This window comes from Sturnira hondurensis, unplaced genomic scaffold (assembly GCF_014824575.4).
Source record: "Sturnira hondurensis isolate 20B ecotype Veracruz unplaced genomic scaffold, ASM1482457v3 Scaffold0025478, whole genome shotgun sequence".
Lineage (NCBI taxonomy): Eukaryota > Metazoa > Chordata > Mammalia > Chiroptera > Phyllostomidae > Sturnira > Sturnira hondurensis.
This window is the reverse complement of record NW_028098109.1, coordinates 414,870-559,048: the sequence shown is the minus strand read 5'-3', so window position 1 is coordinate 559,048 and position 144,179 is coordinate 414,870. Positions and strand designations below refer to the sequence as shown.

Sequence of the window (144,179 nt, the reverse complement as noted above, 5' to 3'; positions counted from 1 at the left end):
TATGACAACTTTTATAACTCAAAATGACATAAGGTGAAGAAGCAATTACAATTAATTAATTACTTTGTGTGCACAGATGGTCACAGACACAGTTCAAAGCTATGGTGGCTGAATATAGTTCCCAGGGAAGGAGATTGGCTATGCCATACTTGCTTCTCAGGGTGTGTGCTGCCTCTATAAAAGCTTGTGCAAAAACAACACTGAAAACTATTTTTTTGTAAAAGTGAGAACCCTGTTTGAATTTATTTAGGTTAGGAGAAAACAGGTACTAATGTAGATCTTTCATAGAAGCTGAAGGTCTAAGGCAAACTTCAGAAAAAGCAGGGGATACTTGTACATGGGTGGGTGAGTGAAGTATGTCACAATGCATACAGAGTCTATTTATAAGGAATTTGACAGGCAAAGTTCACAATGAAAAATATGCTAAGTAAACGTCTCTTTTGGTATGAAGAAAGCAGGAAGGACTGAATTATCTTATTGGGCTAGTATAATCTGGTTATAATAATCAAATGCATCCATTGCTTCTCCAGGGATGGAGCTGTGGAGAATAATGGAATCCTCAAATCCTCTCAATTGCATGGCACTGGAGAAATGGACAAATTGCTATACTCTGAGTCCCTTACTTTTCTTCAGTTATCAAAACTTTTTCCATTTCAATTTTTCCTTATGAAGGACATGTTTAAATTTCCTTGATTATATTACATTGTTATATTCAAAATTGACACTTTTTTTAAAAAAGGGTTGTTTCAGATGTAGGGAGCCCCCAGTCTAATTGTCAATATGTTCAAAATTAATCTTTTAAAAATATTTATTTTATTTTTAGACAGAGGGGAAGGGAAAGAGGGAAACATCAATATGTGGTTGCCTCTCACATGCTCCCTGTACTGGGGGCCTGGTCCACAATCCAGGGATGTGCCCTGACTGGGAATCAAACCATCAAGCCTTTGGTTCACAGTCCCGTGCTCAATCCACTGAGCTACACTAGCCAGGGCTCAAAATTAATCTTTTTTAAAAGATTTTATTTATTTATCTTTAGAGGGGAGGGAAAGGAAAGGAGGAGAAGAACATCAATGTATGGTTGCCTGTCATGGGTCCCCCGCTGGGAACTGGCCTGCAACCCAGGCATGTGCCCTGACTGGGAATCAAACTGCAATCCTTTGGTACACAGGCCTGCGCTCAACCAACTGAGCTACACCAGCCACGGAAAGACTTTCATAATTCTTAATTTTAGCTAAGTACATTCTGAGTTTCTGCCAGGTCTTTCCCATGCTAAAAGGCCGAGTAAAGGCCTGTTGCTTTTAAGCAGGCCAATTTAGTATTTTCATGGATTTAACCAATTTCTCAAGTTATAATATGAAACTTTATATTTCCATATTATATTTTATAATATAAAATTATATTATAAAATGTTTATTATAAACTTTGTAAAATTTATAAAATTATAGTTAAAAGTTTATATTTTATAATATAAAATTCCTCCCAAGAAAGAATTATAAGTGAGAACCAAGACAGATTTCTTTAGTCTTAACTCATTACATTAAATCTTGTCTAACTTCAATATAGTTAGCTTCTTAATACTGAAAGGATAACAAAAAAATATTAGAAGTTTTAAAGTTAAAAATACAACCACTTTGAGCATCCTGATCACCAGTATTTTGAACTGCGCATCTGAAAAGCTGGCTATTTCTTGGTTGATTTTAGCCACAAATTAGAGAAACATATGAAGGCTAAAATGATTGAAACGAAGGGAAATGTAAGGAAACCAATAGTGATGGAAAGGGAAACTGGGACTCAAATCAAGGGACTGGACCAGAGGGAAGAAAGAAACAACCAAACAGAAAAGAAGGAAGAAACAAGAATTCAAAAAATGAGGAGAGGTTTAGGAAGCTCCAGGACATCTTTAAACGTTCCAACATCAGAATTATAGGGGTACCAGAATGGGAAGAATAGCCATCAGTGGGAAACTTATTTGAACAAATAATAAAAGAGAACTTCCCCAGTCTGGCAAAGGAAATAGACTTCCAGAAAATCCAAGATGCTCAGAGAATCCCAAAGCAGTTGGACCCAAGAAGCAACTCACCAAGGCACATCATAATTACATTAGCCAAGATTAAAATGAAGGAGAGAATCCTAGAAGCAGCAAGAGATAAGGGGATAGTCATCTACAAAGGAGTTCCCATCAGACTGTCAGCTGATTTCTCAAAAGAGACCTTACAGGCAAGAAGGGGTTGAAAAGAAGTATTCCAAGTGATGAAATCCAAAGACCTACATCCAAGATTGCTCTATCCAGCAAAGCTTTCATTTAGAATGGAAGGGCAGATAAAGTGCTTCTCAGATAAGGTCAAATTCAAGGAGTTCATCATCACCAAACCCTTATTGTATGAAATGTTAAAGGGACTTATCCAAGAAAAAGAACATAAAAATATGAACAGTGAAAGGACAGCAAACTCACAGTTATTAACAACCACACCTAAAACAAAAGCAAACTAAGAGGACAGCTAGATCGGGAGTGGAACCATAGAAATGGAGATCACATGGAGGGTTAGCAACAGGAGAGTGGGAGGAGGAGAAGGGGGAAGAAGGTACAGGAAATAAGTAGCATAGATAGTAGGTAGAAAATAGATGGGGGGATGGCAGGAATACTATGGGAAATACACAATGTAAAGAGCTTGTGACACATGTACATGAACGAAAGGGGGGAATGGTGGGGGAGCGGTGTGCAGGTTGGAGGGGAAGGGGGGAAATGGGACAACTGTAATGGCACAATCAATAAAATATATTTTTAAAAAATGCAACCACTTTACATTTCTCCAGAATAAAGAACAGAACAAAATGGCCATTTGAGCACAGTCAATAGAAGTTCCTTCCCATATTCCTTAATTGGTATTTCTATGATTACAACTTATATAAATTACTTAATTTTATGATTCTTTTAGATTTCCAACTGCTCTAATAATTAATTTTTCAATACTGTAACCACTAACTCCATTTTGTAATACTTGAAATATTATTTTGCTGCAGATTTTTTTTAAAAATTGGCTAGTTATTTATTTATTTTTTATTGTTTTCAACATCCCATGCTACAGATATACACTACTTTACTAAAACATTTTCATTTTTATTTATTTAATTCTTATTCAAGTACAGTTTTCTGTTTTATATTCCCTGCCCTGCCCCCCCCAGTGCTCCCCACCTCCCTCCCATTTCCACCACCCACCCTAATTATTGTCCATGTGTCCTTTATACTTATTCATGTGAGTACCTCCCCTTTTCCCCTATGATTCTCTCCCCTCTCCCCTCTGGTCACTGCCAGCCTGTTCTCTATTTCAGTGTCTTTGGTTATATTTTGCTTGCTTGTTTGTTTTGTTGTTTAACTTCCTGTTAAAGGTGAGATCATATGGTATTTGTCTTTCACTACCTGGCTTATTTCACTCAGCATAATGCTTTCCAGTTCCATACATGCTGTTGCAAAAGGTAGGAGCTCCTTCTTTCTTTCTGCTGCATAGAATTCCATTGTGTAAATATACCATAATTTTTGCATCCATTCATTCACTGATGGGCACCTAGGTTGCTTCCAACTCTTGGCTATTGTACATTGTGCTGCTATGAACATTGGGGTGCATAGGTTCTTTTGGATTAGTGTTTCAGGGTTCTTAGGATATACTCCTAATAGTGGTATTGCTGGGTCAAAAGGCACATTCATTTTTAGTTTTCTGAGAAAATTCCATACTGTTTTCCATAGTGGTTGTACCAGTCTGCAATCCCACCAACAAGTGAACGAGAGTCCCCTTTCCCCCACAACCTCTCCAGCACTTGGTGTTTCTTTCTTTGTTTATGATAGCCATTCTGACTGGTGTAAAGTGGTATCTCATTGTGGTTTTAATTTGCACCTCTGATAGCTAGCAATATTGAGCATCTTTTCATGTGTCTCTGGATCCTCTGTGTGTTCTCCTTGGAGAAATGTCTGTTCAAGCCCTTTGTCCATTTTTTAATTGGGTTGCTAGTCTTCCTTGAGTGGAGTCAAGTGAGTTCTTTGTATATTCTGGAGACTAAACCTTTGTCTGAGGTATCATTCGCAAGAATGTTTTCTCAAACTGTTGCTTCTCTTTTTATCTTCATACTGTTTTCCATAGCCATGCAGAAACTTTTAATTTTGATGAGATCCCATTTGTTCATTCTTTCCTTTATGTCCCTTGCTCTAGGGGACATATCAGTAAAAATCTTGCTGTGTGCAACATCTGAGATTTTCCTGCCAATGTTCTCCTCTAGGGTTTTAATGGTTTCACAGCTTATATTTAAGTCTTTTATCCACCTTGAATTAATGTTGGTTTATGGTGTAAGGTGGTGCTCGAGTTTCATTTTTTTGCATGTAGCTGTCCAGTTCTCCCAACACCATTTGTTGAAGAGGCTATTATTACTCCATTTTATGTTATTGCCCCCTTTGTTGAATATTAATTGACTGTAGAGAGTGGGGTTTGTTTCTCAGCTCTCTGTTCTGTTCCATTGGTCTATGTGCCTGTTTTTATGCCAGTACCAGGCTGTTTTGATTACAGTGGCCTTGTAATACAGTTTGATATCAGGTATTGTGATCCCACCTACTTTGTTTCTCTTTCTCAAAATTGCAGCTGCTATTCGGGGTCTTTTATGGTTCCATGTAAATTTTTGAAGTGTTTATTGTATATCTGTGAAATATGCCATTGGAACTTTAATAGGTATTGCATTGAATCTGTAAATTGCTTTGGGTAGTATGGACATTTTGATGATGTTAATTCTTCCAGTCCATGAACATCGTATATGTTTCCATTTGTTCGTGTCTTCCTTGATTTCTTTCTTCAGTGTTGTATAATTTTCTGTGACAGGTCTTTAACCTCCTTGGTTAGGTTTATTCCCAGATATTTTATTTTTGTTTTTGCTATATGGAATTGGATTTTTTTTCTTGATTTCTGCCTCTTCAGTTTCATTGTTAGTATACAAAAATGCCTTTGATTTCTGGATATAGACTTTGTATCCCGCTGTTTTGCCAAATTCATTTATTAGTTCCAGCAGTTTTTTGGTAGAGGCTATAGGATTTTCCATTTACACTATCATGTCATATGCAAACAATGACAGTTTTGTTTCCTCCTTTCCAATTTGGATACCTTTTATTTCCTTTTCTTGTCTGATCGCTGTGGCTAGAATTTCTAATACTATATTGAATAGAAGTGGTGAAAGTGGGCAACCTTGTCTTGTTCCTGATCTTAGTGGAAAATATTTTAGCTTTTGCCCATTGAGTATGATGTTGGCTGTGGGTCTTTCATATATGGCCTTTATGATATTGAGGAATGTTCCCTGTATTCCCATTTTTCTGAGTACCTTTATCATAAATGGGTGTTGTACCTTATCAAAAGCTTTTTCCACATCTATTGATATGATCATGTGGTTTTTGTCTTTGGTTTTGTTTATATAATATATTACATTTACTGATTTAGGAATATTGAACCATTCTTCCATCCCTGGGATGAATCCTACCTGGTCGTGGTGTATGATCTTTTTGATGTATTGTTGGATGCGATTTACCAATATTTTATTGAGGATTTTAGCATCTATGTTCATCAGTGATACTGGCCTGAAGTTTTATTTCTTTGTTGTATCTCTACCTGGCTTTGGAATTAGGATGATGCTTGCTTCATAAAAAGAGTTGGGGAGTTTTCCCTCCTTTTGGATTTTTTGGAATAGTCTGTGAAGAAATAGGTGTTATCTATTCCTTAAAAGCTTTGTAGAATTCTCCTGTGAAACCGTTTGTTCCAGGGCTTTTGTGTGATGAGAGTTTTTTGCATACTTCTTCAATTTCACCTGCTCTTATTGGCCTCTTCAGGTTTTCTGCTTCTTTTTCATTGAGTTTTGGAAGATTATATTTTTCTAGAAATTTGTTCATTTCACCTAGGTTTTCAAATTTCTTCACATACAGTTCTGCATAGTAATTCCTTAGAGTCCCTTCTACTTCTGTGGTATCAGTTGTGATCTCTCCTCTTTCATTTCTGATTGTATTTATTTGGGTCCTCTCTCTTCTTTTCTTAATGAGCCTACTTAAAGTCTTGCCTATTTTGTTTATCTTTTCAAAAAACCAACTCCTAGATTCATCGATACTTAAAATTGTGCTTTTAGTCTCTATATCATTTAGTTCTGCTCTGATCTTGGTTATTTCCTTCCTTCTACTTGCTCTGGGCTGTCTTTGTTGTTGTTCCTCAAGTTCTTGGAGGCATCGGGTTTGGTTGTTTGTTTGAAATGTTTCTATCTTATTTAGGTAAGCCTGTATTGCTATGACCTTCCCTCTCAGGACTGCCTTCACTGTGTCCCATAAGTTTTGGGTTGTTGTGAGTTCATTTTCGTTTGTTTCCAGAAGCTTTTTGATTTCTTCCCTAATTTCAATCTTGACCCATCCGTTGTTTAATAGCATACCATTCAGTCTCCATGTTTGTGGGTGTTTAGGGTTTTTTCCTTTGGGGTTGGCTTCCAATTTCAGTCCCTTGTGATCAGATAAGATGCTTGGTATGATTTTTATTTTCCTGAATTTTTTGAGACTCATTTTGTGTCTTATCATGTGGTCTATCTTTGAAAATGTTCCATGGGCACTTGAAAAGAATGTGTATTTAGCTTCTTTGGGATGCAGGTCTCTATATATATCAATTAGGTCCATTTCATCTAGGGTGTCGTTTAATGGTGCAATATCTTTGTTGATATTTTGTTTGGAAGATTTTTCCATTTTTGACAGTGGGGTGTTAAAATCCCCTACTATAATTGTGTTGCTGTCAATATCTTTCTAATGTCCTCTAGGATTTTCTTTATGTATAAAGGACAAAGTCTCAGAAATTATGTTAGATGAAACAGAGGCAAGTCAACTATCAGATATTGAATTCAAAGCACTGGTTATCAGGAAATTCAAAGAGCTTACAACAAGCTACCAGAAACTACAGGGGAGCTACAATGTACTCTCTGCAAACTATACCAACACGAATAAGGAAATAGAAACCATCAACAAAGGCCAAGAGGAAATGAAGAATATAATTTCTGAACTGAAGAACACAGTAGTAGGTACGAAGAGTGCGACTCATGAGGCGGAAGACCGCATAAGCAAGGTAATGACAGGGTAGAAAGAATCTCCCAGACGGACCAAATAATAGAAAAGAGAATCGGAAAAAAAAATGAGGAGGGTTTAAGAGAAATGCAAGACAGTATGAAACGTAATAACATCTGAATAATAGGAATACCAGAAGGAGAAGAAGAACAAGGGATAGAAAACCTACTTGAAAGAGTAATAACACAAAATTTTCCTAAGTTGAGGAGAGAGAAAGTCACACGAAGCCAGGAATCACAGAGAGTCCCAGGCAGGTGGAACCCAAACAGGCCTACTGCAAGACACATCATCATTAAAATGGCAAAACTCCAAGACAAAGAGAGAATCCTAAAGGCAGCAAGGGAGAAAAAGGAAGTAACATACAAGGGGGTCCCAATAAGGTTGGCTACTGACTTGTCAATGGAAACATTCCAAGCAAGAAGAGAATAGCTGGAAATATTCTAAGTAATGAGAACCAGAGGCCTACAACCAAGGCTACTTTACCCAGCAAGTCTCTCAATCAAGATATAAGGCCAAATAAAGAGCTTCCAAGGCAAAAGAAGTCTAAAAGAATATGCCTCCACCAAACCAGCTCTATAAGAATTACTAAAAAGGCTGCTTTAAGGAACAGAAGGAAAAGAGAGAGACGGAGAGGAACACAGGTACAAAAATGGCAATGAATAAGTACCTTTCAATAATAACCTTAAACATAAATGGATTAAATGCACCAATTAAAAAACATAGAATAGCTGAATGTTTAAAAAAGCATGACCCACACATATGCTGCCTACAAGAGACCCACCTCAGGTCAAAAGACCACCACAGACTAAAAGCAAATGGATGGAAACAAATGTTCCAAGCAATTGGACAAGAAAAAAAAAAGCCGGGGTAGCAATTCTAATATCAGACAAAATAGACTTCAAAAAGAGGGCCATAAAGAGAGACCCAGAAAGTCACTTGATAATACTCAAGGGAAGAATCCACCAAGAAGACATTAACATCATAAATATATATGCACCCAACATAGGAGCACCCAAGTATATAAAGAAAATATATAGTTTTGAAATATAGATTCTTCTGATAATATGTTCCTAAAGAAGTGCATAATGGTTTGAACTTGTTTTGAAATTCAGAAACTGAACATTGTTTAAGTATTTTAGCTGACCTATTACATTTTCATGTGCTAGGCTTTTAATGATTAATTTGTGAACCACTTCTGTGGGAGTTACCATGGGCACTAAGGAGGCACTCTACTGTCAAATCAAATGGACCAAAAAACAGTTCTTTTCAGATGTATTTCAGGTATCTGCAGACTCCCAGAACTTGTTCTCTCACAAATGAATTGGACTTAGACTTAATTTACCAGAGATCTCTGGAGGAAAGCATTTCAGCTACACATTTTTATTTCATTCTTTTCTACACTCTGCCTCATTCCATATTTTATCTTTGTAGAGACCTTACAGTGAGAATGTGACAATTTCTTAAATGTTAGTTAGTCATGACAATAAGGCCTATTTCAGTTTTAGACTGGCAGATGAGGGTGCTTGCTTAGTGTGTCTCCTCCACAGGGAGACTTATTAAATCTTGGGGAGAAAGATATTTCTGCCCACATCCTTTCATTTGGTAAGTGTAATCCTGCATTCATTCCTGTTGTATTTTTGTGGTTGTTGTTATATATAGTCTAAAATAATTAATGTAAAATTTATTGATGTTTTTAGGAGGATCTTTTTTTGATAGGGATTTATTGTCATCCAGTTGTTAGACTTATCCAGCCTATTCATTTATGAAGAGGTTTGATATAATGAGGGAATGTCATTATGCTATTATTGCTATAACATGATTCACCACATTTAAGATAGTGAATGAATTTTACCTTCTCAAATTTTTTTAAATTAAATGTTATGGAATGAGATTTGGGCAAACTAGGCTTTGCTCCTTACTTATTACACAATAGTTACTCTTACATTTTTATCAAATGTTTCTCAAATATTTACATAAGTATTCAATCACATATTACAATTTTACTACTCTAATTGTGTTCTAAACCTGGCCTATGATGCTAAAATAATAATCAAGGTACTGCCAAAAATTTATTTTCCTCATTCTAGTAATTTAATTATTTTTACCTTTGGACAAACTGAACTTTTATTACTATTAGGACTATACAATTTAACTTTCATTTCTACAAACTGTTCTGTCTCTTGGTAGAGATTAAGCCATCAAATATACATAATTCAGCAGTATGATATAACATTATTCTTTGTGTTACCATATCAATTGCCTTTATTTAGACTACTTGTTTAGGATTCCACCTATATTGGCAAGAGTATTATTGTTTGTTTTCATCTCTATAGAAAAGGCCCAAAATATACATTAGGAAAATAGGCAGACAGATGGTAACAGACTCATTCCCTGCCTTGGGGCTATAAAGCAATTCACCAAGTCCATCTTTCCCTAGATTTTTTATGTCAACTCTATTTCCAAATTTCTTCTTTTGCCCTGAAGGATTTGAGCACATCTAATATATAAAAGAAGCTGAAACCAAACTTGTACTTTATCAGTTTTTATATTAGTTGGCCAAACTTTTAAATTAAATTTTATAGCATGCTTCCTTGATTTTGATTGGTTCATCTTCCTTTTGTTTTTAATTATAGCATACAATTCTAATTTCAAACACTACTATTATGAAGGTTATAAACAATGTATTTTATAAATATATACATTTTCAGCATTAATTTCAATCCAGTATTAGAATTTTAAAATTACATTTATATTATTTTTTTTGTTTTGGATGAAATAAAAGAAACACAGTTACATAAATACAAAGAATGTTGAAATCATTATCACATTGAAATCATTCATGTGTTGAAATCATTTCTGGATATCTCACAGAAAGGGAAAAATCCAGTGTCAGTGGTATCCAGCCACAACTGTAAATTACATAAGAGTAGGAAGAAAAAGTGATGCTCCAGAACCAAGAGCAACAAGGCATTGTGGTAATAATGACAGACACTATTTGTGGACACTCACTATGTTCTAGGCATTATACTTACTATACACTTATACATTTTAGTACTAACAACAGGGATAGGTGTGTGCCAGAGTCCACATTTTATGGATTCATTATTCAATCAACACATATTAAGTAAGTAATAATGGTGTGCCAGGCTCTAGAGATAGGATACCATAGTGAACAGGATTCTTGTTCTCATGGATGTTATGATCTAGTGGTGATGAGCCATTTACTGAGTCTGAGAAAGTTTGTATAAGTAACCCACGATCAGTCTGTGTGGCTTTACATCCACATGTATACCTTCTACTTTATATCAAAATGGCTGTGGAATAGTAATCAGAAAGCAGATGATAGTCATAGGAAAAAGCCACTTGGACACTAGATAAGCAGGTAGGGTTCCAAAATATTTTTGCTGAAAGTCAGAGCAAGAGACTGTTCTGTTTACTAAGGAACTTACTAGAAGAATAAGTAGTTAAATAGGATAAGTGCATTTTAATGTATACCATGTCATTATTAGAGTTCACTGGGCCACAAAAAGATATAAAACAAAACAAACAAATGAATAAAAATCTGGACATTCTCAGTGTTCTTTGCAGGCCCTTCTTTCTCATCTGGTTGCTTGTTAGTTTTCACAGGGATTTGTCCTATATTCTCTTCTCACTTTATATATATAGTTGGTTTTCTGTATTCATGGGTTTCACATCCATGTGTTCAACCAACTTTGGTTCAAAAATATTTGAAAAGAAATCCCAGAAATTTCCAAACACTAAATGTTGAATTTACCATCTGCCAAGCACTACACTGAATTCATGCACGTGAAGTGATGTGTTGGCACATTTTGCTGTAGCTTATATACAAATACAGGTTATATACAAATACTATGCCACTTTATATAAGGGACTTGAGCATCCATGGCGGCTCGGAACCACAGATAGCGAGGAACTCTCCTTGGGTGATTTTATCAACTTACATGTTTTCAAAAGCTGATGACTCTCAAATCTATCTCTCTGGTTCAGATTCCTCTCCTGCTTCACATGCCCAGCTGCCTATTGCCTATCTTAATCTGAATATCTTCTAGGCTGCTGGAATTCTCCATGTTCAAAATCGAGTCATCATGCCCTTCTTTTTTGCATACAGCCTACTGCCTCTGTTTTCCTCTCTCACTGAGTGGTGCTACTATCCATCCAGGTGCTTACCCTAGACTCCTGCCTCTCCTTAACAATTACATCCAATCTATCACTAAGCTCTGTCAATGTTATTTTGTAATCGTTTCTTGAATAATGTATTATTCATCTCTAATACCCTCTCACTAGTCCCAGCAATATTGTATTTCTTCTGGACTATTAATAAAAGCCTTTAGTAACTGGTCTCTGCACTTCTACTCTTTCCTCTTCCCCAATACTTTCTGTGCACTGAAGAATGTTTTTTTTTTGTATACTGTAAATTTCATCATATTTTTCTCTTAAAACCTTTCAATGGTTCCACATTGCCTCTGAGTTAAAATCCAGACTGTATTATGATCTATGTGGCCAAGAGAGATTTGAACACTGTATATTATCTCAATCTCATTTTGTGTCTTCTGGCACTTGTGCTCTAGCCATTCTGAACTATCTTCATTTTCTTGAATGAGCATGCCATGCTCTCTCTCACCTCCTGCCCTTTCCATAAGCTCTTTCCTCTCTTTGCCTTGCTAATTCTTGCTGATCCTTGAGCTCTTGTAGATATTAGTAGATATCTCCTCCCAAAAGCTTTCTCTGACTCCCAAATCCAGTTATATTCCTCTTCTCTATGTTCCGTTTACCCCTTATATTTTCTCCACTACAGCAGTTAATACTGCATAATTGCATTTTACCCTTTTCTCTTACTATACTATAAAATCCCTGAAAGCAAGAATATTGCTGCCTGTTGATCATTGCATCTCTACAACCTAGCGGTGTTCAGCACATAGTAGCATACAAACAAATGAGAGAGAGAGAGAGAGAGAGAGAGAGAGTATAGAAACCAGGATTATCAACTTTGGAGGCCTTGGTATAATCTCAATGGTTTGAAGTTTATTGTATAAATTCATCAAATGTGTGCCAGCTAGATGGGACTCAAAAAAATTACTTTGTTCAACCTCTCACTTGATGTAAGAATCCCTACTACATTATCCTTTATAGAGAGAGCCCTCCGTGCTCTCTAGGAGTGGACAATTCACTGTTTTGCAAGACAACTACTCCTATGATGGCTATGTCTTTTTTAAAAATATATTTTATTGATAATGCCATTACAGTTGTTCCATTCCCCCCCTTCACTCCCCTCCACCCTGCACACCCCTCCCCCACGATTCCTCCCTTCCGTTCATGTCCATGTGTCAAGTTCTTTAGATTCTGTATTTCCCATAGTATTCCTGCCTTCCCCTCTATCTATTTCTACCTACCATCTATGCTACTTATTCTCTGTACCTTCTCCCCCCTTCTCCTCCTCCCACTTCCCTGTTGCTAACTCTCCATGTGATCTCCATTTCTATGGTTCTGCTCCTAATCTAGCTGTCCTCTTAGTTTGCTTTTCTTTTAGGTGTGTTTGTTAGTAATTGTGAGTTTCCTGTCATTTTGCCATACATGTTTTTTAATCTTTTTTCTTAGATAAGTTCCTTTAACATTTCTTAAGATAAGGGCTTGGTGATGATGAATTCCTTAAACTTGACCTTATCTGAGAAGCACTTTATCCTTCTATTCTAAATGAAAGCTTTGCTAGATAGAGCAATCCTGGATGTAGGTCCTTGTCTTTAATGACTTGGAATACTACTTTCCAGCCCCCTCGTGCCTGTAAGGTCTCTTTTGAGAAATCAGCTGACAGTCTGATGGGAAGTCCTTTGTAGGTGACTGTACCCCTATCTCTTGTTGCTTCTAGAATTCTTTCCTTCATTTTAATCTTGGCTAATGTAATTATTATGTGCCTTGGTGTATTCCTCTTTGGGTCCAACTTCTTTGAGACTCTCTGAGCTTCCTGGACTTCCTGGAAGTCTATTGCCTTTGCCAGATTAAGGAAGTTCTCCTTTATTATTTGTTCAAATAAGTTTTCCACTCATGGCCATTCCTCTTCCCCTTCTGGTACCCCTATAATTTGGATGTTGGAACGTTTAAAGATGCCCTGGAAGTTCCTAAGCCTCTCCTCATTTTTTTTGAATTCTTGTTCTTCATTCTTTTCTGTTTGGTCATTTTTTTCTTCCTTCTGTTCCATTCCATTGATTTGAGTCCCAGTTTCCTTTCCACCACTATTGGTTTCCTGTGCATTTCCCTTCATTTCAATTAGTTTAGCCTTCATTTGTTCCTTTCATTTGTGACTAAAATCAACCAATTCTGTGAGCATCTGATCACCAGTATTTTGAACTGTGCATCTGAAAGGTTGGCTATTTCTTGATCACTTAGAATTATAGGCTCTGGGGCTTTGAGTTGTTCTTGAGTCATAATGTTTTGGTCTGTTTGCACCTGTTATGTATGAGGGGCGGAGCCTTAGGTGTTCACCAGGGTGGGGTGACCCAGTTGCTAGGTTGTGACGTGGTCTGGCTGAATGGTTCGCTGTTGTCGGACTTCTGTACAGTTCAATTTTCTGTGTTTTGGCTGCGTTTTTGTTACTAAAACTTCATTGTCTTTAAACTTAGTTGTGGGAGGAGGCACAGTGTTTCCACCTACACCTCCATCTTGGCTGGAAGTCTGATGGCTATGTCTTGTTTAAAAAATCTTTCCTATATTTGGAGATTTTCCTACTACAGCTTTCACCTATAGTTTAAGTTTTGTCTTCTTGTACAAAACAAAATCCATCTTTTCCTTTCTCAAGCAACACAATATTAATTATTTTTCTTTTTTCATTTAAGAACATTTCTAAATAGCTTAAAGCCATTATTATGTACTTTTTAAATAATTAGTTCTCAAGCTTTAATGTGCAACAAAATTACCTGGGAGTATGTCAAAAATATAAATCTCCTTTCCCCATACTCAAAGATCAACCCAATAGGTCATGAATGGAACTCAGGAATCTGAAAATTTAACAAGCAACCAAAATAACTCTGGTCAGGTAACCCACAGATTACATGTGAAGAAACAAAGCCCAGGAAAAAATTATTTTTAATTTCTTCAATAAGTGGAGTTCAAAAGACTTGACCTTCAAAGTCACTGGATATTTGTGTCTATTCTCTTCAAGTGTAGCCTCCATGCTGGATCCAAATAGTCAGGTGTATTTGGACTAATAAAAAGTAGAGTGAAGATATTACCTTCTTTAACATGATTTATGTACTTCTATTGAAATTGTACATATTTGTACCACCAAATTTTAGTAGGTGTGTTACATTATTGAGTGTGATTTTATTGTTAACTAAAACTTGTTAGGACAGGAATGAATTATAGATAATAAATGAGCCAAAGATTCCCAGATAAGAAAGAAAGAAAGAGGGAATGGGATGAAATGACAGAAAATGAAGGCATATCCTTAAGAAGGATAACAGTATATAGCATTCCCACAAAAAGTGGTGCATAGACTTCTCAACAATTCCAGTTTCCCTCTTCCACAGCTTATGCAATTTCCCACTGCCAGCCATTTGCTGGAGCTAATACTCACTGTTACCTACTAATCTTCTCTCCAAAGTAAGCAGATTAACAATCTATTTTGTTCCTTATTAGAAAGCTGGTAGATCTGCTCTCTATCCTCTTAATCCACAGTAAGAATCAACCAGACCTGGAGCACTGGCCCACTTCTTCAGAAACATATTTGATCTTAAACAGACTACTGAGGGTACCTTGGCATATTTGTGGAAGATGATCTAAAACTCTAAAAATAGCTGTGAGCATAATTCTCCCACATGCATACAATTTGAATAGATTTGGCAAGATGGTTTTAAGCTCATAAAAGTGTCATAGAGTGTTATGAATTGGCTTTATATGCTTCAGTACACCTGGTGTACAGATTAGCACTTTCTGTTATGACACCCAAGCTCTGTGCCCTCTACTCTGAACAGCAGGAAAATTTATGAGCCAGAAAATCTTTTTTGGATTTGGCCTTAGAGCAGTAAGCAGTGAAATTTAGTTGCTCACAAGCCTGGAGTATGTGGCTCCCAGAAATAAAGGGAGTGTGGGGGAAGTCACATTGAATGAAATTAGTTGTTAGCGTCTTCAGATGGAATTGTAAGTCTGAGAAGGGATCCCACATTGCAAATAACAAAATTTCAGAACACGGCAGTTTCATGCTGAATGCAAAGGCAGATAGACAATCTCAAATATAATGTGGAGAGAATTGAGTTTAAAATGTGATTCTGGGAAGAAAGGATCTTTACATTGCAGATGTAAGGATTAAATCATTTCAATTCTCGCATACATATATATGTGTGCTTCAAAAAGGTTTGAGACCAGACTCTATTAAGTAGTACCCTGGAGCCAAATATAAAGTGATGATCCTGAGGCTTATATGGTAGTCAACTTTGTATTCCTCTATTTGTGGAACACAATATTTTTTCAAGGAATTACACACACACTTTTAATACAGAAAAAAATGGGAGAGGGTAATCTCTTTACCCTCAGGAGTGGCCCAGGGGGAGAGAGGCTACCTGAGGTAGAAGCACAAAAGGGACGCACTGCAGACTCAAGGCAAAGGTGAGACTGTCAGTGCTTGGAGTTTTGAGCACTACAGGAGGAAACACAGTGGGGTGGGACTGGCTCCAGGCACACCTGGGCATACAGGTGAAGGGCAAGTGGGTTGGACTCAAAGCCACTAAGGTACTTGGGTTCTTATTTCTTCTTGTTTGCCTTTTTCTGCTTCTGCTGCATGATCTCTGAGTCCCTCTGCTTAAGGGTAGCAGTAGAAAGCCTGCCACTACACTGCTTCCCTTAACCGAGTTGCTCTGCTTTTCCATGTTCTTCTGGTGGGTGACATTTATTGTGCCAATTGTCATGCCAATTATCATGAGTCATGGCCACAGAAGTGGCTGAGAAACAAAATATGTGTGAGTATCTACTGTGTACCAAGACACTGGTGTAAATTTTACACAGTAACTGCCTTTTAGGAGTTGACATCTGAATGAGAGGAAACAAGACAAAAAGGTGATAATACACTGCAATAGCTGGTATGATAGTGATGAGCGGACAGTTTTGACAACACAGTGAACTGGAGGGAAGACAACTGAAGAGAAGTTAAAGGAAGGCTTTTTGGTAAAGGGATACCTAAACTGAATAGGCGTTACTTAGAAGAAAAATTTTGAGGAGGTCAACTCTGTCAAGAGGAACAGCATCATATTTGGTAGAAAATATAAGTAATTCAGTATGGTAGACTAGAGCATGAAGTACAAAGCGAGTGGTGAGAGATGAGATTGGAGAGATAGGCAGGAGCCAAATCATGCAAGGTCTTGTATGCCAAGCTAAGGCTGCCGGACTTTCTTCTGTAGGCAATAGGCAAGTTGGTAAGTGACCATTTTTTGATGTCACTCTGGCAGCAGCATGGAGAAGAGAAAGGACCAGATGCAATTCCAGAAGCAGAAAGACTAGTCAGGAGGTTGTTGTAGTAGTCTAAGAGAGACATGACTATGGATGGCAGGAAGGGGATGAGTTTGAGTCCGGGATACTTGGAGAAGAGTTTTGTTATCATTCTTGTCTTGTTTTCATCCAAGACTGAGTTTGTTCTCGAGGTCAAAGTGGTTGGCAGTAGAAAGAGGGTAATGGGATGGTGTGATGAAACATTATAAAGCTTATTTCAAATAAGACATTTGTTGAAAATCATATTCTAAAAAATACTCTTCTGCTCAGCTTGCAAGTGTAACCATTTGCTGGAGATTGGTTGCTCAGCTTGCTGAGAGTTAATTTATCTGGTTTAGCATAATTTAGGCAATTGTGCAGTGGTATTATAGCAAGTTAGGGTCAGAATAAGGAAGAAAGGCTCTGCCGTCTGTCTCTTTTTCCTCTCTCCAAAAGTACAAATACCTCTAAGCAATCACACCAAAAAGTAAAAGCTTTCTGTGCCAGAAATATCTTTATTTTGAAAAGGAAGATTCCAAAAGACCATATGGAAAATAATTGATGATGATATTCACTTCGATATGTATAAGAACGGTAAAAATAAATAACTAGACTAAATGTAAAATTATTGGGGAATAATATAGAAAATGAAGTTTAAAATAGTGAAGAAAGTTTTTAAAATTACATTGATATATCAATTTAAAATGAATCTTATATAAAAGGAAAACCATAATAAATAGTTTATCAGATTATGAAATAAGGTTATGATAGAACACAATTATACTGAGTACATTAATGAAACTGAACTTGTAAATCTTAATATTGAATAAATTAATCAGGAAGAATCAGGTTATATATTAGGCTTGAGTAAGAATAAAAGAGATCAGAGGTTTAGGTTACACAAATGTAACTATGCAATTATTCTTACATGAAGATGTGAAAAGAGACTTAAATTAGCACTAGATGTCAATCAAATGTCAAGGAAAAAAAGAATAAAACTAGCAATGTGAAGGAAATAAATGTCTGATCTGTCTCCTGTTGAGTCCTCCTATAAAATCTTTCTTAAATTTGTCTCCTAAACATTTCTAATACCACATTTTAGTCTAATACCATATGTTTTACATCCATGCAACCATCACCTCAATTAAGATAGTGAATCTATCAACCTCAAAAGTTTTCTTGTGCTTCTTTGTAATTTCTCTCCCAACACTCACACTGCTACATGCTCCCCAGAAAACTACTAATCTGTTTTCTGTCTATTAGTCTGCATTTTTGAGTTTTACATATATGGAAAAAAGTACGTATTAAGTACTTTTTCTGGCTTTTTCACTCAATGTATTTATTTTGCAATTCATTCACATTATTATGTTGTATCAATAGTTCATTACTTTTATTACTTGAAGGTATTCCATTGTATGGACATAATCCAATGTGTCCATTTTCCTATTGATGGACACTTAGGTTGTTTTCAGTTTTTAAATATTTATGGTTAAGTCACTGTATATATATGATCTTTCATTTCTCTTGAGTAAATACATTAAGTCTTCACTTAATGTTGTCAACAGTTTTCTTGGAAATTGCCACTTTAAGCAAAATGGAGTATAAAGAAACCAATTTTATCATAGACTAATTGATAGAAACAAGAATTTGATTCCTACAGCCTATTTCTGATCACAAAAAAAGTCCTCAAATTTCTAAATAAAGATGTAAAACACTCCTAATATTAAATGTTTAAGTAAATGTGACTTATGCATACATTTAAGAAAAATGAGACTTCCGGCCAAGATGGAGGTGTAGGTGGAAATACTGTACCTCCTCGCACAACCAAATTTAAGGACAACAAAGATTTTAAAAACAAAAACAGAACCAAAACAGACAGAAAATTGAACTGTATGGAAGTCCGACAACAACAAACCATTCATCCAGACCAGTAAGAGCGGTGAAGTCGGCGGCCAGTGAAGAGGGGTCGTGGGAGGGAAAAGTGGTGGCTGCCAAACTGACCCAGGCATGCAGGCAGAGGTTGGCAGATTCCAGGTGTGGGGTGTCACCAGGCAGACCCAGTGAGGGTGCAAGGTGGCTGGCTGACCACCGACACACGTTCCTGTGCAGATAAATCAGGCAGGTTTAAAAAGGGTCAGTGAGACAGACTGCACAACCCAGGGCCCCAGCAACAGGAAATAAAGCCTAAAAGCACTGATTGGAAAAACTTTCCGGGGTTGAGGTGCTAGGAGAGGCTCCCAGTTTCACAGGAGAGTTCGTTGGAGAGACCCACAGGGTCCTAGAACATACACAAGCCCACCCACCTGGAAACCAGCACCAGAAGGGCCCAATTTGCTTATGGGAAGCAGCAGAGGGGACTGAAATCCAAGAGAGAGCCAAATAAATGTCATTGCTCCCTCTCTGACCCCACCCCCAGCCACAACCCAGTGACTGGGTTAATGCACCCTGGTGAACACCTAAGCCTCAGCCCCTCACACGTAACAGGCATGAACAGACCAAAACATTATGGCTCAAGCAGAAGAACAACTCAAAGCCCCAGAGCCAACACTTCTAAGCAACAAAGAGATAGCCAACCTATCAGATGCACAGTTCAAAATACTGGTGATCAGAATGCTCACAGAACTGGTTAATTTTAGTTACAAATTAGATGAAAAAATGAAGGCTACACTAAATGAAATGAAGGAAAATGCACAGGGAACCAATAGTGATGGAAAGGAAACTGGGACTCAAATCAAGGGAGTGGACCAGAGGAAGGAAGAAACAACCAAACAGAAAAGAAGGAAGAAACAAGAATTCGAAAAAATGAGGGGAGGCTTTGGAACCTCCAGGACATCTTTAAATGTTTCAGCATCTGAATTATAGGGATACCAGAAGGGGAAGAGGAAGAGCAACAAGTGAAAAACTTATTTGAACAAATAAGAAAGAATAACTTCCTCAATCTGGCAAAGGAAATAGACTTCCAGGAAGTCCAGGATGCTCAGAGAGTCCCAAAGAAGGTGGATCCAAGGAGGAAGACACCAAGGCACATCATCAATACATTAGCCAAGATGAAAATGAAGGAGATAATTCTAGAAGCAGTAAGAGATAAGGAGACAATCACCTACAAAGGAGTTCCCATCAGAGTGTAAGTGGATTTCTCAAAAGAGACCTTACAGGCAAGAAGGGACTGAAAAGAAGTATTCCAAGTGGTGAAATCCAAAGACCTACAGCCAAGATTGCTCTATCCAGCAAAGCTTTCATTTAGAATGGAAGGCCAGATCAAGTGCTTCTCAGATAAGGTCAAGTTGAAGGAGTTCATCATCACCAAGCCCTTATTATATGAAATGTTAAAGGGACTTATCTAAGAAAAATTGGATAAAAAATATGAACAGTGAAAGGATAGCAAACTCACAGTTACTAACAACCACACCTAAAGCAAAAGCAAACTAAGAGGACAGCTAGATCAGGAGGGGAACCATAGAAATGGAGATCACATGGTGGGTTAGAAACAGGGGGGTGGGAGGAGGAGAAGGGGGAGAAGGTACAGAGAATAAGTAGCATAGATGGTAGGTAGAAAATAGACAGTGGGGAGGGCAACAATAGTATGGGAAATGTAGAAGCTAAAGAACTTGTGACACATGGACATGAAATAAAGGGTGGGAATAGGGGAAGGGGGTGTGCAGGGGGAGGGGAATGAAGGGGAGAGATGGGACAACTGTAATGGCATAATCAATAAAATATATTTAAAAAAAGAAAAATGAAAAAAAAAACCAAGTAATATATTTATTTTCCAATTCTCTGATTCCAGTACAAAGTGGTGGGTGACTGGAGCTTCTTCCAGCAACTCAGGTAGGACTTACCTCGAACAGGATGCCCTTCCGTCATAGAACACATCACATACACACCCACATTTACTCAGACCGGGACAATTTAGACACACCAATTTACCTAATGTGTGTATCTTTGGGATATGGGAGGAAACAGGAGTACATGTAGAAAACCCATGCAGACATGGGGAGACATGCAAATTAATGCGCAGTAGCCCTGGCAGGGATTGATATTTTTTTTCCTCATCAACCAAATGACATTCAATGAAATGTTATTTGAGGACCTACTGTGCTTAGAAGTAAAATAGCTGGATCATTTATTGAGTGTATGTTGAATATTTTAAGAAACTGACATATTGTTTCCAAAGTAGTTTAACTACTTTACATTTTCAATAGCAGTTTCTGAAGAGTCCAGTTTTTCCACATCCTCATCAACTGTTGGTATGGTTAATATTTTTAATATTAGCCATTCTAATACATATGTGCTAATATCATGTTAATAGTTTTATTTTTTTCATTTCCTAATGACTAATGACATTGAGCATTTATTTGATAAATTTTTGTCTTATATTGATTGCAGAGAGAGGGGAAGGGAAAAGGAAAGAGAGGGAGAAAAACATTGATGTGAGGGAGAAACATCATTCAGCCACCTACTGCATGTGCCCCAACTGGGAAGCCACAACCTACTCAAAGTGCCCTGACTTTAATTGAACCTGTGGCCTTTTGGTTTGCAGGATGATGCCCAACCAACTGACCCACACCCACCAGAATATGCTGAGCATCTTTTCATGTGCTTGTGTGCCATCCATATATTTTTTTGGTTGAAGTGTTTGAAAATTTTGCTCATTTTTATTGGGTTGTTTGTTTTCTTATTATTACTCATGACTCAGACTCTGGAAAGTTATATATATATATATATATATAGTATAGATATAAGCCTTTATCATATATATGATTTGCAAATATTTTCTCTCATTTTGGGGTTTGTCTTTTCATTCCCTTACCAGTGCCTTTCAAGGAAGCAGAGTTTATAATTTTGATGAAGTCCAATTTATCAATTTTTTCTTTTATGGATTCTGCTATTAGTGTCATATTTCAGAAATCTTTGCCTAAGTCAAGGCCACAAATACTTCCTCTTATGTTCTACTTTAAGTTTTAGGTTTACATTGAAATCTATGATCCATTACTGCTTAATTTTTTTAACATGAAGCTTGTTTAAAGCTTTTATTTATTTATTTTTAGAAAGAGGGAAAAGTAGGGAGTAGAAGGAAGACAGGGAGGAAAACACCAATGTGTGGTTGCCTCTTGCACGCCACCTACTGGGGACCTGGTCTGCAGCCCAGTCATGTGCCCTGACTGGGAATGGACCCTATGACCATTTGGTTTGAAGGCCATCACTCAATCCACTGAGCCACACTAGCCAGGGCAGCATTACTGGTTAATTTTTATGTGATGTGAAGTATGGGTCCAAGTTTGTCTTTTTTCTTAAAGATATTTAATTGTGCTAACAACATCTGTTGAAATTGTCTTTTTCCATTGACTTGTTTTTACACCTTTGTCAAAAGCCATTTCTCCAGCTGTAGAGGTTTATTTCTGGACTTTCTCTTCTGTGCCATTCCTCTATTTATTTTGGCTGGTCTAGCTTTGTGGTAATCCTTGAATTTTGGTAGTCCTGGTCTTCAAATATTGTTTTCTTTTTCCAAATTATTTTCACTATTGTAGGTCCTTTGCATTTTCATATGAATTTGAAGATTTGTTTGTTAGTTTCTACAAAAATGCCTGATAAAACTCTGGAGAAAATTGACATCATTACTATATTGCCTTCCAACTCATGAAGATGATATACCTCTCCATTTATTTATGTTTTTTTTAATTTCTCACAGCAATTCTTTTTAGTTTTCAGTGTACAGTTCTTTTAAATCTGTCAGATTTTCTGTTCTTCAACTTTGCCAAACACATATGTTGCAACTTTTTTTTGTTCTATTGTATATTCTGCACAGATGATCATAGATGAGACCTTGGACAAGATACTTACTTTCTCTGAACCATGGTTTCTTAACTTATAAAATAGAGATAATAATAATGCCTCCCTCACAGGTCTCTTGTGCAATTAAGAGATAATTTATCTTTCAGTGCTAGATATTACTAGCAAGCAGAGTATATTAATGATAATGATAATGACAATGATGCTACCTAATGTTCTTTCAGTACCTTACCATGTGCTATATATACTCTTCTAGGTGCTCTACATATATTATGTAATTCTAATGTTCACAATATCCCTATAAGGTAGGCATAAATAAGCTGAAGTATTGGTACTTGCCAAAGGCCACATAATTATTAAGTGTTAGAAGAGTAGAAGCAGAAAGGCTAGTAGGAAGCTATTGTAGTAAGTAGCTCAGAGAAAATAGTGACTTGGCAGTGTAGAGTAGTCAAACAGTATGGTATGTTTTTAGTTTTGCCAACCTATTAAAAGGCTATTGCTTATGACCAGTGGGAGAAGCCATCACCAGCGAAGAAAATTTTAAAGTCCTCTAGAACTTTATGTATGTGTACTAAAAAAAGTTTTAATCTAAGTAGAGGTATTAAAATTAAGATCTTAATGAAGGTCTTTTCTTATTTATCAAATGGTAGACTGAATTAGTTGGGATGGTTTATAGGAAGCTCTGGACCCTCTTTAACTGTATACTTTATATTCCTACAAGAAAAGTCTCCCTAATGTGCTTCAGTTATGTTGTTTCCCTTCTTAGAAACTTCCAGTGGTCCACCCTTGCTTATTAAATTAAATTCAAACTTGTTCTCTAGCATTCATGTCCCTCCAAACCCCAATAAGATTCAGCCTCTATTCTGAACTATGATTACTCCTGTGTTCACACTGGGTACAACAATAAAATGGAATTATTTGGCTTGAAAAAAATAAAATGAATATCTTATTAAAGTGAAGAATTTTAAATGGAAAAAATAAAATGAAGATTGTATTAAAAATAAAATGAAGGAATGTTTGAGAAATACAAAATAGAAATGATGAAGTCACCAAGGATAACCTAATTATTTACTAATTAGTACCTTAGAATTATTTGTTCCATTATTTAATGACTATAGTTATCTCTTTTACTAAACAAACTTTTAAACCTGTAAAAGAGTGGGAAAGTATGTTATTTTCTTACACTAACTACACTTGTTGGAGCCTGGAAGTGTGAAACATGAGGTTATCACTACCCATATATTTTCTCTGGCTTTGTAGTCTGTCCCAATAATCTTGATCTCTAATAAAAGAAAGTGAAGCTTTGAACTGTGCCTTTCTTCCTCTATATTATTTATGAATATTGGGTAACTACCAAATTGTTTGAAATCACAGTGAATATAAATTGGCCTGGAATTTCAGAAGTCCCCTTTATAGTTCTTTTGAATACAAATCACATTTGTAGCCTGTCAGTGCTTTATTTAATAGGGGCTGCATGTTCTGTTTAAAACCCCTTATTTTCCTTCTATAATCTTTAATGTATGTCACCTAGTCCTGGTAATTTATCAACGTTCATTTTGTAACTTTGGCTTGCATACAATTTTTACCTCCTGTTAAATTGATTAAACAAGGAGACCATTAGACTGAAGTAGCTCTAATGCCATGATGACCTACATAAGCAAACCAACGTCTAAGTCCATTTTAAAGGCCTTAAGGCTATGAAATCAAAATGCTAAGGTCAACCAATCATCAACGGCCAACTAGGCTGTAAGCTACATCCAATCCAATAATTTCCTTTCTTTGCTTTCTTACTTCCTCTTTGAGTCTTTCCTCTTGTTCCTGCCATCAGAATGGTTATAGCCACTCCTCGTTTAGCAGTGCCCAATTCTAATAAATAAATGCTCAACAAACTCTAAACAAATTGTAATATTTCCCAGTTTATCTTCTAAAAATATGTTTATTGAATTTACAGAGAGAGGAAGGGAGAGAGAAAGATTGATGTGTGAGAGAAACATCATTAGTTGCTTCCCATACATGGTGCAGCATGGGGGAGGGGTGGGGAATGGAACTGACAAGGTATGTATGGGTCCTGATAGCCTGTGGGACCCCCAACCTTTTCGTGTGCAGGGTGAAGCTCCAACCAACTGAGCCACACTGTCCAATGAAGGAAACCTCTATTTATCTTTTAACACCCCTTATGGCCTTGGGTTCTTATGAAATGTATTATTTTACCTGATTTTCATGTATACCTAGTATATTTTGTAGGTTTTTTGCTTTTTTTTAGATTATCTTTTAATTCTTTCAAAGGTATTTTCCTTTTTAAATTTGGTTGTACATGACCTTTTTCACTTGTCAGGCATCCTGATTTCAAGACCATATTTTTTTCTGGAGTCTAATATATTGTTTTAACTAATTGCAAAGATTCTTATTGGCTAATTATTGAAATAGGTTCTTCATATTTCATTTAATAAATTTAGTTTCTCTTCTCATCCCTCTTGATTCTGGAAGTTCTGAATTGATACTTGATTTGATTTTTGATATAAGAAAGATGAGGTATAAGGCATAACATTTCTGTCTAATACCAGTAGGTTTAAATAATTTGATTTTACTTGCTAATTCGTTTTAGAGTCTGATTTTTAGGGTTTTGTTCCTTCTGTGGATCATGCATATGGCAAATGTAATTTCTTGCAACATAATCATTTTAATTAACCTTTATGGCCATGAAGCAATTTAGACAAGTTGTAATTCTTTCCTGTCCCTTTTTTCTGAAGTAGAATCTATGGCAGATAAACTTTTGTGGAGATTTTGCTAAGAAAATTAGATTGTTGATAGATTGTTCAAATTTAAATGAGTTTGAAACAGATGCCTAGGGCATTCAAATTAATGATAACTGAATATGCCCAAGCATTCTGATAGTTTTAATGGGTAACTTTACTCGCTATTACTGAAAAAGATTTCAATAACTGTGATTAGGGATGGTGGGGTGGCAGTGGCCTAAATAACTGCATTCAGGTTCTAAGAAAGAACTGCTAAATCCAAGATTCTTTAGCTTCATATGCTCAGTGTTAAACCTTCAGAATTCCACCGAAAACCAAAACCTGTATTTCAAGAATAAACTTTAAGTTTGTTTCATGATCAAAGAGTTTTCCATCAGTTATACTGACATGATGAGAAAAAATTCAAAATATTTTGGCGATCTTGGCACAACTTCAAAGAATGGTAGAACAGAATGCAGATTTTTCCAAGGTTTAGAAGGCAGCAGTTTGGCTGATACCCCCCTCCCCCCCCACACACGCACGGAAAACGAGGTGCTTCCTTGAAAATATTTGTAAAGTCTTTTCTTATTTTGGAACTGTAAATTATGGCAAAATTCATATGTGCTTGAAACTCAAAGCACTTCTTCTGCACCAATATTCCTCCAAAAATGATCCCTAACGTTTATCTCTGTATTAACACTGGTAAATGATTTCTGAAGCATTTCAATAAGCGTTTCAATAAGACTGATAGTTCTGAATGCTGTTTCAATATATTCTGAAACGAATCTCTTTCATCCCACCTAATATATTTTGCCTTTGTCTAACAGAACGAAAAAGGTGAAGTGATATACATATTTGGGGACATATCGCCAAAAGACCAATCTACTGACACTTCATAAGATTTTGGTACCCAAAACAACGGAACCAGGATTTAGCATCCTTTCTCTGATCACACATTTCTTAAAGCAAACGTTCTGCAAGTTTCAAAACCATCTGTTCTCCACCCAACACCTCCTCCAAGCCTGCCGCCTGCTTCCTTTCCACTCTACCTCGCGCACCCCCCACACTCAGCCCCCAGGCTGCGCATGCGTTCTAAGAATCCCTACACTCAAGGCAGAAGCTGGGAGTGTATAGTCGGGGGCTATTCTCTCTCCCAGAAACATGGCGGCGAGTCAGGGAGTTGGTGGTAACAGTGGGGGCAGCGGTTGTGGTGGAGGTGGAAGTAGCGGTGGCGGTGGCTCGGCGGGAGGAGGTAGTGGAGCTGGAGCGGGAGGCGGCAGTGGGACCCTAGTGCTGCCCATCCCGGTACCGACTCTTTTCGGTCAGCCTGTCTCCAACGGGCCGCAGTGGAACCCCGGGAGCTTGCAGCCTCAACACACCGTGAGGAGCCTGGACCGGGCCCTCGAGGAGGCAGGCAACTCCGGCATCCTTAGCCTCAGTGGTAGGAAACTCCGAGAGTTCCCGGGCAGTTGCTACGACCTCACGGACACCACTCAAGCAGGTGACAGGACTAGGTTATGGGGTGGTGAGGGAAAGCTAAGAACGACGAGGAGGTGGGGAGAGTGGGTGGCTGCGTGGCTGCGTTGTTGGACTGCTGGTCTGGGCGGGTGCAACCGGGTGGCGGACTGACAAAGTCGGAGCCGCTTGTTGTGAATGTGGGGGTCAGAGAAGGGAATAGGGGAGGGGGCAAAGGAATGCTCATTGGAAGATGAATGGAAATCGGGTGGGATGTGAGGGCTGAAAGAACATTATTGTTAAAGCGAACTTCCCCTGTAAGGGGTGGGGAGGGAGGTATTGACATCTTCCTTAATGCACTTCTTCCAACTCTCCTGGATGTTCTCATCTTTTCCGGAGGCAGGGGTTGGGGGTGGAAACAATACGTAAAATCGTAATCTATACATATTCCTTAAAGGCATACATGCTTGCAAGAATGCTATATCCCCTTTCATAGTTCAGCAGCAGTATTGTGTTCTTATTTTCTGTTTCAGTCATCTTAGAATAGTCTTGGCTTCTTATTCTGTACGCCTTAAAGACTGAGATTTTTCATTTTCCTGGTGTTGAGAAGGTAGTGGTGCTTAAATTAGTATTTGCTGCAAATTAAATCATCAATCACTTAAATGTCTGGTTACCAGGGGCAAGAATTCTTGTTTTGAATTATGTAAGTCTTAATGTTTATAGAAGAAATTGCCAAAATTTTTTAAGGGTATTTTTGAGGAACATAATCAACTCCTTTATGGAGTTGTGGGTTAATGGGTTATCATTTTGGGTGAGAAATGGGCTATTGTAATGTTCTTCATATACTCTCTGGTACTCTTTGTTGTGGATGGTATTTTTTATTATGAACACATTCTCTTTCCTCTCTTCCTTATAAACCAGTGCCGAATATTTTAGGTGTGTTTTGGTGTAATAAAAGGGATGTTTTGCTTTTCATTATCTTTATATTTGTTATTTATATTTGTCTTTTCATATGCTTTGCTGAAAGAAATCATGGAAAAATATTTTAATAAATGTACAAATTTTGAAAAAATATAGTAAGTAAATTCACCCATAATGAGAAGTAGTAAATGGCTTCTTATTTTCATAATAATATGATTTTGGTGTACTCAGATTCTAGCTGTTGAATCAAGATATGTGTTTGGAAAGGGTGGGGAGAGGGAGACAGCTAAAATTGAAGCCTCCCACCCAATTATTCTTTTGGGAATTATCTTAAGAACTATGAATGTGTAATTGATCACTGATTTTTGTGTTTTGGAAAGCATGTTTTGAATATTCCTTCACTCTGAACAGATTTTCTAATGTTCACATATTCATGAATATACTTGGTATGTTCTTCAAAGGCTTCAATAGAAATGGTTTGAGACTGTGTCATTATAGGGATATATTGATTTGTTTATTGTTCTTTATAACCTATAAAGGGTCTGTCTATCTGTAGGACAGAGTTTAAGCATCTTAGCTTGGCATCCAGGGCTTTTACTGTCTGGCTGTGATTTACCATTGTAACTTTACCTCCCCCAAAGCTCCTATACAGAACTTTCTGTTCTAACTGGGTTAACTCCCTGTCCCTCAAATATATTTTATAAATTTCTGCCTCATCCTTGTAGAAGGTCATCCACGTGCTTGGGATTTACTTCTTTTCTCCACCTCTTTAATTTTTTCAAGACCCAGCTTTTCCAAGAAACTGTCTCCAACTACCTTAGTCCATAGCACTCTCCTGTTTCTTTGAACTCCCATGGTACTGATTGTCTTACCATTTACATGCTAGTGCTGGCTTTATTTTCTTTTTATGTTTGTGTCTTGCTGTCTCTGAGGAGGTAGATAGATAGAGCGCTCCTTTCCTAAAAGCCAGGGAATAATTTATATATTTCATTAGTCTTGTTATATATTGTTTATGTTGTACTTTATAATACTTTTCATAAATATAAATATCATGTGCTTATAGTCATTGGCTTTTAAGCCTTCAGTTGGTTTTCTGGGGCAGGCATTAACAGAAACCAGAACCATAGTTGTTCTTGGTAAAACATTCTTTCAACATAAACTTGATCAGGGTCTACAGTAACACAGGAATTTTTGAGATAATTCCACTTCATTTTACTTTTACTTTTTCACTTGAATGTATGTTCTTTGTGGGAACAGTTCAGAATTTAGATGAGAAATCTGTAAGTAACTTATTTGCCATTTTTTTAAACAAAATTCAGCCATGAATATTTAGGAGTAGTATTATTGTGTGTAAGGAGATTGGCATTATGCATAAATGAAAGTAGGTACACTGGAACTGAAGAAAAACAGAGCATGTTAGAGATTTTTTTTAAAGATTTTATTTGTTTATTTTTAGAGAGACAGGGAGGGAGGGAGAAAGAGAGGGAGAGAAACATTGACTGGTTGCCTCTCCTGTGCTTCCTGAGTGGGGACCAACTGGACACCAAACCCGCAACCCAGGCTTGTGCCTTGATGGGGAATTGAACCAGCTACCTTTCACTCCTCAGGACTGAGCCACACAGGTCAGGGCTGCATGTTTGAGATTGTATATACATATGGTATATACACATATACACACAAACATACACATATGTATATACATTGTATATCCTTTGTTTGATGAGTATAGTTGTTTGTTGATATTGCTATAATTAAAGTGACCCTTGGTGGGATGATGTTCCAGATCCAAACTGATCAGACTACCATGTAATAATGGTTTATTGGATTGGGAAGAGATTGGAGGAACAAAAAATAGGTAAGAAGCTATTATGTTAATCTAGGTGTAAGGTGGTGAGAATCTTGGTTAAAACAGAATTGGATGAGAAGGGGAAATGGATACATTTCAAAAGAAGTGATGGGGACTTTATACATTATTTTTCTGTTCCTTATGTACATGGAAGATGAAATAGGCCAGTGGTTCTCCACTTTGGCTACATATTAAAATCACAAAGGGAGTGTTTTTTTTAACTATCCCTGGGCCCCACCCTAGACCAATTAAATCAGATTCTCAGGGGCCTAGAGACTTATTGAAAAAGTCTTCCCAGGTGCTTCTAATGTGCAGTTAGGTTTGTGAAACTCTAACTAATTTTTTAAGGTACTCAGGAAATATTTATTGGTTGAGAACCTATGCACCCCAGTGTTCATAGCAGCACAATTTACAATAGCTAAGTACTGGAAGTAACCTAAGTGCCCATCAATAAATGCATGGATTAGAAAACTATGGTGCATTTACATAATGGAATACTACACAGCAGAGAGAAAGAAGGAGCTCCTACCCTTCCTGACAGCATAGATGGACCTGGAGAGCATTATGCTAAGTGAAATAAGCCAGGCAGTGAAAGACAAATACCATATGATCTCACCTTTAGGTGAAACCTAATAAAAACAAACAAACAAGCAAGCAAAAATATAACCAGAGACATTGAAATTAAGAACAAACTGAAAGTAACCAGAGAAGTGGTAGGAGGGGATAATAAGGGGAAAAGGGGGAGGGGTTTTCAGGAACAACTATAAAGGACATATGGACAAAACCAAGGGGGTGGAATTAGGGGAGGGAGGTGGGGATGGCTAGGGTCAGGGGGAGTGGAAGGAGGAAAATGCAGACAACTGTACTTGAACAACAATAAAAATGTTAAAAATTAAAAAAATGTTTATTGTTTGAGTAAATAAAAACTGATAAAAGTTTACTGACCAACCTAAAGTGACTTGTTAAGGGGGTCAAAGCCCAAACTAGGAACTAAGCAATTAAGTTTTAGTTGAATGTTCTTTTTAATAGACTTGTGTCGTCGGGTAGAGATTTTTATTTTGTCATCCTATTACGTCTATAGTGAATAGAAACTTACCAGGAAGCTATAGTTTCTTCAGTTCCCATACATTACTCTGGTTTACATTTCTTAATGTAAAATATTTTTAAAATATTTTATTTATTTATTTATTTCTAAAATATTTTTAAAATATTTTTTCTTTCTTTCTTTCTTTCTTTCTTTATTTATTTTAGAGAGAGGGAACAGGAAGGAGAAAGAGTGGGAGAGAAACATCAATGTGTAGTTGCCTCTCATGTGTCCCTCACTGGGGACCTGGACTGCAGCCCAGGCATGTGCCCTGACTGGGAATTGAACCGGCAACCCTTTGCTTCACAGATCCACGCTCAATCCACTAAGCTACACCAGCCAGGGCTGGTTTACATCTAATACTGTTTTTTAAAATATATTTTATTGATTATACTATTACAGTTTTTCCATTCCCTTTCATTCCCCTCCACCCTGCACATTCACTCCCATCCACATTCCCCCCTTTAGTTTATGTCCATGTGTCATACTTATAAGTTCTTTAGCTTCTACATTTCCTATACTATTCTTACCCTCCCCCTGTCTATTTTCTACCTACAATCTATGTTACCTATTCTCTGTACCTTTCCCCCTTTCTCCTCCTGCCACTCCCCCACTGATAACCCTCCATGTGATCTCTGTTTCTGTGATTCTGTTTCTGTTCTAGTTTACTTAGTTTGTTGTTTTAGGTGTGATTGTTAATAGTGAGTTTGCTTTTATTTTACTGTACCTGTCTTTTACCTTCATTTTCTTAGATAAGTCCCTTTAACATTTCATATAATAGGGACTTGGTGATGAATTTCTTTAACTTGACCTTATCTGAGAAGTACTTTATCTGCCCTTCCATTCTAAATGAAAGCTTTGCTGGATACAGCAATATTGGATGTGGGTCTTTGGATTTCATGACTTGGAATACTTCTTTCCAGCCCCTTCTTGACTGTAACGTCTCTTGAGAATCAGCTGACAGTCTTATGGGTGCTCCGTTGTAGGTAACTCTCTCCTTTTGTCTTGCTGCTTTTAAGATTCTCTCTTGATATTCAATCTTGGGTAATGTAATTATTAGGTGCCTTGGTGCATTCCTTCTTGGATCCACCTTCTTTGGGACTCTCTGAGCATCCTGGATTTCCTGGAAGTCTACTTCCTTTGCCAGACTGGGGAAGTTCTCCTTTATTATTTCTTCAAATAACTTTTCCACTTGTTGCTCTTCCTCTTTTTCTGGTACCTCTATAATTCTGATGTAGGAACATTTAAAGGTGTCCTGGAGGTTCCTAAGCCTCTCCTCATTTTTTTCAATCCTTGTTTCTTCATTCTTTTCTGATTGGTTGTTATTTTCTTCCTTCTGGTTCACTCCATTGATTTTGGTCCGAGTTTTCTTCCCATCACTATTGGTTCCCTGTACATTTTCCTTTATTTCCCTTACAATAGCCTTCTTTTTTTTCATCTAATTATCTGATAGGTTGGCTACCTCTTTGGCACTTAGTTGTATTTTTTCTGAAGCTTTGATCTGTTCTTTTGTTTGGGCCTTTTTTTTTTGTCTTGATGTGCCTGTTATGTAGTGAGGATCAGAACCTTAGTTGTGCACCGGGGTGTGGCAACCCAGTTGCTGGGTTGTGATGCTATATGTGGAGCAGGGGTCCAAGAGGGTAGAATGGCGCTTGCTCCGCTCTCTGCTGGGTTTTAGTCATTTCCCTGGATTCCCCCAAGCAAATTGGGGCCTTCTGGTGCTGATTCCCATGTGAGTTGGTTTGTGTATGTTCTAGGACCCTGTGTGTCTCTCCAGTGAACTCTCCTGTGAGGCTGGGTGTTTCTCCCAGCACTTCAACCCCCATAGGTGTTTTCAGTTGGTGCTTTGAGGCTTTAGTTCCCAGCACTGGGACCCTGGGTTGTGCAGTCTATCTTGCTCCCCAGTTTCACCTGGTATACCTGTGTGTGAATGTGAGACCACCAGGTCCGTCAGCTGCCTTGTGCGCCACACGCCTCCACAATCCACCACCTCTCTAGGTCCACCTGCTGCTGCCTTACCACTAGTGTCCACCAGCTGCTCTTTTGTCTCGACCCCTCTCCACCCCACCGCCCAACTCTGCCCCTCCTACCAGTCTGGATGAATGTGTCCATTTTAACTCCTTGGTTGTCGGACTTCCATATAGTTCAATTTTCTGTCAGTACTGGTTGTTTTTGTTTCTAAATTGTCCTTCTTTTGGTTGTGTGAGGAGGCACAGTGTGTCTACCTACACCTCCATCTTGGCCAGAAGTCCACGTTTAATACTGTGTGATAAAATTTTATTAAGAAAATAGTGCCCCTAAAATATATTGCAGCAAAATCTTGTTTTCTCTATTAATAGTCTTGTTATGAGGGAAAATGGATGTAGGTAGCAGTTGGCAAAAGCTTTCTTCGATGTCTTACCTCTCTTTGCATTTCTGGTGCCTGCTTGCTTCATCTGCCCTCTCCCTTCTGCTGCTGTTCATGTTTCTTCTTCCCACTTTAGCCTAATTCTCCCCTTCCTGGGGTGGAGCTCAAAGCTGACTAATCATGGCTGCCTTTCCAGGAGATTAACATGTAAAGGGGATAGTTTGCTAATTTACTTCAGTTTCCAGTTGGTGGTTTGTTCTTGTGACCTTTTTGAATAGATCTGCCTGACAGATACTTTTTGATAAAAATCATCACCTGTATAAATACATAAAAACAGGGATCAGAAGTTGAAAATAGCTGACTCTTGTAATGTCTTATCTTTTATGGTGTATAGGTAGTCTTGGCAAGACAAAGGGAAATTGCTTAGAACTTTTAGTCTTTCTGGATACTGTGATAATTTGCTGACCTTAACAAAACTTAAAAATGATTTTAATGGCTGCCTTAACTAATTCTAAAACTTTTCATATTTCATTTTGCCACCAGTGCTACAAATAAGTCTGAGCCTATTTGCAGTTGCTCCCTCTGCTTTTACATACCTCTTTATGTCCATAAACAATACATCTGTGGAACAGATTTCTAAATCTTAACATACATCTGATTGTGCTGTGTCCTGACTCGTCACGTGTTTTCCTGTAAACCAAGAGTCAACTATAGTATTTCCTACATGTGCAGGTTCACCTCTTCAACTGAGGGGCATGGTATATTGTATTAAGTTGTATAATGGAGCCAGAAAAATTCTGCAGCACCCAATTTTTAAAAAAACATTGACTTTTTTTTTAAGAGCAGATTTAGGTTCACAGCAGGATTGACCAGAAAGTACAGTGAGTTTCTACATTGTATAGTGTTCCCCATTATCAACATTCCACACCAGTGATACATTTGTTACAATTTATGAACCTACATTGACATGTCACTATCACCCCAAGTCCCTGATTTGCATTAGGGTTCACTCTTGGTGTTGTATATTTTGTGGATTTGAACGAATATATAGTACCATATATTCATCTTTAAGTGTTGTATGGAAGAGGTTTGCTGACCTCAAAATCCTTTGTGTTCCTCATGTTCATCCTTCTCCACCTGCTTCCCTTCCCTGGCCCCCCAATTCTTGGCAATACTCATCTCACTCATCTTTTCATTGTTGGCAACATTGGATTTTGTTACACAGGTGAAGGCCCTCTCAGTGCATTCAGTAGAATGAGTTTGTGATTCTGATTTTGTGTCCTGATTCAAGTATCTGCCTTGTTTTATGTGATGAATGTCTTCCTGAAAATTAAATATGAAGCTTTTTTTAATAGTTTGCTCTCATTTTAATTGATTCAGATTGAATTTGACTTGCTGGACCTTTAGTGATTTATTTTATTCAATGATGAATTCTTTTTTCAGCATTATTTTATTGTTGTTTAAGTACAGTTTTCTACCCTTACCCCTCCCCACCATCCCAGCCCTCCCTACCTCCCTCTGCTGTTTCCACTCCCCCTTGTTATTGTCCACGTGTCCTTTCTAATTGTTCCTGCAAACCATTCCCCCTTTTACCCTATAATCCTCTCCCCTGTCTGGCTCTGGTCACTGTCAGCCTATTCTCTGTTTCAATGTCTTGGATTATGTTTTGCTTCCTTGTTTGTTATGTTGATTAAGTTCCTGTTAAAGGTGAGATCATATGGTAATTGCCTTTCACTGCCTGGCTTATTTTACTTAGCATAATACTCTACAGGTCAATCCACGCTGCAAGGAAGGGTAGGAGCTCCTTTCTCTCTGCTGTGTAGTACTCCATTGTGTCAATATACCATAGTTTTTTGATCCATTCATTTACTGATTGGCACCTAGGTTGCTTCCAGCTCTTGGCTGTTGTAAATTGTGCTGCTGTGAACATTGGGGTGCATAGGTTCTTTTGGATTGGTGTTTTAGGCTTCTTAAGATATAATCCTAGCAGTGGAATTTCTGGGCTAAAGGCAGTTCCATTTTTAGTTTTCTGAGAAAATTTCATAATGAGTTCCACAGTGGTAGCTCCAGTCTGCAATCCCACCAACAATGCACTAGGGTTCCGTTTTATCCACAACTTCTCCAACACATGTTATTTGTTGCTTTGTTTATGATGGCCTTTTCAAAGGTATGAAGTGGTACCTCACTGTGGTTTTAATTTGCATCTGTCTGATAGCTAGCGATACTGAGCATTTTTTCATGTCTCTGGACACTTTGTATGTCCTCCTTGGAGAAGTGTTTGTTCAAGTCCTTTGCCCACTTTTAAATTGGGCTGCTTGTCTGCTTAGAGTGGAGTTGTGTGAGTTCTTTATATATTTTGGAGATCAAACCCTTGCCTGAGGTATCATTGACAAATATGTTTGCCCATATGGTTGGTTCTCTTTTCATTTCAATGCTATTTTCTTTAGGCATTCAGAAGCTTTTTATTTTGATGAGATCCCATTTGTTTATTCTTTCCTTTATGTTCCCTGCCCTAGGGGAGAGATCAGTGAAAATATTGCTGAGTCGAATATCTGAGATTTTACTGCCAGTGTTTCCCTCTATCACTTTAATGGTATCACAACTTATATTTAAATCTTTTGTCCACCTTGAATTTATTTTTGTATATTTTATAAGTTGGTGATTGAGTTTCATTTTTTGCATGTAGTTCTCTAGCTCTCCAGCTCTTCTACCACCATTTGTTGAAGAGGCTATTTTTATTCTATTTTATGCTGCTGCCCCCTTTGTTGATTATTAATTGACCATAGAGACTTGTGTTTATTTCTGGGCTCACGGTTCTCTTCCATTGGTCTGTCTGTCTGTTCTTATGTAAGAACCAGGCTGTTTTGATTACAGTGGCCTTGTACTACAGTTTGGTATCATATATTGTGATCCCTCCTACTTTGTTCTTCTTTCTCAACATTGCTGTAGCTGTTCAGGATCATTTATAGTTCCATATAAATTTTTGAAGTGTTTGTTCTGTATCTGCAAAATATGCCATTGGTACTTTAATAGGTATTGCATTGAATCTATAAATTTTATTGGGTAGTATGGACATTTTCATGATGTTAATTCTTTCAATCCATGACAATGGTATATGTTTCCATTTATTTGTGTCTTCCTTCATTTCTTTCTTCAGCGTTGTATAGTTTTCTGAGGACAGGTCTTTTACCTCCTTGGTCAGGTTTATTTCTGGGTATTTTATTTTTCTTGTTGCTATATCAAATGGGTTTTTTTCCTGATTTCTACTTTTGATGTTTCATTGTTGGCATACAAAAATGCCTTTGATTTCTGAATATTGACTTCGTATTCTGCTGTTTTGCCAAATTCATTTATTAGGTCAAGCAGTTTCTTGGTGGGGTCTATTGGATTTTGTATGTACGCTATCATGTCATCTGCAAACAATGATAGTTTTGTTTCCTCCTTTCCAGTTTGAATCCCTTTTATTATTATTTTTTCTTTTCTGATAGCTGTGGCTAGGACTTCCAATACTGCATTGAATAGAAGTGGTGAAAATGGACAACCTTGTCTTCTTCCTGATGTTAGTGGGACATCTCTAACTTTTTGCCCATTGAGTATGATGTTTGCTGTAGGTCTCTCATATTTGGCCTTTATTATGTTGAGGGATGCTCCCTCTATTCCTACTTTGCTTAGTGTTTTTGTCACAAATGGGTGCTGTACCTTATCAAATGCTTTTTCAGCATCTATTGATATGACCATGTCATTTTTGTCTTTGCTTTTGTTCATGTGATGTATTATGTTTATTGATTTGAGAGTATTGTACCATCCTTGTATCCCTGGGATGAATCCCACTTGGTCATGGTGTATGCTCTTTTTAATGTATTACTGGATGCAGTTTGCCAATAGTGTCTATGTTCATCAGCTATATTGGCCTGAAGTTATTGTTATTTGTTGTGTCTTTATCTGGTTTTGGAATTAGGATGATGCTGGCTTCATAGAAAGAGTTTGGGAGTCTTCTGTTTTGCATTTTTTGAATGGTCTGTGAAGGATAAGAGTCAGCTCTTCCTTAAAGGCTTTGTAGAATTCCCCTGTGAAACCATCAGGTCCAGGGCTTTTGTGTGTTGGGAGTTTTTTTTATTACTGCTTCAATTTTATCAGCTGTTATGGGTCTGTTCAGGCTTTCTGCTTCTTCATTGGGTTTTGAAAGATAATGTTTTTCTAGAAATTTGTTCATTTCACCTAGGTTTTCAAATTTCTTGGCATATAGTTCTTCGTAGTAATTTCTTATAATCCTTTGTATTTCTGTGGTATCAGTTGTAATCTCTCCTATTTCACTTTTGATTGTGTTTATTTGGGTCCTCTCACTTTTCTTCTTGATGAGCCTGCTTAAAGGCTTGTCAATTTTATTTATGTCTTCAAAGAACCAGCTCCTGAATTCATTGTTCCTTAGAATTGTGCTTATAGTCTCTGTGTTGTTTAATTCTGCTCTGATCTTGGTTATTTCCTTCCTTCTACAAACTCTGGGCTGTCTTTGTTGTCGTCTTCGAGTTCTTGTAGTTGTAGGATTAGGTTGGTTATTTGAAATGTTTCAATCTTCTTTTAGGTAGGCCTGTATCACTATGAACTTCCCTCTCAGGACTGCCTTCTCTGTGTCCCATAAGTTTTGGATTGTTGTGAGTTCATTTTTATTTGTTTCCAGAAACGTTTAGATTTCTTCCCTAATTTCATTCTTGATCCATTCAGTGTTTAATAGCATGTTATTCAATCTCTATGAGTTTGGTTTGGGTTTTGTTCCTTCAGATTGTTTTCTAGTTTCAGTCCCTTGTGGTTGTAGAAAATACTTGATTTTATTTCAGTTTTCTTGAATTTGTTGAGACTCGTTTTGTGCCCTATCATGTGGTCTGTCTTTGAAAATGTTCCATGTGCATTTGAAAAGAATGTTTATTTTTTTCTTTGGGATGAAGAGTTCTATATATATCAGTTAAGTCCATTTCATCTAGGGCATTGTTCAATGCTGCAATATCGTTGTTGATATTTTGTTAGGAAGATCTGTCAATTTTAGACAGTGGGGTGTTCAAATCTCCTACTATAATTGTGTTGCCTTCAATATCTTTCTTGAAGTCCTCCAAGGTTTTCTTTATGTATTCATGTGTTCCTTTGTTGGGTGCATATATATTTGCAATGTTTATGTCTTCTTGATGGGTTCTTCCCTTGAGTAATATGAAGTGACCTTCTGGGTCTCTTTTTATGGCCCTTTGTTTTGAAGTCTATTTTGTCTGATATGAGTATTCCTACCCTGACCTTTTTTTCTCTGTCCATTTGCTTGGAAAATTTGTTTCCATTCCTTCAGTTTCAGTCTATGTAGATCTTTTGTTCTTAGGTGGGTCTCTCGTAGGCAGCACATGTTTGGGCCATGCTTTCTTATCCATTCAGCTATTCTATACCTTTTCATTGGAGCATTTAATACATTTACATTTTAGGTTATTATGGATAGGTACTTATTCATTACCATTTTTTCATACCCATGTTCCTCTGTCTTTCTCTCTTTTCCTTCCTTTCCTTAAAGCAGTACCTTTAGCATCTCTTGCAGAATTGGTTTGGTGGAGGTATATTCTTTTAGACTTGTTTTGTGTGGGAAGCTCCTTATTTGGCCTTCTATCTTGGTTGACAGCCTTGCTGGGTAAAGTAGCCTTGGTTCAGGCCTCTAGTTCTCATTACTTGGAATATTCATTGCTTTTCTTTTCCGGCTGGAAGTGTTTCCATTGAGAAGTGAGCTGCTAGCCTTATTGGGGCTCCCTTGTATGTTACTTCCTGTTTCTCCCTTTCTGTCTTCAAGATTTTCTCTTTGTCTTGAAATTTTACCATTTTATTACAATGTGTCTCGAAGTGGGCCTCTTTGGGTTCCTCTTATTGGGACTCTCAGTTTTTCCTGGATTTGTGTGAGATTTTCCCTCATCCAATTAGGGAAGTTTTCCATCGTTTGAAACCTGTTTCAAACAGGTTTTCTATCCCTTGCTCTTCTTCTCCTTGTGGTATCTCTATTATATGGATATTATTCTGTTTCATGTTGCCTTGCAGCTCCCTTACCATCTCTTTATTCTTTCTGAGTCACTTTTCCTTTTCTTGCTTCTTCTGTTTTTTTTTCACTTTGTTCTCCAGTTTGCTGATTTGATCCTCTTCTTCATTCAGCCTGCTTGTAATTCCTTCCAATGTGTTTTTTAATTTCTGAGGTTTTATTCAGTTCTTTCTGGTTTTTGTTTATGTTTTCTATTTCATTTTTTATGCTGATATAGTTCTCACTCTGTTCTTTGTAGTTGTCTGTGAGTTCCTTGAGCATCTTTATAACCATTCATTTGAATTCTGTATCTGATAGTTTGGTTACCTCCATTTCATTTAGCTCTTTTGGTGGGGAGTCTTCCATTCCTTTTGATTGCCGGTTCTTTTTTGGTCTCCCCATTTTAGATGACTCGTGTTGTTTGTTTCTGTGCTTCCTGATGCTTCGCTTTGCTAGCTGTCTTTGTAGGGTGAACTTCTATGGTAAGAGTTGTACAGGGTTCAGTGGTGTGGTCTCTTTGATGTCTTTGTCTAGACGCTCTAGGTTTGCTCCTTCTTCTGTTTGTGTGGGCTGTCTCATTGTACTTGGGTTTTTACCTTTTGGTAATTACTTTGTTGGTGGTTTTTCTCCTGTAACAGGTATTCTCATGTTTGCAGCTCCCACCTATTCTTATATGTGATCACTGGCAGAGGGTAGGCAAAATGGACTAAGATAGCAGGAGAGTATTTTATGGGATTTAAAATACCAGTAAGTAGAGAAGAGATAGGAGATTCTTTGAATAAGTATAGCACTAACTGTGATATTTCATTCAACTAGCCACTTTTTATAACAGGTGAAAGAGAAGTAAGACTCTTGTTAGAGGGGAGGAGGATTGTGAGCTGAATCCAGAAAACAGCACTTACGCAAGGTTAGATGATGAGATACTTTGAGAGTAAAGGAAAGAAAGTAGGTGTAGTGTGAGGAAGAATGGAGTTAACTACAATAATAATAATAATGCCCAGGATTGAAGTGAAGTGTGGTAAAATCAGGGATGCTTGCTGTGTAGTATGTACAATTGTATGGAACAGCAGTTATTTACAATAATACTGGAACAACAGTAATATGACAAGAAATATATGATTTGGATAACCAGAATAGAAAGTACCTGATCAACAGCTGTGTGTAATTGGAACATGGAGGAAGTGAAAGAAGGAAAATTAAAACACAATAAAGGGAGAATAAGGAAAACTAATAAAATAATTCAATTAAAAAGAGAAATAAAACAAGGAAAACTAAACATAAGGAAGATAAATAAAAGAATACTAATAAGAAAATGGTAAAAATAATGAAAAGATAATAGTAATAATACATATAAACAATAAAATGCCAGTTCTGTGGGATAGCAAAGTGACATGTGTCTCAGTGTCTCAGTTTTGGAGGGGTAACCTTGTGCTCCCCTTTTCAATCTGTCTCTGGATCCTTTGTAACTCCATGTCTTATTGTCTCACTTGGGGGAAGAGAAAAAGGAGAGAAAAAAGAGAGTGGATCCAAAAAGAAAATAAATAAGCCTTCTGCTGACTTTACATTTGTTCAGTGATTTCTGCTGTTCTTCCTAGATGCCACAGGGAGAGGGGCTGGGCTTTACTTTTCTCTCTTCCTGTGGTTTTGAGAGGATGGGGACAAGGTCTGGGTCACAATTTCCTGACCTCTGCCTGCCCAGGTCCTCTGAGCTGCCAGGTTCAAATCAGCCACTCAGTCTCTGGACGCACAGTGGGAGTCAATCTTGGACAAAGCCCGAGGAAAGCTGGGTGCGCATGGTTCTGCTCAGCTACTCAGTCACTGGACACACAGTACGAGACAAGTGGGGCATGAGGTTCTGCTCAGCTGTAGTCTCTAGGAGTGCAGTGCAAGACAAACTGGGTACACAGTTCTGCTCAGCCTCTCAGTCTCAGGGCATGCAGTGTGAGACAAGCAGGGCTCTCAGTTCCACTCAGCTACTCAGTCACTGGCCGGGCACAGCTGAAATCTCTCTTGGGGCACCCCAGCTGCTCCTGAGAGTTCCTTACAAAGCAGCTGCCTACCATTCTGAACAAGTACCCCGATTTTCACATAGCCCAGCTTTCCAGCCAGTCCAAAGACTATCCAAGTCAGGATCCAACATGGCCCAACTCCTCTCTTCTCTAGGTGTTGCCTAGCACCTCAGTGTCTCTGGTGCTGGTGTCCACAGTCCCAGTGGATGTATACTGCCTCTGTGTGTCTCTCACTTCATCTCTATTCTCCCCCACTGACTTCCAGCACCCTGGTCCCTTCTGGGGCCAGCTGCCTTCCCTGCTGTAGTAGGGGAGTGAGCTGTTGATCTAACTCTCCTCCCTGTATCCAGTAGCAGGCGCCTGGCTGGGGGCCACAGCAGCTCTGGTTCCCACACAGATCCCAGGGACCTTACTGTCTTAGCACAATCTCTTCACCATCCGTTTTTCAATGTCCTCTGCAATTTTTTGCCTCTAAACTTCATATAAGCTGGGATTTTGTTGACTGTTCACTCTGTTCCTCAGAAGATTGGCCAGGCATTCCAGGTGGGCACAGGGAGAACTGGGCTCCACTCTCACCTACCTCACTGCCATCTTCTCTCCCCAGTGACAAATTCTTCTATAGCACAAATAGTTTGCCTTTTAATTTCTCTCGTATGTTAACATTTTTAAGTAAAATGTTATCTTAAATTGGAAGATATGTTCTTCGTGAAAATAATACCACTTACACAGCTCTTTATAAATTTTGAAGCACTTTCATCTTAATAAAACCTGGTGAACTTGGTAGAATCTATAATAATTACTTTTTTATGAGAGAGGTTAAATGATTTGCCCAAAGTTAAATGGCTAGAGTTTATGGCAGAGTGTGGGTCAGAGGCTATATTTTCCAACTGTAGCCCTCACTCTTCCAGTGTTATTTCCATTGTAACACATACTCTCCTTAAAGCTATTGTTAAGATAGCCACTAGTAAATTAGCATTTATTATTAAAATAAATGCTACTAAGTAGGGTATTTATGCTGAAAAAATGCTTGTTTAACTTCTTAGGTTATATAGTGTTTTTGCTATTATTTTTATTATTACAGATGTTCCCCATTCCCTGCCCCTTTGCTCACATTTGCACAGCCTCTACCCTCTCCCTCTTACCATCCCCACACTATTGTCCTGTTCATGGGCTATGCATATATGTTCTTTGTTTGTGTGCAGTATGCTTTGTTTTGTGTGTTACATTTGTATACCTTGTTGTATAGATTCATTAAGCAAGCATTTATTGAACTCCAACTTTGGGAACATGATTATGGCCAATAGAGAAGACATGGTTGTTGTCTTTGGGTTCATAAAACAGTTGCATGTGTCCAGTTATATGTGTAACATTGAGAAAAGAATTATATAACAATATTTAAAGTTGTACACTTTTATAAAGTATACAATAAGTGATATGGAACTGTGGCATAAGGCTTAATTTTATTATGGATTAAGTTACTTGGAAAAAGTTCTCTGTAAAGTTAGGTATTTCCTGATTCTTGAGGTAAACAATCAGTGTAGGATCAAGTTTTGATTTGGAAGGAGGGGCAGTTGTAGAATTTTAGAAGAGAAATCTCATGGATACAGAGTTGAGAATGACATTGCTTGTTAAGGGAAAATGTTAACTAAGGTTTGCTCTGTGTTTTCTCAAACACACATAGAGGCTAAGAGGAGGGAACTGGTGGGACAGTTCAGTGTTAGAATTCAAGAGAAGGAGGAGGGCCTTCATTTGAGGATGGCTAAGCAAGGTCAGGATGAGGAGGTGTTAGCAGTGGAGGAGAGGAGTAACCTGACTTTTGCTAAAATGAAGGTGAATATAGATGTCAGGGGACACTAGTGTCTTAAGTTTAAATCCTAGAACAGTGAGGCAGTGTCATCAAGGAAAACAAGCTTGATGAACATAGGAAAGGTATTCAGTGATATAAAATGCTTTAGGAATCAGCATGGAGAATAATTCACAGTTTAGAATTAAGACTGTGTGGAACGTAACAAGTCTGACAAATCTGTAGGTTGTTCATTTATCTACAAGATAGATAGGAACATAGGAACTCTCATGTAGTAGTTTTCAGAATTAAGCCATCAAGTTAGCTTGATGGAATTTCAAATTTGTTGCAGGAGCCTCTGGACTTTCAGATAAGTGCCAAGCCAATCTTTGTGTGTTTGCATTGAACTGTGATGAGCCTATGTATGTCAAGTTGGTGGAGGCCCTTTGTGCTGAACACCAAATCAACCTAATTAAGGTTGATGGCAATAATAAACAAGGGGAATGGGTAGGCCTCTGCAAGATCAACAGAGAGGAAAAACCCCATGACATGGTTGGTCGCAGTTGTGTGGTGGTCAAGGACTATGGCAAAGAGTGTCATGCAAAGGATGACATCAAGGAGTACTTCAAATGCAAGAAATGAACAAATAAACTTCGCTTTTATTTCTCAGGAAAAAAAGACTGTATGGTATGCAGCTGAATTAGTTGCCTTTGGAATAGATGAGCTTATCATGTTTTCTGAAAAAACTATATATACTGTATTACACACCAATGAATGTAAGTGGTTGATTGGGATATTTCAGAATTGGAGTTATAAAGACATTCTGTGTAAAGTTTAAAACTATGATTTAGATAATTTGTAATGTAAACTGAATGATTTGCACATTTGCCATCAGAAGCATAAAGACAGATAAAATCCAGAACCTCATAGACAATGTAAGCGATGATGTTAGGGGCACTTTTCACAAATACAAGTAATTGAGAACTTACAGCATATCAATTTCCTGGGAGGTAGTATTTGTTTAAGTTTCAGGGCACGCAGTGAAACTTTTCAGAAAGGCATATAATTCTCCAAGGCCGTCCCAGTAGCCCATTCTAAGTGATATTTAAACTGTGTGATGTTCAGGCTCATTCTGCAGAGGCTGTTTATCATCATGACCTAGAAGAGGAGATCTTTTAGTTTTCTCTTTTTCTCTACACATTGGGTATATTTGGATAGTTCTCAAAACATTGTGATAGACTCAATCAATTCTTGAAAAATTTCAGAAAGTTTTGTCTGCTTCCTTTTTATAAAAGAAAACACACTCCAAGGAACCATTTTAGGTAATTAAAGAAAACCATACAAGACAATTTTGCCTTAAATGAGTTTACTCAGTCTGCTAAAGGTCAATTTTTATCTTTCAATCTTTATATTTCTCCTGTTTTAAATAAATATAAAGTGATAACATTTCACTTACAGAATGCCAGTCAATGGACTGTAATGGGTAATTAAACAAGGGATATTTTCTAATGTATTTTTTATGTTGAATATTTTAAAGAAAAGTTTTTTTCCTAAATAGGGAAGCAAGTTCTTTCCTGTTTGCAAAAATTGTTAATTCTGTATACTCTTTTATAATTTGTGACAAAGATTGTTGTCAATTTAAATTAATTACTTCAGTCTGTTTCAGTAGAATATTATGTATAATGTTAAGGAGTCAAAGTGATAAGAGAGAAATAAAATAACTGTGACATAATTTTTTATTTGAACTCTATGGAGACCAACCAATTCTGGAACATTTGTGAGTTTGAATTTCACTAAAAATGGCTTATTTCAATGATTATGTACTTAAGAGACTCTATAATGTACAACCTAGAAATTTTCCCTCTTAAAAAAATAATTACAATATGAAAATCCTTAATACTTTGAGCTAATTGGTTGGGGATGTCTGTGTCAGCAGGAAATCAATTATTTTTGAAGATACTTATAAAATAAAATAGTAAATTGAACATAGATAATTGTCTCCTTAAACTAGTTTAGTAAGTTTGTAAGAATGGATCTGTGTCGTATCTATTTTATGTATATGGACAAGGTTGTAAAACTGCTTGCCTTTAAGGAATTTATGATTTCATAACAGTATAAAATAAGTTCTTACTTATCTATTATATAGGCTAACTAGGTGGTTCACAATCAGAGGAAGACTTTCCCCCAAGGGATGATATTTAGTGTTATCTAGAGACACTTTTGATTGCTACAGCTTGGGGTTGCTCCTGACATCTAGTGGGTAGAGACCAGGTATGATGCTAAGCCTCCTATAGTGCATAGGACTGCCACATACCACAAAGATTTTTCTGGTCCAGAATATCAATGATTCCAAGACTGAGAAATGCTATGCTGGAGTAAGGTAAATGTCACAAGTGAAAACAAAGTGCAATGCAAGGTCAAAGAGGAAGAGATGACATCTGATTGTATTTGTAGAACAGCAGAGAGGGCTTTATACGAGGAAATGGAGGATGGGCCTTGAAGGAGAATCAAATTTTACAGTTATTCTTAAAGGGAGAAAACTAAATGAATATTGACATCCCAGAGTCTCTTTAAACTCAAAATACCAAACAAAACAAAACAACTCTTGTTATTGAGCCTAGGCTCCCTGGTCATCCAAACCAGAAACTTGGGACTGATTCTGGACTCTTCCCCTTTATTACTCTTTACATATAGTTCTAGGATCTAAGGCCTTCTGGTCATAGCTCTTTGAATAATTTTCAGATCTGTTTCCTTCCTGTCTATTCTCACTGCCATTGTTGTTTAGGTCTCTCTCCTCACCTTTAAGGAGACCCATCAACAGCTATCCTGCATGATCTCTTTGCCTCATGCTTCAAGTCTACTTAGTCCTTCACATTGTAGCCAGAGTACTCTTTCTGATACGCAAGTCTGGTTGTCACTTGTATAGCTACTAAAACACCTGCAGTCAGTAAGCCAGCTTCTTAACAATATACTGCTTATTCCTTGTTTTCAATATTTAAAAATATGAAAACAAGCTAATACATACTCTTATGTTTTATATAACTGGTAATTTTTATTTTATTTTTTTAGTTTTATTTTTCAATTACAGTTTCCATTTAATATTATTTTGTATTAGTTTCAGGTGTATGATATTGTGGTTAGATAATCTTATACTTTACAAACTGATCCCCCTGGTATTTCCAGTACTGATCTGGCAACATATATAGTTTTTTTATTTCAGTATTATTGACTATATTTCCTATGTTCTGCTTTATATCCCCATGACTGTTTTTTAACTACCAATCTATACTTCTCAATCCCTTCACCTTTTTTTTCACCCAGTCCCCCAAGTCCCCTCTCCTCTGGCAACCATTGGTCTATTTTATTTTTATTTGTTCACTTATTTTCTTTAGATTCCACATATAAATGAAATTGTATGGTATTTGTCTTTCTCTGACTGACTTTTTGATGAACCTAGAGAGTATTAATGTAATACTCTCTAGGTTCATACCTGTTGTTGCAAATGGTAAACTGCATTCAATCTTTTTCTCATTAATTGTGATGTTAGCTTTGGTTTTTTCATAGATGCCTTTTAACAAGTTGAATAAATTTCCTTTTATTCTTCATTTTTAATGTTTTTGATTATAAAGAGGTGTTGAATTTTCTCAAATGCTTCTTCTGTGTCTATCGTGATAATGTGTGGATTTTGTTCTTTATTACATTAATATGTTATAATTATATTGATTGTTTTTTAATCTTTACCCAAGAATATATCTGTTGATTTCAGAGAGAGAGGAAGGGGAGAAGAAAAAGAGAGAGAGAGAAACATCAGTTGGTTGTCATGCTTCCACCGGGGATCAAACCCACAACCTAAGTTATATGTCCTGACTGGGGATCGAACACTCATCCTTTTGATTTATGAGACAAGGCTCCAACTGAGCCACCTAGCCAGGGCTTACATCAATTGATTTTTGGATATTGTAACCATCTTGCATTCCTTGCCTACATGCTCTTCAGGTTTAGTTGCATACTGCCCCAAACTCTACATTCCAGCCTATCAAACTACATTCTGTGTTCCATGTCTCCATGCCTCAACCTCCTGCTTCATTTTTAATGTCCTTCTCTCTGTTTTCTAACTTGTGAACACCTATTAATCTTTTGTATCCCACATCAATCCTTTCTTTATTTTTTTCTTTTCCTCTCATCCGTGTATAGTGATTATTCTGTACCTCCATCAGAACAGATGTGATCCTTCGTTGCAATTAATATAGCCCCTCTATTGTGGCATTCACCATCAATTTAATAATTTCTCCAGAAAAAAATAAACACTACCACAGTAAGCGTGTACATGGACTTCAGAAATGTTAACATTAGAAGAAAATCTTCAATATAGAAGAAATATGGTATTTATTTACATTTCTCTTCTTACTGATTTTGAAGTTCTTTGAATGTATTTACTTTGTTGCCACTCCAACAGTTAGTACAGGGTATGATGCATAGTAGGTGTTTAACAAATTTGTTAATTAAGCCTGGGTGCCTTTTCAGGTCCCTGCAGAGTTTGTATCTTTTCCTCTGTGCTTCCCACAACTCATGTATGTATCCTGTTCTCCAGTAAAATGGATTCCTCATTGTCTCCCTGACTTTTGTTTTTACTGCTTTGTTATATTATTTTAAAAATATAAAACTATTAGAAACAAAAAAGAGAAAGGATAACAGATTGTTATTGCTTTATAAGGAGAGATTTGGTTATTAAACTTTAACTGTTGCAAATTAGCTGTGTTTTTTACTACTGTCATATTACATCATTGGATATGTTTTTATTTTAGAATAGTTGGCTGTTTTTAGATACTTAGGTTAAATAATAAAATTGATTTTAAGTAATGTTTATGATATTTGATATGTTTGGCATTAAAATGTGAAATTATAAAATGCTTTTAGGAGAAACATGTTGTTTTGAACATCCTATCTTTAAACATAATATTTATAGATGAAGTTTAGGAAAAATTGGGAGATAAATGCACAGTTTGTGCTTAGGTTTAGCAGTTTTCCAAGTAGTGTTTCTGTGAATTGTTTAAAATTGTGTTTTTGCCTGTTCGGGTATAATTTTATCTTCTAAATTGGTCCGTTGTCTTGCATTTGCCATTGGCAAAGCTAAGGTCATGAATCTGCTGCCTTTGAGTTACAAAGTTTCTCATCTTCAGTAGTATCAGAGCTTAAAGGCCCTCACAAACAACTGCTCTGTATGTTCACTGCTTCCTGTTTTATAGAAAGTCTCATCACCTCGTGACTGATTTTCTCAATATTTATCTATGGAATATTGCTGCCTTAAAAGTCTTCCCATACCCTGGCTGGTGTAGTTCAGTGGATTGAGCATGGGCCTGTGAAGCAAAGGATCGTGGTTCGATTCCCAGTCAGGGCACATGCCTGGGTTGCAGGCCAGTTCCCAGTGGGGGACACATGAGAGGCAACCACACATTGATACTTCTCTCCCTCTCTCCTTCCCTTCCCCTCTCGCTGAAAATAAATAAATAAAATATTTTTTAAAAAGTCTTCCCATTATAATCTATTGTATACTCTTTTTCCAAATTTTTCTTTTAGCATTTTTGTTATGTCACTGTTCCATTGAAGAAAAATATCTTATATCATGATTTTTAGGAACTGCCTAACAGTCTCTTGTATGAATATGCCATGTTTAATTTAAACATTCTGCTATAAAGTAGTGATTCGATGTTCCCATAAAAATGTCAAAGTCCTTTAGGATAACCACAGATGGCCATAGCACTTCCTTCTTCCCCTGCTCTAATTTGGGGTACCGTAACTCAGGGAAAGAAGCTCACGTCTGTGTTTCAGGGTGCTGCCATCATCTGGTGGGTCACCATCCAGGCAGGATCTACAGTTAATCCAAAGTCATGTGGCAGCTTCTCATGGTCCACTGGCAAGAGTTCTTTGTACCAAGTTTTCCTGTCAAAGTCTCTCCTGCTTCCCAGGCCACGCTGCGAAAGGAAGTACCCCAAAGCCTCAAGGGCCTCTTCTACCAAAGCTCCAGGGGTCCTCACTCTGCCAAAAATGCATGGCTCTCCTTTCCTGGCTCAAGGCATGGCCACAACTATTTAACATATCTATTGTTATAGATATGTTAAATGACCATTCCAGAGGTTAGCTGCAAAACTTGCTATTCAAAACAGCTCTCAATGGCCCTGCTCCATTTGTCCCTTCCCCCAACTGACACCTGGAGTGGGGGTGAGGACATCTTAATATTCCCTGGATACCCTGAGCTCTGGACCCCATTCCAGATCCTTTTCTGCACCCCCTCCTTGGCTGCACCCTGTATCAGCATGACATGCATATGTAATGCTTGGAAAATAGTAAATACTTCAGCAATGAAAAAAATAAAATAAACATTCTTCTATTGTGAGATGTTTAAGTTACTATTTAATATAAGCATATAGCCAAGTGCAGTTACACTTAATATATTTCCTCTATTGTAACATTCACTACCAATTTAATAACTTTTCTGGAAAAAAATAAACACTACCATAATAGCTTTACATTCCTTTCCCCAAGAGGAATTTAAACTTGAGGGCAGACAATTCATTCTATAAAAAAATTCCAGCCCTGACTGGTGTAGCTCAGTGGATTGAGTGTGGGCCTGCAAACCAAAGAGTTGCTGGTTCAATTCCCTGTCAGGGCACATGCCTGGGTTGTGGGCCAGGTCCTCAGAGGCACGTGAGAGGCAACCACACATTGATGTTTCTCTCTCTCTCTCCTTCCATTCCCCTCTCTCTAAAAATAAATAAATAAAATCTTTTTAAAAAAAAATTCCATATAGTGTTTGGTTCAATGCTGTGCCTCTTTGCAACAGTTCATACTAAATGCTTGTCAAATTTCTAAATTTAAAATTATGGGAAGGAGCATGGCAATTTTGCATGCTGACTTACTGTTCTATGTGTGTAACAAACTAGAGGAATGGCTCTTGCATGGTACCTTGGTGATCTTGCACATATCCACAAAGCCCACAGAGGCAAGGCTCAACCACAGTCAGACTCAAATCTTGGGGGAAGGGTCTGTGGTCCTCTGAGGTACATGGCAAGATAGACAGATGGCATAAGGTCATTTCTTAATTGTTCTCCTAATTTGTGGGAGTCTTGCCCAAGACAGTTTGTCTCCTTCCCTCATTCTGACAAGGCATGGGACAGTCTTTGTTCAGCTGTAAGTATAAAATTGCAAAGCTGCAATCAGAGTTGACTGCTCAGTAACAGAGTAACCAACTGTGCATGTTGTCTGTCACTTGGTCCCCCTCTCCAGTTTTGTTTTATTTTGTGAGACTGGGACATGGGGAACTGACACCATTACTGATCATGTCTTCTCCTGTGTTAGTAATAAACTGAATCCATTTGGTCTTACTGTGCTTACCTGCCATTGCGCTGCTGTTTCGGGGGCCACCTGACCACTTAACATAAACTAATGGGATTTTCTTTAGCATGGTTTGTGGAAATTGTCATTACTTTTTATTTAATTAGTCAGTTGACTTGCTTTTAATTTCAGCCTCCAATATTTGTGCTTTGTTAAATAGCTCCAGTAAGGATGATCCTTGCTGTGTAAATACAGTATTTTCATTAAGGAGCTCAGTACAGTATATTGGCTATAAAATTTGTGTTAATCTGGACACATCGAAGATGAAGCACTTAATTTTATTTAGCATGATAGATTGCTCTTGGTTTCCTTTCTCCCTTCCTTCCTTCCTTTTTTTTTCTCTCTTCAAGGACTACTTTTGTTTTGGAATCTAAAGCCTGCTAGAGTTATTCTGGGGAGTCAGTTTGATGAAAAGTGGTCTTGTATTATGTTTTTACTTTCTCATGCAATAGAACAGTGTTTTAATTAAAGCAAATAAAAAGTGTACTGTATAAACAGATCCATTTGATTTTCAGTGGCTAGTTGGTCTTGACCTAGGCAAAAGAACATCAGTATCAGATTACTCATGTGTAAATGGAGATGTCTTAGAGATGATCAAGGTGACATGTTTTGCCATTGCTTGCTTCATTAATCAGACTATAACAATTCAGATTTTGTTGTTTTTGGCTTTAAAAATAATTTACATTAAAGCATGATTTTGACATGAAAACTGCATACTTTCATAGTAATTTCCATTTTAAAAATTATGACATAGTAGAATGTCAATATAACGGGACTGAACATAGGTGAGGTTTGGTAGCAGAACAAGTTGTGACCCATAAAAAATAAATGATTATGTATAACACAAACTTATAATTAGCTTGTTATTGTCTGCATATATCATTCTTATGAATGGAATATATATGGTTAGAATTCAGTGTACCTTGTGAAACAAAATACCTTTAAAATAGTATAATATTGTGTTTTCTTTTTTTAAGATTTTATTTATTTATCTTTAGAGGGGAAGGGAAGGAGAGAGGGAGAGAAATATCAATGTATACTTGCCTCTCATGCATCCCCTGCTGGGAACTGGCCTGCAACCCAGTCATGTGCCCTGACTGGGAATTAAACCACAGTCCTTTGGTTTGCAGGCCCACGCTCAATCCACTGAGCTACACCAGCCAGGGCTAAAGGACCCTTTTTTGTATTGCCAAAATTGCTTTCAAGACAGGTTACCTCATTTTCAATTCCCATCAGTGATGTATGGAAGTACTCAATTCAAAGTAGCCTTGCCAGCGGAGAGTATACTTTTAAATCTGATGGGTGAATTATGGTACCTAATTTATTATATTTCTTTTGATTATCAATGAGGTTGAACATTTTTGTGTGTGTCTTTGATAATTTTTATTTTTAATGTTTATGTCCTTGGCTCAGGTTTTATCCATGAATTGTTGGTGTATTTTGCTTTTGATAGATTGCAGTTTTCCTTTCTTTTTATGTAGCTAAATCTAGAAGTCTTTTCATTTGTGAATTATTCCTTTATTTGATGCTTTGAAGGTCATTCCCCATTATAATATTAAATGACTATTCACTAGAATGTGGTTATAGTTTTTTTATGGTTGATTTTCATGTTTGTGTTTTTCCCCCATCTGGAATTATTTTAGTAGAAGTTATGTGATGAGGTTATAACATTTGTCTTTTGAAAATAAGAAGTTTTTCAAGAACATTTTAATAAATAACCTTACATTGATTCAATATGCCAAATTTACAGTATATTAATAAATTTTATAAGGTTGAAGTATAGTGCCATTTTTAAACATTGCTCTAATTTTTAAATATTATGCTGTTTATTAGTCAATATTTCTTGGCGAAACTGAAACACATTGTAAAATTTTCTACAGATAAATGCATAGAGCTGCCATCTTCTTTTTTTTAATGAAGTCTTGTCTTTTCACGTGGCTTAGTAATTGTGTGACTCACAGTCCTTTTCTCACTGAGCATGCATGTAATCTGCCCTCTGGTTAGCAGCTGTGGTTTGTCCTTGCAGCATCTGTTTTTTGTACCCTTGCTTTTTAAAGTGCCTGTGCTCAAATAGAGCCTCTCATGATTGGTTGCTGCAGATGAGTGAGATCTGCTTGTTCTTTCTTAAATTGTTGGATTTAAAGCATTTTTTCTAATGTCTACTTTACACTTTTTTCTCTCCATCATACTTGTGGTTAATAAATATGATGGAGAGTAGCTTAGAAAATCTGTGACCTGTATGTCTTACTCATTCAACAAGGTGTCAGTGTTATAAACTGACTTTTCATTATTTAGTCCTGAATGACATGACAACAACCTTCGAGGGAAAACCAGATCAGGAAATCACCTGTTTTGGCAGAGAGCATCTGTTGAGACCACATGCTAGAGCCATGGGGTTGTCATTTCCCATCAGGCTCCAACATCAGAGTCTCTAATGTTTCAAAGACAATTACCATTTTTTTCACTGGCAGACAGCTGTGGTGCGTTCTGTTTCCTTGTTGCTTTTGTTTCTAGTCTTGACATTCCTTTTAGATGGAAAAATAGATAAGGTCTTAAAATTTAAGGCCATGTTAATCAGATTTTAGCTCACATTTGCGTAATATCAGCTACTGAAGAGCACAGAATATAATTTTTATTTTTATGTTAGGAAACAACTAAGTAGATTTTATATGCTTTCCTAAAGACACATAATTCTGGTATATATTTTCCATGTCATAAGAACTGAACATAATAGTTTCCATCACTTTATTTTATATTTGTATGAATATTATGTATTGTTATGTACAAATTGATCATTTTCTCCTCATTTCTGTTGCCTCTTCTAGGTATTTTAGATTATTGCACAGTATTTACTCATTTTCAACAGCCCTGAGATAGTTAAGAATAGTATTTGAGTGAACTTTTAAAGATTTTATTTATTTGTTTTTAGAGAGAGGGGAAGGGAGGGAAAAAGAGAGGGAGAGAAACCTCAGTGTGTGGTTGCCTCTTGTATTCCCCACACTGGGGAACCTGGCCTGCAGCCCAGGCATGTGCTTTCACTGGGAATCAAACCAGAGACCCTTTGGTTTGCAGCCCAATGCTCAATCCACTGAGCCACACCAGCCAGGGCAGTATTTGACTTTGACAGTATTTTATAGGTAATAATTAGTAGAATCTGAATACAGCTCACATCCACCCTAGTGTTAATCTGCTAATGAAAAGTTTCCCATCCTTTTTCAGTCTGTAAGAGTTTTGTAAACTCTGAGATATACCCCAAAATGATGTAGCACTGGTCCCACCACAACAGCTGTGTCAAAAGTAGTTGCAGTAGAACTAAGTGGGGGGTGATTGTTTTTGCATAGTTCCTTTCACTGAAGTGTTATTATCTTTTTTCTTTTTTTTTAACTTTATTTTTTAAATATATTTTATTGATTATACCATTACAGTTGTTCTATTCCCCCCTTCATTCCCCTCCACCCGCATCCTCCCTCCCTCACCATTCTCCCCCCCTTAGTTTATAACCACGTGTATCAAGTTCTTTGGATTCTATATTTCCCCCACTATTCTCGCCCTCCCCCTATCTATTTTCTACCTACCATCTATGCTATTTTCTGTGCCTTCTCCCCCCTTCTCCCCCTCCCACCCCCCTATTTCTAACCCTCCATGTGTTCTTCATTTCTATGGTTCCACTCCTGATCTAGCTGTCCTCCTGGTTTGCTTTTGTTTTAGGTGTGGTTGTTAATAACTGTGTGTTTGCTGTCCTTTCACTGTTCATATTTTTTATCTTCTTTTTCTTATATAAGTCCCTTTAGCATTTCATATAATAAGGGCTTGGTGATGATGAACTCCTTGAACTTTACCTTATCTGAGAAGCACTTTATCTGCCCTTCCATTCTAAATGAAAGTTTTGCTGGATAAAGCAATCTTGGCTGTAGGTCTTTGGATTTCATGACTTGGAATACTTCTTTCCAGCCCCTTCTTGCCTGTAAGGTCTCTTTTGAGAAATCCGCTGACAGTCTGATGGGTACTCCTTTGTAGGTGACTGTCCCCTTATCCCTTGCTGCTTCTAGGATTCTCTCCTTCATTTTGGTCTTGGCTAATGTAATTATGATGTGCCTTGGTGTGTTCCTTCTTGGGTCCAACTTCTTTGGCACTCTCTGAGCTTCCTGGATTTCCTGGAAGTCTATTTCCTTTGCCAGACTGGGGAAGTTCTCCTTTATTATTTGTTCAAATACGTTTTCCACTCGTGGCTGTTTCTTTCCCCCTTCTGGTACCCCTATAATCCGGATGTTGGAACGTTTAAAGATGTCCTGGAGGTTCCTAAGCCTCTCCTCATTTTTTTGAATTCTCATTTCTTCATTCCTTTCTGGTGGGATGTTTTGTTCTTCCTTCTGGTCCATTCCATTGATTTGAGTCCCAGTTTCCTTTCCATCACTATTGGTTTCCTGTGCATCTCCCTTCATTTCAATTAGTTTAGCCTTCATATGTTCCTCTAATTTGTGAATATGTTCCTCTAATTTGTGACTATAATCTACCAGTTCTGTGAGCATCCTGATAAATAGTGTCTTGAATTGTGCTTCTGAGAGGCTGGCAATTTCTCGGTCGCTTAGAGTTATTGGCTCTGGGACTTTGAGTTCTTCTTGTGCCATCTTTCGGGTTGTTTGTGCCTGTTCCATAGCAGGATCAGAGCCCTAAAGTGTTCACTAGAACAGGGCAAATCAGTCGCTGGGTTGTGACGCTGTATGGGGGGGCGGGGTCAAGGAGGGACTATGGAGTCCTGTCCGCCGCCTGCCGCCAGGGCCCTCACCGGTGCCGCAGTTGCTGCCGTCACCGGGCCCACTCATTTCGTCCCACTGCACGCAAGTGTGCCACCGCCGTCATCCCTCGCCCCCTGGGGCCTGCGTGGTCTGTCTCACTGTGCGCGAATATGCGCCCGCCGTCTGCCCCGCACTTCAACTGGTTCCCGTCTGCTTGCGCGCCTGGGTCGGGGGCCCTGTCCTGCCCGACCCTGCTCGCTGCTGTCTCCGCCCTTCTTACCGTCCCCGTTGAACGGTTAGATGTTGTCGGACTTCTGTATAATTCAACTTTCTGTCCTTTGGTTGTGTCTTTGTTTCTCCAAACCTTTGTTGTATTCAAACTTGGTTGTGGGAGAAGGCACAGTGTTTCCACCTATGCCTCCATCTTGGCGGAAGTCTGAAGTGTTATTATCTAAACAGATAGTATTTGATGCTAGAATGGAACAATGATTGGGATTGCTTAGGGTTGGTATCTGATTGGGCTTTTTGACTATCCTAACACTTAGTGATGAATTCATAGGGCTTGATGGAATTTTGTTTGAATGAATTGTTAAAACATAGAGTCAAGCCAGGATGCTGCATGCTAAATAAGGATAATGAGGTTTGGAAGATGAGGATCAGGATTTGCCTGCCTCTATCCCAGACTCCTAGTGCAGGACCGCAGAGAGTTTGATACTTAAGATATTTTAATTATTTTACCTTAAACATTTTCTGAGGCTTCAACTTCTAATCTCTGCTCAATAAGGAATGTACATGGTATTATTGGGAGATAATTTTGCATGGGTTTTATGTTTCTGCACATCTTCTGAGTGAGTTACTAAGTAACCTTTGTTCAGGGCTGTTTCAGAAGAATGAGATAGATTCTCTCTCCAGAGCAAAGGAAAATCATGCTTACTGTCCAGCAAAATAAAGAAATTGTCTCCCTTTGAACAAAGTGCAGACATGCTTACTGTGTATTATAAAAGATTTGTGTTCCCTCAGCTCAGAGTTTCTGTTCCAGAATGTGATGTGCTGTATGTGCAGGCATCCATTGGTAGGTACCTATCTGTGTTGCTCCTGTGAGATTTGTGGAGGAAGGGAAACTGATACAAATGTGTTGCTCACGCCACTTGCTCTGCTATGAGTGATAAAGTCCTTTGGAGTCTCATGCCTTCTGCCAGCATCCATACAACTGTGTTAGACTAACTTGACAGCTTATAAATAGGGTAGAGTCTCAGATCCTTCAGAATTCTTGATGGGTACTTAGCACAATAGTTTTGCTGATAAGATGTCCACCCTTTGGAAGAAAGTTGTGTAATGAATTTTCTTTAATCTTTATTTATTGAATTGGTTGGAAATATTGAGAAAAAAATAATAAGGTCCACTCTTTAAGGAGCCAAGAAAACTATGTGTTGTCTCAGACTAAACAGTTCTGACTTGGTAAATTAAGAACAGGTGAGAGCTTTATAATAGTGTTCATTATTTTCTTAACTAAAAAATGGGACTTGAAGTAAGATTTATGTTATGCTTCCTATTGTAAGAAACAACCTAGGATATGAATGTGGTTAGGTGATTTAGAATTATCTTTGACCCTGCTTTGTGGTTCCAATGGAACAGGATATTTTAAATCTAGGACAGGAAGTCACAATAGTGTGTTGGAAGAGTGGAAAAGTACACCTAGAACATGGGTTTTGAAGTCAAATCTGAGTTTGGAACCCTAGTGCTGTCAATTATTACTAGTTTTTTTTTAACATTGGGCATACTATTTAATGTGTCTTTTGCTTTGCATGTTAATGAGGAATAGTAGCTACTGTTATGAGGCTTAGAAATAATTGTGCAAAGTATTTTGATCTATAGTATTTGACCTATAGTATTTTAATCTAGCATGTGGGGTGGGTGAGTATGTGTGTGTAATAATTGCTCTAGTTCCACTTAGGTTATTGTTAGTATGAATTTAGAGTTGTGATTTCAAATTATTTCTTCACTTAATATTCATGTTTGTTGAAGCAGAAAATTCTATGATGATATGTTTGTTAATGATGAGGATGTGTAATACAACAATAGCATCCAGTGTGAATGAATCAAATTATACCTAGTTTTGTCAGATTGGCAAAAAATTGTATCTTTTGGTGTGCCACAGAATTTTGGTTATTAGTTTATATTTGCCAGAAGAAATGCTGTCCAACAGACCAGGAATTGCACTGTGTGGCAGATGGACCCATCTGTGGCTCATGTGTCTGCAGCTTGGGAGGCAGTAAACAGATTTCAATTCCATCTGACTCTTCCCCTTCTTTTCCTAGCTTCTCTGACCTCTGAAGCTCAAGAGTATTACAGAACATAATTTAGATCAGCTTATTTAAAATGATGTATTAATTTTTCTAACAGGCTTCCAGCAGTTTTACAAGGAGCCTTTTGAAGGAAGGCAGGAAACAGGACCCAGTAGTCTGTCTACTCTTGAGTTACAGCCAATACTGCTTGATATGATTTATGATTAAAATCAAGACAAAAGAAAAATTGTTCAGTGTTTATAAAGGTGTTTATTCCCAAGGATACTAATTAAATAAGATCACCCCTTAATGCTTGAGAAAAATAAACAGCTATTTAATTTTTAAAAATTTGTAGGCATACTCTCATTAATTCTGATAAACAATTTTTGAGAAGTGTGTTAGTTCACTGTGGGTGCTGCAACAAATTACCACAAACTTGATGGTTTAAAACAACAGAAATTTATTCTCTTACAGTTCTATAGAACAGCAATCTGTAGTGAATCTTATGTGCCTAAAAAGTGAAGATTTCAGCAGAGGTGTATGCCCTTCATTCCTTGCCTCTTCTAGCTTCTGGTGACTGCTGGCATTTCTTGGCTGCAGTGTCTGCCTTCATCAACACAGGGCCTTCTCCTTAATGTATTGGTCTAATCTCCCTCTCTGCCTTCCTCTATAATGGCACATGTGATGGTATCTAGGGTCCATCTGGATGATCCAGGATAACCTCACTGCAAGAGTCTTAATTACATGTGCAAAAATGTTATCAACCAATTTTCATAGATTTCAAGAATTAGAACCTGATATGTGTAGGGGCTGCCATTCAGCAAGCATCTTTGTAACTGTCTTTCTTACAAGTTCTACTTCTCCCCTTAGGAGGCAGGCTTTATTTTTTATCTTGTGTTTGAACAAATTTAATGCCATATATTTTGTCTTTTTTAGATATGGTGAAATAAGGCAGTGCACTACATAATATACTTGCTACTTAGTTGCCAATCAATAGCCATGCCAACAAAATTATCTCAGAGAAATATTTATTAAAATGCATATTTTTCATATGTATTCAAAGATTTTTATCTGCACTAGCATTATAAGCTGATATTTGTGAAAGATAATGATTTGTTTTCCTCATCTCTCATCTAGAATCGCTGTTAAATCTGCTCATTGCTTGAAGCTATGGTCATGTAACACTCATAGTCTTATTATAACTGGCAACTACATCATGGTTTAAACTCCAATTCAATTTACACAGGTTTTTCTTTACACATTTTTATCATATATTAGGTAAATAGAATGCCCACACAGGCTTACATCAGTCAAAGGGCAGATATTTCATTGTGCAAGCTCCCTCCAAACTGCTTTGGCAGTAAGAACTCTTGATTCCCCTTGGACATGAACTTGCCACCATAATGTTTTGAAGGAGCCATGATATATTTAACATTTCTTATAATCGGTAAAATTTGTTATATATGCTAGTAATTAGTATCAGATACTGCCCCCTGAATTATCTCTGAAGAATAATTTCATAGGTCCTGCTAAGGAGACAGGATGCTTGTGTTTTTAAAAGGTGAAGCAAAGCTAAGAAGGTAAGCTTTAAAGATGTTAAATGAGTCTCCCCATAAGGAATAAATTAACAGTTTGTCTTCCCATCTTTATATGGAACCATATTAAATAAAATATTAACTTTGCATGTATTTATTGAGTATAGTATGTTCATTATTAGTCATATTATTCTAGTTGCTGTAGTGTACATTTTAATTAGATCTTTTTTAATCTTATAAAAACTCCCTTAGTTGTACAACACAAGATAAAAAAAAATTAAATTAGAGTTTAAATTTTATCCATTATATTTATATAAAAGTTAATTTTCACTTTTTAAAGGAAAATATGGTGATACTTACCTGGAATAGGAGGTATAATGATCATGAAGGTGATTTTCCCAGTGCAGTTCATTGTGCTGACCCCTGCTATCTCTTCAAACGTGGTACACTCGACTGCATAATTTGTGGTCGTTGGGACGGTATTTGTGTTTTCTTTTCTTTTTTTTTTAAGAAAAATTTGAGATGCTGTTAGTGAGAGATAGTTGAAGAAATTAAGGTACAAAGTGTTTTGTGGTATTTTCCGTGTTTCTTTCCATGGTTGTATTTTTTTTTTGGCTCTGTTACTCTGTTTACTTAGTTCTTAGAAAGGATGTTTATATACATTCAAAATCTGAAAAAACCTAGAACAAGATTTCCTTAATTAGAGGCTTTATAATAGCTTGAGTTTTAATTTTGACTTTATCCTACTTTATTTGATTTGACTCAATTAAATTAGAATAGTAAGTATAATTTAACTAATATTTACTAAATATATTACTCATATATAAAATATCTTATTAATATAGCTTTAATTAAATTCTGTAAGGGAACTCATAATACTTTTTTGCTAATTTAACTATTCCATGTTTGAAGGAGAAATAACAGAAAGCATCACATAATAATGTGTAAATTATTAAAATAATACCTTGGTATTATTTAAATTATTTTATTAAAGTCACTCATTATTATACTGATATTTTAGCTTTTTTCACCTATTACTTCTTTGAATACTTTTGTGTTTTCTGTTGACCATTTTCAGTCTTTTCTGCTTGCTGTTTTTTTCTCTACTCAGCTTATAAATGTTGGTTTTCCTAATGGCCTATTGTTGACTCCTTTTCTAATGCAATTACTCTAATGCTAGGCGATGTCTTTAGTTTTTATGATTTTATAGTACTAACCGTATTCCCACAAGTTTGAGTTTTACATATCCATCTTTAATGTCACTTCTGATATCCAGAATCATCTGACTAACTGATCACTTCATAACCCTCCATTGGGTCTCTTTCAGATAATCTCAGTTTATACAAATATGAAATTGAACCCTTGATTCTTACCTCTACTTCAAAAAACAAAACAAATCCCCCAACAGCAATAACAACAACAAAAATCTTGTTCCACCTTCTACTCTTATATGAAATAATATCATTTAGGTGCCTAGGCCAGAATGTTGGGGGCCATCCTTGATTCTTACCTCTTGTTTCTCCCACATAGACCATCACTTGCTCAATTCTTCTAAGTACCAATATCAAGATATAAACAAATTCTGTCTACTTTTCTTATCCCAATTTTTGCTACCATCATCATCTCTCTAGTACCACTGTATTATTTTTGGATATTTAAGATATCTAGAATAAAAAACTGAGCATAATTTTGTGTTAGGGTTTCAGATTAATAGTAAGCAGTAATTTTCATTTTTTTATTATTTTTTAGACAGAGGGAAAGGGAGGGAGAAAGAGAGGTAGAAAAATATCAGTGTGTGGTTCCTTCTTGCATGCCTCCTACTGAAGACCTGGCCTACATCCCAGGCATGTGCCCTGACTGGGAATTGAACCAGTGACCCTTTGGTTCACAAGCCAGTGCCCAATCTACTGAGCTACACCAGCCAGGACAATAGTAAGCAGTAATTTTTAACTCCCAGGATTCTGAAGTTATAAGAATGAGAGACACAACCCTACATGTTAAAGAAACATTATAAACTAAAAAAAAATAAGATAATTTTTCTTCCTTAATACAACTGCATGATGTTTGGGTGTCTAGAGGAGGCAAACAGGATATTGAGAAACTTCTATTTCAAGTTCAGATTTTGGTTTCTCATAATTATGACTATTCTTTTATACAGTTATTTAGACTCACATAGTAGAAGGAAGAAGAATCCAAATTAATTTTCCTATTATATAATCATAACTAATGTTTTCTTTTGTCAATTATACAATTTTGCATGCAGTGAATATGTGTGTATAATATATATATATATAATATATTAACAGCTATATATTAATGTTCTGAGAAAGAAATTTACTATATTGCTAGGTAAATAGGACTACATCCTTCAGAGTGAAGCAGTTGAGCATTGGTAGGAGGTTATATTTTTTTTAATTTTTTAAAATATATTTTATTGAGCCCTGGCTGGTGTAGCTCAGTGGATTGAGCATGGGCCTATGAACCAGATGATTGCAGTTCGATTCCCAGTCAGGACACATGCCTGGGTTGCAGGCCAGTTCCTGGCAGAGGACACACCAGAAGCAACCATACATTGATATTTCTCTCCCTCTCTCNCTTTTGTTTTAGATGTGGTTGTTAATAACTGTGAGTTTGTTGTCCTTCCACTATTCATATTTTTTATCTTCTTTTTCTTAGATAAGTCCCTTTAACATTTCATATAATAAGGGCTTGGTGATGATGAACTCCTTGAATTTGACCTTATCTGGGAAGCACTTTATATGGCCTTCCATTCTAAATGAAAGCTTTGCAGGATAGAGCAGTCTTGGATGTAGGTCTTTGGATTTCATGAGTTGGAATACTTCTTTCCAGCCCCTTCTTGCCTGTAAGGTCTCTTTTGAGAAATCAGGTGACAGTCTGATGGGAAGTCCTTTGTAGATGACTATCCCCTTATCTCTTGCTGCTTCTAGAATTCTCTCCTTCATTGTAATCTTGGCTAATGTAATTATGATGTGCCTTGGTGTGTTCCTTCTTGGGTCCAACTTCTTTGGGACTCTCTGAGCTTCCTGGATTTCCTGGAAGTCTATTTCCTTTGCCAGACTGGGGAAGTTCTCCTTTCTTATTTGTTCAGATATCTTTTCCACTTGTTGCTCTTCCTCTTCCCCTTCTGGTACCCCTATAATTCGGATGTTGGAATGTTTAAAGATGTCCTGGAGGTTCCTAAGCTTCTCCTCATTTTTTTGAATTCTTGTTTCTTCATTCTTTTCTGGTTGGTCATTTTTTTCTTCCTTCTGATCCACTCCCTTGATTTGAGTCCCAGTTTCCTTTCCATCACTATTGGTTTCCTGTGCATTTTCCTTCATTTCAATTAGTTTAGATTTCATTTGTTCCTTTAATTTGTGACTAAAATCAACCAGTTCTGTGAGCATCCTGATCACCAGTATTTTGAACTTGCATCTGAAAGTTTGGCTGTCTCTTGGTTGCTTAGAATTATTGGTTCTGGGGCTTTGAGGTGTTCTTGAGCCATAGTTTTGGTCTGTTCACACCTGTTACACATGAGGGGTGGAGTCTTAGGTATTCACCAGGGTGGGGCCACCCAGGTCTCTGGCTTGTGATGCTGTATGTGAGGATGAGGTCAGAGAGGGGCAATGGTGTTTGTTCTGCTCTCTTTCAGATTTCTGTCCCCTCTGCTGCTTCCCACAAGCAAATTGGGCCCTTCTGGTGCTGGTTCCTGGGTGTGTGGGCTTGTATACCCTCCAGGACCTTGTGTGTCTCTCCAAGGAACTCTCTGTGAGCCTGGGAGCTTCTCCTGGCACCTCGACCCCGAAAGTCTTTCCTATTGGTGCTTTCAGGCTCTAATTTTCGTGGATGGGGCCCTGGCCTGAGTGGTCTATCTCACTGTTTGCTCCTTCACTTGGTTTACTGCGCTCAAATGTGTGGCCGCGGTCAGCCAGCCACCTTGCGCCTTCACTGGGTCTGCTGTTGCCACCCTGTGCCTGGTATCCACCAACCACTTCCTGCGCTCCTGGGTTGGTCCACCGGTATTTCCTGCTCCACCCGCTCCGCCGCTGACTCCACCCCTCTTACTGGTCTGGCTGAATGGTTCGTTATTGTCGAACCTCTGTACAGTTCAATTTTCTGTGTTTTGGCTGCGTTTTTGTTACTAAAATTTTGTTGTCTTTAGCCCTGGTTGGTGTAGCTCAGTGGATTGAGCGTGAGCCTGCGAACCAGGCGATCACAGTTCGATTCCCAGGCAGGGCACATGCCTAGGTTGCAGGCCAGTTCCCGGCAGGGGACACACCAGAAACAACCATACATTGATATTTCTCTCCCTCTCTCCTTCCCTTCCCCTCTAAAAGGTAAATAAATAGAATCTTTAAAAAATAGAAAATAAAACATCGTTGTCTTTAAACTTGGTTGTGCGAGGAGGCACAATGTTTCCACCTACACCTTCATCTTGGCCGGAAGTCAGGGGGCTATTTTTATGAAGCCAGAACAGATACTAAATGAGGTATAGTTGCCTAAACTACAATACAACGTAGATGTTCTTCATGACAGAGGTAAAGAATAATGTTATGCTTTCAACCAAATAAGTATAATGAACTAGTATAATCAAAGTATATTTCTATAATAAGGAACTAGTTTGAGAATTGTATAGGGAATGTTTCTGACCAGGGGTGTCCACCCCAGGGGACATTTTTTTTTGCTGCTGGGACTAGAGGGTGTTACTGGCATCCAGTAGGGAGGTGCCAGGGATGCTGCTTAGTATTGTACAATACATAGGACAGCCCCACTCCATGAACTGTGATACAGCCCAAGAGGTCAATAGTGCTTTAGTGCTTTAGAAACTCTTTTAGGGTATTTTTTTGACCTGCCACATGATATCCCAAATACTTTCCAAAATTTCATTTAACAAATAAATCTTTAATAGAGGTGTAATGATTATAATAATTTCATGATTTTATTTTAGTGAAAAACTTCAGTGAATGGAAGTATATTTGTGTGTACTTGGAACAATTTATGAGAGGAAAGAATCAAGGATGAAGGGCAAGTTTCTGGCTTGAGCAAGTCACCAGGAGGATGTTGGTGACATTGTTTGAGAGGAAACAGATGTGTGGAATAAAACCTTCAGTTCAGATTTTATACTTGTAGAATTTGAAGTACCTGAGATATATGAAGAGAAAGTCCTGAAGATCAGAACTTAGGTGTTCAGACACATCTTTAAATTGAAATTTGTCAGTATATGAATATAAATTTAAATTCGCTCTGGGGTTGGATAAAATCACCCACCATAGTGTCTATCTTACAGCACAGTCCTAGGACCACTAACATTCACAATATGGGTATTGGAGAATCTATCAAGAGACTAAGAAATAGTCAGGGATATAATAGGAAATGATCCAGAAGTGTAATCTTCAAGCCAAGGGAAGAGAAATGTTTTTAGGTGGATGAGTGGTTATTGATATGGAGGCTGCTACTGTGGTGTGTATGAGTGGCTGGAAACCAAATGAAAAGTGGGTTGAGAAGTCCATGGTGAGTAAGAAATTATAGTTGTGTTGTAAAATTATATACATTTGGCTGTGAAGGCCTTCAAGACCATGGTGAGTAACATTTTACAATATATGAAATAGTTGCTTGGATTGTAAGTGATTCAGCAAGTATTAAAATAGTTCTGCTTAGCCCTGGCTGGTGTAGCTCAGTAGATTGAGCATGGGCCTGTAAAGCAAAGGGTCGCTGGTTCGATTCCCAGTCAGGGCACATGCCTGGGTTGCAGACCAGGTCCCCAGTAGGGGACACATGAGAGGCAACCACACATTGATGTTTCTCTCCCACTCTTTCTCCTTCCCTTCCCCTCTCTCTAAACATAAATAAATAAATATTTTAAAAATAGTTCTGCTTATTACCACTGATAAAGGTGCATGTTTGAGACTCAAATATTACCTTTCTTTTTCAGATCTTTCAAGAAATCGTTTTGCAGAAATTCCTTCTGATGTCTGGTTATTTGCACCCCTTGAAACATTAAATTTATATCATAATTGCATAAAAACCATTCCTGAACCTATTAAAAACTTGCAGATGCTAACATACCTTAACATCAGGTAAGGAAGTAATTTGGAGGTAAATTTTGTTTTTTATTATACTTCTAATCCTTTTAGTAGCAAAAGAATGTGTTTGGTTTGGCTTTGTATCCTATATTTATCTCAGTAGTATTTTATTTGTATTTTTTGTATGTCCACACTACTTCATAGGCCTTTATCTTGTTCTTGAGAGCAGTGCTTCTCAAATTAATGAGCACAGAAATCACCTGGGGATTCTAATGCCCTAGGTCTGCAGTGGAGCTTACATTTCTAACAAGACCCTTGGTAATGCCCATGCCTGCTGGTCCTCCAGTCACTTTGAATAGCAGTGCTTTTCATCAGAAATATTGTACTGAAATCATAGCACCACAATACCAATTTATTTATATGCATGCTCAGTTAAAGTGAGACATTATAAAGAAACAGTTCTTGTGATATTTTTCATACTGTTGTGACTTTCTGTTGCTACTTCAAGCATGGGTAGATTGGGATGGGAATGTCAGAATATTAGGATGTTGATGACAGTTGATGTTAACACCAAATAAATAAGAGCTTACTGTGTACTAGGTAGTGTTAGAAATACTTTACACATAGTACTTCATCTTCACAACAACATTTTGAGATATGTACTTTCATTATCCCTGAATTTCAGATGAGGAAACTGAGGCACAGAGAAATTAATTATTTGCCCAATGTTTTATATATCTCTGTCTGTCTATATCTATAGCTATCTTGGTAGGGCCAAGGTTATAATCAAAATAGTATGGCTGTAGAAATCTCATTCTTAAGCTATGTAACAGAGTGAACATTTAATGAGAATAAGAAAAAATTCCCTGTCAAATGAGTGACATTGAATGGAAACTTCTATATTGTGACAATTTTTAGAATCATTTTCTTGTTTTTCTTTCTCATTTTTTTTTGATTTGTGAGGGATAATTTCTTTCCCCTCTCTAATGAAGTTACTTGTTTAAATTCTCATGTAGGGAAATAGAAAATATAGTTAATATACATAAATAATAATGTTCCTTTCTCACTGTGATATATCCATTATTATGTGTGTCCCCCCACAGTGGTGTCACCTGACAGTACATGCTGTTTAAACTGAAACCAATTTACACCTTAAAATATGTGAGAGGAACTTCCTTCCATAGATATTAATCATTTGGGTTTCTCCTTCCTTTAATTGATTATAATCTCCTTGGCCTAGCTTGGGAGAGGTTTGAGGAAAGCGAGGTATTTTTAAGTTTGTTTTTGTTTCATTTTGTTCTTTAATGGAAAAAATTTGATTTGTCCGAAATTGAATTACATTTCTATGTTAATATATAGTATATCTTAGAATGCAGGCATACTGCAGAGATATTGTGAGTTCAGTTCTAGACCACCACAATAAAGTAGGTATCACAATAAATTGAGTCATAATTTTTTTTTGCCAGTGAAGGGTCTTGCCTTCATTTGTACAAAACACAATACCTGTGAAGTGTGATAAAGCAAAGCACAATCAAATGAGGTGTGCCTGTAATTTTATTAAAACTTTCTCTGATTCCTTTTTGCTTTGATCTTTAAAATTAACTTCTGATTTTTGTTTACTATCACAAAAATTTTGAACAAACTCTTGAAACATTTGTTCTGATGACTGACTTCCTTTGACAATCTCTAAAACATGTGGCAAAAAAAGTAAATATTAATGACTTACTAGCTATGTATAAAGAAATTACCTGGCTGGTGTAGCTCAGTGGATTGAGCACGGGCCTGCGAACCAGAGGATCGCGGTTTGATTCCCAATCAGGGCACATGCCTGGGTTGCAGGCCGGTTCCCTGCAGGGGACCCAGGAGAGGCAACCATACATTGATATTTCTCTCCCTCTCTTCTTCCCTTTCCCTCTAAAGATAAATAAATAAAATCTTAAAAAAATAAAAAAGAAACAAATTAAATTTTAGAGAAAGCTTACTGTGCTAATTTAATGAACCTGATTCTTAAGGGAAGCAAATAAGTAAGTTTTTAAACATTTTTGGTCTGAGGGGGATTAGAATGTTTTTGTTTGTGCCATTATTTTTTCCATTTATTTTATTTTTATTTTGGTGAAAGTATCTTGAGAAACTTGTAAGATGATTTTTTAGTTGTTTTCCTCTTCCTGTATACTACCCCCTTTAAGGTAGAATCCTGCAGGAAGATTCCTGTTTGCTTCATCCTGCTTGATCCTAAAAATGTCAAGAGTTGTGATAGGCTCCTACCATATTTGACTTGCCAGCAGCGTGGCAGGATTTCTGTTCCAGGGACATTGTCTTTTTTTTTTTTTTTAAGTTTGTGCCAGGTCTAAAGCCATTCTAGTGTTTCTGGATGTCTCTGCCTGCATAAAATGGGGTGAAAGTTTTTGAAATACTGTTTTTGGGTAACACTGAGCTTTTGTTGTACACATTACAGAAAATTATAAGTACATACATCTATAAATGTAACTTTGAAAAACAAAAAATAACTGCTCATTGCTTATGAATGCTTAGTATAGTATGTATATGTAATGGTATACTTTATATAGTTTGGGATTTTCTTAGTTCATTTGGGCTGCTATAACAGAATACCATAGACTGGGTGGCTTATAGAACAACAGAAAATTTTTTCAGGTCTGGGGGCTGAGAAGTACAAAATCAAGGCACTGGCAAATTTAATGCCTGGTTCATATATGGACATGTTCTAGCTGTGTCCTCACATGGTAGAAGAGGTGAGGGATCTCTCTGAGGTCTCTTTTGTAAAGACACTAATCCCATTCATGAGGGCCCTAGTGACCTAATCACCCCCAAATGCCCCACCTAATATCCTCACCTTGGGGATTAGGTTTCAACATTGTAATTGTTGGGGGTGGCAGAAACATTCATTCTATGGTGGGGATCATTTGGGTGTCAGTCTGCATTGGTGTATAAATTTGACCACAGTAGTTTGAGGGTATGGGACCCAGAGCCAGATAGTTTGAGGGTATGGGACCCAGAGCCAGATTGTCTGGATTTAAGAGCTGGTTCTCTCACTTACCAGTTGTGTGACTTAAGGAGTTTACTTAATGTCTTTATGACTGTTTCCTCATCTGTAATGGGCATCATGATAGTAGCTATCTTCTTAAAGTAGGTTGTTGTGAGGGTTAGTCAAGTTAATTCATGTGAAGTGCTCTGAACATGGCCTAGCACACAGTAAACACTCAATAAGTGTTTGTTATTGTTATATTTAAATGTACCCATGGAGGTAAGAATGTTGTAGCTGGGATAAAGGTGCTAGTAGGCTGTTCTACCATAAACCCATAAAAGGAGATGAGGTAGGGTTTACATGTTTTTGAACATATAATCCTGTTCAATCTTTCATAAATTTAAACTACATGCAGATTCATCCTTGGAGTCTTTCTCTAGTTAGAGGCATGGAGCTATTGAATATAGTGAAATTATAGCAAAGAGTGAGGTTCTGATATTCTCTAGCTCAGAAGAATGATTCTTGGTTTTGAGAACTGGTGGAGTGTAGGACAATATCATAGGTAACAGCACAGGTTTTGCAGTCTACTGTGCCTGGGTAAGTCACCTAATCAGTTTTTACCTTTGTTTTCTTATCTGTATAATGGCACTAATAATATCACATATCTTGTGGGATTAATGTGAGGATTAAATGTAATAGTGTATATAAAGATTTTGGCCTGATACAAAGTAAGCATTCATTAAATGATAGTTATTATTTTACCAAAGCTTCTTATTTACTTTTGAGGTTATTTGTTCTTTTTCAACATAACCTGTCAGGTTTTAGATGTATTTCTTATAATGAGACTTTCTTATTCCTTTCAGTCGAAATCTTTTATCAGCATTGCCAAAATACTTATTTGATCTTCCTCTTAAAGTCTTGGTTATCAGTAATAATAAATTGGTATCCATTCCAGAAGAAATTGGGAAGTTAAAAGACTTAATGGAATTGGTGAGTAAAACAGTTGTATTGATTGTATGTAATGCGCACAATTCATACCTTTATTTTGGAATATTACTCATTTCTTTATATAATTTCACTGTAATATTTTAAGAAAAGAAAAACTTGGTATATCCTTGGCCTAAGTTCACTTTAGGAAAATTTCAAGATACCATTGCTTGTCTGATTTTAGCTCACAGCCAGTAAAAGCCTACTTGTCCCTCAGTCCTACTCAGGGGCTTGCTTATAAGTCTTAAGAAATGCTTTTCAAACGAATAAGCATTTGTCTATTCATTTTGTGGAAAGTAAAGTTCTTACCAGTAAAAAATACAAGTTTTTTTTAAGGTTTTACAAGGGCTGCTGGGAGAGCCTCAGAGAAAATGGATATGAACAAAACAGTAGAACGAACAAAATAATCCTTCCTGCCTTATATACTCATGTGATTTTTATAACATTTTTGGGACTAAAATAAATGGAAAGAGGCCATTATATATAATTGATTGCAGAAATATAGGAATAATTTAAAGTAATTACTTTGTGCATAATACTTTAGATATTAAAGGACATTGAACTCTGAGAGAAACATAGATCTTCTGGCATTGAGTTATTTTCACGTGTTGCTGTTACTTCCACTTCACATAGTATACCATGCTGTTCATTTTTATTTTGTTTTATCTTGAGTAATGCTTTCATAATAAATAGATATTTAAAAGTATTCTTAAGTATGACTTTATCATGTGTGGGAATCCAAAAGTTTTCTTGAGAAACTTATTTATAATTTTATAATGAAAAATTAATATGTTAATAGAATGTAGTGAACAAAAATTTCAGGAATGTCTTTCTTTTATTCATTAAGGAATACCTGCATGTGCAAATATCACACGAGGAAACTTCCTTAAACTTAGTGTTGTTATATTTTAGAACCACAGAGTTTTAAGGTTGTATGAAATCTTATAAGTAATTGGATATGAATGCTCCCTAATACAGTAATCTCTGACACACCTAGCTGGATATTTTCAATGGTAGATAAATTTGTATGTTTGTGTGTGTGTGCGTGCACAAGTGCTGAGACAGCCTAGTTCTCTTTTGCAACTCTTATTTGTTATCCATTTTATTTTTAACTAAAATACATACCTCTGTCACTTTTATCTACTGGTCTTGGGACTACCATATAAACAATAGGTAGTGACAACTTCACTTTCCTTCAGATATTTGTAATCTGGTGTGTTTCTACTTTCCATTTTTCCAAACTGTAAGACCTGTTTTCTGTGACCTGAAATCTTTATCACTTTTACTCCTTTCTATATTTCTGTTCTTTATTACTTTTTATTTTTAACTATTTCTATTCCAAAATGTTCCTTTTTAATTAGGTCTCTTTTAATGTTATACTCACCAGTGAATGGAAGACTTCAGACATTGATCTAACAAATTTATAATAAGAGAGAGCCATTACTTTTTTCACCTGAACACTTAATATTTTTAAAAAGATTTTATTAATTTTTAGAGAGGAAGGGGGAGGAGAGAGAAGGAGACAGAGATAAATATCGATTGGAGAGAGAAACATCATTGCCTCTTGTATGTGCCTTAGCTAGGAACCTGCAACATAAGACATGTGCCCCAACCAGAAATCGAACGAGCAACTCTTTGCTTTGCGGAATGATGCTCAGCCAACTGAGCCATGCTAGTCAGGGCTGGACACTTAATATTTTTAAAGATTTTTATACTGGCCACATGTCCCAGCCAGCCTTGGGCCAAGACCTCACCAAGATGCCATCTCAAATAGAAGACACCATGGAAACCATGATGTTCATGTTTCACAAATTCGCTGGGGATAAACGCTACACAACAGAGGACTTGAGAGTATTCATAGAAAAGAAGTTTCCTGGATTTTTGGAAAATCAAAAAGGCACTCTGGCCAAAGACAAAATAATAAAGGATCTGGACCAATGCCGAGATGTCCAAGTGGTATTCCAGAGCTTCTTTTTGCTAATTGGTAGGCTCACTGTCACATGCAATAACTTGTATAGTACTCCTGAAGCAGAAGGAAAAGAAGTAAACAGTTGAGCAGCTACTTTCTCCCTGATCAAGAGTTCTCCCAGTGTGTTGTTTAAGGAATCTCTGCCCCATAGCCTCCCCCTGTATGAGGATTTCATGAACAGATTAAGACCCTTAGAAAACCTACAGATAAAATCCCACCCCCATTTGACAAGAGAAAGGAAAGCGAGTTAAAGCCAGATAAGTTTTTATTTTTATATCGCTTGCATCCTCTTGCCCTCAATAAACAAATTTGTTCGTAAAAAAAGGATTTTATAAATGTTACATTTTTAGATGCTATGGCTCTGTAATTTCTTCTTTTCATTTAGTTTTTAGACCTATGTTCTAAATTTTATTACATGAGGTAGTTTTTGGATAAGTGAAGTTTTAAAAATATTTAGTATTTTTAGATGTATTCTAATATTTTTATTTAAATAGAATGTTTGTTACCACAACCCTAATGTTTTCCTTTGGGTCCACCTGCCTGTGTGCACTTGCCCAAAGAAATGCACAAGCAGGAGTTTGCATTACAGAAAGAGAAAATAGTTTAATATTGAATAGGCCAGTATGGAAATGAGGCGCTTTTTCTGTAAATAAAACAACTCCCTGATGGAATGTAGGTTATCAGTTATATAGGACAAAAATCACAAGACATTGTGGGGTAGGGGTTTGGAGTCATACTGGGAGCTGATTGGTCAGAGAAGGTAAGGGTACTTATTTCTTTAGACCTTGAGGACAGCTCTGAGGTCTTTTGTGGCATCCCTCTCTCTGGTCTCATGGAAAAGCACCTGGGGTTGATCTACCTCAGGGCTCAGAAAGTGAAACATGACTTAGGTCAAGATGTCATCTTTATCCTCTCAGAGGTCCAGACTTTGTAACCATTAGTCAGGTCCAGACTACTGTATCTTCTGCCTTGAGGGTTACTGATTATCTGGGAGAAAGGCTAGGTCTTTGACAGGCATATATATAAAGAGAGAAGGTTATGATTTCTAGAGCTAGTATTTAAAGCTAAATTTAATCAAAGTCATAAGGACCCTCAGTTTCATATTTTAAAATATTAAATATCATTATTTTACTAGGCACTGTAAAATTGTTGTGCTTTAAACTCTTGAAATCAGTAACAAGGAATATATAGTGTTAGGATGACTGACAATTGTAAATCACATAGTGAATTTGTGGGTATTACCTGTCATTGGAATATTTTCCTATGACATTAATCCACAAGAGATTGGGAGCAACTACAGTGAAATTCTGTCATTAGAAGCCTAGGAAATACTTTCAAACCTCCAGTCCTCAGCAGAATATTTTGTAGCATATCCACTGGTTGAGTGGGTCAGTTTCCTGTGCCTGGATTTATTTCTTCTGGAAAGTGTTAGCTCTTTATCAAATTGCTAAGGATTTTCTATAAGGAAATCTTCAGTATTAGACACCTTTGTGGAAGCAATAGTATTTATTTATTTATTTATTTATTTATTTATTTATTTATTTTTACTGTTGCTCAGTTACAGTTATCCCCATTTCCACCCCCCTTTACTCTCCCCTGTCCTACCCACCCCCACTTGCCACATTCAGTCCTCCCCCTGCCCTATTGTCTTTGTCCATGGGTCCTTTATATATGTTCCTTGATGCCCCTTCTGCTTCTTTTCCCCATTTTCCCTTTCTCTTCCCCTCTGGACACTGTCAGTTTGGTTTTTATTTCCATGTGTTGTTCTATTTTGCTCACTTGTTTGTTTTATTGATTAGGTACCACTTATAGGGGAGATTATATGGTATTTTTCTCTCACCTCCTGACTTATTTCACTTAGCACAATGCTCTCCAGATCCATCCATGCTGTTCTGAAGGGTAGTTTGTTCTTTCTGCTGCATAGTATTCCATTGTGTAAATGTACAGTTTTTTTGGTCTACTTATTTACTGATGGGCACTTAGGTTGCTTCCAACACTTGGCTATTATAAATTGTGCTGCTATGAATATGAGGATGCATAGGTTCTTTTGGATTGGTGTTTCAGGGTTCTTAGGATATACTCCCAAGAGTGGAATTGCTGGGTCAAAAGGTACGTTCATTTTTAGTTTTCTTAGAAAATTCCATACTGTTTTCCATAGTGGTTGTACCAGTCTACAATGCCACCAACAGTGGATTAGGGTCCCTTTTTCTCTACAACCTCACCAGCACTTGTTTGTTGATTTGTTTATGCAGTAGTATTTATTTTAAAAGACATTTCCCAAAGTTTTCTTATCTATAATATGTATACTAGCCTATTCTTAACACAGTTGCTAAGTCGATCCTGTGAAAACATAAGTCAGGGTAAGTCATATCTCTGATTAAAAGTTCCTGTTTCCTGCTAAAGGCAAAATTATACTCCTTTCTCCATTCTAGTTTTTCCCTCACACACTTCCCTTTAGTTACACTGGATTCCTTGCTGTTCTTAGTACATGTCAAACACACTTTGCCTAAGAGCCTTTCCATTTACTGTTCCTTCTCTATGGACTGTATTTTTCTTGTATTTTGTATTGGTTTCAGGTATACAGATTGGTCGTTAGACAATCATATACTTTACATAGAATTCCCCTTGGTATTTTTAGTACCCCAACTGACAATATGCATAGTTACCACAATATTACTGACTAGGAATAGCCTTTTCTTATATATTTGCATGGATTACATTCTCAGCTCTGACAACACTGCTCAAATAACAGCTTCTGCATGAGACAATCTAAATTGCTAATATCCACCCAGACCAGCATGACTTAGTTGGTTGAACATTATTCCACAAAACAAAAGGTCACTGGTTCAGTTCCTAGTCAGAACATATGCCTGGATTGTGGGCCCATTCCCTAGTTGGGGCATGTGCGAGAGGCAACCAATCAATGTTTCTCTCACACATCAATTTTTCTCTCCCTCTCTTTCTCCCTCCCTTCCTCTCTAAAAAATTAATAAATTGTTAAAAAATAAATTGCTAATGTCCCTCCCTACTACTACTGGCACTGCCATTTTCTTTTAACTTGCAGTGTTTTTTTTTTAAATAGCACTTAACATCTTCTAGTATATTATATAATCTTCCCCTTGCTAGAATGTAAGCTCTATAAAAAACTATAAAGGCAGATTTTTTTTTGTTATTTCTTGATGGTTCCTGTGGGAGAGGGAGAAACTTTCTTCTACCCACAAGGTTCTTTAGGCTGATCTAATAGTCAAATAGACATGAGACATATTACCAAGAGAAAACAACCACATTTAATACAAATGTACGGGGATTTCATATACACTAGACTTGGGTGTCCAACCTGAAGCCTGTGGACCACAGGTGGCCCAGGATGGTTATGAATGAGGCTCAACACAAAATCATAAATTTACTTAAACTTTTTTTGCTCATCAGTTTTCATTAGTGTCTGTGTATTCAATGTGTGGCCCAACACAACTCTTCTTCCAGTGTGGCCCAGAGATGCCAAGAGTTTGGACACCCCTGACAGGGACTAGCATGTAGGAAAGGTTCAGAGACAGAAAGGGAATATGGCTATATATGACATTTTTACCTAGGGATGAGGTAATATACCTTGGGGCTTTAGAAGGTCACTCCAGGGAGGGCACATGTTCAGTAATTAGTAGTTTGCCTTACCACATAGATAGGTAAAAAGACATTTCTTTTTTTTAAATTTTATTTATTTATTTATTTATTTTTAGAGGGGAAAGAGAGAGGGAGAGAAACATCAATGTATGGTTGCCTTGTTGCCTTTTGTGCGTCCCCTGCTGGTAGTTTGCCTGCAAGGAACTGGCCTGCAACCCAGGCATGTGTCCTGACTGGGAATGGAACTGCGATTGTCTGGTTCGCAGGCCCGCGCTCATAAAAAGACATTTCTGATGATAACTCTTACTGTGGACCAGGCTTCTACTTTTATTTCTTCCACAGAGTTAAGGAGGGTGGCAGGGAGCAGAAGTTTCTTTTGAGGCCACTAGGTCTCGTTTGCCTTTAATTCAAAATAATGCACATACCACTGAGGCACATCTTAGGGTGGCTCCTTCTGAATTCCCACAGTTGCCGACATTTAGAACAGTGCCTAGGAAATAGTTGGTAGTTGATAAATATTTTTGTTGACTAAATATGCCTTAGATATAGTTTGAAAGAAGTATATAAAATACATTTTTCTAATACTTTATAAATTAAATGATTAGCTATTTAATATTCTTTTGAATTTACCTTCCTGCCTTTTGTACTTTTGATAAGACTGAATATGTGTCCCTCCTCTCCCTTTAAGCCAATATAATTTCCAGTGAAAGTTGGAAATTGGAGGCAGTTGTGGTAGAATATGAATTTCATTAGCAGTGTGTCTGGAATGAGTGCTAAGATCTTGTTGCAGATGTTTTTCCCCTTTTAGTTGATGTGGTAATAAAGGGGAGGGAGAGGAGAGCATAATTAACTTAAGCTGTTCTTTATCCTATTTTTATGGAAATGTGGTATTTTTTATTTTAAATCAGGGCTTGCATTTTAATGTAAGCCCAGAGACATTTCTTATTCATATTTCCTAGATTGTCTTTGGGTTGTGAGCCATAAAATTGTGTATTTGTAATATTGTATATTTTGCATCCTTTTGAGAAAGAGGCTTAGTTAAATCAATCCTGGCCATTTCTTTAGTTCTTCAGCTTACCTGTGTAAATCCTGACTTGGTTGGTTTCTACCCAATCAAGCATCTGAAAACAACTACTATAATTGACAGATTATCACATAGTTGATAGCTGTCTTTTATTTTACCTCTGAAAAAAGAACACTTGGATCACCCTTGCTTTTTTAATTTGAGTTGATGAATGTAGTCTTCAGTTGAGATTTCCAATGGTAGACTTATGCAGTACTAAATTATAACCTCATATTTTTGCACAGAAAATTTTATGTTACCTGTACTAGGTTGATTTTACGATGTAATATAAATAGAAGTCAGTCAGATAATCCGTTTTTAGAAAAACAACATTAAAGGTAACTTTTGCAGCAGTACGGTACATGATGCAGAGGATCAAGTAAGCAATTTGGAAGATAAGGAAAAAGAAGACACCCAATCAGATCAGCAAGAAGGAAAAAGAACCCTGAAAAAATGAAAATAGGGTAAGGAGCCTCTGGGAAAACTTCAAGTGTAACATCATTAGCATCAAAGGGGTCCTGGAAGGAGAAGAGAGAGAGCAAGGAATTGAAAACCTATTTGGAAAAAAATAATGACGGGCCCTGGCTGGTGTAGCTCAGTGGATTGAGTGCGGGCCTGCGAACCACACGATCATGGTTCGATTCCCAGTCAGGGCACATGCCTGGGTTGCAGGCCAGTTCCCAGCAGGGGACTCACAAGAGGCAACCATACATTGATATTTCTCTCTTTCTCTCCTTCTCTCCTTCCCTTCCTCTCTAAAGATAAATAAATAAAATCTTTCAAAAGAAAAAAGAAAAAAATGACGGTAAATTTCCTTAATTTGATAAAGGAAATAGACATATAAGTCCAGGAAGTGCAGAGTCCCAAACATGATGAACCCAAATAGGCCCACAATAAGACACATCATAATTAAAATGGCAAAGGTTAAAGACAGAGATTCTTTAAGAGAGATTATTAAAAGCAGCAAGAGAAAAGCAGTTAGTTAACTAAAAGGGAGCACCCATAAGACTGTCAGCTGATTTCTCAAGAAACTTTGCAGGCCAGAAGGGATTAACAAGAAATATTCAAAGTGATGAAAAGCAGACTACAGCCAAGATCACTCTACCCAGCAAACGTTAGACAAGAAAAAAGCTAAAGGAGTTCACTACTACACCAGTTGCATAAGAAATGTCAAAAGGTCTTCTTTAAGAAGAAGAAAAAGTGATAAAAATATTGAATAATAAAATGGCAACTAATAAATACCTTTTAATAATTACTTTAAATCCAAATGGATTAAATACTCTACTTAAAAGACATGGGCCCTGGCTGGGTGGCACAGTTGGTTGGAACACTGTCCCATACACCAAAATGTTGTGGATTTGATTTCTGATTAGGGCACATACTAGGTTGCAGTTCCATCCTTGGTCAGGGCTTTTGCAGGAGGCAATAGATCAATGTTTCTCGCATTGATGTTGTGCTTTCTCTTTCTATCTCTCTATCGCTCTCACTCTCTTTCCTCTCTTATATCAATAAACATATCCTCAGGTGAGAATTTTGAAAAAAGACATGGTAGCTGAATGGATCACAAAACAAGAGCCTTACATATGCTGTATACAAGAGACTTACTTCAAATGAAAAGACACACACAGACTGAAAGGAAAGAGATGGGAAAAGATATTTCGTGAAAATGAAAACAACAAAAACATGCTGGGGTAAAGTAGAACTAAGCAATGAAGAGATAGCCAACTTATCAGATGCAGAGTTCAAAATACTGGTAATCAGGATGCTCATAGAAATGGTTGAGTATGGTCGCAAAATAGAGGAAAAAGTGAAGGCTATGCCAAGTGAAATAAAGACAAAATATACAGGGAACAAACAATGAAGGGAAGGAAACTGAGACTCAAGTCAAGAATTTGGAGCAGAAAGAAGAAATAAACATTCAATCAGAACAGAATGAAGAAACAAGGATTCAAAAAAATGAGGAGAGGCTTAGAAACCTCCAGGACATCTTTAAATGTTCCACCATATGAATCATAGGGGTGCCAAAAGGAGAAGAGGAAGAGCATTTATTTGAAATTGAACAGGAGAAGAAATCAAGCATTTATTTTAACAAATAATGAAAAAAACTTCCCTAATCTGGCAAAGTAAATAGTCTTCCAGGAAGTCCAGGAAGCTCAGAGAGTCCCAAAGAAGTTGGACCCAAAGAAGAACACACCAAGGCACTTCATCATTATATTACCCAAGATTAAACACAAGGAGAGAATCTTAAAAGCAGCAAGAGCAAAGGAGACAGTTACCTACAAAGGAATGCCCATATGGCAACCAGCTGATTTCTCAAAAGAAACCTTGTGGGCAAGAAGGTGCTAGAAAGAAGTATTCCAAGTGATGAAAGGCAAGGACCTGCATCCAAGATCACTCTATCCAGCAAAGCTATCATTTAGAATGGAAGGGCAGATACAGTGCTTCCCAGTTAAGGTCAAGTTAAAAGAGTTCGTCATCACCAAGCCCTTATTATATGAAATGTTAAAGGGACTTATCTAAGAAAAAGAAGATAATAAAAACTAGGAACAATAAAATGACAACAAATAACTATCAACAACTGAACCTAAAAACAAAGCAACAAAAACAAACTAAGCAAACAACTAGAACAGGAACAGATTCACAGAAATGCAGATCACATGGAGGGTTATTAGCGGGGAAGGGCCGGAGGGAAAGGGGCTAAAAGGTACAGGGAATAAGAAGCATAAGTGGTATGTAGAAAATAGACAGGGGGGTTAAGAATAGTATAGGAAATGTAGAACCCCCAAAACTTATATGTACAACCCATGGACATGAACTGAGGGGGGTAGGAATTCTGGTGCAAGGTAGGTTCAGGGTGGAGGAAAATAAAAGGAAAAATTGTGAAAATTGTAATAGCATAATCAATGCAATATATTTTCTTAAAAACGTGCTGAGGTACCAATACTTACACCAGACAAAATAGACTTTAAAACAAAGGCTGTAATAGACAAGGAAAGACCCAACAATTCCACTTTTGGGTATTTATCTGAAGAAACCCAAAATACTAAACTGAAAGACATATATCCACATGTTTATTGCAGCATTATTTACAATAGCCAAGATATGAATGCAGCCTAAGTATCCATCAATAAATGAATAAATGGATAAAGAAAACATGGTGCATACATACAATGCAATATGACTCAGCCATAAAAAATAATAAAATCTTGCCACCTGCAATATTGTAGATGGTCCTAGAGGGTGTTGTGCTGGATAAAGTAAGTCATACAGAAAAAGTCAAATGCACAACATGATTTCACTTATATGTGAAATCCGAAATCAAACAAGCAGAACCAAAGTGAACTCATAGATACCGAGAACATTTTGACAGTTGCCAGATGGGAGGGAGACTTTGGGAAATGGGTGAAAGAGGTGAAGAAGGCATTGAGAAATACAGATTGGTAAAAAAAAAAGAGAGAGAGAAATACAGATTGGTGGTAACAAAATGGTCATGGGAATGAATATAAAGTACAACATAGAGAATATAGTCAATAATATTGTAATAACTATATATGGTGTCATATGGATACTAGATTTATTGGGGTGATCACAAGTTATATAAATGTCTGATCTAATCACAAGGTTGTACATCTGAAACTAATGTAATACTGTATATCAACTGGGTAATTTAAAAGTAAAAAAAAAATTCAGAAAGGTAACTTCCACTAGCTGTTAGCCATGTACTTTAAGAATTGAAATACATCTGTATTTGTCAGTTAGTTTGTTATAATTTTGTTTTCTTGTTTTCCATAGGATATTAGCTGCAATGAGATTCAGGTTCTTCCCCAACAAATGGGGCAATTACATTCACTGAGAGAGCTCAATATAAGAAGAAATAGTCTTCATGCACTGCCAGATGGTAAGATGCTTACTGTTTTTACTGACATGAGTGAAAGAGTAACTATGTAAAATTTAATTTAATTATTTTTCATTTCTGAACAGAATTAGGAGATCTTCCCTTAGTCAAGCTGGATTTCTCTTGTAATAAAGTGACCGAAATTCCAGTTTGTTACAGAAAGCTACATCATTTACAAGTAATAATTTTGGATAACAATCCATTGCAAGTACCACCAGCGCAGGTTTGTAATAAAAATGATACTTCTTTCTTCTTTTTTTTATTCAGAATTATGTCTGTTACTGATAAGTCAAAAAACATCAAAAGTAAGTTAATTTTTTGTTGATGTATTATTGTCTAAAGGAATTTTTCTGAGAAGTAGCTTTTTAACATTGGTAGGAGTTTTATCTTAGCTTCTGGAGAATAGGATTTGGAAAACCCAGCTATGAACATTTTCCTTGTGAACTGATACTTCTGGTTGTCAGTGTTATTTTGAAGGATAGACTATGCAGTCTCTCTACCTCTGTCCCATTCAGGTATATATGTGCTTGAGACTTGTGTGAGTGATTGAGGTACTTTCTTAGCACTGATAGATGGAATCATGCTAGAAAGAAAAGTACACAAGTATAAAAGTATTAACTTAGACTTTTAGTTTGAGGATTAAATCCATGTGGGATCCACTAAAATGATAGTGAAGGAATACACAAAAATATAAACCCACAAGGACAAAGAATCAAAGAGAGAGGACAACAAGGGAAACATGGCAACAGTATTCTGGAAAATGGAAAATATATGAAATAGTGGTAACCAGGTTCTCTACTTATACTGCATATACAAGAGTATCTGCTGTAGAAGGCAAATAGCAGGCAACTCCAGCCTCCTCTCTACTTTCAAGCCATGTGCCCTGACACAAGGTTTGCATCCATCCAGAGGAAGGGTTGCCTTTTTCCTCCTGCAGAGGTGCATTCTACTCATTCCAGAGGAGGTGCCTTTTCTAATTCTAAAAAAGGCTGGCAAGAGTCCTGGTAAGTAGCTGTCTTAGAAGGATGAGGAAAGCTGAAATTTGTGTATGCTGTGGGAAAAGGCAACAAGAAACAAATTGATTTACTGTGTTAAACCTGGGAATGACTAGGTTTTCTTCTTGTTGATCATTGGAGGAAACATGTAGCTCTGAATATAGAGATGAAAGACTGAAAACATGAAAGTCTGTACAATGTCTAAGGCACTGCAGTCTAGTAAAAGTTTCTGAATGATGATATGGGGAGGAAAAAGAATTTTTCATTTACCCTGTCTGATCTAATAATCAAATTGACATGAGACAGGTTAACAGGAGAAAATGGTCAAATTTATCATATGTATGTACAAATTCTGTCCAGACAGTATCCAGCCACGTAGTATGAAAAATAGAGACATTTATTGAAGAAGATGCAAGATACAAGAAACATTGTACACAGGGCAATGATGCCTCAGTCCCATTCAAAGTAGGCGCCTTGAGACCTCACACAGTTCTCCCAGTCACCATCAGCTGCCCCATCATATTTTCCTGAATCTCACTGACACCTTGAAACTTCTTTCCTTTCAAAGGTGATTTTAGTTTTGGGAAAAGTCAGAAGTTACAGGGTGTCAAATCTGGGCTATACGGGGCTGAATGACCTGGGTGATTTGATGTTTCCCAAAAAAAACTGCACAAGACGTGATGCATGAGCAGGCATGTTGTTGTGATGAAGCTGCCAATCACCAGTTGCCCATAGCTGCAGCCTTCTGAATCATCCAAATAGTTTCTGCAGAGGAGTGTTCTACCTTAATGCAGCATTTGATGCAGTTTCACTACTCTGCTTGCTCAGTCATTTTGAATACAGTGGCCACATAGTAAACATGCTTTCAATGGTGTCTACTACCCCCATTGACTAGTACATTGAAGTCGTCATTGTTCACAGATGCACATTCCAGTCCACTGTCTTTAGCTGCCAGGTTACATTCATGTTGCACAGACCATTCTTGTTATATTAACAAAGTGGGACTTTTTTGGACAGACCTCATATATATTGGGGTTCTCTAAGAATATGGGATCCCAGGACAAATTTTGGAGTTGAAATTTAAATACGTGTTCTCAGAAAGAGGGGTAGTGGTTTGGAATGCAAAGGGAAGGTAGGCAATTCACAGGTAGATAAGAAGGAGCAAATGTGTCATGAACAAATTCTAGTGAGGGTATCTAGACACAGAGAGGACTCTAATGAACAGACATTGCGGGTTCCTGTCCACCACATTTAGTTCATAACATGCTAAGGTGATCTCCCTTCCTGGAGCACTTTTTTCAATCTAACTTTTTTTAACAGGTGAGGAGGTAAAAGGCATTTTTTGAGTCTTTTATTTCTTAAAAATAACTAGCTTAAAATAATATCCCCAAAAGGCATATTTTGAGGTGGCAAACTCTGCTTCCCCTCCGTGGGAATGTTTTATAAACTTTGCTGTCAAATACCATAGCCACTTGGCACATGTGGCTACTGAGAACTCAAAATATGTACATCACCAAAGAACCAAATTTTAAGTATATTTTATTGATTATGCTATTATACTTTCCCCAATATTTCCCCTTTTTATTGTCCCTCTGCCCTGCACCTCACCACTCTCCAGCATTTCCCCCCACTTAGTTCATGTCCATGGGTTGTACATATAAGATCTTTGAATTCTCTGTTTCCTATACTATTCTTGACCTCTCCCTATTTTATGCTTACCAATTATGCTTCTTAGTCCCTGTAACTTCCCCCCATTCCTCCCTTCCCCTCCTCAATGAAAACCCTCCATGTGATGTCCATTTTTCTGATTCTGATCTTGTTCTAGTTGTTTGCTTAGTTTTTGTTTTCATTGCTTTTCTTTTTTTTTAAGTTCAGTTCTTGATAGTTGTGAGTTTGTTATCATTTTACTGTTCATAATTTTAATCTTCTTCACTTAGATAAATCCCTTTAACATTTCATATAATAAGGGCTTGGTGATGATGAACTCCTTTAACTTGACCTTATCTTAGAAGCATTTTATCTGCCTTTCCATTCTGAATGATAGCTTTCCTGGATAGAGTAATCTTGGATGTAGGTCCTTGCCTTTCATCACTTGGAATACTTCTTTCCAGCCCGTTCTTGCCTGCAGTTTTTTTAAAAATATATTTTATTGATTATACCATTACAGTTGTTGTTCTATTCCCCCCTTCATTCTCCTCCACCCTGCACACCCCCTCCCCCACCATTCCCCTCTTTAGTTTATGACCATGTGTCTCAAGTTCATTAGATTCTGTATTTCCCCTACTATTCTTGCCCTGCCCCTGTCTATTTTCTACCTACTGTCTATGCTATTTTCTGTACCTTCTCCCCCCTTCTCCTCCTCCCACTCCCCTGTTGCTAACCCTCCATGTGTTCTTCATTTCTATGGTTCCACTCCTGATCTAGCTGTCCTCTTAGTTTGCTTTTGTTTTAGGTGTGGTTGTTGATAACTGTGTGTTTGCTGTCCTTTCACTGTTCATATTTTTCATCTTTTTTTTTCTTAGATAAGTCCCTTTAACATTTCATATAATGAGGACTTGGTGATAATGAACTCCTTGAATTTGACCTTATCTGGGAAACACTTTATCTGCCCTTCCATTCTAAATGAAAGTTTTGCTGGATAAAGCAATCTTGGCTGTAGGTCTTTGGATTTCATGAGTTGGAATACTTCTTTCCAGCCCCTTCTTGCCTGTAAGGTCTCTTTTGAGAAATCAGGTGACAGTCTGATGGGAACTCCTTTGTAAGTGACTGTCCTCTTATCTCTTGCTGCTACTAGAATTCTCTCCTTCATTTTAATTTTGGGCAATGTAATTATGATGTGCCTTGGTGTGTTCCTTCTTGGGTCCAACTTCTTTGGGACTCTCTGAGCTTCGTGGGTTTCCTGGAAGTCTATTTCCTTTGCCAGACTGAGGGAGTTCTCCTTTATTATTTGTTCAGATATGTTTTCTACTCGTGGCTGTTTCTTTTCCCCTTCTGGTACCCCTATAATTCGGATGTTGGAACATTTAAAGATGTCCTGGAGGTTTCTAAGCCTCTCCTCATTTTTTCAAATTCTTGTTTCTTTAGTCTTTTCTGGTTGGATGTTTCGTTCTTCCTTCTTGTCCACTCCATTGATTTGAGTCCCAGTTTCCTTTCCATCACTATTGGTTTCCTGTGCATTTCCCTTCACTTCAATTAGTTTAGCCTTCATTTGTCCCTCTAATTTGTGACTATAATCAACCAGTTCTGTGAGCATCCTGATCACCAGTATTTTGAACTGTGCATCTGAAAGGTTGGTTATTTCTTGATTGCCTAGAGTTATCGGCTCTGGGGCTTTGAGTTCTTGAACCATATTTTGGACTGTTCGTGCCTGTTACGTATGAGGAGTGGATTCCTAGGTGTTCACCAGGGCGGTGTTCAAACTCATTCGCTGGGTTGTGATGCTGTATGTGGGGGCGGGGCCAAAGGAAAGCAATGGCAGTCCCCTCTGCCCCCCTCTGTCAGGGGCCGTGCGGTCCATCTCACTGCTCACTCTTTTACTGGTTTATCTGCGCGCACGAATGTGCAACCGTGGTCAGCCTGCCCCACACCTTCACTGGGTTCGCTGCTGGGGCCTGCGCGGTTCCCCGCTGGGGCCTTCGAAGCTTGTCACTGAGGCCTGCGGTGGTCCGTCTCACTGCTCACACCTCTGCTGGTTTATCTGTGTGCAAATGTGTGACCACACTCAGCCTGCCCTGCACCCCACTGGTTCTGTGATACTACCCCGGCTGCCTGCGTACCTGGGTTGCCTGCGCGCCTGGGTTGGGGGATCCTTCCTGCCAGACCCTGCTCCGCTGCTGGCTCCACCCCTCTTACTGGTCCCGGTTGAGCGATTTGTTGTTGTTGGACTTCCATTTAGTTCAGTTTTCTGTTCTTTGGTTGCGTCTTTCTTTACTAAACCTTTGTTAAATTCAAACTTGGTTGTGGAAGAAAGCACAGTGTTTCCACCTACGCCTCCATCTTGGTCGAAGTCTTGCAAAGGAGCCTGCAGTTTCTTTTGAGAAATCAGCTGATTGCCTCATGGGAACTCCTTTGTAGAGAACTGTGTCCTTTACTCTTGCTGCTTTTAAGATTCTCTCTTTGTCTTTAATCTTGGGTAACTTAATGATGATGTGCTTTGGTGTGTTCCTCTTTGGATCCAACTTCTTTGGGGCTCTCTGGACTTCCTGAAAGTCTATTTCCTTTGCCAGATTGTGGAAGTTTTCCTTCATCATTTGTTCAAATAAGTTTTCAATTTCTTACTGTTGCCCTTCTCTTTCTGGCACCCCTATAATTCAGATACTGGGACATTTAAAGTTGTCCCAGAGGTTCCTAAGCCTCTCTTCACGTTTTTGAATTCTTGTTTCTTCATTCTGTTCCAGTTGGATGTTTATTTCTTTCTTTTGTTCTAAATTGTTGATTTGAGTCCTGGTTTTCTTCCTGTCACTATTGGTTCCCTGAATATTTTGCTTTATTTCACTTTGGGTGTCTTTCATTTGCTCTTTTATTTTTCAACCAAGCTCAATCAGTTCTGTGAGTATTTTTATTATGAGTGTTTTGAACTCTCCATCAACTAGGTCAGCTATCTCCTCATCACTTAGCTCTCTTTGTGGAGTTTTGCTCTGTTCTTTTATTTAGGCCATCTTTCTTTGTCTTGGCAAACCTGTTAAGTTGTAAGGGGGCAGAGCCTTATGTATTCACCAGGGCAAGGCAAGTGTCTTTGCTGCATTGTGCCACTGTCTGTGGGTCCAGGGTCAGTGAGGGGACAGTGCAGCTCACTTGCTCCTAGCCTCACTTTCCAATGAACTCTCTTGAGCCTGGGAATTCTCCCACTGTGGCAAACTCTGCCATAGTCCACAGTCAGCTCTGAGTCTCAGTTTTCCATTTAGCTAGCCCTGCCTACATAGTCCACTGCCTCACAGGAGGTCCTTTCAGCCATCCCTGCCCATACAGTGCACTGCCTTGCTGTGGGTTCTGCCTGTCTCCCTCTGCTACCTCCTACCACTCTGGTTGGTCTGGTTGACTGTTTCTTTAATTCCGTGTTTGTTGAAGTTCCATGCAGTTTGATTTTCTCCCACTTCTGGTTGTTTATTGATTTTAGCTTCGTTGTTATCCTCCTTTTGGTTGTGCAGAGAAGCAAAGGGTTTCTACCTATGCCTCCATCTTGGCCAGAACAGGAACCAAATTTTTAATTGAATTTTATTTTGATTAATTCAAATTTAAATAGTTTCATGTAATTAGTGGCTACCATTGGACACTGCAGATCTAAGATTTACATCCTCATATTCTTGCCCTTAGCTCTGTAGCCACATGACAGTCCCTCTCTTGCACTCACAGAAGCCTGGGGTTTACTCTGAGAAGTAGGTAGTTTTTCTCAGATTCTTTCTCTCTGATCAGAAGCCAAATGACTATTGCTTCTTGACTCAGTAGAAGCCTGGAATTTACTCCATAGAGCAGTGTTGTCCATTAGAAACATTTGTGGTGATGGAAGTGTTCTATATCTGCACTGTCCAATGTACTAGCCACAAAATGGCTGCTGGGCACTTTATAATGTGGCTGATATATTTATTTATTCAAGATATAATGTAGATGAAATTAATTCAAATAGCTACATGTGGCTAGTGGGTCCTGTATTGGACAGCACAACTGTAGGGAGATTGAAAACCAGAGTTATGGGCTTGCGAGTACAGGTATGGATAGGAGTGAGACTCCATACTGAGAACAACGAATGCTTTCATAGTGAGTGTTGGTACCCTCCAGTAGACTTTTATTACTAGGCTTCCAGAATGCATTTAGCCTGTCTTATTTATCTCAGGCAGGATTGGTGGGTTTCTCCCTTAGAAGACTGATTCAACTAGGAGGGGGAAAATATATATATGTGTATACACACACACATACATCCAGTTTCTATGTAAATATAATATATAAAAAGTCTATATGTGAAAATAAAATACACATATACGTATACATACACACACACACTGATCTTTGGGGGTATCTCCTGGTGAAATGGACAGTGTCTGATCACTAGTCAGTGAGACTTACCATTGGTAAACTTCGCTTTCATACATTGATATTCCAGTTGTCTTCGTAGTTGCTTCACTCTTGAAAATGAACAGCCATGGATAAGTGGACAGTTGCAGTAATAATTTCTAACATGAAAGACAAGATGAAAACAGTAAAAGGCTTCCATTGAAATAAAATGGGTTACATTCATGGAAGTGACTGTCAGAATGACTTCTCAGCAGCAGCATAGGAAACTAGAAGATGTTAGAACCACACCTTAAACAACTAAGGGAAAATTTGTATCTTTCTGTACTTAAGCTTTCAGTGAAGTGTGAGGTAAGAAAAAAGAAAGTTTCAAACATGCAAGATCTCAGAAAGTTTAGTTACCATATGCCCTTTATTAGAAAGTTAGCAGAGTTTGTGCCATATCAAAATGTGAGAGGAAATTAAGAAAGAGGAATCCTGGCCTAGCTGATGTGACTCAGTAGACTGAGTGCCAGCCTGTGAACCAAAAGGTTGCCAGTTTGATTCCCAGTCAGGGAACATGCCTGTGTTGTGGGCCGGGTCCCCACTGTGGGGTGCATGAGAGGCAACCACACACTGATGTTTGTCTCCCTCTCTTTCTCCTTTCCTTTCCCTCTCTCTAAAAACAAATAAAATATTTAGAAAAAGAAAGAGGTAGCCTTCATGTTCGAGATTGACTGGTATACAGTAGGCCTAGAGAGCAACCAGTCAGTTTGAAGAAAGGCAGTTATCTTCTAGAAGAAAAAATAAATACGTTGATAAGTGACTTGATGTGTTTGTCAGTATGGAGTTTTACAGTTTTGTAATAGAGTCAGGAACTGAGTAGTAAGGCATATAGGAAATTATGCCAAGGAAAAAATGGGGTAATTTAGAAAAAACAAAAACTTATAATAGAAAGGAAATGTAACTTAGGAGGTTCATCTGTGAAATTTTCTTAGTCCTAGTAGCATAAATATGAGATTTTGATTTAAAGAAAAATTATACTGATGTTATAATAATAGTAAAGATAATTTAAATAGCACTTTCTGTGCTCCAGGCACTGTTGAAAATGCTCTATATTCATTAACTCATTTCCTATACCAACTCTATAAAACAAGTACTATCATTATACCTCATTTTATATATGAGGAAACAAGGACATAGAAGTTAAGTGACTGGCCTGAGTTCTACCCAAGATGGAGGCATACGTAGAAACCCTTCACTTCCTTTCACAACCAAAAGGAGGATAACAACTAATCTAACATCAATAAACAACCAGAAGTAGAAGAAAATCAACCTGCATGGAACTCCAACAACCACAGAATTAAAGAAACAGTCAAACAGAACAATCAGACCTGTAAGGCAGTGGATGGAGAGGAACCCTGCTGAGGCATCTACCATGGGGTGGGGCTGGCTGTGGTGAGAAGGCAGGATGCACCAGAGGGGCTGACTTAAGGGGAAACTGAGACTCAGAGGTGGCTGTGAATTACAGAGGTGCCGCAGTAGGAGAAACACCCAGTCTCACACGAGAGTTTGTTGAAAAGTGTGCTAGAGATGAGCAGGTGAGCTGCATTGTTCCCTCTCTGGCCCATCCCCCACAGGCAGCATTGCAGCACAGCAAGGAGGTCTGCCCTGCCTCAGTGAATACCTAAGGCCCCACACCCTTAAAACTTAACAGGGGCCCAAACAAAGAAATAGAGCCAAAATGGAAGAACAGAGCAAAACCTCAGAAAGAGAGCTAAGTGATGAGATCATAACTGACCTATCTGATGGAGAATTTAAAGTCCTGTTAATCAAAATGCTCATAGAACTAGCTGAGCTTGATTGAACAATGAAAGAGCAAATGAAAGACACCCAAAGTGAAATAAAGCAAAATATTCAGGGAACCAACAGTGACGGGAAGAAAACCAGGACTCAAGTCAACAATTTAGAACAAAAGAAAGAAATAAACATCCAACTGGAACAGAATGAAGAAACAAGAATTCAAAAACGTGAAGAGAGGCTTAAGAACCTCTGGGACAACTTTAAATGTCCCAGTATCTGAATTATATGGGTGGCAGAAGGAGAAAAACAACAGTAAGACATTGTAAACTTATTTGAACAAATAATGAAGGAAAACTTCCACAATTTGGCAAAGGAAATAGACTTTCAGGAAGTCCAGAGAGCCCCAAAGAAGTTGGACCCAAAGAGGAACACACCAAGGCACATCATCATTAAGTTACCCAAGATTAAAAACAAAGAGAATCTTAAAAGCAGCAAGATAAAAGGACACAGTTACCTACAAAGGAATGACCATAAGACTGTCAGATGACTTCTCAAAAGAAACTGCAGGGCAAGAAGGTGCTGGAAAGAAGTATTTGAGGTCATGAAAGTCAAGGATCTATATCCGAGATTACTCTATCCAGCAAAGCTTTCATTTAGAATGGAAGGGCAGATAAAATGCTTCCAAGATAAGGTCAAGTTAAAGGAGTTCATTATCACTGAGCCCTTATTTATGAATTGTTAAAGGGACTTATCTAAGAAAAAGAAGATAAAAAATATGAACAGTAGGACTTCTGGCCAAGATGGAGGCGTAGGAGGAAACACTGTGTCCCCTCCCACAACTAAATTTAAAGACAGTGAAGGTTTAGAAACAAAAACGCAGCCAAAACAGCGAAAACTGAACTGTACAGAAGTCTGACAACAACAAACCACTCAGCCAGACTGGTATGAGAGGCAGAGTCAGCGGCGGAGTGCGGCCGGGCTGGAAAGATCCTTAGGTCTGACTGACCCAGGTGCAGAGGCGGAGGCAGAGGCAGTTGGTGGATCCCAGGGGTGGGGTGGTGATGGGCGGACCCAGTGAGGGCGCAGAGCAGCTGCGCCCTCTGACTGTGATGACCACTGACTGTGGTCACACATTTGCCTGCAGATAAACCTAGTGAAGGAGCAAACAGTGAGACAGACCACTCAGGCTAGGGCCCCAGCGACGGGAATTAGAGCCTGAAAGCACCAACTGGAAAGACTTTCTCGGGGTCGAGGGCCTGGGAGAGGCTCCCAGGCTCACAGACAATTTGTTGGAGAGACCCAAAGGGTCCTGGAGAGTACATGGGCCCACACACCCGGGAACCAGCACCAGAATGGCCCAATTTGCTTGTGGGAAGCCACAGGGGTGACAGAAATCTGAGAGAGAGCTGAGCGGAGCAAAGCGCCATTCTTTTCCCTCTGACCCCGCCCCCACATACAGCATCACAACCCAGCAACTGAGCTGCCTGACCCTGGTGAAGACCTAAGGCTCTGCCCCTCATACATAACAGGTGCGAACAGACCAAACATTATTACTCAAGAACAGCTCAAATCCCCAGAGCCAATAACTCTAAGCGACCAACAACTAGCCAACCTATCTGATGCACAGTCCAAACCACTGGTGATCAGGATGCTCACAGAATTGGTTAATTCTAGCCACAAATTAGAGGAACATATGAAGGCTAAACTGATTGAAATGAAGGGAAATGCACAGGAAACCAATAGTGATGGGAAGGAAACTGGGACTCAAATCAAGGGAGTGGACCTGAAGGAAAAAAGAAACAAGCAAACAGAAAAGAAGGAAGAAACAAGACTTCAAAAAAATGAGGAGAGGCTTAGGAACCTCCAGGACATCTTTAAACGTTCCAACATCCGAATTATAGGGGTACCAGAAGGGGAAGAGGAACAGCCACGAGTGGAAAACTTATTTGAACAAATAATAAAGGAGAACTTCCACAGTCTGGCAAAGGAAATAGACTTCCAGGAAATCCACAAAGCTCAGAGAGTCCCAAAGAAGTTGGACCCAAGAAGGAACACACCAAGGCACATCATAATTACATTGCCCAAAATTAAAATGAAGGAGAGAATTCTAGAAGCAGCAAGAGATAAGAGGACAGTCACTTACAAAGGAGTTCCCATCAGATTGTCAGCGGATTTCTCAAAAGAGACCTTCCAGGCAAGAAGGGGCTGGAAAGAAGTATTCCAACTCATGAAATCCAAAGACCTACAGCCAAGATTGCTCTATCCTGCAAAGCTTTCATTTAGAATGGAAGGGCAGATAAAGTGCTTCTCAGATAAGGTCAAGTTCAAGGAGTTCATCATCACCAAGCCCTTATTCTATGAAATGCTAAAGGGAGTTATCTAAGAAAAAGAAGATTAAAAATATGAACAGTCAAAGGACAGCAAACTCAGTTATTAACAACCACACCTAAAACAAAAGCAAACTAAGAGGACAGCTAGATCAGGAGTGGAACCATGGAAATGAAGATCACATGGAGGGTTAGCAACAGGGGAGTGGGAGGAGGAGAAGGGGGAAGGTGCAGAGAATAAGTAGCATAAATGGTAGGTAGAAAATAGACAGGGGGGTGGGCAGGAATACTGTGGGAAATACAGAATCTAAAGAACTTGTGACACATGGACATGAATTAAAGGGGGAGAATGGTGGGGGAGGGGTGTGCTGGATGGGAGGAGTGAAAGGGGGAATGGGACAACTGTAATGGCATAATCAATAAAATATATTTTAAAAATATGAACAGTAAAATAACAGTAAATTCATAACCATCAATAAATGAATCTAAAAAATGAAAGAAAGAAAAAGAATGAAAACAAAAAGTAAGCAAACAACTAGAACAGGAACAGAATCAGAGAAATGGACATCACACAGCGGGAGTTTAGTGGGGAGGGGGAAGGGAGTAATGGGGGGAAGGTACAGTGAAGATGAAGCATAATTGGTAGGCGTAAAGTAGATGGCGAAAGATAAAAATGGTATAGGAAACAGAGGATTCAAAGAACTTACATGTACAACCCATGGACATGAACTAAGGGTGAGGAATGCTGGAGGATAGGGGGGGTTAAGGTGGAGGGGAAATAAAGGTGGAAAATTGGGGAAACTAATAGCATGATCAATAAATTATACTTAAAATAAATTATTAAAACCAACTAAAAAAAGAAATTAAATGACTGGTTTAAGGTCACATGGCTAGCAAGTGGTGAAACCCAGATTCAAATAAAGGCTGTCTGACTCCATAGTTTATGCTCTAATCTGTGCTATGCTTCTAAAGATAGAGGAAGTATGTTTATGTGAGTTTATGGTGGTTGGAGATGGGAGGATGGTAGTTGTGGTAATGATGATATGTGACAGTGGTAATAGTGATAGTATTAGAAACGTTATTCCTCTTTTGGAGGGAAGGAAATAAAGATCTATACTTGAAAATTTTTTTTAAAAAACCATAAAACCCTGCTCTTTATAAATATGCAGGAAAATAACAGAAAACCAAATAGAAGAGTCGAATGAGGAACTGGGTTTTAACATTGAAAGGGATAGAATGGAGAATTAATTTTTTGTTATCAATTTTATAATTCTCTGTGACTTTTAAAACTATATATGTGAATTACTATGATTAAAAATTGAATTCACAAAAATAATTCATTAGCATTTAATTTGGTGATGAAGGAAATTTACATTTGTAGTTTGAGACATAAGCTGCATTTTAATTGATAATGTACTTATAGTCTAATAGCTCAAATGTTTTAATTTTCTAGGGGTTTTTTAAAAGATTTTATTTATTTATTTTTAGAAGGGAAAGGAAGGAGAGAGAGAAACATCAATGTACAGTTGCCTCTGGTGTGTCCCCTGCCGGGAACTGGCCCACAGCCCAGGCATGTGCCCTGACTGGGAATCAAACCGTGATCATGTGGTTCGCAGGCCCATGCTCAATCCACTGAGCTATACCAGCCAGGGCAAATGTTTTAATTTTTTAAATATTTATTTATTTATCTTTAGAGGGGAAGGGAAGGAGAGAGGAAGAGAAATATCAATGTATGATTGCTTCTCATGCATCCTCTGCTGGGAACTGGCCCCTGCTGGGAACTGACCTGCAACCCAGGCATGTGCCCTGACTGGGAATTGAACTGCGATCCTCTGGTTCACAGGCCCGAGCTCAATCCACTGAGCTACACCAGCCAGGGCTAATTTTTTAAATGAAATTTTTCCGTGGTCAAGTCAGATCTGGTATCTGTTAGAATTAAATAGGAAATGTTTCTCCTTTATACCTGGTATGATAATTACTTCTGAATGTATCTTTCATACTGTTTTCTTTGTAGATTATTTTTCCATGTATTGGTAGGTTATGTGAGCTCATAAAACAATATTTTTATTCTAATTTTTGCAAGATACTTGTTTGATATAACTTATGGTGAGTGCAGTTAACCTTTGTAAATCTGACTTTTCACTTCCTTACCTCTCATTATCTCTCTTTTTTATATAGTATCGTTTTTTTGAACATAGTATTTTACCCTTCATTATTCCTATTCTCTGTATCACCAATGAAAATAACTTTTTAGGGTTAGGGTTAGGGTGGGTGGACTGGGATGGGGGTAAAAGGCAGAAAACTGTTCTTGAACATCAATTAAAATTTAAAACAAGAAAATAACTTTTTAGGGTATTATCTTAGCTGAATTTACCATTTAAAATTATTTTATTATAATTAGTCTACCATCACACCTAACAACAAATTCATTTTTCATATATTTAAATTTTTTATTAGTTTTCTGCCAGTGTTTAGACCAACCAACTTAGTGGTTCTGATGAGGTAACTTTAAAGAATTACATGGTTCATTTTATTTTCAATTTTCACCAGTATAATAAATATATTTGTTTTTGCTTTTTTTCTGATAAAGGCAACTTTCATGAATTGTTAATTTTATATTGTTTAGTGGGTTGTACATTGTACTGTTATTAATAAGAGAACTTTAGTGAAATACAGAAAAATTAGCTTAGTTTTTCTAATAAGAAAAGAGAAATAGAATTTTAGTTAGTGTCAGTATTGTCAGATATTTTCACTTCATGTCAGAAGTACAAATTAATTAAATATGCAAAGTATCTATCATGATTATAATGTCTTAGATTAATTTGAGATTATTAAAAGTATAAATAAATTGGCAGATAATATTTATATTTGGACCTATGTAATTAAACCTTTCTCTATTATTTATTGACAGATATGTTTAAAGGGTAAAGTACACATATTTAAATACTTAAATATCCAAGCATGTTGCAGAATGGATAAAAAACCAGATTCTCTGGATCTTCCATCATTGAGTAAAAGAATGCCCTCCCAGCCTCTCACAGACAGGTAATGTATATTCTTACAGTCTTGTTTCATTATTGGTATCTTCTCCGTATGTAAAAATGTATTTATTAATCTTGAGTGTACTGAATATGTTTAGGCTGATTGGCTCAGTATAAAATTTAATAATTGGCTGAAGTAAAATATCACCATCATAGAATGAACTTCTGAGATTCGATAATCAATTTGGAATTTTCTTAAAAATTAATTATTATTAAATCTTTAGTAGTAAAATACAAACATTAGATATTATAGTGCAGAAATACTAATTTCTTACCACTTGAAACCTTTTAACTCACTCCTGTTGTCACACTATTGGACAATTGTAATAATAAGTAAAATTTGAATTTGACCTGAATTTGGTAGAAAAACAAGACATTTTGGGGTATTTTCTTGCTTCACATTCTTTATATATTTTATATCTAGATCAAAGATGATTTGTCACTGGTATTCTTCTGTATGATGTTGATGTTTTTATCCCCATGAGATTTTGAAATGGTAGATTTCATATTCCATTTTTAATTCATCTCTTCAAGATGTTTGTTGGTCTAATTTTATGAAAATATAATTCCACTCACTAGTATGGAAAATAATTGGAATGGGGTGAAACTATAGAAGGGTAGCCTATGACCCTGTCTAAAATGTTTAAAGGTTTGACATTGTATTAGTGACAAAGTTTAGACTACTTGGAAAGTCAGTATAGTAAGTACTATTGTTAACAGTGCAAGTTCTGGAATTCCCAAATAGGACTTTTTAATGAATTTTTCTGTTGCTTAAGTAGAATTAAATATCCAAACATTAAATTTAGTTCCTAAAGATCCTTTTGTTTAACATTATGAATGATAGTAAACCAAACAATTCTATAAAAATTAGAATTAATTCATATTATAATCTCTATTAGTCTGCTTTATATTTATTTATAAATGGTGTTACTTTAGTAACAGCATTCCTTACATTAGTCCTTTATTTATTTTACAAATACAGTAGCATGCCTATTGGTGCATTCTGAGTATGTTTTATTGAATGATGTATACATTGGTCTTAGCCTTCATGTAGCCCACAGTCTAATCTAAGAGTCAGTTAATAAATAAGAAAATACAATAAAAATAATTTTAAATTTCCTTGCTATAAAGGAAAGAAATATGTTTCAGGATTAAAGATAAAAAATGTATCTTTGGTAAGATGAGGTTTCAAAGTAAGACCTGAAAGGAGAAAAGGTAGCTGTGTAAAGAGAGAGGAAGAGACACGTGCAAAGGCCTTAAATTAAGAAGAGACTTGGTATGTTAAAGACTAAATGGAGATCAGCACATGGTTGGAGCAGAGTAGCTAAAGGGTAGAGTGTACCAGTTGATTTTGGTTAGTCAGGACTCAAGTCATGTAGGGGTTTTGGATACTGTGATAAGGACTTTAAATTGTGCTTAGAGTACACCAGGAACTCATTGGACAGTATGGGAATTAATATGAATCTGATTTCTGTTGAAAAAACTATCTTGGCTCTTACAGGGAGAATAGATCGGAAGTAAACAAATATAGAAGCCCAGGGACTAGTTAGGTTGTTGCAGTACTTCCATGAGATCAAGGAATCTTGAATAGGGTGATTGCAGTAGGGATGAAAAGGAGTGGACAGAATTGTGATATATTTTGGACATGGTCTCTAGCAGTGTCACCCAATTCAAATATAATGTGAGCCACATATGGAATTTAAAATTTTTTGTAACCCATTTTTTAAAAAGTAAAAAAAGAAACAGAAATTAATCTAATTAATTAAAAGAAATTATCTAATTTCTTTTTAGAAATTAATTAAAAGAAACAGAAATTAAAAGAAACAGAAATTAATTAAAAGAAACAGAAATTTTAAAAAGAAATTAATTTTAACAATATATATTATTTAACTCAGTATATCCAAAATATTTTAACATGTGATATAAATATTAAAAATTAGTGAGTCAATTCACATACTTTTTTCCCTATTAAATCTTTGAAATCTTGTGTGTATATTATTTATATTTATAGCATGTCTCAACTTAGACTAACTATACTGCAAGTACTCAATAGCTATATACTCCTAGTGGCTGCTCTATTGGACACTGCAGGTCAATAGAGTTTACTTGCAAGTTGACTCTTGGAAGTGCTCATCTCCTGCTCATAGCCCATATTGAAGTACCTAGACAATTCTTGTATGTTCATTTCACTTTCAGGCTCATGCTCTTGCCTATATTGTTCTTACTATTTGTAACACCCTCTAGTACCTTGACAATCTTGTAAACACTTTATTTTACAAAAATAAGCATTACAGTAGTTATGTATATCAGCTTTTGGACTCAGACGTAATGTGGCTGTAAAGCCCTTCTTCAAGTCTTAAAAACTATGTTCTTGTGTCATAATATCTCTCATTCTCAGTTTTCTTTTTTCCTCCTCAGTTTTCTTATATGTAAGCAATGTTATGGATGATGTCAGGATTAAATGAAATAATGTCTATGCAGTACTTAACACATTGTCCTGCCCATAATAATTCTTCAACAAGTAGCTTGTTATTAATATGGTCATGTTTTAGAAACACACAGATGTATTTTAGTATAGTTCATAGTACTCTTGTGCAGTGGAGTTGGATGCATTTCAGGTCTTAATCACTGTTTAACCTCTTAATTCCCCTGTGGCCTAAGTTATGTAATCTCTCTGAGCTTTTATTTTTAATTTAAAATGTTAACAATACCTACTTTATAAGCTTTTGTGAGAATTAAATGTACACTTGGCAATTGGTGGTTACAAAATAGTCACAGGGATGTGAAGTATAGCATGGGGAATGTAGTCAGTAATATTGTAATAACCATATGGTGCCAGGGGGGTACTGGAAATATCATGGGAGAACAATTGGTAAAATATATAATTGTCTAACCACTATGTTGTACACCTGAAACTGATACAAAATAATATTGAATGTAAACTGTAAATGAAAGATAAAATTTAAATTAAAAAAAGAATAAAAATAATAAATAAGATTTTAAAAATAGTTTTGGAGCCCATACTTGAAAGTACAATGTAGGGCTCAATTCAACTTAAAGCTGAAGTATTTAATGATAATAAAAATAACAATGTTAATAGTAATACAAAAAATATATATGTATGCTTGGCAACTAGTTCAGTAAATGATATTTGGTAAATGTTATAATTTTTCCTCTTGGACAGTTAACTTTTGTAAGCTTTATTGTCCTCATTTGTAAGAAGAGATAATGTATACATTGTGGAATGTAAGGATTATTAGTAAAATATGAAGTGCACTTGTCACAGTACCTAACACTTAACAAATATTAGCAATGTTTGCATCGTTTTATCCTTCAAGACTAAGCTCAAATGCCATTTTCTTGGATAAGACCTTTCCTAAATCTTAGCAAGGAAAATTAGTTCATTTCTCTTTACTCACAGCACTTTATATTTACCCTTGACATAGTCTTCAAAACATATAAACATTATTTCTCTTCTGGTCTGAGACCCCTTTGTGGTCAAACATTTTTAAATTCATCTCATCTTATCTCATCTCAGGCTTTCAACATAGTGCCTAACAGTTGGTAATTGCTTCCCTATATTTCTTAATATACTCCAGAAAAATATAAAAATCATTATTTCGGGAGGAACTACAGCATAGTGATTAAGGTCAGGGAGTTTAGTGTTAGATAATCTTGGGATCAAATTTAGACTGCCATTTGCAAGTTGCCTGTCATTGGGTAAATTGTTCAGCCCCTCCTGGCCTTGGTTTCCTCATCTGTAAAATGAGAAAACACCAACAATCTGCTAGAGTTTTCACAAGGAATATTCAAGGTATCATCTTTAAAGCACTTAGTCCAATTTTGGGCACATGATAAGTGGTCAGTGTAGAATGTTTGGTAAATTTGCAAATTAAAGTGAAAAATACTTTGTAACCTTGTTAGCATACTGTGGAATTCAGAAATTTGTAAAGACAGCTCTGACCTCACACCAAAACAATTGTTTGTTCAATGCTTTACAGACTTTGTTTGCATTTTCTGTTGTCTTAATTATTAAATGGACATTATTTATAAAGCTATAGCATATTTTTAGGGCTAATGAAGAATAAACTGAAAAAACTTCATCATTCTATAGTGAAATTTGTCAAACCAATGACCAAAAACAGAAAGTTAATTTTTTTATCAGGATGACTTTGTAGCAAGACTATCTGCTTTTCTAAATTTCTTAGGAGAAATAATAATAGCCTATTATTAACAATTGACACTGTATAACAGAGCACATGGAGGAAAATATTTCATGAAGGACATGAATAAAGTGTTTTGTAGAAAAATTGTTGACATTTTCCTCTCCTGTCCTTAAGGATCTTAGACATCAAAAGTGCATATTCTGTATTATATAGCAAAAATTTAGGTCAAATATATATTATCTATTTAAGAAGAAAACCCTAACTGTGCTTAGAATTTTTGTTTCCATAGTATGGAGGATTTTTATCCAAATAAAAATCCTGGTCCTGACTCCGGAATTGGAAGTGATAATGGAGAGAAACGATTATCTGCAACAGAAGTGAGTATTTTTTGTTGCTAATCTATTTTATTTTAAAATTTTATTAGAACTTTGAAATAGATACTTGCACATATTTAATTTATTTTGTTTAAAAGTATAATCATCATTATATTAAAACTTTTTTACCTATTGATTTTAGAGAGAGAGGGAAGAAGTAAGAGAGAGGGAGGGAGAGAAACCTCAGTTTATTTTTCCACTTACTTATGCATTCATGGGTTGATTCTTGTATGTACTCTGACTGGGGACCAAACTTGCAACCTTGGCATATTAGTACAGCACTCTAACCAGCTGAACTATCCAGCCAAGGCACATCATTGCATTTTATGACTTCAAATGTAAACATACAGGCACATTTTTAAAAGCAAAATAGTAAACCTTAGCATACTACTTTTTGGTTTGAAAACTAGAGATGTAAATAAAATGTTCTACACTTTATATGTTAACTGTAAGCAACTAAATTCTTAATCATATGTTTAAAATGCCTTGTTGGTGCTTGGGCTTATTTCTTTCAGCCATCAGATGATGACACAATCAGCCTTCACTCTCAAGTCTCAGAATCAAATAGAGAACAGACATCAAGAAATGACAGTCACTCAACAGGAAGCAAACCTGATTCTCAGAAAGGTGATCCATATGTTTTTGCTATATTTATTTTATGTACATAGCCCTTAGTAAAAGTGGAAGGTTTATTAAAGGTGGGATTTGAAAAATACTATCTTTGGCTAACTCTTTCCTTGAGAAAATACACTTTTCTTTTAAGCACTGCAGTGTCAGAGCACACTATTCATATATTTTTTAAAATTATTATTATTATTGGTTTTAAACAGAGGGGAAGGGAAGGAGAATGAGAAGGTGAGAAACATTGATGTTAGAGAGAAACATCTATCAGTTACGTTCAGTCACACACATGCAGACCTGGACTGAACCCACAACACAGGCATGGGCCCTGACCAAGAATTGAACCCACAACCTTTTGGTTTATGAGATGATGCTCAACTGAGCCACACTGGCAGGGCACTATTCATATTTTTTAATTAATTAATTTATTTTTAGAGAGAAAGGAAGGGAAGGAGAAAGAGAAAACATCGATCAGTTGCTTCTCCAATATGCCCCAACTGGGGACCAAACCCACAATCCAGGCATGTGCCCTGACTGGGAATTGAACCCACAGCCTTTTGCTTTGTGGAACTATGTCCAACCAACTGAGCCACACTGGTCAGGACAAAATTTTTTAATACATATTATTTTATATTTAGACCAAGAGGTGTATGATTTTATTGACCCCAACACAGAAGATGTAGCTGTTTCTGAACAAGGAGATACACATGTTGGATCTTTTGTTTCTTTCCATAAGGTAAAGAAAACTTTGAACAAATATTAATAACATGTTTTCCTTGATCTAACAAAAATGGATCATACAATTTAAATGGTAACTTTCTTTTATGTAAGGGAAAAGAAAAAGGCCCTGAAAAACTTCAGAAAAATGAAGAGTTAGGAGATGAAAAAAGGTAAGCACATACACAAATTCTCAAGTTGAAATGCTACTTATAAATAGTTGATGTATTTTTAAGATATTCCTACTTGAAAGAATATGACTTTTGTTGGTTTGCCTGTTGTGTTCAGATAATTAATTTGCAAATACTTTGCTTGTGTTCCTCAATTAAATTGAAAATTATCATAAGCATTTAGGTTTAGTGTAGTATATACATGTTTCCCTCCAGAAATGTAATAATAATGTTTCCTGAGGACTGTATTTTCACATACATTGCTTCATTTGAACTATTTATCAAGACTTTAAAATAGATGGTATTAGCATCATATGACAAATAAGGAAGCTGAGACCCAGCATTTGAAATGTCTGCAACTCAGTTGTTCTGACTCTTAGTCTAACACTTTTATTGAGAAAATATACTTTCTATCAGACTGGTTATAGTAATGTTAGGAGTATTTGATATTTTATTAAAATAATTGTGCTTTGGATCTTTTCTCTGTCATTTATCTTACGAAATGATGGAATATGACTTACTATATTTTTTAGTCACTCCTTTAAGTTCCTTCATAGCTGCAGGAAGGAAAGGAGGAGCATTTGTTGAATATCTTCCACATACCAGAATCTGTGCTGTATGCTTTCCCATGGTTCTTATATAATCTTCACTAAATTCTGCTGAGTAGATATTGTTCCCATGTTTACAGCTGAGGAAGATGAAACTTGGAGATGGAAGTTTCTTGCCTAGAACCACTTAGCTAGTGTCCAGTAGAACCTAGGGAATAAACTGAGCCCTCTCTGCTCCCTATGTTTTTCTCTTTTCTCTACATTGTGCTTCCTCTAAATGACCTCACTGGTATATTTTTTAGTCATTAATTAATCATTTCTAGGACATCATAAGGAGGTGCATTGTTTTGTCTTATACTCTATATGTTTAATTCTTTTACTTTCTCACATTACCTCACAAGGACAGTTGCCTAAACTTGAGAGTTACTGGTGGCATACAAATTATGGTAAAGATACAAAGTCTTAGGATTTGATACTGTTTATTTTTTAAATTAATACCTTTGAGATAAAATTACTAGAATTTGGAGGGCAATTTATTTTAAAATTTGTTCTCTTTGAATGATAACAATTATGTATTTTAATGAGTATTTTTGGAACATTTGTCAATCTTATTTGAACTTATTTTGTATTTCTTCTAAACATTTTGCACAGAGATTTAAAGGTTGCTATAAATAAATTTATGTAAAGAAGGTGGTTTAATAAAATAAAATTTTTAGACTGGGCATATAGACTTCTGCAGCTCTTATGACACTCAAGGCTGGGTAGTGTACACTATTAAATTATTATGGGCATTACACATTTCAGAAATAAAAAGTAATACTGCAGTTTGCTTTGTTAGCCATTTAATTATATTAATATAATAAGTATATCACATTTTCTGTTTAGGAGAGGGAATAGATATATTTTCATATTATTTTTTTAAGTTTGACAACTGAATATTTATTTATTTTTAAAGTATTTTTATTGATTATGCTATTAGTTTTCCCCATTTTTCTTCCTTTACCCCCCCTTCACCCTGTCCGCCCAACCCTCCAACATTCCCTACCCCCCTTAGTTCATGTCCCTGGGTTGTACATATAAGTTCTTTGAGTCCTCTGCTTCCTATACCATTTTTTATCTTTCCCTGTCTATTTTATGCCTACTAGTTATGCTTCTTCTTCCCTGTACCTTTTCCCCCTATTCCTCCCTTCTCCCTCCCCATTGAACTCCCTCTGTGTGATGTCCATCACTTTGATTCTGTTCCTGTTATAGTTGATTGCTTAGTTTTTATTTTCATTGTTTTTCTTTCGTTCATTTTTTTAGGTTTGTTTGTTGATGGTTGTGAGTTTACTGTCATTTTACTGTTCATATTTTTTATCTTCTTTTCCTTAGATAAGTCCCTTTAACATTTCATATAATAAGGGCTTGGTGATCGTGAACTCTTTTAACTTGACCTTATCTGGGAAGCACTTTATCTGCCCTTCCATTGGAAATGATAGCTTTGCTAGATAGAATAAATAATCTTGAATGTAGGTTCTTGCCTTTCATGACTTCAAATACTTCTGTCCAGCCCTTTCTTGCCTCTAAGGTTTCTTTTGAGAAACCAGCTGATAGCCTTATGAGAACTCTTTTGTAGATAATTGTCTCCTTTTCTCTTGCTGCTCTTAGGATTTTCTCTTTGTCTTTAATCTTGGGTGACTTAATGATGATGTGCCTTGGTGTGTTCCTCTTTGGGTCCAACTTCTTTGGGACTCACAGGGCTTCCTGGACTAACTAGAAGTCTATTTCCTTCACCAGATTGGGGAAGTTTTCCTTCATTATTTGTTCAGATAAGTTTTCAATTTCTTGCTGTTGTTCTTCTCCTTCTGGCACCCCTATAATTTAGATATTGGAACATTTTAGGTTGTCCCAGAAAGTCCTCAGCCTCTCTTCATTTGTTTTGGATTCTTGTTTTATCGTTCTGATCCAATTGGATATTTCTCTCTTTCTTTTGTTCCATATTGTTGCTGTGAATCTTGTTTTCCTTCTTGTCACTGTTCGTTCCCTGAATATTTTGCTTTATTTCATTTTGGGTATCTTTCATTTGTTCTTTCATTTTTCAACCAAGCTTAATCAGTTCTATGAGCATTTTGATTACCTGGGCTTTAAATTCTCCATCAGTTAGGTTGGCAATGTTCTCATCACTTAGTTCTGAGATTTTGCTGTGTTCTCTCATTTGGGCCATATTTCTTTGTCTTGGCACATCTGAGAAGTAAGGGGCGGGGCCTTAGGTATTCACCCAAGCAGGGCAACACTCCTTGCTGCACTGACTGTGGGGGATGGGCCAGAGAGGGAGCAATGCAGCTCACCTGCTCTAGTGCACTTTCCAACAGACTCTTGAGTCAGACTGGAAGTATCTCCCACGGTGACAACCCCAGCCATAGCCCATAGTCAGCCTGGAGTCTCAGTTTTCCCCTAAGTCAGTCCCTCCCGTGCAACTCCACCAAGCTCAGCAGTTGGCCCCACCCCTCAGCCACCTTGCCAATGTTTTTCTGATTTTTTTCTGAGTTTCCAGCGAAAATGGTTCCACCATACCAGTCTGGTTCTTCTGGTTTATTTTTTCTTTAATTCCGTGGTTGTCGGAGTTCCATGCAGTTTGACTTTCTGGTGGTTCTGGTCGTTTATTGGTTTTAGATTGGTTGTTATCCTCCTTTTAGTTGTGAAAGGAAGCAATGGGTATCTGGGCCATCTTGGCTGGAACTCTGTTTTTATATCCTTTAAATATTACTTATTTCTTATTTTACTGTTTTAAATACAGGGACATTAAGATTTTAGCTTTCGCATGGTAAAGAGAAAAAATGGCCTCTAATTCTGGAAGGTGGCATAAAATAAAGAGACTTGACTTGGAGCGATGAACACAGAATGCAGTATACAGAGGGTGTATAATAGAATTTTACACCTGAAACTTACATAATGTTATTAACCAATGTTACCCCAATAAATTCAATAAATAGAAAATAAAAATAAAATAAATGAAAAAATCTTCTGCCTTACTTTTTGGATAACCATGTTTGTATCACCACTCAGACTTGGAAAAGAACAGTTACTTGCTGAGGAAGAGGATGATAATTTGAAGGAAGTAACTGATTTGAAGAAAGTAGCCGCTCAGTTATTGCAGGAAGAACAAAAGAACAGGTATTTTTTGGTAATAAGATTTAAATAGGCACATTTAATATTCACCAAATATGATTATTTAAAGATTATCTAATAAAGTATATGATGTTTCTAGTAAAAAATAGGGATACTTTAAGTTTTATTTGAAGGGACTAATTGCTAAAAGACTTTGGGAAATACTTAGGAGAAAAATGTTAAGTTACATATACAATTAAGAGAATATACTCACATTGTCATTACATTTAATTATTGCTTAAGTATCTCTTTTTTATTCCTGTGTGCTAAATAATAATTGGTTATTTGTTGATATTGATTTTAGCTCAGAATAGCATTAGATATGTTATAAGCATTTTATGAATAATCATAAGTATATAGTGTACTTTTTATCAGATTCCTAATTACTTGGGATATGTAATTAGGAATCTGATTACATGGATAAATGTAATCAGATTGATAAATGTAAACTTCTTAGAAATGAATTGAATTATATAATGGGTGATTAAATCAGCTTGATAATTTGAGGGTCACAAATTCACTTTGGTCTATTTGTTGGTCAGCTAACATTTCTCCCTTTGGCTAAGCTGTGCCCAAATGCTTGTCTTTGTCAGTGACAAATACATTGTGTGAATGAAATAAAAACAGTGGAAGCTCTTTTTTTCCAATTACACTTTATATTCAATATTTTTTATTTCAAGTGTACAGCATAGTGGTTAGACAAGTTGTATAAGTTACAAAGTGTTCTTGCCACCCTCGGTATTATCAGTACATATCTGGCACCATACACGGATAATATAATATTACCGACTTATTTCCTATACTGTACTTCAGATAGTCATGACTATTTTGTAACTTCCAATCTATACTTTTCTATACCTTCACCGTTTCTACCCAGTCCCCCAACCAGGTTGCCCTCTGGCAAACATCAGTGTACTCTCTGCATTCATGGGTCTGTTTCTGTTTTGCTTGTTCACTTATATTGTTGTATAGGTTCCAGGTATAAGTGAAATTATGTAATATTTGGCTTTGTATGACTGACGTATTTCACTTAACATAAATATTCTGGTCCATCCCGCTGTTGCAAGTATTATGATTTTGTTATTTTTTATGACCAAGTAATATTCCACAGTATATATGTACCAATTTTTCTTAATCCCCTCATCTGGGGTTGTTTCCATATCTTAACTATTGCAAATAATGCTCCATTGAACATAGGGGTGCTTCTGTCCTTTCAAATTCCTGCTTTGGTTTTCTTTGGATATGTTCCCATAAGTGGATCTCGGGGTCATAAGCAGTTCCATTTTTAATTTTTTTGAGATATCTCCATACTGTTTTCCATACTGAATACACTGCATTCCCACCAAAAGTACACCAGGGTTTGTACTATAGAACAAACACATATTTGTTCTATATCTGTGAAATATGTCACTGGACCTTTAAGTGGCATTACATTTAATCTATAAATTGCTTTGGATAGTATGGACATTTTGATGATGTTAATTGTTCCAGTCCATGAACAGGGTATATGTTTCCACTTGTTTGTGCCTTCCTTGATTTCTTTCTTTAGTGTTGTGTAGTTTTCTGCATAAATGTATTATACCTCCTTGGTTAGATTTATTCTTAGGTATTTTATTTTTCTTGTTGCTAGATCACGTGGGATTTTTTTCTTGATTTCTGCTTCTGCTATTTCATTGTTGGTATACAAAAATGCCTTAGATTTCTGGATATTGACTTTGTGTCTTACTGTTTTGCCAAATTAATTTATTAGGTAGACCAGTTTTGGGGTGGAATCAATAGGATTTTCTATGACACAGTCATGTCATCTGCAAACAATGACAGTTTTGTTTCCTCCTTTCTAAATCGGATGCCTTTTATTTCCTATTCCTGTCTGATTGCTGTGGCTAAAACTTCCAATACTATATTGAATAGAAGTGGTGAACGTGGACAACCTTGACTTGTTCCTGATCTTAGTGGAAAAGCTTTTAGTTTTTGCCCATTGAGTATGATGTTGGCTGTAGGTCTCTCATACATGGCCTTATTATGTTGAGGAATGCTCCCTCTGTTCCCAATTTGCTAAGTGTTGTTATCATAAATGGGGGCAGTACCTTATCAAATGATTTTTCTGCATCTATTGATATGATCATGTATTTTTTGTCTTTGCTTTTTTTTTATGTGCTGTATTACATTTAGTGATTTTCAAATGTTGAACCATCCTTGCATCCCTGGAGTGAATCCCACTTGGTCATGGTGCATGATCTTTTTAATTTATTGTTGGATAAGGTTTGCCAGTGTTTTGTTGAGGACTTTAGCATCTATGTTCATCAGCAATACTGGCCTGACGTTTTCTGTCTTTGTTGTGTGTTTATCTGGCTTTGGGATTAGGATGATGCTGGCTTCATAAAAAGAGTTTGGAAGTCTTCCATCATTTTGGATTTTTTGGAATAGTCTGTGAAGAATAGGGGTTACCTCTTCCTTAAATGCTTTGTAGAATTTTCCTGTGAAACCATCTGGTCTAGGGCTTTTGTGTGTCGTGAATTTTTTGACTATTGCTTCAATTTTATCTGCTGTTATTGGTCTGTTCAGGCTTTCTGCTTCTTCATTGATTTTGGAAGATTATATTTTTCTAGAAATTGGTCCATTTCGCCTAGGTTACCAAATTTCTTGGCATACAGTTCTTCATAGTAATTTCTTACAATCCTTTGTATTTCTGTGGTATCAGTTGTAATCTCTCCTCTTTCATTTCTGATTGTGTTTATTTGGGCCTTCTCTCTTTTTTTTCTTGATGATTAAAGGTTTGTCAATTTTGTTTATCTTTTCAAAGAACCAGCTCCTGGATTCATTGATTTTTAGAATTGTGCTTTTAGTCTCTATGTCGTTGAATTCTGCTCTGATCTTGGTTATTTCCTTCCTTCTACTTGCTCTGAGCTGTTTTTGTTGTTGTTCCTCGAGTTCTTGTAGGCGTCGGGTTAGGTTGTTTGTTTGAAATGTTTCTATCTTCTTTAGGTAAGCCGGTATTGCTGTGAACTTCCCTCTCAGGGCAGCTTTCACTGTATCCCATAAGTTTTGGATTGTTGTGAGTTCATTTTCATTTGTTTCCAGAAACTTTTTGATTTCTTCCCTAATTTCATTCTCAACCCCATTGTTGTTTAATACCATGTTTTCAATTTCCATGATTTTGAGTGTTTGGGGTTTTTTCCTTTAGTGTTGGTTTCTGAAAGGTTTTCTTAGGCTCCACTGAGGAAGAAATGTCAATCAGGCATAAGGTTAGGCAGCATAGAGCTTTATTGGGGTTTGCGCACCTGGGCGAGGTTCTCTGGTCCACAAAGTGGGGCCAAAGAAGTCGCGCCCAAGCAGGGAATGTGGCAGGGTTTTATTTTGGTTGGCTCTCTTCATGGGAGCTGGGGATTGGTCCCCTTTGAACAAAGTGGCAATATATCATTGGTGGTTCTCCTCGGGCTCAGGTTGCTATGCAGATACCTGTTTTCGCAAAGCCCACCCTTTCGGCTCCCTGGTTTGATGTCAGCCGTCTTTTCTGGGTTGTAGCTCGGCCACCGTTTTGGGTTGTAGTTCAGCCGCCATTTTGTCCTTCGCCGCCCATCCTGATATTCCGACCTCTTTGATAGGATAAGGGGCGTCGTGTTCAATCTGGCTACTCCCTACTGTCAGGGGGGTGTAGAGAGGAGGGGCTAGAAGTTGGCTGTTTCTGGGTCATCAGGAAGGGGCAAGTAGGTTTGGGCCTGAAACAGCATTTGGTTAAAGGTAATCCGGGAGGCTTCAGGAATTCTTTCCTGGAGGAATCTCAGGAAACAGGGGCCAAGCATTAATAGTATGCAGATTATTATGACTGGCCCTAGGACCGGGGCCAGGGTGGTAAAAAGTAGGGAACGCCACCACGGGGTTATTGTTTCAAGATCGTGGGGTCTCGGCGTAATTTGTCGCTGAGATTTTGTAAGGTATTAACATTCTCTTCTACTATGCCGCTCTCATTTACATAGAAGCAGCACTGTTCCTGCAGGAAGAGACACGTTCCCCCTCTTTCTGCTATTAGTAGGTCTAGAACTCCGTGGTTCTGGAGGGCAACCTGGGCTACCGAGGTTATCTGTCTCTGCAAGGATGCTAGAGAGATGGCTGAGGCATTAAGGGACGGCTCCAACTCAGCCCGTAACTGGCGAGTGGCTTGGAGACTGTGTGTTAGCCCAGCGCTGCCTATCCCAGCTGCTGCCAGGGTTGTGGTGAGGGTTAGACCTACTAGTATTGGCAGGAAGACGGCTTGATTTTCCTTTATGCCTGGTTAGTTTGTCTCTGAGCTCTCCTTCTCCATAATGCATAATCTGTGGGGTCAGCACGGTTGGGAAACAGGGGAAGGCCGAGGAGGAGTTAATGGTCCGCAGCAGGGTTCCATTGCACCAGAAAAACGTACCTGGGGGGCTGGTAGTTGTTCCCAATATCTGCACAGTCTGGTCGCATGAGGAAGTGCCTGCAGTAGTGTAACATATTTTGGGACTGTTCATTATGTTTTGAAAGAGAGGTACATATTTTAGGAAAAAAGGTGTCGGGGAGTTCATGACCTTGAGGGGAGTGGGTATGGGAACTGCCGCAATAGGGGAGCGGTCAAGAAATGCACATAGGAAACAGCCGGTAATGTTTCCTATGTCAGTGATATTGAAGAGTTGAATTCCTTGGTGTATGAGGCTTAGCCAAGAAAAGGGGGCACTCTCCTGTTTTCCTTGTCAGATCAGTGTTTGCAAGGATTGTTCATGTGTTAATATGGTATTAGTCAATAGGGTTGTATTCCATGGTCCTGGAACAAGAGTTTGGTATATTTCAGTGGTACTCTGGGGATGCGAATATGAGAGGCTTTGGTGTAGTTTTCCCTTCACTCCCTGCTCCCATTTGGAGTCCCATGAGTCATAAATGGTAAAGCGCCATGGCTGGAGAGTACTCCATTCATGGTATTTGCAATAGTAATAGGGGCAGCTTCCATATGTCTGGCCAGAGTTTGCACTTAACATCTGTCTGATCATAGAGGAAGCAGAGAGTGTGCCATCTGTAAAGGGCAGTCCAGCCATCTAGCTCTCTAAAGCTACTTTTGGGAGCAGAGAGAAGGATGGATGTAGAGCAGCCAGAGGGAAGGCAATCCACAGAAGTGACAGGGTGAAAAATTACCTGTCTGTCTTTGTCATATATTTCGCATACGAAGAACCTCCAGATGTACTTGCTTTGTAGTTTAGGAGGGGTTTTTGACAGGGATGGGTAAGCGAGAAGGAGGATTTGTATACACGTTATCGGGAGAACCTGGTGTTCGAGTAAAGCGGACTTGGGTATCTCCTATGAGCTGTGCTGACCACTTTCTTGAGGCAGGGGCCAGCTTAAAGTGGGAGAGGTGGACCCACACTGGCTGACCCACCAGTTTTGCTGCTGTGGGGGTGGTTACAATAACAGTATGGGGTCCCATCCACTTGGGCTGGAGCAGTCCAGGTTGGAGCTCCTTGAGTAATACCTGGTCTCCAGGCTGTAGGAGAGTGGCTGGGCCTGTCTCTGGACACCCCCCCCCCACTGGAGGAAGAACTCTGTCAGTGTGTTAATGGAGAAGATGCCAGAGGAGAGAGAGATAGGGCAGATAGGAGGCCAGTGGGGGAGTATATACTGGCAGGTTATGGTTAATAAGGAAAGGGCGGCCATACAGTAGTTCAAAAGGACTAAGTCCTGTTGGTTCTTGTGGAGCTGCCCATATTCGAGTGAGGGCCAGAGGGAGTAGAGAGGGCCAGGAATTTCTGGTTTCTATGGTAAGTTTGGTTAGGTGGGTTTTCGGGATGCTATTAGCCCATTTTACTTTACCAGAAGACTGGGGATAATAAGGAATGTGCAGCTTCCAGGTGATGCCAAGGGAGGTGGAGACCTGCGGACAATTTGGGAGATGAAGCCTGGGCTGTTGTTCGACTGGATAGAGGAGGACAGCCCAAATCGTGGGATAATATGGTTGAGGAAGAAGTCAGCTACCGTATCCGCTGTTTCTCTTGTCGTGGGATAGGCCTCAATCCAACCTGAAAACGTGTCAACAAAGGTTAAAAGGTAGCGGAATTTCTTGTGGGGAGGCATGTGCGTAAAGTCGACCTGCCAATCCTGTCTGCAAAGATATCCACGTAGTTGATGGCCCGGGACCTGAGGCTTCATTCCTCCCTGGGAAGATGTCTTGGAGCAGATGGCACATTTAGAGTGGACTTCCTTGATGGCTTGGAAAAGAGTGGGATGAATAAACAAGGGGTCTAGAAACCTCATTAGAGCTTTGGGACCAATGTGTAAAGATTGGTGAATTTCAGAGAGAAGTGCAGTGGCCTGTTCCTGGGGTAGGGCTATTTTTCCATTGAGGAAGACCCATCCCTCATTTCCTGGGTGCCCACCCTGCTGGAAGAGAGTGGAGTATTCTCGGGGGGTATAGATGGGGCAAATATCAGTGGTCAGAAAGAGGATGGGCGGGGTGTGGCAGGGCTTGTGCGGTGAGTTCTCCAGCTGCAGCAACCGCCTGGGCATTGCCATGGGAAACAGTGTCCTGTGAGGCCTGGCGACCCTTACAGTGGACCACTGCTATGGCAGTGGGTAGGTCTGTGGCCTGGAAGAGTTTGGCAATGAGAGAGGCATTAACAACAGGTGAACCTTTAGTAGTTGAGGAAGCCCCTTTCTTTCCACAAGGCCAAGTGTCTGTGAACAATCAAGAAAGCATACTTGGAGTTTGTGTAGATAGTAACCTTCTTACTCCAGGCTAGGGTAAGTGCCTGGTGAGAGCTATGAGTTCAGCTTTCTGAGAGGTGGTACCTTCAGGGAGCTTATTGGCTTCAAGGGTTTCAGTCAAAGTTACTACCACATAGGCCGCTCGTCTTCGGCCATCAGCTCTGAGCACTGAACTTCCATCTACAAACAGTGAGATCTGCCTCGGGGAGAGGCTTGTCAGATACATGGTCTAGAGGCTGACCCAGGAAGTCTAGTACTTCTGGGCAAGAGTGGGCAGGTTCTATGTCTGTAGTGGAGGTCAGAAGGAGGGTAGCTGGGTTGAGGCTCGGTGAGAGCTGGAGAGACAGAGCCGTCCCCTTGATGAACAGGAGGTGAAATTTCTGTAGATGGGAAGGGCTCACCAGAGAGAGAGCATGATGAGAGCAGATCTGTAAGGCGATGAGAGGAAAATACGGTAACAGGTTGGCATAGAGTGAGCTTAAGGGCTTCCTTCTCAAGTTCTGCCGCGCTCCCTAACACCCGGAGGCATGGCTGCAATCCACGTAGGGTAGGGTCAAGCTGTTTTGACAAGTAGGCTACTGGGCGGCATGTTGGGCCTACCAGCTGAGCCAAGATGCCAACCGCAACTCCCTATCTCTTGTCTGTAAACAGATGGAAAGGGTGAGAGGGATTGGGAAGACTAAGAGAGGGAGCCTATAACAAAAAGTGTCCCGCAGGATGGTAAAGGCTTTTTACACTAGCTTGGGGGATGTGAGGGGGCCAGTAGGAGTGTCTTTGGCTGCTTCATATAGCAGCTTGGGGAGTAGGGCAAAGTTGGGGACCCAGTGTCTAAAAAATCCAACTAGCCCCAAGAAAGATAGAATTTGATCTCCTCTCCTAGGTGGTTGGAGATTACGGAGGAGTTGAATGCGGTCCACTGTGAGACTACATGAGGTAGGTGAGAGAGAGAGAGATCTAAGTAGGTGACATGCTGGCTTGACAGCTGAGCCTTGTCAGGAGAGACTCAGTATCCTATTTGGACAAGGAAGTTAAGTAGATCTGCAGTATGTTGTTTGGAGTCCCATAAAGTGGGGCTGCAGAGAAGGAGGTCATCTACATATTGGAGGACTTTGCTGGAACCTAGGTCACAGGAAGCTAAGGCCCAAGCTAAAGCTTGACCAAATAAATGGGGGCTATCTCTAAACCCTTGTGGCAAGTGTGTCCACATCTGTTGTGACAGAGCAGTGTCAGGGTCTGTCCATGTGAAGGCAAAAAGAAACTGGGACTCTTGGTGTAGGGGGATAGTGAAGAAAGAAGGTGTCTTTGAGGTCTAGAACCGAGAAGTGGGTTGTATTAGGAAGAATGTGAGAGAGAATAGTATAGGGGTTAGGGACTACCAGGTGGATAGGGATGACCGCTTCGTTGATGAGTCTAAGGTCTTGGACCAGGCAGTAGGCTCCAGATGGTTTTCTGACTGGGAGTATTGCTCGGAGAATTAACAGGGACAAGAAGTTTCTGGTCTAGGAGGTGGGTAATTATAGGCTGTAATCCTTTTAAGTTTGCGAGGGAGATAGGAAATTGGGGTAGGAGTGGGAAAACATCAGGCCATTTTAGGTGGATGAGGACCGGGGGGGTGATGGGAAGCCATGGTTGGGGTAGAAGTGTCCCATACTTGTGGGTTGACAAGGGAAGGGGAAATGGGTGGAGCTGGAGGAGGAGTTGGGTTTTCCAACAACAGGAGGATAAGGGAGGAAGGGGTTGGGTTTGTGCAATCTGAAGAGTGGCGCCTAATAACTTGAGAACATCCTGTCCTAGAAGCAGAATAGGGCAGGAGGGTATGACAAGGAATGAATGGGAAAAGGGAAAGCCATCCAGACTGCAGCTAAGCCTGGGGGTTCACCACGGGCAAGATGGGGTCACATCAACCCCTATGACCAAGATCTGGGAAGGAGTAAGAGGTCCTGAAAAAGATGGTAAAACAGAGTAGGTAGCCCCCGTGTCTACTAGGAAAGAGATGGACTTACCCACTACCTGCAGCGTTACCCTGGGCTCGGCGAGGGTGATAGGGGTCTTCAAGTCCGGGCTGCTTCAATCGCCTAGGCTGGCGCAACCAGGGAAGAGTCCGCACCTTGATCAGCTGGTCCCCAGCGTGGAGGTGCTGTGGACGAGCCTCTAAGGGGACAGGCATCCCTCCAGTGGCCAAGCTGTCAGCAATCTGGACAAGGCTTCATTGGTAGCCGAGGTGGAGGACACTGGCAGGCCCAGTGCCCTTCTTTGTCACACTTGAAACAGGCCCCGATGGGGTGTTCTTTGGCCCAGACTTAGGCTTTGCCCCTGTGCCAGTGTTTGCTGCCATCCGCATGGCCGCTGGCATGGTTTGGGTTTGCAGGGCTGCCTTTTGCTGTAGGCGAGCCTGGGGGGCAGCCTCAGCCTGTGCTTCCAGTTATTGAAAACCTTAAATGCCATATTTACCAGATCTTGGATGGGGGTTTGAGGTCCATCCTCAGCGCTTTTTAGTTTTCTTCTAATGTTTGGAACCGACTAGGGGATAAAGTGAGTAGCTAAGACAGTGGCCCCAGCATTAGAAGCTGGGTCAAGGAGGGTATGGAGCGTCATTGCCTCAGTTAGTCTGTTGAGAAACAGTGCCGGATTTTCTCCAGGGCCTTGGGCAACCTCTCTGTTATCGTAATTGACCACTTTCTGGGCAGATTGGTGTATACCTGCTATCAGGCACTCGACCATTTGGTCGCAGTGCCTCCAACCCTCCTGTCCTACCTGGTAGCCCCAGCCTGGTTCCACCTCTGGCATGGCTTCAGCCTGTACTGGCATGAGGGGATTGGTGGTGTGGGTTTGGTCTGCATGAGCCCTAGCTGCAGTCCAGATGCTATCGCACTTGTCTGGGGTCATGGTGGAAGTTAAAATGATGTGCAGGTCATGCCATATGAGGTCATAAGCTTGGACTAGGTACTGGAATTCCCTGATAAAATTCATAGGGTTAGTGGAGAACGAGCCTAGGCATTTTTCAATTGAAGAGAGATCAGTTAGTGAAAAAGAGACATGGACCGGACCAACACCTTCTGCTGCTGCCACTTCCTGGAGGGGTCAAATGCGGGAGTCTAGGGGCTCTAGATTCAGGTGGGAGTGGGTGTGTGAGCTGACCAGAAAAGAAAGGTCTTCAGAGGGAGGGTGAGAATCTGGCTGAGAGGGGAGGGCCGGGGTTGGAGTAGCCATCCATGGGAGCTGATAAGGAGGGGGAGCTGATAAGGAGGGGGAGAAGGAGAAGCAAGATCTTCAGGGGAATCAGAAAAGGAGGAGGGTAGTTCTGGGGCAGTAGGCTTAGGAAGCCAGATGGGCTCAGGGTTCCCTTGGGTGAGGAGAACTTGGTGGGGAGCCAGGCGGGAGCACAAGGCCCAAAAGCTCTGAATGTAGGGGACCTCACACCATTTGCCAGCCATCTGCAAAAATTATCTAGGTCAGTAAGGGTAACGAAATTGAAAGTGCTTTCAGGAAGTCAGGTTTCACGGTTATCAAGCTGATATAATGGCCAGGCTGTAGTGGATAGAAAAGTCAGCCATTTTCTGGCTTGGACTCCTGCCCCCTCATTCCTGGTTCCATGAGGATCAACAAATGAGAATCGGTGTCCCTCAACCCAATCTGCTGATCTGGTCTGGTAAAAATGGGGGTCTGGGTCCAGGGACATCTCTTCTGTTGCCCAGAACCTCTCAGTAGGGGAGGGCAGTCCCTCCCAGAGGGGTTACCCTGACACAGCGCTGCGGTTTTGGTGTGAGAGCAGTCTCTCCCAGCAGACAGGGGGCGGAATCAGTGTTCGGGGACCAGAAACTTAAGGGCAACAGCACTTACCCTGGTTCTTAGTCCAAACTGGTGGGGCGGCCACAAGGCCTCCCCGTGGAGTAGGGAGAGGAGCGATCTTCAGCAGACAACTCCTTGCGGGTTTCGGCACCAACTGAAAGGCTTTCTTAGGCTCCCCCAAGGAAGAAATGCCAATGAGCCACAAAATTAGGCAGTATAGAGCTTTATTGGGGTTTGCATACCTGGGCGAGGTTCTCTAGTCCACAGAGTGGAGCCGAACAAGTCGAGCCCAAGCAGGGAATATGGTGGGGTTTTATTTTTGTTGGCTCTCTTCATGGGAGCTGGGGATTGGTCCCCTTTCAACAGAGTGGCAGTATGTCGTTGGTGGCTTTCCTTGGGTTCAGGTTGCTACGCAGATATCCGTTTTGGCAAAGCCTTCTCTTTTGGCTCTCTGGTTTGACGTCAGCCGTCTTTTCCGGGTTGTAGTTCAGCCACCATTTTGTCCTACCCCGCCCATCCTGACAATTTATTTCTGTAATTTAATAGAATGTAAATATGTAGTTTCCTAGTAAGTAAGTAAGTCCTCTTTATTATATAACTTAACTTTTCTTGGTTATCCATTCTTCCAAATTAACTTTCTAACTCTTGTTAAATTTCCAAAACAAGCCTAAAAATACTTATTGGTTTTTTTATGTGGACACCAGCCTGCAGTGTCCACATCATTATGGATGAAATGGGACATTTACACAGACTACTGAGTCCTATGGAGGAAAAGGGTGAGCATGGCTTTTTCTCTCAAGGGGAGCAAAAGCTGTGTGTAGCCCTTGTGGTAACTGGCCTTTATTGGGTTTCTTGGCATATTACCTAATGGTCCTCATTTACTATGCACAGGTTGCTTTAGGTGGTTACCTTTTACAGAAGACAAAGTAGCCAGTGCTGCTAATCACATCACAGAAGAGGAATATTTGCAAATGAAAAGGGCAAAAGTAGTTGAACGGGTTACACTTGTCCTTGGAAGGTTTAGCGTGGATTTTAAGAAGTTATTTTGCAGTAAATGTTTGCCACTGGGGGCTGGGTTCATGCCATGCAGAATGGTCTCCTACAGTTTTTTAAATTATTGGAGTTTATTTCAGTGATCAGCTACCTATAATATTTAGTTTTTTAAAGAACTTTCTAGTCATTTAAGTTCCTTACTAGACAGTTGTTGTTTTTTCATATAGGTATTATGCATGTCCAGTTAATTCTTTTTTCCCTAGGTGTAACTTTTCCTTCCTTTTATGAGATTTAACTTGTTATAATTGATATATATAAAAGATATTAACATATTTTTCTATAACTGCTAACCTCTTAATAAGAATAGACTTTTTAAAATGTTTTTCTCTTGGCCAATTATGTTCTCTATAAAATTTGGAAATTTGCTCCTTTCTAATTTTTAAATGTTCTTTTATTCCTGTACTGAATAGAAGTTTTATAACAGTGTTGAATAGTACCATCTCTAGTGGGCATTTTGTGTGTTTTTTCTAAAGGAACTCCTTGTTCAAATCTGCTGTGTAACAATGGCATGCAGTTTACCTCACTCCAAAAAAAACTGGATAAAAAGAATTTCTACCATAGCCCTTCTATGTTGGAATGAAAGGTTATAGGCTCATAATCAGTAATCCAATAGGCAAAAGGAATTACTTGATGTTTTTTTTGTTTTGTTTTCCTTTGGGTGACGATTTTGATATAATAAATATCTTGTGTGTTCTTTTTATGTCTCTATGTATTATATTTCTTTTGGCCTCTAAAAAGTCCTTAGAGTAGTCCTATGCATAAGGTGATATTAAATAAACCCATTTTGTTTTTGTAATGATTATAATTGATTGGAGACTTCAATATGTTTTTGTAAACTTTAAGTTTTATGCTATTAGTTCAAAACATAGGCATGAATACATTCTTTAGATTTCTGGTTTAAAAAATTTTATATTTTTTTTATCATGTTTATAATATATATCTAAGGGTAATTCTAAATATTTTAACATATTAAGGCATCTTTGATTTTTTTTAGTGTCTTAGCAGATGAAGTTAATTCACCATTATCACCTTTATCATGGAAGGTAAGAGGGTATTAAATTACTATTATACCTAATATTTTGTCTCTATTTACTTAAAAGAAATTGTCCTATTACAGCCCTTAGAAAATCAGAAGGATCAAGCAGATGAACAACAGTGGCCAGAATCTCAACCTATAATTTGGCATAGTGAAGAAAGGAGGCGGAGCAAACAGATTAGAAAAGAATATTTCAAGGTACTTTAAAATTGTAAAATTTACTTTGAAATGAGTTTTCATTTTATCAGTTTTATTTTATGTTAATAAGGTAGACTATAACTTGTTGGATATAGTAAATGTGTTATATTTATTTCCTACATGTATGTGGTACAGATAACATGACCCAGTTATATCTATATTTCAGTAATGCAGAATAATTAATAATGAGTAGGTCAGTCTGAATTGTGGTTTACTAAATTCTTTACAAGAAAGAGGTAATGTTTTCTACACTGCTAGTTGTAACAATATGTGGTAATGTTTTAAAAGAATTACCCCCAAAAGGTCTTCATTGGATTTGTTTCAATAAATAGTTGACAATTAGCATTTAATTGTTTTTATGTAAATAAATGTTATTTATATGGTTTTTGCAAAAGATTAAAAGTGTTTTCCCTGCCATTTTATTATCTTCTTATTATATTAGTAGATTTCATAAGGTGGTCTTTTAACTAAATTAAAAACTGAAAGCATCTGAATTATCCCACATTTCTAGTTAGCATAGTTTTAATGAAATTTTACTGTGCAGACCTTTGTAAATATTATCTATTTGTGGTATAGATCTGCTGATTTACAGATGCCAGTCATTGGAATTGGAATAATCTTCAGTACTAGTTGGAATCCACTATTGGAATTTCTGATTCAAATGAATAGTGTAAACAAGCTCCTTTGTCCATGAATAGCAAATTCTTTTGTCTTACTACACCTTTGCTGTTTACCAAAGCCTAATTTTCATTTAATAGTAATAATAATTTTATCAGAATGCATAGTTCTAAGCTAAATTATAGGTCGTAATTTGAAGTTTGTATCACTAATAAATAGGAGTACATTTTATGTTTTTCTCTTGGCTAGCAGTGGGTCTTCATGTACATTGATCTGTTTCCTTATATGGGATTATAACATATATTTGGAAATAGCATCATATGACCAAAACAAAAATATTTAAATGTGAGAAGTATGTGATAAGTTCATCCTTCAACAAATAATTACTGAATCTTTTTAATGAGCCTCATGTTACCTGGTCAATAAGGGAGATAATGAAGAAATAAAACACATAGGGAAAAAAGGGAAGGGCATTCTAAGCAGAACCCTGGTCAGCAATGATGAAAGGCTATTTATCCCAACTGTTTACAGATCTGTAGTTAGATTAACATTCTGGTACTTATTTTAGAGCCCCTTCTTTAAGTTTATGGAGCCTTAAACAAAGGTGCACAATAAAATTTGTTAATAGATAAAAGTTAATGAATGACTAATGATGTGGGGAAATTTTAGTATTTCAAACTAATAAAAGAAAATTTTAGCCCTGGCTGGTGTAGCTCAGTGGATAGAGCGCGGGCCAGCAAACCACACGATCGCAGTTCGATTCCCATTCAGGGCACATGCCTGGGTTGCAGGCCAGTTCCCGGCAGGGGACTCACGAGAGGCAACCATACACTGATATTTCTCTCCTTCTCTCCTTCCCTTCCCCTCTAAGGATAAGTAAATAAAATCTTTAAAAAAAAGAAAATTTTAAAACTTTTTTTATGGTTGTTTAAGTACAGTTGTTTCCGTTTTCCCGGTACCATGCCTCCCACCCCAGCCATCCCCACCTCACACCCTTGATCCTACCACCCTTTGGTTTTGTCCATGTGTCCTTTATAGTAGTTCCTGAAAACTTTTCCCCTTTTTAGTATTTATTTAATCTATTGGTATAGTAAAAGAATACAAAATCTATTTATCAAAACACATACCACCTAATAAGTGCCAAGCGGTGTTCTAAATACTTTAAAAATATCAACTCATGTAATCCTTGTAACAACCTTATGAAGTAACTACAATTATTACCATTTTTATTTTATAGATGGGGAAATTAAGGCACAGAGGTGAAGTAATATGCTTGAGGTCACTTAGCTAAGAAACATTTAAGTCATGATTTGAACCCAGAGCGTATGCTATGCTGCCTATTTACTTACCGTAGATAGCCTACTGTCAAATGAACAGTTTCAAATCAATACAGTTTTATTGTTTTTTAAATATTTTACAGTAACTTAGGTGAACTTCTCAATAAAGTCTTAATAGAGGCTTCAGTGACCTCAGGTGCGGGGAGGGGTGGATAGAGGTGGAAGAGGGTATGAGGGGGATAAATGGTAATGGAAAAAATACAATAAAATTTTTGTAGATAAATACAGAGTTTGATTTAATAGCATCTTTTGTTGATAAATATTTTATTTTTGTGGCTCAAATGTACCTTCTATAACATTGTTATTTGACAAGTTGCTAAGAGATCAAATGAAATAATCTTTGAAGTGTCTATTGCATAATCATTATTCAACAAATGTTAATTTCATCCATACTTAAATAGGTGCAAAGATAAGTTTCAGTCACTGGGGAATGTTTTAAGGAGATAATGTAGTTCTCCTCAGCTGTCAGAAGATGTCAGTGTTGGGACAGTTAACAAAACTAGAATGTCATCAATTTTTTCCTAAAATGCACATATATATATATATATATACACACACACACACACACACACACACACACACACTATATATACATTATATATATATATACACATTTTCCTAAAATGTGTATATATATACATTTTTCCTAAAATGTATATATATATTTTTTTTCCTAAAAATATATATATACACACACACACAGTTGAGATACTGCTCCCTAAATTAAGTACAAATACAAGCCATTACTCACAATTTTCAGTATTTTTATGATTAAAACATCATCAATTTCTATGAAGTGTCTATCTTTCAAAAGGAAAATTTCTCTTTTTTTTTGAAAATTTATCTTAATTACCTATCTCCTGAGAATCAAAAGGGTTTTTCACAAGATAAATTAATGAACTAAATATGAATTTATAGTTCATTAAATATTAAAATATACCACCCTAGAGATTTCTATCAAATTATCACTGAATTTGCTCAACAACGGCTTCTTTTGCTTTGCTGTGTTATGAAACATACAGAGCTTTTGTGAAACTTTATCCTAACACATAAAAGGACTGAGCTATAGGATTTCTTTATGTTACATGGTAAATTATTTCTGGTGCTGTTATTCAGTATATTTAAAGTGTATGTGTGTTTGTATATGTGTGTTATTCTGTGTGTTTGTTACTATATTATTGGTTACTCTATTATTGCTTCTTAGTTGCCAAACTAATTTTGGGTGGTATGTTTTTCAGGGAAGACCCTGAAACTAAAAAAATATGTTTCAACATATTGCTCAGGTTATATGAGCAAGAATATAAATTGGGTCAGATTACATGAGTAAATAAATGACTGTAGGGGAGTTACATTAACTCTTTCAGACTCCTTGGCCATTATCACATACTACTCTGGTAAATGAAATTGAATGTCCTTGTTTCTAAAATAAAATCACTGCATTTCTCAAAGTAAAACTATTCTAGGAAATACATTACTTTGTTAAAAATCTTTTGTAGAAATGTATTAATATTATTTTACTAAGATACACAATAAAATATGAAAATCTAACCTCTTGTTGATAAATTATTTTAATGTAATTTAGTAGCTTTAATTTCTTGCAAGCATGATAACACGTGAATTTCCGAATGCATTTGATGATTGATTTCTAAACCAAAATGTTAGGAAACATTAGAATTACTATACCTAGTTACTTTTAAGGATTATTGGAATGTCATACATGTTTGTCTTCAAATGTATCTCATTACTACTGTGATACAACATAATGACTCACAAAATATATATCTGATTTTATAAATATAGTACAATATTTTAATTTAAAAGCTAACCCCCAAGGTAAATATTTGTATATATTTATGATCATACTTAATTTTATACTAGAAAAAGGAAACCAACCGGGCTTCTGAAATAACCTGATTTGTTCTGGGTCAGAATTTGTGCATAGTTAACCGTCTTGCCTGTAAATTTAATCTAGGCTTCAGAGATGAACTGACCTGTTTCAGACCAGGCCTTTATTGTGGTATTTAAATTTAGATATAATAAAACTTCAGTTATTCAGACTAATATTAACTGAGGACAGCTGAGTTGAGTTAGTAAAAAATTTGAATTTACACAATATTTTTAAATCTATGTATATATTAAGTTTTACTATTTATTTAGTAAAACCTATATATTTAGGTTTTAGGTCCTTTGCAATGTGCAGTAATGCAAACGAAATAATACTTTTCTAAGTTTTCATATATGAGTACTTTTAATTAGAATAGTAATTGAGTAACAGTAATACTAGTCTTATTATGTAAGTTCTTGACTACATCATCCTCTACTTCTTTCCTTTATCAATTATCCACTTACTTTTCTATGTCCTTTTTTATTTTTTATTTTTTTTAAATTTATTTAATTATTTTTCAAGTACAGTTTTCTGTCTATTACTCCCATCCCATCTCACCCCCCGTGCTCCCCCCTCCCTCCCATTTCCACCCTTCTCAGTTGTTGTGCATGTATCCTTTATATATGTTCCTCTAAATCCCTCCCCTATTTCCCCGGAAATTCCCTCCCCTCTTCCTTCTGGTCACTGTCAGCCTGTTCTCTCTATTTCAGTCTCTTGGTTATATTTTGCTTGCTTGTTTGTTTTGTTGTTTACCTCCTTTTTAAAATTTCTATACCTTCCATCTTATAAATAAGCTCAGATCTCTACTATTATTCCAGATTCCCCTTTCAGCTGCTGCCATCTCTCTTTGTTTTCTTTTAGAACATCACTTGCCATTTTTCAGTCTCCACTTTCTGATCACTACTAACCCACTACAGTCTGGCTTTCACCTCCATTCCTCCATTGAAATAGCCCCTCACTAGAGCTTCACATAAACCTACAAAAGGTAAAATGCACTGTAGCATTTGACAATGATGACCACATCCTCCTTTATTTTTAGAGAGAGGGAAAGAGAGGGAAAAAGACAGGGAAACATCAGTGTATAGTTGCCTATCACACATCCCCACTGGGGACCTGGCCCACAACCCAGGCATATGCCCTGACTGGGAATTGAACTGGTGACCCTTTGGTTGCAGGCCAGCACTCAAACCACTGAGCCACACCAGCCAGGCTGACATACTTCTGGTAATACCAGTATATAGTAACCTCTTAGAAATGTTCCAATGGTGCCTTTAGGGGTAGAATCCTGCATCAGTTTCCAGCTTGGCAGCTCCCTTATTTTGATATCCATGAGTTTCTTCTTCTTTGCTGGTGTGACTGATGGCATCTTGGAATCCAGTTGTCTGCTATCCTAATGACATACTTTTGTTGAAGTAGAATAGAGAACCAAGAATGACATAATCAATAGCAAATAGTTTTATTTACACATGTAAACTTGATTCTTTGGCAATCTGGAACACTGGATTAAAAACATTGAAATCATATCTGGGATCAGCTGAAAAGAGCGCCCTGATAGATTAATGAGAATTGTCTTAAATCACAGGAGAGACAGTGGAGGAATTTAGGCTTTGTTTTTGTAATCCCTGATTCTGCTCAGCCCTCAATTTGTGGTTGAGCTAGGAAATAGGTTATCTATTTTTCCAAGAGTTATAGAAGATAAAGTTGCATAAGTAAATGGGGCTATTAAAGAGCACCTTGAATGCCAGGCAAAGTAATTTAGACATAATCTAGAAGTTAATAGGTTTTTTAGCAGGAGAGTCCTGAGTTGCAAGTAGTGTTTGGAGAAGATTAATCTGCCACTGATTTGGAAGATTATTTGTGGTAAAGAAGAATCAGAAGTGAGAACTCTAATGGTTGTCATATTGTATTTTCTTCATTGTAAGAAGCACATTTTCATATAGTAGCATTTTTTATATTGACTATATTGCCTCTGTGCCTAAGTATAAAATTAAGATAATAGTATTTACCTCAGAGGTGTTATGACGATTAGGTGAGTTAATACATGTAAGACATTTCAATCAGTGCCTAGTATAAAGTGCTAGCATAGTGTTAGCTATTATCACTATTACTATTATTGTATAGTCAATATATACATTTAATGTAGTGGGGCTTTTTAACTTAAAATAAGTAGGTTTCTTCATAATGACATTTTAAATGATGAGATTATAGACTAAGTATGAGATAGGGCCTAGGATAAGGTGATAGTTATGAGAATTCAGACATAAGTTTGAGATAACAAAAAAAGTAACTTGATGACACATTTGATATACTGGATTAAGAAAAAGGAACATTTAAGACAACCATCAGATTTCAAAATGGAATGAATGGAAAATGGATTTGTTTAAGGAAGAATTGTTACTTGATATATGTAAAGTACTTAAAACAATGCCTTGCACATACTGTACACGGTCCAGCAAAAGTAAGGCCTGCTTGAGTGTCATTGGTAGGGTAATAATATATGGTGGTAATTTATAGTTTTAATGTGAACATTTCACCTAAAGTGTCATATGGTGTGCTTGAGTGTGATATTGTTATGTTACAGCGTTACGCTTATGATTTTGTAGTAAAAGATTTTTGTAATAAAAAATGGGCATTAGTTGTACTGGACCCTGCATGTATTAGCTATTAGTAAGTGGTAGGACTCTTTAAACTGATTATGTAATTAAACTTAGTATTACATAATTTAATAAAATACTGAAATATGAATAAACCTCATATAATTTACTATTAGAGAATTCATATGTTCAAGGAAAAATATGTGTTTGAAATATTTTTCAGTATAAATCATCAAGGAAGAGTTCAAGTGGCAATGAAAATGATGAGGTGAGAAAAGAGGGTAATATTATCAATTACTTAAAATATTTACTTCTCAAATGTAGTTGACTAAATTAGAGTAAAATGTAATCCATGTTTCAGTGTCTTCATTATTGATTTAATGCCTGGGTTTTCTGCAATAATAAAAAGTAAGTGTTATCATATAATTATTAATTTAATCATGTAATTTCTATATGCCCTTTGTTTATAATGGAATTCCTGATATTTCAATTTTAGAATTTTAACATTCATCATGAAACTTTAATTCATAAATTTAAATTTTTTACATTTTTACCATCTTCTTCCTAAATCAATCTGGTGATCTATTGAGATTTGTTTGGAATTTATTAATATATTTCCACAAATTCTTTGTACTATTTTAACGTTTAAAATTAGATTACTACAGGTTTTGCATTACTGTACATTTTTTTACCTCAGCATTTTAAACTGCAGCAGCGTAGAATTTTTGAAATGGTAGTCTCATTACCATGAATACTTCAGCTTTGTGTATCTTGTTTGGAGGCGTTCATAGTTAATTTGATGTTGGCTCTTGGCAGGGCTTCTGATAACTCTAATTTTATGACATAGAATCACACAGAAAACATTTGCTGAAAACTGAGCTAGTGTCTTGGTTCAGCTTGGCTGTTCTTCCTGGCCCTTTATATTTTATACCCATTTTGGTCCTACCTGCCTCGATATCCAATTAGTTACCAAGGCTTGCTTGCTTGTTTGTTTGTTTGTTTATCTATTTATTTATTTAGAGAGGGGAAGGGAGGAAAAAGAGTAGGAGAGAAACATCTGTATGGTTGCCTCTCGTGTGTCCCCTAATGGGGACCTGGCCTGCAACCCAGGCATGTGCCCTGACTAAGAAGTGAACCAGCAACCCTTTGCTTCACACACTTGTGCTGAGTCCACTGAGCTACACCAGCCAGGGCAATGCCTATTTTTATTTGATACTGAAACATTTTGAATATATCCCATACCTGCATATCTGTTCTTTCTGCCCCAGCACAGGCCCTCACCATTTCTTGACTGCAGTAGCAACCTTACTCATCTCTTCCTTTATCCACTCCATCTGCAACCACAATGACTGTTTGAAAGAACACAGATATGACCAGGCTCTACTCCCTTTCTTAGAAAGCTTCACAATGTCTCCTCATCACTTAAATTCTAATTCCTTAGTCAAGCCTCTGCTTACCATATCAGTCTCAACTCCCAATTTGCTCTGCTTTCACTGAAGTCTCCAGCAACAGGTTTTCTGCACTCTTCTTTCATTGCTTCTGTGCCTTTGTTTTTGTCCTCTCACCTTGCAATGCTGTTCCCTTCTTTTTCTGGTAAACACCTACTCAGTTTTTTTTAGTTTCTCAGGAAACTTGCCTTTCTCAACCTCTAGCACCATTTTTCCAAGCACCATTATCTGTGCCTCATGATATGGCATTCAAAGCTCTGTCCTTTTACTTAAGAAGGTTGTATTACCTCTATAAATTAATCTGTTTTCCCTCTAGACTAGAGATCCTTCAGTGGATATTTTACTAAATTTCAGTATTCCCAATACCTAGTGCAGTATCTAACATATACTGGGTAGTTGGTAATCATTTGTTGAATGGTGAGTAAATGTCCTGTGTGGTATGCAGATTCAAGATTAAATGTTAAGATTTTTGTATTTGGTTGGTAGTAGTCATTCAAAAAACATGGACTGCTTGATATTATTTTATGCAATTAAATTCTTCGGAATTATTTCTAAGCCTATATTAGCTCTCAGGGGTGTCAAACTCATTTTCACTGGGGGCCACATCAGCCTCATGGTTGCCTTCAAAGGGCCAAATATAATTTTAGGACTGTGTAAATAACTACTCCATAACTAGGGGCAAGGAGCTCTGTAATGCCACCGGGTAGAAACAAGGTTCCAGGCCAGATAAAACAAGGTGGAGGCCTGGATTCCACCCTTGGGCCTTGTGTTTGCCACCTGTGCTGTACATAATTTTCTAGATAAATGTTTTCATTTGGAATGATAGAATTATTCCATGTCCAGATTGTAATGTGTTATTGCCATTTCCCATCAGAAATGAACCTTAACACATGGATCTTTTCTAAGAAATATGAAAAGGTTTTTCTTTTGTGGTATTTAAAGGAAATACATTTATAGGAAAATATTTTGTGTGAGTAGATAGTACTTCTAAAACTTTTAAGGGCTTATTAGTCACCTGGAGATCCTATTAAAATACAGATTCTATGTAAGTAGGTCTCGGGTGAGGCCTGAGACTTCGCCTTTCTAACAAGTTCCCAGAGGATGCTGATGCTGCTGATTCACAGACAACACTTTAAACAACAAGGTGGTAGATGGTATTTTCTAGATTCTTTCTTTAACAGTTGATCAAAAACAATTTTCAGTTTTCTATTTATATGTCTATATCATCACTCATGTTTTAATTTCATCTTTCATCTTTTTATTTTTATGTTTTAGAAAGACAGTGATAATGCTAATGTGTTACCACAATCTCCAATATCATCTGAGGTACAAGTTCTGTTTTTATATGTTTACATAAGTTTCTTTCTTGTCTCTTTTCTCTAACCTCATCTTTTTTTTAATGTAATTTATTCACCCATATTTAGAAAGCCACACAGGTTAATTTGTACATACGTGGCCTATAAAGAATCTAAGAACACTACCATCTTTTTGTACAAATATTCATAATAAATATAACATATTACTCATTGACAGATGCATCTAGATCACAGAAAAGCATTCAATTTATATGACTTTTATGTTGTATAATCCATATTTTGAAAGAGATGATAGAAACAGCTTTAAAATTTTAATTTTAAAAACAAACTACTTCAGCATTGTGCAGTGGCCTTTGGTTTTTCTCATAACCAATTAGGTCTGAAAGCAATGCAAGAGAAACTTCCTTTTTCCACGGGAAACATCCCTGCTGTGGGTTGTTCCTATCGACAGGAGGGTACACATTTCTTAGGATCTTAGACTGGAGTGGGGGAAGGGAGAAAGGCTAGATGAGAGTTCGTGAGATCTCAGTCAAATACTCCAGTGTTTTGAATGATTGATTATTCTGATTTGATTAAACCTATTGCTTTACAACAAGAGGTATATTTTTTAAATTTCAAACAATATCTTTTTCTATTTAAAATTACCTTATTTAGTATTCTACAAAAGTATTGACATTAGTAAGTAAATGATTAAAACTTTTAAATAGAATTGAATGTTAGTTTTATAAACATGTTTCTAAATTATTTATATGGCAGGTAAAATGGTTTACATTCTTTTGAAAAATAGTTTAAATTAGGATAGCTTAAAATTAGTCTTTGTCATATGCTTTCGTAAGTCTTTTACTTTCAATTATAACAAATGTAATCATATAAGTAACTACTTATTTGCCTAATTGCTTTGTGATTTTATGATCAGTCGTCATGGGAAAAGTATCGGTGCCAGTTTTCTCAAGTAAATTACATTGCTTATATAATACATTTTGCTTGCATTTGGATAAGTAAAAATTATGTCTGGGAATTCATAACATTTTAGCAAAAGAATGAAGACAAACTGTGAGGCTTGTGGATGCTTAGATTGGTGAGCATGTGTTTTGATAGCTCAATTAACATTCAGCTTGAACTGTATATCACATGTTAATCAGAAAATTTGGAGAATCAACAGAATTCTGATTGCTTCAATTTCATCTGTGAAAGGAAAAGGATAAAAAATGGTATAGAACTTTACTACTAACAAAAGCTTGCCTCTACATTTGAATCTAAGAGAAGTCCCGTGAACTGGGTATTAGCCTCATCATTTTACAGCTGAAGAGACTGATAAATTTTGCCAAAAGACCCCAGTGAATAAGTGGTGGAGAAGTGACTGAAACCCAGACTGTATATACTTCACAATTGATGCAGATTAAATACGATGCTGCTAACATTATGTTATCTTACCACTTTACAAAGTGCTTTCTTTTAGTTATCTCAGTTAATCTTCACAATATCCCATTTTAAAGATGAAGAAAGTAACAGAAAAATTAAATGTTCTGCCTAAGACTTAACCTAAGCTTTTTGATGCCAAGTTCAGATATTTAAAATATGCCACAATTCTTTCCACAACATGTAACTGTGTGAAAGCAATTTGAAGCAATGTGCATTCAAAAAGAAGACATAATAATTTGTTATCTCTCATTCTGGAGCTCCTGTTAGTATGAATATATAGTTTCGCCTCATACTATCCCCTAAGTGTCAGCTCCATGGTACATACTAAATAAATGTTGCTAATTTCACTTATCTTTTCACTGAAGTTTACTTCATTTCAGACTTTGTTGTTTACTTAAAAATAATATCTATTAAATTTATACACTTCAATAATTTTACTTTTAATTTTACTTATACTATGGGAGAAAAATATTTAAAGGCTTATATAATCAGGTCAATTAGCAAATATTTATACACCTTTTAAAAGTGAAATTATGAATTTAAATGGAAATGCAGTTTGCCTTTCTCTACTTCACTAATAGAAAAAATAAATACTTCTCAAAATTGGAATGGATATGAATCACTACCTTAATTATTTTGAAAAAAAACAGGTTTTATTTGTTTTCTGTTTTTAGGAATATGATAGAACTGATGGTTTTTCACATGGTCCTTTTGGCTTGAAGCCTAGATCAGGTAAATATATGTTCTGCACATAAAATGTATTGGTTATATATGAAACTAGAGTTTCCAAGCTTAAGTGGGATTTGATTCCATAGTTTTAAGTACACGCAGATTCTTTCCCCTCTCCAAAAGTAATTTTCTCTTAACCTTATTTGTCTTTCCAATTCCCATTCCCCATTTCTTTCTTCCTCTTTACCTTCAAGCTCCTGAAACCTCAGCTTTTTGCCTTAGATATACTGCAGTCTTATTTCTACACTACTGTGACTGCTATTAGAATGACCACTCTGCCAGCAAACCAAACACTGTTTGAAATTATAGCACTCCATTATATTGTGGTTTTAAAAAGGGATCTTTTCGCATTTGGCAAGCCCAAAAGAAAATGGATCCATGTTACTTGGCAAGGTATTGAATTACAGTTTTTATTCCTGAATAACTGTATTGACCTTCAAGGATAATTTCCTTATTCTTTAAAGATAATAATAATAAAGGCTGATTTATGTTTAATAATTTTTAAGCTGGATCATAAGTTTCTACAAATGTATATTATATAAGAACATATATAGGTAGTAGAAATTGTTACACTTGTCTTCCCTGTTGCTTTCAATTATGCAGATAAGATTTCAATTATATTCTATAAAAAATATTTAGAATGTATTATAAAGTAATAGTGTTCAGTGAAATTTTGTATTGATTCTTTTTATCATGCCTCTTTCCCTACCGATGGTTGATCCTTCTTATTAGCTTTGTTGTAAATTAGGAAATTTCTGTTTTTATAGCTTTTAGCCGCTCATCTCGTCAGGAATATGGGGCAGCGGATCCTGGATTTACAATGAGAAGAAAGATGGAACATTTACGGGAAGAGCGAGAACAAATACGACAACTTCGCAATGTAAGTCTGATTGACCTTTCAGATCTGCTTTGCAGGAATGGGTTTAACTTGGAAAATTAACAATATATGTGGAGCCCTAGCTGGTGTGGCTCCATGGATTGAGTGCTGGCCTGCAAACCAAAGGGTTGCTGGTTCCATTCCCAGTCAGGGCGCATGCCTGGGTTGTAGGCAAGGTCCCCAGTAGGGGGGTGCATGGGAGGCAGCCACACATTGATGTTTCTATCCCTCTCTTTCTCCCTCCCTTCCCCTCTGTCTAAAAGTAAATAAATAAAATCTTTAAAATATATATATATATGGATTTTATTTTTAATACTCTTTAAAATTTTGGATTATATAATGCTTTGTAATATAAATATATAACGTTTAGGTAGAATATCTGTGATTTATACCTGTTTTTTATAGAATCTTGAATCCAAGTTAAAAGTAATTTTGCCTGATGACATTGGAGCTGCACTCATGGATGGAGTTGTCCTTTGTCATTTAGCCAATCATATAAGGCCACGCTCTGTAGCTAGTATTCATGTGCCATCACCAGCGGTGGTAAGTTTTGTCAACAATTTGTAAGTTCTCTTGAAACTGTTTTTAAATAATATCAATTTTGATTAATTTATGTATAAATATGGCTGTAAATATACCTTTTCTTCTTACTTTATAGCCTAAACTGAGCATGGCAAAATGTCGAAGAAATGTAGAAAACTTTCTTGATGCTTGTAAAAAGTTGGGTGTCTCACAGGTAATTGTAATTTCTCTAATATAATAATAATTTAAATATTTATTACATATGTACTGCACTCCATATTCTTCACAATTGGAATGAATAATGCTCTTTGAACATGAAAATGATTACCTTTTATGGATACCTTGTACAGAGTTCCAACTTTTGCTATGGTAGCGCTGTAATGAATGTTTTTAATCTATTTTGAAAGTCATTTAGGAAACAGCTACATATACGTAAAAATGTACTCATTGTACACATCATTGAATAAACATAAATAAGCAGTCATATTACAACTTGGTTTTGATCATTGCTACTGTCTTTTTTCTGCTGGAGGACATTTGGACTCCTTTATAAAATAACTCCATGGACAGACTTTTGGAAGATTTACGTTCAAGGTGAACAGTGTTTTAAACTTTATTTAAAATGTCTAATTGGAAATCTTAGTAACATATTATGATAATTTCTCACTGGAAAAACTCTGAAATTTGTAGTAATTGGCTTATATTTCATGTAATAGTTGCAACCATAAAATTAGCAATTAAAGTTATAAATTTGTAATGAAAATAAATAAACAAAATTTTTTTTAAACATGATAAGCTTAATGTCAATGTGACTGACTTGAGCAAGTGTGACGTTGTTAGCAGGTCGCAATCTAGTTGTGCTTTTTAAAATTTAGTTTAATTTTTAAAAATTATTTTTATTGAGACATAATTGACATATAACATTGCATAAGTTTGTGGTGTACAATATGTTGATTTGATACACTTATATAATGAGTTGGGTGGTTAAGCTCTCTTTTCAACAGTGTCATAATAATTTGGTCTGTGGATTACGCTTCAACCCCTTTTCTCAAGTAAATAAATGTAATTTATATAGAGAGAACCAGTTGAATTTCTTTGTATATGGAAACTATTTGCTGTTCTCTTCTAATTTTCTCTATGCTTGACATTATGTTTTAAAATTTCAATTCTTAACCATTTATGTTCTTTCTTTTTTGTACTCTTAATCTTTTACTGAGAAAATAGAAAAATTAGGAAGGTTTTTTGCTAATAATGCATTATATACATTTTTCCATTTTTGTTTTAAGAGTTTTTTAAGGAGAATTCTCAGTAAACATGTTTTTGAATGAATGCATGTTTTTGTAGATGAGGACACTGAGGCACAGAAAGGTTAGGAAACTTGTCCAAGGTCACACTTTTAGTAAATAGTGGAACCATGCCATGAGTCCCAATGGTCTAACTCCAGAACCCACCCTCTTAACTTGGATACTCTATTTTCTTATGTGAAAAAAAGACAGTCCAACATACTCCAGACACCTTCATGATACATTAAGCAAGGAGGGTGAATGGGAAGGTCTTACAAAAACTATTCTCCTTAGCATACTCTTGTCTTCTCTAACTTGTTCTAGGGTAGTGTTTGTGCTCCACCTTTCCTCAACATAAGAGGGGGTACTATGGAGGAAGCAATCAACAGCTCCCATTTTCTAAACTTTCTAGCTACTAGCAGTGAGGGGAGAGTTTTATTTTTAGCTTCAAGTTGTTATTTCATGACTTACAAATGGTAATCTTTAGTCAATTTTTTCATTTACTTTTTTTGTATTTTAGGATATTTTTGTGTTTTTAACAGCTTTATTAGCTACAATTGACATAAAATAAAGTAAATATAAATAACATGTACAATTTGATAAGTTTTGACAGGTATATACACCAAGAAGACTTCCTCAAAGTCAAAGTAGTGAACATGTACATTATCCTCAAAAGTTTCCTTGTGGCCCTTTGCAATCCATTCTTCTACCAAGCAATCACTTATCTGCTGTTATAATAGTGTAGTTGGCATTTTCTATCCAGTGTTGTCCATAAATGGAATTATACAATATATATATTAATTTTTCTGGCTTTTTACACTCAGTATAATTATATTAAGACTCATGTTGTTGCATATGTAAATAGGTTGTTCTTTTTATTGCTAAGTAGTATGAATATACCACAGTTTGTTGGTCCATTGACTTGTTGATGGCCATTTCAATTATTCCCAGTTTTAGGGATTACTAGAAATAAGGCATCTATGAGCATTTATGTTCTTTGGATGTATGAATTCTTTAATTTTGGGTAAATATCTAAGAGCTTAGGATTGAAATGACTGGAACATATGGTAGGTGTATGCTTATAACAAAGTACAATATATAAAGAACTCATACAATTTTACACCAAACAAACAATCTGGTTAAAAATGGGCAGAAGATCTGAACAGATACTTCCCCCAAGTACCAATTGCCAACCAATTGCCAACAAATACATGAAAAACTACTCAACTTCACTAGCTATTAGGGAAATGCAAAGCAAAACTACAATAACATATTATCTCACAGCTCTTAGAATGGCTATTATCAACAAGATAGACAATAACAAGCATTGGAGAGGTTTTGGAGGAAAAGGAAGCCTCATTCACTGTTGGTGGGAATATAAACTGGTACAGCCACTGTGGAAAACAATATGGAGCTTCCTCAAAAAATTAAGAATAGAATTGCCATATGACCCAGCAATCCCTATTCTGGGTATCTACCTGAAATATTTGAAAACATTTATTTGCAAAGATATATGCACCGCTGTGTTCATTGCAACATTATTCATGGTGGCCAAGACGTGAAAACAACCAACGTGTCCTTCAATAGATGATTGGATAAAGATGTGATACATATCCAGGGTTGTCCAACCTGCAGCCCAGAATGGTTATGAATGCAACCCAATACAAAACCGTAAGTTTACTTAAAACATTATGAGGTTTTTTACGATTACATATCACAATATATTTAATGTGGCCCAAGACAATTCTTTTTCCAAGTGTGGCCCAGAGATGCCAAAAGGTTGGACACTCCTGAAATTGAATACTACTCAAGCATAAGAAAAGATGAAATACCACCATTTGGGATAGCATGAATGGATCTTGAGAATGTCATGCTAAGTGAAATAAGTCAGACAGAAAAATTCAAGAATCTCATAAATTACTCACATGTGGGTTATAAAACTGAATGCAACTACTTAACAAGAAAAACAGTAAAAACTCATAGATGCAGACAATGGTATAGTGGTTACCAGAGGGAAGGGGCAGAAGGTTGGGGTAAAGGGTGTGGGGGGGCCAAATATATGGTGATAGAAGAAGGTTTGACTTTGGAAGGGGGACACACAATGCAGTATACAGATTATGTACATAGAATTGCGCACTTGAAACCTGTATAATTTTATTAACCAATGTCACCTTGACAAATTTAATTTAAAAATTAAAATAAAAAATAACCAAAAAAGAAAGTACTAAACCGTTTTCTAAAGTGGCCACACTATTTAACACTTCTATCAGCGGTGTATAAGAAAACAGCTCCTTCATTTCCTCAACAACATTTAATATGGTCAGTGGTTTTTTTTGTTGTTGTTGTTGTTTTCAGTTTTAGCCATTATAATAGGTATGCACTGGTTTGCCAATATGGTTTTACTCTGCATTTGCCTAAAGACTAATGATGGATGTTGATCAAGTTTTCAAGGTTTATTTGCCATTTATATGAATTCTTTTATGAAGTGTCCATTTGAATCTTTTGTCAATTTCTAATTGGGTTGTTTTCTTATCATTGAGTTTGAGATTTCTTTATAAAATATGTACAAAGTCTTTTATCAGTTGTATGATTTACAAACATTGTCTCCCAGTCTTTGATTTGTCCTTTCATTCTTATTGTAGTATCTTTCTTAGAGCAGTTTTGATTTATTTTTGGTTTTGCCTACAAATTTATTTTATGTTTTAAATTATGTCACCTTTTCCCCAATTGCTCTCCCATGCCCCACCCCCTACCCTATTCCCATAGTTGTTTGAGGTAAAATTGATCATGGTGTCAGACCAAAAAAATCTTTGAATAAATCAAGGTCAGAAAAATTTTCTATGTTTATTTTTAGAAGTTTTATAATCTTAGGTTCTACATTTAGGACTATGATAAAATTAAATTTCTTCAACAAATGTTAAAACTATTCTGGTTTTTTAAAATTTCTTCTTGCATGAGCTTTGGTATTCTCTGTCTTTCAAAGAATTTGTCTATTTAGTTAGCCAGACTTATTGTTATAATGTTACTTATCTTTTTAACATTTAAATAATCTCATCTAATGTTACTTCTCTTATTTCTGATATTGGTAATTTATGCATTTTCTCTTTTTCTTGATTAATCTAGCTAGAGGTTTATTGATTTTTTAAAATTTTCTCAATGAGCTAACATATGGTTTCATTGATTTTTTCCCCCTATCATTTTGTTTTATTTTATTGTTTTCCTCTTTCATCTTCATTAGTTCCTTCTTTCTGCCTGTCATTAGTTTAATGTGCTCTTTTCTACTTTGTGAGGTAGGAACTAAATCATTGATTTGAAACCTGTTTTCTTTTCTGATATATACCTCAGTGGTTATTTGAACACATAAGCAAAATATTAGGAGGGCAACTAATGTTGCATTGAAAATTGATATAAAAAGATGGTTTTTGAGAACTCTTTTGATAAATGTGATATTACAATAGTATTTGGTGAATGGGTTATTGGGGTAAGGAAGAAAGAAAAGAGTATTATGATTCTCAGGTTTTTATTGAGAGAGATTAAACTGTGTACTACTTGCTTAGGTATAGAATAAAGAAGGACCAGTTAATTAAGTGAGGAAGTAATTCTGTTGTGGACACATTGATTTTGGTATGTCTGGTCATTTGGCTGTATGAAGTTGACATTTGTATCTGGAGCCTAATTGTGAAATCTTGGCAGGAAATATATTTTTGAAAGTCATCAGGATGGAGGAAGTAGTTGTTATAATTCGGGAATAGGGGTCCAGTCTTGCCAAGGCTTCCAGTGTTTCAAGAAACAGTGGATTTAAAGAAAATAATGTTTATAAGATTTTAAACACTGTGCTAACCAACTAAAATACAGTTATGAACCATATGGGGCCTGTAAGTGGTCTGTTTGCCACTCCTGTATCCACTACTAGCTTATTTTCCTGAGGTGAACAGTGTCCCAACTGAAGCAGTGGACTGTATTGTTTCTTTAAAGATAGCTATAGCTCGGCCCTGGCTGGTGTAGCTCAGTGGAGTGAGCGCGGGCCTGCGAACCACACGATCACGGTTCGATTCCCAGTCAGGGCACATGCCTGGGTTGCAGGCCAGTTCCCAGCAGGGGACTCATGAGAAGCAACCGTACATTGATATTTCTCTCCTCTCCTCTCCTTCCGTTCCCCTCTAAAGATAAATAAATAAAACCTTTTATAAAAAAATAAATAAAAATTAAAATAAAAATAGCTATAGCTCTTAAAAGAGCCAAAATAATTTTAGGACTGTATAAATGTAACTACTCCTTAACTGTTAAGGAGTTGAAATTACATTCAGACCTTTGAAGGCAACTGTGAAGCTGATGTAGCCCCCAGTGAAAATGAGTTTCACACCCCTGGTGTAAACTGAGTGAAGTTTGAACCCTTTGAAAACCTTAGGATGTTAGAAGAGGATCAATGAAGGCTAATGAAACCTAATGCAAAGTTGTCTCTAAACTTCTTTCTCATGGATTTGTGAAGATCAGATGACACATGTGTTGTGCTTAGAAGAGGAGACAGTTGTTATTGTTCAAATTCTAGACTATTGGAAATAAGAAGCAACACAACAGTGCTACAAGCTGGAGGGAAACACCCTTAAGAAAAGTACTGAAGTGGTACATATATATCAGAGATCATGGAACATTGGAACTTATAGAAAGAAGCAGAGTACAAAGTGCTTCCACATACAGGCTGTTTTGTTTGTTTCTCACACAGTTTCATCTTCTGGATGAAGAAACTGAGTCTCAGGAAAGTTTAATACTTCATATTACATGGCCCTTAGATCTCCTGGCTGGAATTGTAGTGCTTTGTCTGTTCCAGCACAAGAGCTTAGGAAATATTTAGCATGACTGTTCACTTAAAAACGTTTGTTTAGGTAGAGCAAGCAGAACAACATCAGATCAAACACAGCTTGTAAAATAGTAATCTTAAAACATAAAAGTCTACTTTTAAAAACAGACATTTTAGATTCAAATCAATTAGTATTTATGTGTTCTTCACATGAAATTTTATAGAAAGCATGTTTTAAAAATCCAGTTTTGACTGATTTAGGCTTTACTGCATTATTGAAAAACAAATGTTCAAATATCAATTTTTTTTTTTCAGGAAAGACTCTGTTTGCCTCATCATATTTTGGAAGAAAGAGGTCTTGTGAAAGTCGGTGTCACAGTTCAGGCTCTTCTTGAATTACCTATGGCCAAGGCATCTCAGCTTTCTACAGCTTAGTATAAATTTAAAAATCATAAATGTATAGTTTCATTTATTTGAAGTGACTTCAAATTACTCAAATTCATGAATAATATTATCTAATAAAAATAATTTTATTAGATTAAGCCTTAGTTTTTAAAAAGTTTGTGTTATATTAAATTTTGTGTTATATAAATAGCCCAAACCTACTTTGGGAGAAAACTGGACTAAAACTAAAAAGAGAGAATTCAAATTTTTTTTTACTTAGTCAGTTGATAACATTGATTATTTTTTAAATTCAAATTGATACTAAATTTAAAATACAATTTCAATTTAATAATTGCTTTAGGTTTAATTTTTAATATAGCATACCAGTAATATCTGGATAAGGTAATCTTTGTTTGCCTATTTAAACAATTCTATATTTGAGTTATTCAATTCTCTTTTAGTTTATGCAGAATTTCTTTAATCTTTGGTCTTAGTTTTCTAGAAGAAAATGAGTAGAAAATATAGAACTATGACTTTATATTGAATTGTTTTAGTATTATAGGTTGTTGCCAAAATATTTTCAGTTGTACTGTAGATTGTTTACATGTGAAGTGCCTGTGTAATTGATGACTCATTTAGTCTTAAACATTTTTGCAATTTGTTTTAATGTGTTATGGAATCAGTGAAACTTTAAAATATTTTAGTAGGTTATGTTATGTCAGTAATATGTGAGGATTTAAATGTGACTCACATTGTGGTATTTGTGGTTTTTTTACTTAGTCCATTGCAATTTTCCTTAAATTGGTTATTTCATGTTGTCAAAAAACAATATTAATATGCTTAATTTATGCTATTTAATTTTGCAAAACTTAATCATCTTTTAAAATGTATTGTTTGAAGAGTATTTTATTTCTGTGTTGAAAATGTTACACAAAGCAGTAAGGTTTTTGAGAACTAGCAAAGTACTAATTATCAAGGATATTTTGAAAAAGCTGCCAAAGTTTGCTTTATGTTTTTATTTTCAGGAACATTGTATCTGTGTGCTCCCTTTAGTTAGATTCAGAGAGTAACAATTGAGGAATAGATTTTTATTCAAAAGGTGGTAATTTGTAGATTCCGTAAATCTTATGATACTCGACTAACATGATGTTGAATTAAACACAGACCATTCTATAAATGTTTTTGCAAATATACTGTTATATAAAGTCCTTGTTTAATTTAGAGTTGGATGAATTTACATTGGTAGTAGTACAGGTATGTTTCAAAAACATTACTGTAATGAATAATTCTGTTTCCTATAGAAGAACCTTAGTATAATTACTTTTGTAGTAGCCAAGCAAGTATCGTATCTTAAATATGTGATTATTTGCACTTGTTACCTCTTAAAATGGATGCAACTTATTAAAGACGCTGGCCTGGGTGTATCAAAGGGTATATATAAAAGACAAAAACTATTGTGCCAAATAGTTTAATAAGGGCTGATTTAGAAACAACTCTACTTTTTTGGATCAGTTGGCATGAGCCATATAATTAAATTTTAGCTTTAGAATATAGATGTGTTTTTTACATTCCCCAAGGGTCAAATTGGAGCTTTTAAAGAATTAAGGCTCTTAAGACTATATAGTCGAAGCATTTTTAGTAATGTATTACTTTAAATATTTGAGCTAATTAGTAACTATTTTTCAGTTGGATCCAAAAAAAAAAAAAAACTTCATTGACATAATCTCCCTAGTAAAAACTTAGGTAGTAAAGGTAAAAAAAAAAAAGGCAAATAAATACTTCAGTATCAGTATTTATTGTAGAAATTTGATAATGTTACAAATAAAGTGATCGTTAAAAGCAAAACAATCATTCATACTGCTATCATAGTTAACATGCTATAGGACTTCTCTTATTCATCAATCTAGGTGTTAATTATTTTCTAAGTATCTTTCTGTTTTGTGCCATTGAAATATTAGTCAAATTATAGGTCATTTTCTTATTGCATTTGATTTGTCAACTAATTATTACTTTCAAGAGAAAATGCACCAGAACCTCACTGTAGCATTTTTTTACTACAAAGCAAAATTCCATTTAGCATGGGTCCATCTGAAGTCCATACCCTGGCAGTTTATTTACCATAGTGCCAAAAGGCAGTACCACCTCTCAGGAGTTTCACAGCATAATGCCCAAGGACACATTATATCAAGGCTCTGATGTATTTCTTTGAGTAGTTTTTAAATAACTATAAAACATTTTACGGTTATTAAGTATTTACTTTACCAGTTATTGAATTAAGAATGATTATCATTATTTGACTTAGCTGTGTGATTTGAAGAGGGTTAAATAATCAAAATGATTATTTAACACAATATTTTATTAGGCCCTAAAAATGCAGTATATATCCATCTGCTAAATTCATTACTATAAGGCACAAGAAAGAAGTGATGTTGGATAAGTTAGAATTGAAGTAAAGAATGAATGCATTACCATTTGTTTAATAATTATCTTTACAGAATACTAGTTTATTGACTTTTCTAAAGGAATTTTTTGAAGAATTCAGAAATGTTTGTATTAGTCACAGATCTATCATGACTGATTTTTCTGATGCATTTAAAAATGAATGGCACCCTAAATGTATATTACAGATGCAAACTGTGGATAAATAAAGTTGAACAAAAAAAATTAGTCTGAAATTTCTCTTTCTCTCTCTACCTCTTCTCTTAACATCATAGCATCCATTTTTTGTAGGTGTTTGATAGTTTGTATCTGTGTTCTCTAATATGGAAAAATAGGCTTCAAAAGGATATTCAAAGTAAGTTGTTTTAGAGTCTAGATTCTTTTATATTATATCATTTTCAGTTGCTAATGTTTTCTTTAAAAAGAAGTAAGTCCCTAGTATATCTTTATAAAATAATGTCACCTTTATATAAGATACACTCTTCATGTAACATAAATAGTTTAACAAAAGATAAGGTAGGTCAAATTGTGTTAATTTTTTTTTGTTGTTCAAGTATAGTTGTCTCCATTTTCTCCCCAATGTTCCCCCCAACCCGGCCATCCCCACCTCCCACCCTCAATTCTACCCCCCTTTGGTATTGTCCATGTGTCCTTTATAGTTGTTCCTGACAGATTTTAGTGCAAGGTATATGACTGAATTACCCTTAAGTTTTTGATAAAAAAATAATCTTCTATTTTCAAGTTATTCTAATTTTTTAAACCACATATTTTATTAAAATTATTTATTTACAACAGTTACTCATCCTAAAAGAAGACAGTTATTCAGGTAAATATTATCAAAGATAATTTTGCCCCTGTTTTATAGTTACCCTAAAACCTCAGATTTAAATGATTTTTTATGTAAGCAAATATTTGGCATTAAGTTGTTTGAAAACTATCCTAATTTTATCCCAGAATTTTTGAGTTGTCTGCAGATCCTGATCCTGCTGGTCCAGTGACCAACTTGTGAAATAAGGATCTGTGGTAGTTCAAGCTTCTTATTAATATCAGTTTACTGTACAATAATAGTTTGATATTTTAAATGATGGATGTCTCAACTCCTTTACAACAGGTATTTAATATTTTTAATAGATCTCTATTCCGAAAAGTATTCTGCTTGATTTGCTTTAATAAATTTTGATGTTCTATGTGGAATGGTCCTAAGAATCTCAGGAACCTATCTCAGTGTGCGGAGCAATCCATGGGACTAGGTTCCCTTCGATATATTACTGTATATTAGATTAATCTGAAAATGCCCAGATATCTTCTGCTCCTTAAGATGTGATTTTTTCTATTCCCAAATTTTAAAACATGAAAAAAACGGTGTGCTTATGGTGTCTAAATAGGTTAGATTTTCCATAAATAGGTGTGTGTGTGCGTGTGCGTGTTTCATACAAGGTTCCAGCTGTTTTGGCTAAGGTAAGTCTTACTGCATTGGAAAACCAGAGTTTAGGAGTTATGAGAATGGCTTCAGTAGTTTAGGATAAAAAGTTGTTCATTGAGTCCTTTAAAAGTTATAAAAATTTGTAAAAAGATTCTTTAAATTTTAAATTTTTCATATTCTTAGATTATAAAATACATAATTTTGATTACATGGCCATTTAAGATTAGGAACAATACAATTTTTACTTTATTCCATTAATATGCATTAAGTACCTACGTATATAGGTAAGATATGTATTAAGTATTTACATATGTAAATGCCATATTTTGCCATGACACATTTTGCCCAAATTTTTTAGGGAAAAACAAGGATATGCATTATACATGGGTAGTACCTGAAAAACCTTGTATCTGTTCTTGTGTTTTATAGTTATTTGTTTTGTAAAATTTCTTGTACCATAATATGTTAAAAAATAAATGCTAGGGATAAAAAATATGTTGGATACAGAACCAATGTGGACTCTGGCCAAGATGGAGTTGTAGGTAGATATACATCGCCTCCTCACACAGAGGAAAGAAGATTAGCAACCAATTTAAAAACAGAACAACCACAACTGCCAGAAAATCAAACTGTATGAAAGACAACAACCAACGAGTTAAAGAAGAAGCATTGATCTAGACAGGTAGGAGGGGCAGAGATAGGCAACCAGAGATGGATATATATATGGAGGTGGACAAAGGGGGCATGGGAACATCTGTAATAGTGTCAACAATAAAAAGTTAAAAAACAAGTATATTTCTAAGTATTTATGATTTTTAATCTGAGTGCAAATTTTCAAGTACACATTATTCCCCCAACAAACAAGAAAAGGTATTTCATTTTCTTTGTTTGTGTAAAGTAAATTGTATTGACTTAAAATATTTGAATCTTTGTACTAATTTTGATGTTTTCCAAAGCATGTGGTAAGGTTTTAGTTAAAAAGCAAATTAAGGACTTTGTGGTTGGTGCTGGGATAGAGATATGCTCCTTAACCTTATTCCTTACCTTGTCCTGTGCATCTCCTCCATTTGGTAGTTTCTGAGTTATCTGTTTTTATAACGAATTTGAAATTCAGTGAGGTAAAACAATGAACAAAACAATTAAGATCCAAGTTAACCTGAAATTTATTCTTCATGCTCATATTTTACCAGCTGTTAAAACATTTTTTCAATTACAGTTTGCATTTAGTACTATTTTTATTATTTTTATTTCAGGTATATAGTATAATGGTTAGATAATCATATATTTTACAAGATGAAATACCCAATATTTCCAGTACACCCCTGGCATCATACACAGGTATCACAGTATTATTGACTGTATTCCCAATACTGTACTTTACATCCCCATGACTATTATGTAACTACCAAGTTGCACTTCTCAATCCCTTCAACTTTTTCACCAGTCCCTCCAACCTCCCTCCCCTCTGGCAACCAAAGGGAATTTGGTTGGAGTAGATGGGTCTGTGAAATGGTAGTTGAGATTGGTAGAGTGAGAATCCTGAAAATATTGTCAAATGGTAAAGCAATTACATTTATTTCAGAAATACCAGTAGTTAGTCCTCAGTGACTATGTGGTCCAGGGTGTTGCCATTGAAGTTTGTGGCCAAAATGGGGAGGGAGGCACTGAAGATAGAAATCAAGGTACTGACAGATCAAAATGATGGATAGATCATTAACATGGATTTGAAATACCCTAAGATGTCAGGACTTAGAGTGGAAAAGAATACTGAACTAACCATGAGTAAAATGTTGATTGGAGGAAGATTAGCAGGAATTGATAGTTTCACAACCAAAAAAAAATGTGTAGTTAGAGTAGGATGGCATAAACCAAGGTTTACACAGGCAAATAGATGTGTGAGGTTCTAGAAGTATTATAAGATGAGATCATATGGTATTTGTGTTTTACCACCTGGCTTATTTCACTCAGCATAATGCTCTCCATTTCCATCCATGCTGTTGCAAAGGGTAGGGGCTCCTTTCTTTCTTCTACATAGTATTCCATTATATAATATACCATAGTTTTTTGATCTATTCATTTACTGATAGGCACTATTATCTCAACTTTGAGTGGAACCAAATCAACAAAACAAACAAGCAAGCAAAATATAATCAGAGACATTGAAACTAAGAACAAACAGACAGTAACCTGAGGGGAGATAGGAGGGGATAATGGAAGGGAAAGGGTGAAGGGTTTTCAGGAACACCTATAAAGGGCACATGGACAAAATCAAAGCAGGGGTGGAATCAGGAGGGAAGTGGGGATGGCTGGGGTTGGGAGAGAGGAGTGGGGAAAGGGAAGACAATTGTACTTGAACAAAAATAAATTGTTTAAAATATAATAAAAATTAAAGTATTATAAAATGAGAAGGACACTGATCCCATCACTTGACCTGGAGCTAAACTGAATGTGAAAGAAATACTTCTACTTGATGGCATGGTAAGACAAGTGTTATGCAGAGATAAACCTGTTTAAGGTCAGAGGAGAAAGTTATAGTCAGTGAGGATCTTAAATTATAGCAGTTTATTAAAATGTAATAAAAATTAAGCATAAAGTCCAAAATATGTAATGGAAGTTTGAAAGGTATAGTGGAGAGATAAGAAATAAAATTGTAACTGGTAGATTCAGTCAGTGGAAAAGAAATAATAGGGAGAACATATATATATATATATATGATATACATATATATATATATATGATATACATATATATATCATATATATATATATATAAATGAATTTGCAAGGAGGTGTTCAGGGATGGCAGGGATGTATGGATTTAGCTGCTTGACATTTACAAGAAATCTTGGCTTTCTCCTAGTAGGTGGTAGTGAACATGTAGGTCCACTACAGTTCTGAAAGGATTTGACTCTTTGCTATATTCAAGGGAGGGAGTTACTATCTGGCTTGAATTCTAAGATGTCTGGCTGATAGCTCTAAAGATACACAGAATAGATGCAAAGTTCCCATTACCTCCCTCTTTGTCATTTCATCGAGTTTTAAAAGTGTCCAGCAATGAAATTCTGCAGAATTACCCATATTTTGGACTTATTTTAATGTTTTCAAGTGATTAGCTTAAGGTGAAGCATTTCTAGCAAGATCATATGAGTGGTGTGTAAAATTCCCACAGCATCACATCAGGAGCTACATGATGTCAAGCCCTTTCACTATTGTTGGGGTTAAACTCAACCACCTAGTTATGTGGTGACTACCAGAGCTATCCATTGCAAGCCACTATTTCCCTTTTGGTGCAATCAGTCACACCTCAATGGTGAACAGGGTCATTTGGTATAGACCATGGTGATACATACTCATCAGGGTTGTAAGAAACAAGCAATGCACAATTACCAGTATACACATATAATCCATGTATGACAAATTGATAAGAGCTATAAGAAGTGCTTGTAGGAATATACATGAAGGAACAATGACTTCTGTGTGCCTTAACTGGGTTTGGTGGTTGTGGAGGAAATGAAGGGAAGGCTGTGGAGCAAAGGTGATATCTGAGAGTTTATGTATAAAGGTGTGGGCTTATTTCTGGGCTCTCTATTCTGTTCCACTGATCTACATATCTGTTTTTATGTCAGTACCATGTTGTTTTGATTACTATGACCTTATATTAGTTTGATATTAGCTAGCATATTCCTCAAACTTTGTTTTTTGTCAGGATCACTGTTGCTATGTGGGGCATTTTGTGGTACCATATACATTTTTGAAATATTTGTTCTAGTTCTGTGAAATATATCATTAGAATCTTGATAGGAATTGTGTTGAATGTATAGATTGCTTTGGGTAGCATGACCATATTAATGATGTTAATTCTTCCTATGAGCTTCCACTTATTTGTCTTTTCTTCACTTTCTTCAGTGTCTTGTAAATCTCTGAGTACAGGTCTTTTATGCCCTTGGTTAGGTTTATTCCTAGGTATGTTATTTTTAGAAGAAATTGTGAATAGGGTTGCTTTCTTAATTTCCATTTCTGTTAGTTCATTATTGGCATAATAAAAATGCAACTTATTGCTGGATATTTTTTATCCTACTACTTTGCTGAATTCATTAATTAGTTGTAGTGATATCTTGGTGGAATCTTTGGGGTTCTCTATGTATACTATCATGTCATTTCAAATAAAGACAGTTTTAATTCCTCCTTTCCAGTTTTTTTTAGAGATTTTATTTACTTATGTTTAGAGGGGAAGGGAAGGAGAGAAGGAGAGAAATATCAATGTATGGTTGCCTCTCCTGAGTCCCCTGCTGGGAACTGGCCTGCAACCCAGGCATGTGCCCTGACTGGGAATCCAACTGCGATCCTTTGGTTTGCAGGCCCGCGTGCAATCCACTGAGCTACACCAACCAGGGCCTCCTTTCCAATTTGGATGCCTTTTATCTCTACTTCTCTGATTTCAGTGGCAGGACTTCCAGCACCATGTTGAATAAAAGGGGTGAAAGTGGACATCTCTGTCTCGGCACCAATCCTAAATGGAACACTTGCAGTGTTTGCTCATTGAGTATGATCCTGTCAGTGGGTTTGTCATATATGGCCTTTGTAATATTTACATACACTCCCTCTATACCCACTTTGCTGAGAGGTTTTATCATAAATGAGTGTTAGATTTTATCAAATGCTTTTTCTGCATCTGTTGATATGATCATGTGGTCTTTATCTTTCATTTTGATTATGTAGTGAATCACATTTATTGATTTGTGAGTGATGTACCAACCTTGCACTCCCAGAATAAATCTCACTTGATCATGGTGTATGATTTTTTTGATGCATTGCTATGTTTGGTTTGTTAATATTTTGTTCAGGATTTTAGTGTCTATGTTCATCAGGGATGTTGGTCTATAATTTTCTTTTTTTGTAGTGTCTATCTGGTTTCAGAATTAGGATAATGCTGGCCACATAAAATGAGCTTGGGCGCATTTACTCCTCTTGAGTTTTTTGAAATGGTTTGAGAAAGGGAGGTGTTAGTTCTCCTTAGAATGTTTGGCAAAATTTAGCTGTGAAGCCATTTGGTCCAGGGCTTTCGTTTGTTGGGAGTTTTTTGATTACTGCTTCAGTTTCACTAAGTGTAGTTTGTCTGTTCAGATTTTCTGATGCTTCCTGATTTAGTTTTGGTAGATTGTATGTTTCTAGGAGTTTATTCATTTCATCCATTTTGTCCAGTTTGTTGGCATATAATTATTCATAGTATTTTCTTAAAAGCCTTTGTATTTCTTTGGTGTCAGTTGTTATTTCTTCTCTTTCTGATTTTATTTCCTTGGGTCATCTTTCTCTTTTTCTTGATGAGTCTGGTTAAAAGTTTGTCATTCT

General features: G+C 36.9%; 1 protein-coding gene, 1 non-coding gene and 1 pseudogene across 3 annotated transcripts; all 3 read left to right on the top strand.

The window, feature by feature from the left end:
- The first annotated feature begins 26,244 nt into the window (after positions 1 to 26,244).
- Positions 26,245 to 137,633, top strand: LRCH2 (leucine rich repeats and calponin homology domain containing 2). 2 transcript variants are annotated; one of them, XM_037039739.1, is made up of 20 exons: positions 26,245 to 26,611; positions 64,470 to 64,614; positions 68,407 to 68,533; positions 78,973 to 79,078; positions 79,162 to 79,298; positions 93,097 to 93,230; positions 97,682 to 97,769; positions 98,282 to 98,393; positions 99,026 to 99,123; positions 99,219 to 99,277; positions 102,868 to 102,975; positions 115,517 to 115,565; positions 115,640 to 115,756; positions 122,414 to 122,458; positions 124,914 to 124,964; positions 127,051 to 127,108; positions 127,873 to 127,985; positions 128,388 to 128,525; positions 128,641 to 128,718; positions 134,901 to 137,633. In XM_037039739.1, exons 1-20 carry the CDS (start codon positions 26,272 to 26,274, stop codon positions 135,018 to 135,020), a joined length of 2,223 nt encoding a protein of 740 aa, XP_036895634.1. In that variant the 5' UTR covers positions 26,245 to 26,271; the 3' UTR covers positions 135,021 to 137,633. The 2 variants fall into 2 exon arrangements, with proteins under 2 accessions (XP_036895634.1, XP_036895635.1); XM_037039740.1 differs by lacking the exon at positions 124,914 to 124,964.
- LOC118982610 (uncharacterized) lies at positions 58,890 to 59,034 on the top strand (annotated as a pseudogene).
- On the top strand, positions 125,289 to 125,417 carry LOC118982611 (small nucleolar RNA SNORA35). The gene has a single exon (XR_005065575.1). It is a non-coding gene; the product is annotated as a small nucleolar RNA SNORA35 (small nucleolar RNA).
- Positions 137,634 to 144,179: the final 6,546 nt, after the last annotated feature.

Coding starts and splice junctions, on each gene's coding strand:
- LRCH2 (XM_037039739.1), top strand. CDS start 26,272: ATGGCGGCGAGTCAGGGAGTTGGTGGTAACAGTGGGGGCAGCGGTTGT. Junction 102,976..115,516: donor CAGGAAGAACAAAAGAACAG/GTATTTTTTGGT, acceptor GATTTTTTTTAG/TGTCTTAGCAGATGAAGTTA. Junction 127,986..128,387: donor AAATACGACAACTTCGCAAT/GTAAGTCTGATT, acceptor TGTTTTTTATAG/AATCTTGAATCCAAGTTAAA.